Consider the following 144179-nt stretch of genomic DNA (forward strand, 5'->3'; position numbering starts at 1 on the left):
ATGCTGCCACCACCATGCTTCACAGTAGGGATGGTGTTCTTTGGTGATGTGCGGTGTTGGGTTTGCGCCAAACATAACGTGTGGGAATTATGCCGAAAAGTTACATCTTGGCTTTGTCAGACCATAACACTTATTTCCACATTGCTTCAGAATCTCTGCAGTGGTTTGCTGCATTCCTCAAATGGGACTCAAGGTGGACTTTTTTGAGTAATGGCTTCATTCTTGCCACCCTACCATACAGGCCAGATTTGTGGAGTGCTTGGGATATTGTTTTTACATGAAAACAGTGACCAGGCTTTGCCATTAAGGCCTGTAGCTGTTTCAAAGTTGCCATTGGCCTCTTGGTGTTCTCTCTGATCAGTCTCCTCCTTGCTTGGTCATCCAGTTTGGAGGAATGGCCTCATCTAGGCAGTACTTTTTTATACCCATCCCCTATTATGTCTTTCCACAACTTTTTTCCAGGGGCCTTCTAAAAGCTCCATCCTCCTCATGGTTGAGTCTTTGCTGTGAAATGCACTACACAGCAGAGGAAACTTACAGGAAAAGCTGTTTTTATTTTGAAATAATTGGAATCATTACAATTGAACACAGGTGGAGGCCAAATAACTTGTGTGATTTTGAAGGTGATTGGTTGTACCTGAGCTAATTTACAATTGCTATTACAAGGCAGTTGGGGGGGGGGGCACTTTTCCAACCAAGATGTTCTGGTTTTGTATTTCTAATTAATATTCTGAAATTTGTAGAATTTGTTTTTCACTTGGAAGTTGTCTCTCCAACTGATAAAGCAACTCTTTTTGGTTCTCTTGTCTCCTCTAATTCCACATTGGATTACCTAACATTCAATCACCTTCTGATGCTCCCCTCACCAATCTTCTGTCCCTGCCTATAATCTCTTTTCATGGAGTCAAAACAATATTCCTCTCTCTGGACATAAGCAAGGCCTATGGGCGGCATTCCTCTTCGTGTCTTGAAGGAATGTGCTTCAGAATATGCACCCATGCTTGCTCATCTGGTTCGTTTTTGTTTAAAAACCCAAACTTTTCCTCTTTCCTGGTGACGTGCCTTAGTACAGCCTATTTTAAAGAAGGGTGATCATTCAAACCCTTCTAACTGCCATCCTATTGTTCTGACTTCTACTTTTTCCAAAGTCTTTGAATGTCTTCTCAATTCCCATTTTCTCGTGAATCTCATCTTGAATCTCACAGTCTTCTATCTGATCACCAATATGGCTTTCCAAAGGCAAGATCTACAGGTGATATCCTTTCTCACATTATTAATGTCGGGCCTCTTCTTTGAGAGACTTTGGGGAATCCTTTGTTGTCGGCCTAGATATCTGAAAAGCCTTTGACAGAGTTTGGCATCGGTGTCTGATATCCAAGCTTCCCTCTTTCAGCTTTCCTCCTTCACTCTGCTCGCTCATATCGAGCTTTCTCTCTGACCACTCTCTCTCTGTAATTGCTGATGGTTCAACATCTCTCCGCTTCCCTATCAACAGCGGTGCCCCTCAGGGTTCCATCCTGTCTCCAACACTCTTCCTTCTTTTTATCAATGACCTTTTTCTTCCACAAATAACCAAATGCACTTGTATGTTGATGACAACATTATATTCCTCCATGTCTTTCCTATCTGCCACATCTTCCCTCACTCGATCTACATCTCGTTTCATCACAGCCACATCTTTAAATTAAGATTTGGCCAAGATCTCCCAGTGGGGAGAATGTAATCAAGAAAAGTTTAATGCTTCAAAAACTCAATTTCTTCTCATCTCAACTCTCCAATCTCCTTTGAAAGCTCCACAATTACACCATGTGATACAATAAATCTCGGATACGTCCGCTGTGTCGTAGTAGTCTACAAAACACCTCCAACATCAAATTTATCCTGGAATCCACACATTACGCAAATAGCTAAGTCTGTCTCGAATAAATTAGAAATCCTGTTCAGATGTTGAAGATTCCTCTCCTCTGAACAGTTGCATCAACTATATAAAGGATTGATTTGTCCTTGTATGGAGTCCTGCTCTGGGGAGGTTCCATATCCACAAAATTACTGGACCGATTTAAATCCAAAGTTATTCGACTTGTCAACTCTACCAATGTGCCCTCAAAACTCCACCCGCTCAAATTACGCCACAAAGTAGGCTCTCTTTCTCTTTTCTACAGATATTACTTCGGTTTATGCTCAAAAGAACTTGCTGCTTGTGTACCTCCACCATTACCAAGACCAAAGAATACTCGAAAAGCCACGACATCACATGATTATTGTGTGGCCATTGGCAACTCAAGGGTGGGCCATTACAATATTTGTTTCTTCCCCTGCACTGCCAAACTCTCAAACTCTTTACCTTCTCACGTCTTCCCAAACACTTATGACCTTCCCCTTTTCAAACTTTTCAAACCAGGATCCAAAATAACAAACCAAAATTGAATCGGCCTGTTCTTGTCATCGAACCAACTCATCCACTTAATTTTGGCATAACTCGTTTGGTTATAACTCTTCCGCAACTTTTTTGAGATGTCGATATATATATATATCATATATATATATATATATATATATATATATATATATATATATATATATATATATATATCATATATAGTTTTTGGCTCCATCTAAAATGGTGAAGTATCACTTAAAAATTAAAAAATTCTTGTATCCGGACCCAGGTTTGGATCTTCACCAAAAATGTGTGTTGCTGTCCTTGGCTGGTCACCGACATCCACAAAAAAACGATTGCCTGAAAACTGTGGACAAAAATCATGTGAAAGACAGACAGAGAAACACACAGACAGACAGATTAAAAATCACTCAGAGTGACATGGTGAAACGGCACTGCACTTGGAATGGCACACCCCCACCACACTGAACAGATTATATTTTGTATCCCACTGATAGATCGGATCTGAATACGGACCTTCACCAAAATCGAATTGGCTTGATCTTGTCACCAAACCAATTCATCCACCTAGTTTTGTCATAACTCATCCACAACTTTTTGAGATATCATGCCATACATATTTTTGGCCCCATCTCTCAAGAATCACTTCAAAAATTCTCATCTCCAGATCCAGATCCGGATTTGAATCTTCCTCAAATTCGAAACAATTTGACCTTGTGACACATCCAACATATCCACAAAGTTTCATCTGAATCTGTCCCCAACTTTTTGAGAAATGCAATATCGTTTTCAGCCACATCTCTCAAAGGTGAAGAATCAGTGAAAAATTAAATAATTCTCGTTTCCAGATCTGGAAATTAGATCTTCACCAAAATTGAATCAATTATTTATTTTGGCATTCCCAACCTGCCCACCAAGTTTCATCAGAATCCCTCCATAACCTTTTGAGATATTGTGCTATATTTCATTTTTGGCTCGATCTCTCAATGGTGAAGAATCACTTAAACATCATGTAATTCTCATATCGGGATCTAGATTTTCACCAAAATCGAATAAATTCGTCCTTGGCCCACCCTCGACCAGTCCACCAAGTTTCGTTCAGATCCTTCCATAACCTTTTGAGATATTGTGCTATATATATATATATATATATATATATATATATATATATATATATATATATATATATATATATATATATATATATATATATATATATATATATATATATATATATATATATATATATATATATATATATATATATATATATAGTTTTGGCCCAATCTCTCAATGGTGAAGAATCATTTGAAAAAACTCAGATCCAAATGCGGATTTGGATCTTCATGAAAATTAAGCAATGCTCTCCTTGGCCGGTTACCGACATACACAAAAAACTCAGAACGATTGCTTGAAAATTGTGGCCAAAAATCATGTGCAAGAGAGACAAACAAACAGACGGACAGACAGACAGACAGACACAGTCAAATGCTACAGACCAACATACTTGACTCACTGGGTGTTTTGCCCAGGAACAAAAACCAAGCTTCACATACACACACACACACACACACACACACACACACACACACACACACACACACACACACACACACACACACACACACACACACACACACACACACACACACACACACACACATACACACACACACACACACACACACACACACAAAATCCTGTGACAGTTGGAAAAATTTTGGCTCTGTAATTGAGAAAACACATTAATACAGTGAACGGCTCAGAAATTGGGAGTGAGCAAATATATTTTGCTTTGAAACTTACAAAGAGAAAGCACAATGGGTCATATAAAATGAGGACAAAGGAAAACATGGTCTCTTTTACGCTGTTGAGGGTAAAAATTAAAACCTCCCAGATATGAGATGAAACCTTGCCACCACGGCACCCATGTATCCAAGCATGTAGGCATATGCAGACACCAGCGGAGTTGCCCCAAATTACAGATCCAAATATACCCATATATGTACCTTTACCTTGCAGCAACTGCCAACTGTACATCCCGATCGGTACACAAACTGTACCGCCGCCCACCATAGTGTACTCGGCAAACGGCTTCAGCACTCAAGCAAGTCCTCCAATGAAATGGTTGGCAAGCTATCGTGATGTTCGAATGTCAAAACTGTGTCCGAATTCGATAAATGAACACTTTCTTAGCAGTCAGAACTGCTGCTAAGTTAAAGTCTAGAGTTTAGTTTTTGTTATCTGGCTGAATTTAAGACATTCTCGAGGTTATTCATATGCAGAAATGAAATAAATCCACGAACGCTGGCGTCTCCGGGCGTTTATAAGCATTGCAATGTACCTACCGATTTGTTAGCTATGATGAAGAGGCATTTGATAATATGAGTGAGAAAAATAATAAAAAAATTTTAACGTTAAGAAATTGCTGTGACTTGTTCCAAGTCAAGGCATGGTTGAGCAGGCCAAAAAACATGGTGCCTTCAGACCCCAGTGAAGTAACCCAGGATATGCCTTAAGACCCCAGAGAGCAAGGTGTCCGAGGTCGTCTGATAAAGGATATAATTAAATAAGGCCGTTAATTATCTTCAAAAGGGGTGTTTTCATTAACCCAAACACCCAAATTTCACTCTTGCACTTCCTTGGAGTTCCCTTCATATGTCTCCAAAGTTTCAGGCTGCTAGGTTTTATAGTTTTGGAGTTATGGAGGAGACACACACACACACACACACACACACACACACACACACACACACACACACACACACACACACACACACACACACACACACACACACACACACACACACACACACACACACACACACACACTAACATTTATTGGTATCGATTGAAGTCAATGGGGGAAATGGGACTGCCCCAGAACTCTCATTCTCATCGTACTGTTCTGCATCGGCCTATTGTGGAACTGTCCTGCACAACTGGTGTCATCTCCAAAGTGATATAGTTTTCCACTGATTTCTGATATGTCATTGATTTGTGTCAAAAACAGGATTGGTCCAAGAATACTACCTTCAGCGACATTGACCTCGACAGGAACAACATGGGAAAGTATTGCATCCAAAGCATCAGCTTTATTGAGGGCACAATAAAATTAACTTTGTGAAACAAGGGCTTGTGAACAATCACGGCAATAAAACTTTTTAAAAGACTTATTCTTCGGTTTAGTGTTATTCCCTCCCCCCTCCAAAAAAAAAAAAATACAATAATTTGTCACATCAAATATGTGGCCTTCATTTCAAATCATTTTCAAGAAATATCAGTTTCCAGAAGTCATTTTGCACTCAGCCTTCGTAATGAATATATTTATGGGAGAACTGAAACTTTCATATCATTCTCTGAGCAATAAATAATGAAAATGAATTGATACAGCTTGCCGAGATGTCTATGTGATGTTTTTATTCTTAATAAGCAAACTATAGCACTTAGGAAGGAATATACAACCCAGAAGGCAATAAGAAATTGCAATGATTGCAAATATTTCAGTTGCAACTTTGAACTTTCCCTCCGTACTGTTGTATGCAGGTATAAAGGCCAGACCAACGAGGAAGAAAGTCATCATGCTGAAGGAGATAAACTTTGCATCCTTATTGGCTGAAGGGGACTTTTGAGCCTTTGCTGCCAATCCAAGACATCCAGCAGCCATCACTCCCAGGAAGGTGAGATTACAGGCAGACCAGGCAGGAGAATCTCCACCACACTCAGCTATGATGGTACTAGGGCGAGCCTCAGTGTTGAGATTTACCTGAGGTTGGCCCACAAGTGTCCATGCTAAAGTGAGTGCTACTTGTGGGACCAAACATGCGGTAAATACAGCCCATGATTTCAGCCATTTAATGCTTTCAAACATTTTTTTTTGTTGAGGCACATCTGTAAAAAAGGTTTTACAAAATGTTAAAGAGAGTTTGGTCAAATTGACATATTTAAAACTTTCTTGCAGCAACTGCCAGTTTTTCTCTCATTTGCTGAATAATGCTCAAACTACGTGAAGTCCCACCTCTTCCCAAGTTTCCCGTTTTACCTTCCTGAGAGTTTGCTTCTGTATCCATCTTGTCCACCCAGTACATCCTCGCCTACCCCTCATTCTTCCTCACATCTCTTATTTTCCTAAGTGTCCCTCTATTTTGTCCCTCAACCCTGCTGTTAGTATACCCCTTCTCTTTCTACTGTTCCTTTTTGTTCTGTCGTGTCCTGATCCACTCTGTGTTCTAGTTTCTCCATGAGCCTTGACTTTGTGTACAAAAGAACATGCTTACTTTGTGCTGGCTTTACCAAAGTATTAAATAATGTACATAATTATGTATTGGACAACGGATATAAATTTATTTCTTTGTTCTTAAGCAAATGGTCAACATATAAGATCAGATAAGAAAATGTATTGATCATGTAAAAATACAAAATCTATCACCCCAATCATTTTGTGCAATAAATCTAATAAATAAACGTTATTGTGTGTGTGTGTGTGTGTGTGTGTGTGTGTGTGTGTGTGTGTGTGTGTGTGTGTGTGTGTGTGTGTGTGTGTGTGTGTGTGTGTGACACCAATCACGCCAAAACTACCTGGTCAATTGCCACACAATTTGGCACCTGGACCAAGTTCAACCTCATGGTGAATATGGGCTACTTGGTTTCATCTTTTGTCCCAGGGTTTTGGGAGGGAAAGTCGACGAAAATTATTTATGTAAATGTGCATCGTTTAGTGCCAACAGGTGGTGGTGGCAGAGGGTATTACAAGTCATCTGTGGAAATAACTTCCATTTTTGCACTGTACCTGTCCCCAGAGAGTGGGAAGCCTCAAAGCCAACAGCCAACCTCTACTAATCAGGAGAGGCAGGGGAAGAGGGATGGGAGTCCAGGGGGAGGAGAAAGGGTGGGGAGGGCACGTGGAAGGAGGCAGGGATGGGAGGAAGGAGTGGAAGGGGTGGGGTGGGAGTCCAGAAGGAAGGGGGTAGTGTGGGAGGAGGCAGAGGAAGGGATGGAAACATGGAGGGGAAGAGGTGGGAGGAGGGACCCGATGTTGCCCAGCAACGCTGGGCACCCCTGCTGGTGTGCAATAAATAAATTAGATATCTGCGATCACAAAGCGATCGCCAAGGGTAAGCCTTCCCTGGTCCAAGTCGGAGGAGGCTTTCCCCTGGAAATCGCTTTTGACTTTCCCTTGGCCTGCAGTCTCATGATGACCATATTTTTTTGGACCACCATATGACCTTGACCTTCAACATTTCAGGATCGAATGTGAATTAAGAAAATGTGTTCCCATCTGAAACTATCCATAAAACTCAACATCATGAAAATCTGAGTAAATGATTCAATTTATGATCAAAAAGATGTTTTTTATTAATTCGGTAAAAATCGGAAAAAGTAGGTCAAGGACATGAAAGAAATATCAGGTGCACAACTTCAGCACAGGTACACTATTATGATGGAAGAACATCTTGGAAGGCCAAGCAGTCTTTGAGATTCCGATTGACAATATTGAACGATGACAAAAAGTGCATTGTGAATTAAAGTGCATTGTTTTCTTTTCAGAGCGCATTTGACCATCACCTTCAACTCAGAGTATGATGTAAATTAAGCATAAGTGCACTTTACACTAGGTTATCTTGGGAGGGTAATTTCATTCCAATCAGACAAATTTTAGTCGAGTTATGGTGAAAAATGTTAAAATTGACTTTCATTATGCCATGACCTTAAAATTAGGTCGAGAACAAAAAATTGTCAACCCCGCACCTTTTATTCCCATTATTGATGCAAAATTTCATTCGGAAAGTCCCTGCCAGCTCCGGGATACAGTTCGGACATTGGGAGTGTTTAGAGTGCAGGAAGAATATTTTTTCTTCTAAATGGTGGTTCAGTACTCGTATGAAAAATCTATGGTAACAATAAAAATTTGGAGCACAAATTGTAGAAGCTAACCCCACAACAGCAATAAGTTTTCACTCTGTTATAGAGGGAGGCTTAATAAACAGTAAGCAATACATCCACTCCATCTGGCAATTAAGTACCTTCGATTAAAGCACTCACATCCACTTCCATAAACCTCTGAAGGAATCCTTAACAAAACTGTCATCTAAAATAGTATAAACTTTAATATAAAAACAGCATTACATCTAAATTCTTTGGAAATACCAAATGAACAATTCAAATTCAGCAGACCTCTAACACCAAGACCTTCATTAAAATCATCTAGAAAAGGCGTCATTGTACTGCCTCATAGCACAAAGCAACAATGTGATTTCTAAATCTACTGGTTTTTTTCTTCCTGGCCTATGGAAAACTAAACAAAAATGGAGAGAGTGATTTACATTGTCAATAATATGTGAAATTTCCTATTTATAACATCCTTACATAAACTTCTAAATATTTAATGTCCTAGTCAATCACCTTACTTGCTCTCCTCACTATTCTATCTAATTTGCTTCTGATACCTTGAGATCATGAATTATACCATAAAATACTACAAAATGTTACAACAGATCAGATTGCAGCCTGAAAAAACAAAAGCAGAATGCCCATATTCACATTAAAACATTTTATATGCCTTAAAAAGTACATACGTTGATTTCATTTCAAAATTACTTTCCACATGTTACTCTTCCAGGTTCATTTATTATCAATAAAAGTTCCTAAATATTTATATTTTGAAACAATCTCAACATTTGCATTCAAAATAGACAACGTTTGGTAATTCTCCTTCGTCTTCGGAAAATATATAACAATTTCCTTTGTTTTCCTTACATTAGGACAAGGTGATTTCCCTGACACCAACTTACGAAGGAATGAGTGTAGTCTCTATATCCTTTGTCATCATTTTTTTTTTAAATCAGTCCAGCAAAATAAATATTATCTTCATATTTTATCATAAAACATGATGATAAGCCAGTACTTATACATTCAAAATTACTTATTTATAGGGTAAACAAAGTCAGTGATTAAAAAAAACAATCTGCGTTTTTGTGGGTAAGACAGCATGCTGCAGACAACCAGTGATGCACGTGATATAATAAAAATGTATTATCTAAATGACCTTTCTGTTGTCTATCTGTCAAAAAATTAGTTATCCATCAGTTCAATTTTCAATTCACACCCATACCCTGCAACTTCTCCATCAATAAATAAGTCTGAATAACATTAAAAGCCGATGAAAATCTCCAAACAAAACCCACACATAAGATGTTGCTTTCATTAAGTATTTTGTCGACTTTGATTTATGGACAAACAAGGTGATGACTGCAACTTCAACATCTCTTTCTGATAAGCAAATTGAAAAGGATCTCCATACTTTCCTTTGTTTTCTCCTCAAGAATACGAGGTCCATCGAAGAAGTAACGGGACTGACTTCACATAAATTTTATTCTGAAAAATATATTGAAATCACAGCTTGTCCCCTTCAAAATAGTTTCCCTCCAATCTCACACACTTGTCCATCCTCTTTTTTCATGCTTCGATGCACCCCCAGAAGGCTTTTTCTGGAATCTTCCGGAGCTCCGTCGTCACAGCCCTTTTGATGGCCTCTACATCAGGAAATCAGGCCCCCTTGATCACCCCCTTGAGCTTGGGGAATAGGAAAAAAATCACAAGGGGTCAAGTCTGGCAAATACGGGGGTTGCTCCAGAGTTGGCACGTTCCTCTCCACCAGAAACTGTTGAAACATCCAGAAACTGGATGCTCAGGGCACTGTGAGCAGGGGCGTTGTCATGGTGGAGCATCCAGGCGTTGTTCTCCTACAGATTCCTCCTCTTGTCCCGGACTGATCTCCTGAGGCGTCAGAGGATCTCCGTGTACACATATTGATTCACTGTTTCAACCTATGGTAGAAACTCGAAGTGGATGATGTCCTTGATGTCAAAAAACACGATGAGCATCACCTTGACCTTTGATGTTGACATCCCTGCTTTCTTTGGTCTTGGTAATGCGGACTTTTCCACTGACGACTCTGCCGTTTGGTCTCGGGATCGTATTTGAATATCCACGATTCATTGCCAGTAATGACTCTCCCGAGCAGGTCTGGATCATCCTCGAGGCGCTCGATAATGTCTTGACAGACAATGACTCTTTGCTGTTTCGGGTCCTCGGACAACAGCTTGGGGACCATCTTTGTACACATCTTGCGCATTTTGAGATTTTCAGTGATGATGCTCCAGACAGTGTCCTTTTTGATGGAAAATTCCTCAGCTATCATCCGCACTGTGAGTCGACGATCTGCTTGCACCATCTGCTTCACACGCTCGATGTTGTCCACCATTATGCTCGTTGAAGGTCTTCCAGACTGTGGATCATCTTCAACCTCCTCCCGTCTCTCTTTGAACCTCTTTTGCCATTCACATGCATTTGTACGTGACATCGTTTCTTCCCCGTAGACTTGCTGCAGCATTGCAAATGATTCGGTAGGTGTTTTGCCAAGCTTGGCAAGAAACTTCAGATTGGCTCTCTGCTCACGACTCATAGCGCGAAGACTCAGACTAGACAATGTGTGAAGCACGAGCTGTAAAAAAATCACACAGTGAGCGCAGTCAACCATCACCAATCATATATATTTCTGGAATGTTGCAAAAGACTGTGACACAACCCGTTCATTCAAGTTGTGTAAGTGGAGCACACAGCAGGCTCAGTCCCGTTAATTTTTAGATGCACCTCATATTTCTCACAATCCTTTCCAAATATTTAATGGGTAGCTCATTGCAGTTAATGCAACTGGTCTATATAATCAGTGAAGTTAACCTTTTTGGGTATTTTAGGTACAAGTACATTGACAGAAGACTTCCACAACTTCACAACTACTTGAGAGTCCAGTGACCACTGAAACTGTGAATGAACGACTGAAGTCAATTCCCCATAATATTCCTTAACAATATTTCCAGCCAAGCCGTCCATCCCAGCAGCCTTCCCAGACTTAACATTCTATAAAGATATTTCAAATACAGAATGACGAAGCTCAATTCCCCCTCTTTCCAAGCAGAATCTCTCCTGTGTCTTGATATTAAATTATATATCCATAACTTGTATGAAATCATATTTGTCAAATCGAACAAAGAATTTTTTGAAATCATGAGCAAGAGTGAGCACATGAGCAGAACTTGATGCTTGGATTTTTTTTTCTTCTTGTAACCTGTCATTTTCTTAATATGTCCTAAACATTCCCTGATCTAAATTTCTGTTCAATCTTATGTGCATTCCACTTCTTACTGCAAGCAACCAGTCTTTTTTTAATTCCCTTTTGTAATATTTTCATTTCCAACAAATCATCTTTTCGAAAAGCAACTTGTTTTTTGTTTTCCTGCAAAATAATCCGAAGATCCTTTTTTAACGCAGGGTTTATTATTTGGATACATTCACATTTGCCAGTAAGCATGGTTTCACAAAATTTAAAATAAACAGAAACCACCTCTGCAGCCTCATCCAATTATCCTGATTTCAAAAATACCTTCCAATCTTTACATACCTTCAGTTTGTTCATGTTATCTTCCGACATATCCCAGGTCAACCGAACTATTGAATTATATGATCACTAAATTCAGCACAAATTAGTGGTCTGCATGGGTGGCAAAGGAAGGCAAAACAAACAAAAGAAACACCACTAATCTTTTAAAATGAAAAAGGCAGCCAAATGGGAAAATTTTGAATGCAAATGCTCAGATTAAAATTAAAAAGGCAGTCAAATGGTAGTTCATCTACCATGATTATAAGAGGAGTTAATGTTTCTGGCTTAACCCCAGATCAGAACAAAGAAAGAAGGAATGAGTCGGGTATTTGGTGAGGGATAAATACCACAAATGACGTCATCACCGACTCACTGTGGTGGGGAATACCGATTGGACAGATGTGTGTGCGTCACATGTGACACATTGCCCAAAATAAACGTGTCAAGTGATGAGTTGAAAGAGCAGAATAGGAAAAGGAAAAAGAGGAAGAGGAAGAGGAAGAGAAAGAAGTGAGGTGGAATGAGAAGTTCAAGGAAGGGAGGAACGGGAGAAAATGAAAAGAAAAGTGAGGGGAGGGTAGAGAAAAGTGGGTAGGGGTCAGGGGGAGGAGGAAGAGGTGAGGGGAGAGAGAAGGAAAAGGAGGAAAGGGGAAGAAGAAGAGGAAATGGAACACGAGGTGAGAGGAAGGATATGGATTATATTAACATATATATATATATATATATATATATATATATATATATATATATATATATATATATATATATATATATATATATATATACATACACATATCGATAATGATGAGGAGCGGTGAAGAATGAGTTTGTAAAAGCATGATATTGAGAGGAAATAAATTTTTCATTCAAGCCATTTGGTACAGGTGTACCAAGTTTTTGGATGAAATACTGTTCTTTAAGTTTCCAGGAGTCATTGCTACCATGGTGGAGTATCGAACCACAGACAGACATGTGATTAATAGCGTGTCCTGCCTGTTGAAGTGATGATAGACCGGTTTACGAACATCATCATTATTGGTTCTAACATGTTGAGGTGTTCTCTAAAGTGGTCATCGAGCCGTCGTCCAGTTTCCCCAATGTAAATTTTGTCGCAACACGAACATAAAGTGAAATGATCTTTGATATTGGTGGTGTGCTTTGGTCCTGATATTAATGCCGTGGGGTTGATAAAATCACAGGTATTACAATGACGATGCAAACATTTGATTGTTCCAGGTAACCTGATTGGAAGGTAGTGTGCTTTTGACCAGAAAATTTCGCAAAGTTTTGTCTTGTTTAAATGAAAAAAATGGTGGTTGAGAGAAGATGGAAGTGGTTTTTATGTTATTCTTTGGGATTCTAAAGTATTTTTTGGATGATTTGTTTAACTGTAAGGCCATTGATGATACACCAAAGTGAGAGGAATATGTTCATTCTCTGCTTTTCGTTTTGGAGGAAGAAGATTTTGTTTATTGATTGGTCGAACACAGTTAAGAGCATTTTCCATGATTGAGCTAGGATAGTCGCGATGTGTGAAAAACTGACATCTTACTGGCTTTAGATCCAAAATCCTAGTCATCGATGCAGAGGTGACGGAGTCTCAAAAACTAGGAATAAGGAATGGAATTCTTGACTGGTAAAGGATGAGGAGATGAGTGCATTAGATAGCTGTGTGAATCTGTTGGTTTGTAGTGAACAGTAGTCATTAAACCAGTCTCTATTACAGAGAGTTTGATACTAAAAATGGGACACAGGTATCTGAATTCTCCCACATATAATAATGTGCTGGATGGAAGTCATTGATGAAGTTGATGAATTGTTCAAGTTGGAATCTCTTACTGGAGGTTAGTCCAATACAATAATCGATGTAGCATTAAAAGAAATCTGGTGTCGGTCCATCAAATTGAGAAAAATAATCTGTTCTTCAATAAACTGACATGAGATGGAAAGATTCCCTTGACGTATATAATTGAGAGCATTTTTTCACAACAGACAGATTGATATTTAAACCAACCTGAGAAAGATGAATTTCAATCATTAATCAGTCGTCACTCCAACTGGACACCACTTGATGGTCAGTTTGCCTCAGTCGATGTCTTCATTTGAAAAAATGTTGCTGGAACATTCAGCAACTGAATCTGAACAGAAATGCAAAATCTTTCAATCTCTCTCATGATGAATGGGATGCACTGAGAACCCTCTGGAATTTCTCAGATATTGTCTTCAAACCAGTGGACAAAGGTGTCAAGGTGGTTGATTGGCAGATGGACCTTTATCAACAGGAACCTCATTGTCAATTATCATATTGTAGCTTTATCTCAAAGTGGGCAAATATCTTACCATGGACTATCAAAAGTCAGATGCGAATCCGTACACTTCTGAACTTCCTCAGTGAAAATGGACTGCATTTTCGAACTCAGTGGGGTCGATTTACTCAAAGAAATGTTAAGACGGACAACAAATTATTTATAGATGAGAAAATATCGAAATGAGTAGGATTAGTTACTCAACTTCAGTGATGATAAATCTTGTTTTTGGTCACATTTTCGAAATGGTCGTGAATTCAATGTCTGTGCAGTCATTTCTTCGAGTAACTCGACTCAATAGAGTAAGAAAATGCACTCCATTTCCACCTCGGACATCCAGAAGTACCCGTAATCGAACCTGACCATACCTTAATTTAACCAACTCATGAAACTAAAAGTCATCATATGGAGTGACCTCTAAATCCGATCAACTGAAATGTTTTTATGCACGTTATTGAATCATAGTGGAATAATTTAAGGCTTGTGGAGACAACATCTGAATTTTTTTTTGCTGTTTTTGGACCAGCCGACGATATATCTTATGTATATAACTTCTTATTGTATTCATTTTCCTATATTCTTCTTTCTTATTCATCAAACAATTATCATAATTTCTAAAAGTTATTGATTTCTTTATTACATATTTCTTTATTCACTTTAACCTCTTATCAATCTGATCACCATACTGAAAAGCAAATGCCTTTGCTCTCAATCCAATAAACTCACTCAGTACTTTTCCACCCAACTCATCCTTAAACTTACCAATAACCTTTTCATTCTTTTTGGAAAATAACTCGCTCTTCTTACTAAAATTACTTGCATCATAGACTCCAATATTTTTCTTCATATCTTTATAAACATCATCAGTTTTTATATTGAGGATAAAACTATCAGTGTCCAAATACAACAATGAAACATTTTCACCATACTCTTTCTTTAAGCCATTATACAAATAATCATACATCAATATCTTTGAAAAATCAGGAACTGCTGTTCCAATATAAATTGGTTTATCCATTACAATACTTTCCTTTCCCATATGAAAAGCAGAAAAGTTCTCTGAAAAAACCTCTTCTCTCTTAAAACTTGGTTTATTTATCAATCGAGAAGCTTCTTTCCAAGATGTTGCAAATCTAATGTTTTGCCTTTTTCTAACATTTTCCATTGTCTTTCCAAAGACAGCATTATTAATCAATTTATAGAATTCCCCTTCAAATTTTACTTTTGTATTTGTTCTCATATCTGTATTGAATTTAATATACTTTTTCATCCAAGGACTTTGTTTAGATTTTAAAAGTCTTTGAATTTTAGCTACTCTCAATCCTTCTAACAAAAACTGTTTCAAGCTTCTCTGATGCAAAACATATCCCTCTTTATCATAGAATGTTGTTAATAACTTTTTTGTTGATTTGCCTTTAATGTTAAAACTTTTATGATAATCATTAACCATTCTTTCTTTGGGGTTTCTTTCTCACATGCAAAAGGAAGGTATTTATGCTTATTATGAAGATTACTCAGGTACCTCAAATCAACTTCAAAATAATAACCTTCTTCTTCCTCATTCAATTCCTCTTGAGAAGAAATAACAATATTCATCAAAGCCTTTTCATAATCCTTTTCTTCCACCCACTCCAATTTACCATAAGGCAGAGATTGAGTCAATGCCCATCCATACAAATTATTAGCATCAAAATACATCAAATAATTACTATCTTTTTCACAATAATAATTTGGAAGATATTTATTATTTGCTTTAGCATATATTTTTGAACATACTTGTGATATTCCACCTCTCTTAGACTTCTGAATCATCAAAAGCATATCTACATCACTGATTAAATCTATATCTTGTTTTGTCATTTTCAACATTGCACTCCAAGCTAAACCATGAGCTGTGAAAAAGTGGGCAGGATCTAATCCAAAACAATTTTTATGATGACAGAGTGATCTAAAAGCTTCAAACACATCAGCCAACAATAAACCATCTGTTTTAAGATACAAATCATGATATTCTCCAAGGTTCTTCATCTTAAATATTTTCCAAATTTATTGTGCATGTTTATATTCCTTATCACTTATCTCTTCTTCATAAAGGTTATTTTCGAAACTTTCTTTTGAAGGAAGTTGTGTTTCTTTAAATCTCATAATTGAATACAAATAATCATAGGGATAAATTCCCTTATTTGTAAGAATTTTCTCTTGACTTTGAATTTCATTCCTTGTTTGAATTTCCTCTTGAGTTAGAATTCCCTCTTTAATCAGAATTTCATCTTCAATCAGAATTTTCTCTTTAGTTAGAATTTCATTCATTGTTTGAATTTTCTTTATGATGAGAATTTCATCTTCAGTTAGAATTTCTTCATTAATTTCCTCATTAATTAGAATTTCCTCTTTACTTTGAATTCTCTCTTTCATGTGAATTTCCTCTTTAGTGAGAATTTCCTCTTTTGGAAAGAATGAATTAAGATTTGGAAAAGACCCCGTGGAGCTTAGATTTGATGCTTGGTCAGCAAGTGGTGTTCCCATAAACTTTTAAGAATCGAGAAACCTAATACAAGTTTATGGTTTTGTGAATATCATTTTTGTAAATGAAATATACTTTTGACTTGTGTTTGTTATGGCAGAAATATTCCCTGGTGTTTTTGAAAGTTCATTTATAAATAGATGTGTATCATAGTTGGTGCTGTTGTGAAGAAAGACTGGAATAAAAGAAGGAAATTTATAATTAAGATTACAACAGGAATGAGCGGGACTTCTATATTTACCAGTAAGATGACAATGATCCCTAACTTTAGACTCCTCAATTTCCTCCTCACAAATTTGACAGATATTGTTCTTTCTAAATTCTAATTTTTCTTCTTCGGTTAATTTCATCTGTTCATTTGTTTCTTTCATTAATTTAGTTAGTCTTACACAATCCTTTTCTAATCGTTTTAGGAACTCTTATGAAGCTTTTTCTTCCACGATAATGTTCAATGTTATTATACTTTTCTCCAACAGATGATTTGATATAATCAGGTCAGGTCAGGTATGGGAGCATGTGCCAGAACAGCGCGTCGCTGCGTCCACTTTCCGCCGGTACTCCAGGGGCCTCCGTCTGGCCATCCCCCAGGCAGATGCCAGGCCCATCCCCATCTCCTTGAGATGATGGTCAACCTGCTGCAACCATGAGGCACGTGGTCGGCCCACTGGCCTCCTCCACTCATGAGACTCCCTCGCTGAGAGAATCTGGTGAGCAGGATCAGCGTCAGGAAAACGAGCCACATGTCCATACAGCCGCAGCTGACGCTCACGGACTATGCAGGTAACAAATCTCATCCGAGTCTCTCTCAGCAACCGCTCGTTGGACACAAAATCCGACCAGCGATAGCCAAGGATTCTCCGAAGAGACCTGGTACCAAAGGAATTAAGTCTCCGTCTCAGATCCTTGGTCAAAGTCCAAGTCTCGCACCCATAGAGCAAGACTGGAAGTACCAAGGACCTGAAGACTCGGACTTTCGTCCTCCCGCACAGGTACCGGCAGCGCCACACCCCATGATCCAGTGAATCCATGACTCCCCAGGCCCGACCCAGACGTCTATTGACCTCTGGCTCACAACCTGCGGAGACATGAATATCACTGCCAAGGTAAGTGAATCTATCCACGACCTCAACATCCTCACCACAAACAGACACAGACAGGACAGCAGCATCCAAGATGTCACCGAAAGCCTGGATCTTTGTTTTGACCCAAGAAATCCGTAATCCCAACGGCTCCGACTCCTCATTCAGCACCTCGAGGGCCCCCAAGAGGATGTCTAAAGTCTCCGCAAAGATGACTGCATCATCTGCAAAATCAAGGTCCGAGATCTTGACATTGCCAAACGATGCACCGCAACTTGATCTCTCCGACATCCTCCCAAAAATCCAGTCCATACAAGTGCTGAAAAGTGTGGGGGCAAGTACACACCCCTGACGAACTCCAGTAACAACTGGAAATAAGTCAGAGATGGTACCACCACACTTCACAGCACTCTCAGTACCAGAGTAGAGTTCAGACATCAGATCGATCAGTTTTGGTGGCACCCCACGAAGACCAAGAATCCTCCAGAGGACATCCCGATTCACTGAATCGAACGCTTTACAGAGATCAACATAGGCTGCAAGCAGCCCCTGCCGAAACTCTCGTCTGCGTTCGGTGAGGACACGAAGTGCAAGGATACGGTCAATCGTTGACCTCTTTGGTGTAAAGCCTGACTGCTCTGGACGCTGGTGCTCAAGCAGATGGTGGCGAACCCTATCAAGAATTATCCGAGCAAAGACCTTGCCCGGCACTGAGAGCAGCGTCACCCCTCGGTAGTTGTTGCAGTCTTGGCGATCACCCTTCCCTTCCAGAGAGGGACAACAAGGCCCCTCTTCCAGTCAGTTGGGATGATGCCTGTGTTCCAGGCAGAGCACAAAACTGCATGCAACGACGCGAGTGCAGCATTTCCACCAGCCTTGAGAAGTTCGGCATGAATGCCACAGATCCCTGGAGCTTTGCCCCGTTTCAACTGGTTCACCGCAGCCCGTGTTTCCACAAGCGATGGTGGACCACAGTTGATTCGAGGGTCAGCAACAGGGATTGTAACACCCTTGACGTCCAACTCGACAGCTGGGGGATCAGCCTGGTACAACCGCTCGAAGTAACCGGCCCAGCGGGCCTTCACTTCAGACTCCTCTGTCAAGAGCCTACCACTCTCTGCTCGAACTGCAGTGCTCCGAGGGATGGGCTTGGATGAACGTAATGCGCGAATTCCCCTGTAAGGAATCACATTCACATATATATATATATAGTGATATAATCACAGAAACCACAAGGAATATGTTTTTGATATTTATTTGTATGTGATTCTTTTGGATTAGGAGAAGCAGTATTTATCTTTTTTAGGATACATTCAAAATCAGCGTATATCACAAATGGGTGCATGAAAGATTTATTATAATCTTCAAAAGAAACCTTTTCACCAGGTTTAGGCATTGTAATTACAGCTGATTTATGATTACTACAATATTTTGAATGCGGTTCTAATCGTTCTTTTGCATGATATGAATTAAGACATCGCTTACAAGGATATATTCTGTTTGATGTTCTGAATACCTGAGAAGAGATTATTCTTGATAAATTATTCATGGATGTGTAATGTGAATTATTTCCAACACTTAAATATAAAAGATCAATGTGTGTTTCTTCATTTTTATAGTTGTTTGAAATGTTTAATGTTGGATCTTTGTTTGCATCTGTGAATCCATATACATTAATAGAAAGATTATTCTTTTCTCAAATTTAGGAATATCTGTAAGTGGCATTGGGAATTTAAAATCTGTAATGTGCAAGGTATTCTCATATTTCATATGTTGTTTTAATCTTTCTGAATTACAATTTGGTGGATGTAAGTGAGCAAGAACAGACCAGAGAAAACATTTATTATCATTGTTCTTAATATTAACAACTGCCTTCTTTCGTTTTATTTCTTTTGGTAATTCAACATAAGAAGAAGCTTTAAGAGGGTTTGATTTTAGAATGTGTATATCTAAAAAGATGATTTTTTTAAATATTAAATCCACTTCCTACCACTGTATTATCAACATCCTCCTCTTGTCTTGGTAGTTCTTCATAAACCCCACGATTCAAAAAATCTTGAAATGATGTTATAAAATGAAGATCTGTTCTCATATAAGGAGTTTGTTCTTCATCTTGTCTTTTCATATTCATTTTCACTCCCATATAAAACTTTAAAGTTTTCATTTATTTTAATGTCTTTTTAATAACTTTTTCAACATCAGGTTTCACTATTTCAATTTATTCAGCTATTGATGATGGACCGGGTTCTACAAATTGAAAAATCCTTATTTTTATATGCCCTTTAAATGCCCCATCAGTGTATTCAATATAATAGTCTCCCTTTACTTTAAACTCATTTTCTTTTGTTTTTGTGATTGAAGATGTCTATTATAACTTCTCTTCAAAACATCCTTTGAGCAGATATCACAATGTTTTCTTTCCAACTCACGAGGGGATATTTGATGTCATAGATTAAATGTGTGTTTGTTGGTGTGAAGGTGTTTTTTTATAATATTTATATTCGTGATTACACAAATCGCAGTACATTGTATTCACCATATTTATATAATAAAACTTTGCTTAAACTAAAATTTTCTTGATGAAAATTTCGTTTAATTTATAGGTGAATCTGTGCTTAAAACCATTTTATCCTCCAACTTTTTGCACTGAATAAATACAATGTTTCAAGACACAAAAGACAAGTTTCAATCAATCTCTTCATTTGTAAAAGATACTGAGAAATATGTCAAGGACGTAAAATTGAACAAAGGTAAATTTCACAACTGTTGCATAAAAACAATTATGGTAAATAATATGAGTTCTTTAATTTCATTCAGTGGAAGGGCTTTTAGTATACCTGGATGAACATCAATTAAAGTATCTCCAACAAAAGTTTCTCCTCTCCTTCTGGGAATATATTCAAAAGTAGAAAAAGCAATGAAACAAGAAAAAGTATCAAAAAATAAAAAACCTTATGGATGAAGCTTTAAAAAGAAAAGATAAGACCATCTGTAATATGCAAGGAGAAATTTGTATTTTTTTCAACAACCCTAAAGATGTAAATCCTGATGAAATAAAGGATGACAATATATCAGGTCAAATGACATTTCGTTCAGTGGTAGTGAAGGATAATTTTAAAATTACCTTTCATATACAAAATGTTGTAGTTGAATCTGGTAATGAAAAAAGTATACAGATATCAATGGTAATATTATTAAATATGAGTCAATATTCAACTGAAGATTTTGAAAGTATAGATGATTCTGAAGATGAATTTTAGTTTAAGTAAAGTTTTACTGTATAAATATGCGAGACTTCACTGATTCTCCATATGACAAATTTGAGAATTGTCCTGCGTGTGAAAGACGGGGATAAAACACAGAGTAAAAAGCCTATAAACAATGTATATTCTATGATTATCTTATAATTAATCATAATAAAAAATATAAAAAAGGAAAATAATTCTTTTAGATTCACACCAAAAATGAATTACTTTACAAGATTGATTAGAGAAATGAATGTAATGTATGAGGGTGATAACACACCTTTCCGAACAAGGGAAGAAACTGAACATATTATAGAAATGTTCAAAGGATTGTTGTTGTATATTATTCATGGATGTGATTTTCAGGGAAATATCAACACAAGATATTGCATAAATAAAATATTGGATTATCTTGGAATTAAACCTGAACTTAGGATAAAATATAGAGTTTCTAAAAAACCCAATAATAAATTAAATAAACTGTTTTCCAAATATATAAATGGATGATTTTTTACTCGTTTGGGAAAATAAGATAAACTTAAACAACCATAAAAATCTCCCAAATTCATTAAGATGTCTCATAGTTGGTTCAAGCAGATGCAGAAAAACCTGCTTACTTTTGAAGATGCTCCTGACTCCCAACTTTTTAGATTATGATGATTTAATAAGTTTCAAAAAGTCGAGTTTTTAACCAGAGTATCAACTACTCTCACAAGGTTTTAATGCTGGTCTTCAAAAAGAAGATATAATCGGTTTGTTTCAACTTCAAAACAATCTCAATGATTATAACATTGAAGTTATAATACAAGTATTTTGTGATACACAGAGATGTAAAAAGAAATCAAAACCGATAACTTGTATTCTTCATGATAATACGGATGATATACCGTCTCCCCAAGATTTGGATAAATCAAAAAAGAACCTCGTTATCTTTGATGATTTTGTTAATGAGAGAAACCAAACGGTAATGGACAGCTACTACACAAGAGGGAGACATTCTTCTTGTAATTGTATTTAACTTAGTCAATCATACTTTCAACTTCCTCGTCGTTCCATCAGAAACAATGCTAATACTTTAATTTTATACAAGTTAAATTCAATAGATATATACAATTTTTGGAGAGACAATTGTTCTCCATTATCCAGTAAAAAAGAGTTTGAGGATTACATGAAGCACACGACTGAAAAATATAAATATATTGTTGTGAAACAAGATGAGCTATTACATGATATTTTCCAAGAAATAAATGGATGCGAAAGAAAGAGCAAGAAGATTTAAGGTTTATCAAGAGTTGGTTTCAAAAGTTGTAAAACAACAGGAAGACATAAAGAAGAAATGCAGACAGAAACTAACGGGTGAAGAAGCATATGAAAGAAAACAAGAGAAAATTTTCAAACCACTTTTAAAAACTTCCAAAGAAAAAATTGTAGATGGTTCCACAGTTCCCACAGTAGAATTACTCCTAAAAAAATTCAAATGTTAAAAGATTTTGATCAAATGATGGAGGAAGAATTAGAGCATATAGGGGAATTAGAATATGATGATGAAGTATTATTTCAACTACTGGAAGAGATTAATCACCCCCCCCCCTGCTTATATTGTGAATGCTATTCAAAACAATGAATATTCAGCGGAATCAAAAACCAAAGCAGGACTCATTCCAACAGAACAACCAGCAATATTTCATCCTGTTCAAGAAAAGGTATTGATATTTAATGATGAATTAAGGTTCTTGAGGTCTGCTCAACCCCCTGTTAAACTAACACCCAGATTAATGTTTCTTCTCACAAAAGATGGAAGACAAGCTTCAACTGTGACGAATGAATCAAAGTATTTTAATTTGCCATTGGATATGAAAAAATAATGATGATAGAGTATATATTGATCTGCTGAAATCTGTTGATAATAGGGTTCGTCTTTCTGGTAAACGTAGCAAGAATGAGAAGGAGAAACACATTATTCAGGCTTTAAGTATCCTTGGTTCAGGTTTTAGTTTTCTTATAAATAACCGAGCGCAATTAGTTAATAGACTGTGATTGTTGTTTGGTAGTAAGAAGGCTGGAAATAACAATTGTTTTCATGAAACATCAGCCATTTTAGAGCAGTTGATGAACATGAAAATAATTAATAAATCTCAATATAAAGACATTTTATCTTATATTAAATAAGATGAGAAGCACAATCCTGAGTTTTAATTTCACAACAAGCGACCACACATATTCATTCCCAGACCCACTACAACTTGACCCAACAAAAGAATATGAGGCATCTTTATTGTCCATGGAGACTTATAATACCTTATTTAATATAACTGATAAAAATGACAAGTTTATTTATAATCGAGGAAGTGCATACAAAATGATAACAGTCTCACCCGGAGCATATGAGATTTCTCAAATATCTTCTGAAATTGCTCGTCTTATGAAAGAACAGGGTGATGAACCAAAAAATATTGTTATCCAGATTCAAAAACATCCTTCAAAATCAACGATTAAACTTAAAAATAACTACAAGGTTGATTTCGCAATTGATAATTCATTTCGAGAGTTTTTGGGTTTCTCCTCAAAAAAGATTGAAACTAATGGGACGTTTTACTGTGATAATGTCATTCAAATATCCTCAGGAATAAATTCGGTATGAATTCACTGTCATTTGATTGATGGTGCTTATAATGATGGAATAAAAACAAATGCAATATTTTCATTCAGTGCATACTCAATCCCAATTGGTTATAAATTCAATATGGAACCCAAAAATCTGGTTTATCTCCCTGTGTCAGGAAAAACCATACACAGAGTAAATTTTAGGATTACCGACCAAGATAATAGTATGATTTCTTTTAATGGGGAAGTTATATCCATCAGAATTCACCTACGTGAAGTTTTCCAATAAATAAATACGATGGTTATTGTGAGGAAACACGAGTTGTGAAAATATATAATAATCACAGGGGATGGGATGTTCCTTTCCCCATACTACAAGGGAGAAGGTATGTATCTTGGTCAAGGATACTATATACCTAAGAGACAAAGGGGTGAGGGACATCAATTTAGAGGAGATGGGATAATTGATACTTTAATGGGTATTGGTTCAACTATTCTTAAACATAAAGACCGAATTGGTTCAACTGCTTCTGCTGTGGGAAATGTAGCAGGTGCTGTAAAGAGCATAAAAGATGCCCAAAAGGAATCTCATATATTACAAGCAATTAAAGAAATTAAGAAAGGCAAAACTCAGTTTTCCCCCCAAGAACGACAGAAAATAATTGAAATACTTGGGTCTGGGTTTCAAAAGTTTTAACATCTTTTTTCCAAAATAAATACAAGTATGGAAGCAATTGATATTATCTATGATTTGGATGATACTATTATCATCTCAAACTCCACTAAAAAAGAAGATTACTTCAAGGTAAATGCAATTACTGGAACAGCCCGGAACACAAATGGTACAAAAAGTTTTGAAATAAATAATCAACAAACTTATTTGAATCTATCCGAAAGTTTCTTGTTGGCAAATTTACATTCACTGAGGCTGGGAATAACACAAATGCTACACTTGTAAATTATTTCATCTGGAAAATGTTTGATAGTGTTCGTTTGTACATTGGAACACAAGAAGTTGAAGTGGTTGATTATGTCTCTGCTGTATCTGAAATGATGAAATGTACACTATATACATTAAGTGATAGAATGGAAACTGGGCTGTCGAAGGTTTTATTCCTGATATGTCAACGGGAACAACCAGAGACCCTGGATATACTCAAAGGAAAGGAGCGTAAAATGATGATACAATAGCAGTTAATAGTTTTACTGTGGCAGTTCCTCTTCAAGGTATATTTGGATTTTGTGATCATGATGAAGTTCTGTATGGTCTTAAAATTAGATTTCAACTATAAAGGAATGATAATGAAAATAGATTACTTTTTGGAGTTGCTCGTGCTTTTGGTGATCAGAATAAATTTGTAATTGATGAAATGAGTTGGTATATTCGTGAATAAACTCCTAATCTTAAAACAGGAGAGATGTTGAATAAAAGAATTCACTCAAAGAAGCCACTCAGTGTATCATACCTCAAAAGAAGATGTCAATACGTTAAACTAAACCAAACCACTTACACGTGGAGTTTGGGTGTTCTGGAAGGAAAGCCACGATATCTTTGGATCACTTTTAAAAAGCCAGATGGCGATACTGCGACTGATAAGAATGATGCATTGAGTGATAATGCTAAGGTGAAACAACTTCGTGTTTCTCGAGATGGAACATTTTATTCACGAGATACACTGGAAATGAATTGGGGAAAAAAATGATTTTTCTGAAGCATACAAGTCTTACCAAAAGGTGTGTGAAAGTAATGGAAATAAAGAACCTATTTTGGATCTGACAGCATTTAAAAGTTTGTATACAATCTATGCATGTGACCTGAGTGCTCAAAAGGAAACTATAAAGTCTAATCGAGTGGATACTTCCCTATAAATTGAAAGAGGAGAGAGTGAAGAAGTTGATACATATTGTTTGCTTTTGGAAGAAACAGAATTGCAGATTAATACAGATAATGGTGTTATGATTGGTCTCACATAATTTTTTGTTCAATTAATGGGTGGCAAAGTCCCAACTGGGGAAAATGTTAATCAAATCAATCTTCATAAACTGTCATCTTGTGTTCAAAATCAAAAGCCTTGTACGATTAACGTTAATACAATTCAGAGAAAAGGAGCAGTAAGAATTGATGTTTTGCTCACAAGAAAAAAGGTTAAAATCTTGAACGATACTGGCTCACTCAATTTGTATGAGAGATGAATTAACAAACGTGCCTAAACGTACAAAGAATATTATTATGACCTTAGAAGATAATAATGGGAACGGTTCTCATTGGGTTTGTATTTTCAATAGTCAAGCCAAATATTATTTTGATAGTTTTGGTCTTCCACCACCTGTTGAAGTCATAAAATTCTTACAGAATGGTGTTTATCAAACATTTCAAGTCGAAGAATTAAATTCCAAGTGTTGTGGTCAATTATGTCTCAGTGTTATTTCAATTCAACAAAAATAATTTTTTTTATGACATTATTTCTAATTTAATATTAATGACTTATTTTGGGAAAGATGGTTCTATCTTTGGTGTATCCCAAGAACTGGATATTGATTTATCAAATTATTACACAAAGGCACAGGCTGAACGACATAAATATAATACAACCAAAAATATTAATATGAAAAATGCTTATATATTAAAAAATTATCCAAGCCCGACTGACACGAATGACTTGGTGAGATTAAGCGATTTATCACAATAAATATCCTTAAATAAAACGGCCGTGTATTCCAAAGATACAGAAGTGTTGATTTTATCTCCAGGTCATACAGAATTCACAGTTCGAATTAAAATATATTTTTAGAAAGAAGGGCGTATCGTTTGTATGAGAATAGAATAATGGGGGTAAGATATGAATGATTTAGGGTATAATTGGTCATTTAAAATTGACCGAAAAGACCTGGAGCAATTAAATCAGTCTCGTAAGGAAGAATATTATCCACTTGGTATAGAGAATAAGTTTTGTGGAAGCACGATTCGTAAACAACAAATAAAAGAATTTAATAAGGGTAAATATAATTATGGTTTTGCCCTCGTTTATATCATGAAAACAGAAAAAAGGATTTTTTATAATAAGTAGGGAAATACAAAATGATTTAACTATGGGAAGATGGGGAGATGTTTCTTGTCATCATGTTATTCTAACATATATTTCTAATACATAAATGATGGCAAGAAGGCTTCAAGAAAATTATCATTTCTGTGTCCAAGCATACTTTCAAGAAAAGGGTATTCGGTATTTTAATAAATATGTTCAACAACATAAGAATGAGGTATTTTCAATAATAGATTGGCATTATGCTGATGTTGATAAACCGACAACTTTAGATTTAATTATAATGTTAAATAATGAAAAAATTATGCAGTTAAGAAAAGGTAGGGCTCTTTTAGAAATTCAAAAGAAATTTTATTGGTTTCCTGTTGTAAAAAAAATTATTCTGGAGACAGGAATAACAAGAAATCCTGTTGAATATATGTATGATATTCTATGGGGTGTAAGTGATTCAAGGATAGTAAGGGATGAGGAAGGAGTTGAAGAAAGAGAAGAGGAGGAAAAGGAGAAGAGAGAGAAGGGGGAGAGGGAGAAGAAAGAGAAGGAGGAAAGGGAGAAGAAAGAGACGGAGGAGAGGAAGAAGAGAGAGAAGGAGGAGAGAGAGAAAAGAGAGAAGGAGGAGAGGGAGGAGAGGGAGGAAAGAGCGAGAATGAATGAATATGAAAATATGGAAACCAGTGAGCTGAAAAAAAGATTGGAGGTATTACAGAAAATAACTCAACCCACCGAGGAGGAAAACAAAAAATTGACAAGTCTATTTGCAATATTTTCGATGAGACTATTGTCATCGGCAAGATATTGATTTTAATTCAAGGTTTTCATTTTTTTCTTAAATAAATGGAGGAGAGAGTAAAGGCATTTCTAAGGATTCTTTATGTTTTTAAAATTAAGAATCGAATGTGCATGTTGGAAACTAAAAAGGTTTTCGCACTCTGTAGCAATTTTTCTCATAAATAAATGAGTTATTGCCTCAAATGTAAAAAGAAAACTAATACTAAAAATATTTCATATTTTAAAAGTAAAAATAACAGGGTTATACAAAAAGGTATATGTTCGGTGTGTGGTTCAAAAAAAAATCAATTTATCTCCAATACAAACTCGGAGGAGATATACAAAAGTTTTTATCAGGAAGTACATTTACAACTACTGGAATACCAGGGGAATTACATCTACCAGTGTATTCTTTCTGTGGTCCAGGCACAAACTTGGATAAAAGAGAAGATGAGGCAGACAATCCCCAATCATGGAGTGAGCCCATCAATAGGGTTGATGAAGTGTGCATGAGGCACGATATTGATTATGGGAATACCACAACTTTGGAAGAAAAGCATGAAGCCTATGGAGAAATGTTGTATAATTTGTCTCTGATACAAAATCCAACTTTGAGAGAAAAAGTTGATAGTTTTATCATGAAGAAGATGATCAGTGCTAAATTGAAACTTGGACTTGGAACACAGGCATCATCCCAACTGATTGGAAGAGGGGCCTTGTTGTTCCTCTCTGGAAAGGGAAGGGTGATCGCCAAGACTGCAACAACTACCGAGGGATTAGGCTGCTCTCAGTGCCGGGCAAGGTGTTTGCTCGGATAATTTTTGATAGGGTTCTCCACCATCTGCTTGAGCACCAGTGTCCAGAGCAATCAGGCTTTACACCAAAGAGGTCAACGATTTACCGTATCCTTGCTCTTCGTGTCCTCACCGAACGCAGACGAGAGTTTCGGCAGGGGCTGCTTGCAGCCTATGTTGATCTCTGTAAAGCGTTCGATTCAGTTAATCGGGATGTCCTCTGGAGGATTCTTGGTCTTCGTGGGGTGCCACCAAAACTGATCGATCTGATGTCTGAACTCTACTCTGGTACTGAGAGTGCTGTGAAGTGTGGTGGTACCATCTCGGTCTTATTTCCAGTTGTTACTGGAGTTCGTCAGGGGTGTGTACTGGCCCCCACACTTTTCAGCACTTGTATGGACTTGATTTTAGGGAGGATGTCAGAGAGATCAAGCTGCGGTACATCGTTTGGGAATGTCAAGATCTCGGACCTTGATTTTGCAGATGATGCAGTCATCTTTGCGGAGACTTTAGATATCCTTTTGGGGGCCCTCGAGGTGCTGAATGAGGAGTCGGAGCCACTGGGATTACGGGTTTCTTGGGTCAAAACTAAGATCCAGGCTTTCAGTGACATCTTGGATGCTGCTGTCCTGTTTGTGTCTGTTTGTGGTGAGGATGTTCAGGTCATGGAGAGATTCACTTATCTTGGCAGTGATATTCATGTCTCTGCTGGCTGTGAGTCAGAGGTCAATAGACGTCTGGGTCGGGCCTGGGGAGTCATGGATTCACTGGATCATGGGGTGTGGCACTGCCCGTACCTGTGTGGGAGGATGAAAATCCGAGTCTTCAGGTCCTTGGTACTTCCAGTCTTGCTCTATGGATGCGAGGCTTGGACTCTGACCAAGGATCTGAGACGGAGACTTAATTCCTTTGGTACCAGGTCTCTTCGGAGAATCCTTGGCTAGCGCTGGTCGGATTTTGTGTCCAACGAGCGGCTGCTGAGAGAGACTCAGATGAGATTTGTTACCTGCATAGTCCGTGAGCGTCAGTTGCGGCTGTATGGACATGTGGCTCATTCTCCTGACACTGATCCTGCTCACCAGATTCTCTCAGCGAGGGAGTCTCATGAGTGGAGGAGGCCAGTGGGCCGACCACGTGCCTCGTGGTTGCAGCAGGTTGACCATCATCTCAAGGAGATGGGGATGGGCCTGGCATCTGCCTGGGGGATGGCCAGACGGAGGCCCCTGGAGTACCGGCGGAAAGTGGTCCCATACCTGACCTGACCTGACTTGGAAATTCAAAAAACTTATAGGCTCTAATGATGTCATTAAGATTGAAGAGCAATTAGCTGATGAATTACATAAACCAATATTCACAAAGTTTCAGAGAAGGAAGGTTAATTCCAAGGAAGTAGATTATATCTGGTTCACTGATTTGATTGAACTCAATCATGATAAGGGGTACAAGTATGCTTTTCCCGTGATTGATTTGAGGAGTAGATATGCATGGGTTGTCCCTTTAAAAAACAAAACAGCTAATATTCTTATGTTAGCCTTTCAACAGATATTCAATCAAAGTAAGAGCAAACCTAAAAAATTGTGGATTGATGAGGGTGGAGACTTTTATGACAAGACTTTTATGAATTTTCTAAAAAATAACAGTATTGCATTATACAGTACATTTAATGAAGGAAAGGCCGTTGTTGTTAAACGTTTGAATCGTACCTTAAAAGAGAGACTATATAAAAAATTCACACAAATCGGTTCACAACAATGGGCATCTTTTATTCAGGATATTGTGGATAAGTATAATGACACGATTGACACGTCAACAAATATGAAACCATCAGAAACATTTTCAAAATTAAAATATGAAAAAGAGATTGATGTCAGAAAACCTAAGTTCAAAGTTGGTGATATCGTAAGAATACATTGGTGGAAATCTCATTTTGAAAAAGGTTATCTTAAACGATGGACGAACGAACTTTTTAAAATTGTTTATGAATAGATATGGTTCCTTGGACTTATAAGATATATGATTTAGAAGGGGAAGAGATTTTAGGTTCATTTTATTCACAGGAATTACAAAAGACAAAGATAAATTGAATTTTTTTTGACTCCGCCCCTTTTTGACTCCACCCACACAAGCTCCACCCACACAAACCCCACCCACATAAACCCTACCCACACAAACCCCACCCCACACAAACCCCACCCCACCCAAGCTCAACACACAAACCTCACTCCACACAAGCTCCACCCACATTCATCATATTCACATAATTAGTGATTAATCAATTAGTTAATTAGTTCGCCACACACAACATGTTTATTTAATTTAAAAAAATTGGCCACCCATCCATACAAGCTCCACCCGCACATTCACCCATCCACCCATCCACCCATCTATTCACCCATCCACATCAAACCTCATCCACATAAACCTCATCCACATAAACCCTGCCCATATAAACCCCACCCATAGAAGTCCCCACCCACACAAGCCCCTCCCATATAAGCCCCTCCCACACAAGCCCCTCCCACACAAGCTCCACCCACACAAGCCCCACCCACATAAACCCCTCCCACACAAGCCCCACCCACATAAACCCCACCCACACAAGCCCTACCCCCCCTCATTCCCTCTGTGCGCCCCAACTTTGACCCACCACCTCCCTCATCCCACTCCCCACCCTTCCTCACACACACACGGAGAGGGGAGGGGGTGGGATGAGGGGGTGATGGGTCGTTGGGGCGTGCACTCCCCCCCCACCCCCCCTAAATGTCCTTGATTCGCTTTTTGTAGTTAAGAATCAGATAATTGTGAGGAAAGCATTTATAGTTGATCAACATTGATAATATTAAATATTCAGTTGTAAAAACAGATGAAATATCCAAGTAGTCTGCTTCAGATGTCTTGAGTGCCAGGTCAGATTCCTGCAGACAATTAACTTGTGCACTTGTTTCATCCAGACAGGTGTTTAAACTGAAAAATAAAAAAAAATAATGTGTTAAAACTCAGGAGAGATATTGACAGACAGAGACAGATATAGAAATGAACAGAGACAAGCAGATATACATACACTCACAAATGCACGTGCACGTGTGTGTTTCTCACCTTGAAGTCGGATCTTTCAAGATTATCGGAGATAACAACAATGTCTTCCAGTCGCTAATTATTTCTCTCATTTCTTCCCTGAAAATCCGAATCTCTTGTACAAAATAAGACATCTCTGCCCAGACATCATGCAATTCGGATAACTAATTCATTTTCAACATCGGCGATCAACGATGTTGTTATTGGGGAGAATCTGTTGAAAAAAAAGTCCAATATTTATTAGTCATACAGTGATTTAATTAATAATCAGTTGCTTCACTGTGATTCTCAGAGGAAGAACACAAACAAACTTACCGATATTGTAATGGATTCTCTTCTTCTTCAGACGAAAGATAGATCATGTTTCAATCGTTTCTCAATATGACAAGATGAGAAAAATTACAAAGCTTTCAGACAAAGTTTACGACTGACGGCTCGTTTATAAAACAACTTGAAGTAAAATTGCGTAATGTTGGAATTTTTCAGGGCATGTGTCCACACGGGGAAATGACATTTCGGGCAAGACAGCTCAGCATGGGAAATGCTTGGGCGATTCATTCCCAAGCATTTATCCATTTTTAACACAAAATGAAAATGCTTTGAATGATTTTGATAAAATTTACGTTTATTAGCCTGTTAGTGTTCTGATTTAAAATATAACCACGAGGCCTTGTCTCTCACAGAATACTTCCTCATATTCACGGCACGAACTGAAAACACTTAAAAACCTTCCCCCATTCGTTGGTTCACCTTTGAGTGGAGTTAGAGTCAGAGAGTTCTCCCTGTACATTTGTATGAGGTTTTTTTTGTCCTAATGGGTATTGAGTCAGAGAGCTCTCCCTATACATTTGTATGGCAGAAAAAGGGGTATCTTAAAAAAATATAAAGATTCAAATGTTTTATTTTTAAATATTTTAGATGGGGATTATTGTGCAAAGAAAATTGAACTATTGAAGGAATTTGAGAATGAACAAATCTTTATAGGTTCAATGAGTGAGCGAAACAATATGCATTGGTTATTTGAAAAGAGTGTCCGGAGGCTTAGATGTTTCAGATATTTCTTGAGAATCACCTTTAACAAATCACATTACTACTTTACTATTTGAACAAATCTTTATCTTATTGCATTGGTTATTTAAAAAAGTGTCACTCGGTTAAAAGGGGAGACAAATAAATATACCTTGTGATAAAAAGGGGGTTTACTTTTTAGGGAAAAAAAATATGAATCGCTGAAAATCCCCCATTCACTTACATGGGGAAAAGTGAGCCAGAATCAGTATATTCACACTACTTGTATTCATGAATAATTGATAGGTCACATAGTCTGTTGGCCATATTGGATTTTGTGAAAATCTTTTTAAAAATTATCTTTCTTGAACAACTTCATCGATCGTCATGAAGCTTCAAAATTAATTTCAACCTGATCAGAGGCATTGTGTGGCAGCCAGAATTATTGAATTTTTGATCTGGGTTCTTTTTTATAATTTTTATTTTTTTGAATAAGGCTCAATTGGCTGCATCTGCATGGCTTTGAGAGTAGAGTAGTAGCAGCTGAAACCCGAATCCTATCTTGGTTACTCCTGATGCTTTAACTTTGCTTTTTTCTTGTTCAGGTTCCTTCAGATGACTCCTGTGTAGGTCTGTACCGATTTCATCTTCCATTTTATGACAATTTAATTAATTTTAATCCCATTCTGAATTCAATTGAATAATATATTTTTTTTAAACATCATGGGGAAAGTGTCAAGTGTCCGGTCAATGCGGGGTTGTATCAAAACAGGATATCTTGATGACCAGTGATTACTGCCAGCAGTTATAAAGTGGCAGTTCTGGTTATGTCTATTATTCATTTCATAACACACCAGCACACAAACACCACACAAAATACACCACACAAAACAACACAAACAGCACACAAACCAAGTCCTGGTGAGGATCTGCAATCTCTGATTGCCATTTTTTTGTTTAATATTTAATATTTCTGTTAATATCGAGCCAGTGCTTATGTTGTTTATCCAAAGGTCAAGTCGGTTATGGGAGCATGCAGCACAGCAGAGCGTAGCTGCGTCCACTTTCCTATGGTACTCCAGGAGCCTCCATCTGGCCATCCCCCAGGCAGATGCCTGGCCTATCTCCATCTCCTTGAAATGCTGATCAACCTGCTGCAACCATGAGGCATGTGGTCGGCTCACTGGCCTCTTCCACTCACGAGGGTCACTTGCTGAGAGAATCTGGTGAGCAGGATCAGCATCAGGAAAACGAGACACATGTCCAAATAGCCACAGCTGACGCTCCCAGATTATGCAGGTAACAAATCTCATTTGATTCTCTCTCAGCAACTGCTCATTGGATACAAAGTCCGACCAGCGATAGCCAAGCATTCTGCGAAGAGACCTGGTACCAAAGGAATTAAGTCTCTATCTCACATTCCTGGTCAGAGTCTAACTCACACATCCATAGAGCAAGAATGGCAGCACCAAGGACCTGAAGACTCAGACTTTTGTCCTCCTGGACAGGTACGGGAAGTGCCACACCCCATGATGCAGTGAATCCATGACTCCCCAGGCCTGACCCAGATGTCTATTGACCTCTGGCTCACAGCCAGGAGAGAAATGAATATCACTGCCAAGGTATGTGATTCTCTCCGTGACCTCAACATCCTCGCCACAAACAGGTACAGACAGGATAGCAGCATCCAAGATGTTATTGAAAGCCTGGATCTGAGTGTTGACCCAGGAAATCCGTAATCCCAGTGGCTCTGACTCCTCATTCAGCACCTCGAGGGCCCCCAAAAGGATATCTAGAGTCTCTGTAAAGATGCCTGCATCATCTGCGAAATCAAGGTCAGATATGTTGACATCCCCAATGATGCAGCACAGCTTGATCTTTCCAACATCCTCTTCAGTATCAAGTCTGTACAAGTACTGAAAAGTGTGGGGGCCAGGACAAACTCTGATGAACTCCAGTAACAATTGGAAATGTCAGAAATGGCATCACCACATCTCACAGCACTCTCAGTACCAGAATATACTGCAGACTTCAGATTGATCAGTTTTGGTGTTACCCCACGAAGACCAAGAATCCTCCAGAGGGCATCCAGATTCACTGAATCAAACACTTTACAGAGATCAACATCGGCTGCAAGCAGCCACTGCCTAAACTCTCATCTGTGTTCAGTGAGGACCCAAAGAGCAAGGATATGGTCAATCTTTGACCTCTTTTGTGTAAATCCTGACTGTTCTGGAAGCTGGTGCTCAAGCAGATGGTGGCAAACCCTCTCAATAATTATCCCATCAAAGACCTTGCCCAGCACTGAGCAGTGTAACCCCTCAGTAGTTGTTGCAGTCTTGGCGATCACCCTTCCCTTTTCAGAGAGGGACAACAAGGTCCCTCTTCCAGTCAGTTGGGATGATGCCTGTATTCTGGGCAGAGCACAGAACTGTATGCAACAAAACAAGAACAGCATTTCCATCAGCCTTGAGAATTTCAGCATGGATTGCACAGATCCCAGGAGCCTTACCCAATTTCAACCAATTTACTGCAGCCTGTGCTTGCAAAATCGATGGTGGACCCTAGTTGATTGGAGGGTCAGAAATCGGGATTGTCACACCCCTGACACCAACTCGACAGCTGGTGGATCAGCCTAGTGGGTATTCACTTCGGACTCCTCTGTCAAGCGCCCACGACCCTCTGCTCTAACTGCGGTACACCGAGGGACAGACTTGAGGAATGCAATGTGCGAATTCTCCTGTAAGCAAGACGAGAATCACTTGACCACAGGTGATGCTCCACCCTCACAGATTCCTCACACATAGGCCTCCTTGTTTATCCACCCTTTGTGCACATACAGTTTTACACCTCAGCTTCTTGAACAGCACAGCTCTGTCATTCAGCCTGGCCCTGTGACTGTGCTCAATGTTATCCAGTGTCCCTTGAGAGACAAAATTCTTCTTCGCCCTTCGATGAGTTCCAAGACATTCACCAGCAACATCAAGGATGGTGGTCTTGATGGCACTCCACATCTCTTCAGGATCTCCAAAAGCATCAAGACCCCCAAATCAACACTCAGCCTGTTTGCAAATTCCTCAGCTACCCTCTCATCCTTGAGCTTGCCAACATCCAGCCTATGCTTGGATGGTAACATTCTCCTGTATTTAAGATGCAACTTCAGAGTTGCTACAGCAAGCTTGTGATCACTATTGAGTAACTGAGCACTCCGGTACACCCTGCAATTCTGGGTCATCCTCCAGTGGCCATCAACAAGCACCTCGTCCATCTCCTTTGCCACCACCAGCATTTGAATACCAAGTCCAGTAATGAGCCTGTGGGTGCTGAAACCTTGACCCAGCCACTCTAAGTCCATGACTTCTTCAAAGTCAAGGAAATTAGTGCTATTCTGGGTCACAGTTCCAGACCCTTGGGGACCAATACATGTCTCATAAGCCTCCCTATCAGTTCGAGTCGATGCATTGAAATCCCCCAAGACAAGAAGAGTATCTCACCTGGGGAAATGATCAACCACAGACTCAAGCGTGGCATAGAATGAATCCTTCACTGTGAGATCACTTGCCTCATTCGTAGCATATTCAAATACCAGGGAAACAACACCCAAGGCATGACGAGGCCTTCATCTAAAAATGCGCTCTTTGAACAGTGTTACCTCAATTATCATTGGAGTCAGCTGGTTGGACACAGCTGCAGAAACTCCTTTGGCATGGTGTACATCAGAGTGATGAGACCAATAGAAGGTGTAACCACCCACCATGATCTCGCCACTGTTCGGTCTCAGAACCTCAGAGAGTGCTGCAATTCGGATGTCCAAACGCTTGAGCTCAGATGATTGCTGAGACAGGTGATCATCCTCTCTCAGGAATAGGACATTCCAGGCACCCAACCAAAGGGACCACCTCAGGTGAACGCAAGGAGACCACGGTCTGGTGGACAACACCTCAGCAACACTCCGACACAAATTACCGCAATCTCACCCGGAAAGGTAACCCCTGGTTCCCCTTCTATCATCAAAGATTTGGGGTCCCCAAGGCTTTTCCCTAACCCTGTCATCTGGTGAGCTGCGCTTCGAAGTGCAGCTGGAAAGGTGGTACTCCCACGGAGTGGGTTTTCAGACCTTTTATGCTTTTCAAATGTTTTGCGGAATGAAGGATATCACGGTGGCCAGAGCATTCAAATCCGGCCAACAACCTCTTAAGCAAAAGCAACCCAGCTGCAGGACAATGTCCACATATACATTTGTGCACTAGATATGGTGGCAGTTTGCTCACAAGGAGCTCCTCCACCCTTTGACAGGTTTTGTTCTTCATCTTGCTGGGTGTCCATATCATACACCTTCCTCACCAAGAAACTTGGTGGGGGAGACTGTTTAGTCACAGACAACCTGACCATGGAACAGGTTAGTACAGGTTTACATGGTTCCTGAAGCAAGTCACAGATCTAATCTGACCTGACCTGAAACAGCTCAGGTCAGATCCAAAGACTCAGTCTATTCAAAAAGCCTCAGGAATTTTTTTTTCACCCATCATAAATCAAAACATAATCACCTATTCTTCCAATAACAGCTGAAACAATAGGAATTTAAAAGATGAAAAGTATTTGTTTATTTTGTGTGATAAACATGTTTCTTTAATTTAATGTCACTACATGTTGATGATGTTACCTTTTGAGGAGATGATTAGGGATGCAGACATGGCAAGTACAGATGTAAGTGAAACTGAAAGAAAAAAACACGTCATTGGCTCACGAATATGACATGAAACATTTGTGGGTTGTCCCGGGAAAGACGCACTGCTGGCAAACGAGGATATTACACCAATAATCAGAGCTCCCGCCAGAAAACCGTTTGTCGTCTTCACCACATGCGACTCATGTTTTAGAAATGCAAGCAAAACAACCACCATGGCTGCCATGATCCCCAACAATGCAGTCATCAACAAAGCCACAGCTAGTGGGTCAGAGAAATCCAAGAATTCCTCCGGCATTGGCACACAACCATCACGGAGCTCAGTGGACCAAAAATATTTCTGGCAGCGGTGACATTCTTGAGAATCTTGAGAGTGATTGCATTTACACACTGTTATTGTCAACTCTGTCACTGGACTGTTATGGAAACATTGCATCATTGATAATTAAACAAATTAAAATAAAATGTCGTCATAATCATAATAAGAATTTTCACTACCTTGATTGTTAATATTATGATAATTATTAACAACATGAAGTCACTTATAATTTTGCATTTCAGTTGAAAAGTAGTAATTTTCACCTGTATTGTTAGAGTATTCTCCTTCCATGCACCCAATGCAGTCATAACAGCAGAATGGTTGTCCTTGATAAGATACTTTCCGAGAACCAGGTTGACAGGGCTCATTACACACAGAACGTGGGACCTGAAGTTGCATGCACACAAAACTTTAATTAAACACAAGTTCATTTGGTCAGTCATTGCCGATAAAGTGCATTAGGTTGAATATGCAGGAATTTGTTCAGAAGTTGATGTTATGAATGAGAAGTTTGACACATTAGCTCTTAAAAGTTTACACAAGGAAACAAGATAAGTTTATTTGGCAGATCACGTTGGCATTGCTACATCCACACTCGATTAACGTAATCTCTCAAATTAATTTTCTTCAACTCACAAACCTCATTCTTACATTCAACATGATCTAGGGACATCCACATCCATTTTATAAACAACTTACTTCGCATATTCATCTTTAGGCATAGAATTTAGTAAGTGGACTTGCACACAATTGGTTTCTCTTTGAGGAAAGATACCGTTACAGTTCTGGAAAGCTGACGCTCCCCCGGGGCTATGGCATACAACATATAGCAGTCCTGAGGCAGTTATTTCATGAGCATTTGTTTTAGATAGCCCTTCCCTTATGTCTAGTGGTTTATGGGACAAAATGCATTGCGAGGACTTTTCGGTCGGTCTTATTCCCATTCTTTATTATTTTATCTCTTTTATTTACTTTTCTGCACACATGATCTTCTCTTCATGCATGCCATACCTCCATAGTAACAAAAGACAGCTCCTTAGCATATGCCACCAAAACTTCATTCTTTCTTTGTGCCAATCCCCTACCGATTATCACCCCAGAACATTGCCGTAATGTAACTACAATGCGACACCATTCCTATAACCATTGAAACGCCCTTATAAAAAACCCCTACATCAATTCAAGCTCACTTACCTCACCATAACTGCTACAACACTCAAACCACCTCATACAATCACTACAAACGCCACAACCACAGCCACCACCATGGACACCCACCACTGTCCTTTGAAGATATTGAGGAACAATGGACGCCACATACCCTTACAGCTGCTTGTGTTTGGAATGTTCCCGCATGTAACTCGAGGAGCAAGTATGTGCGACAATCTGTTGCACGTTTTGTGGAGAGCCCTAGCGCTCTTCTCAATTATGACCCTCATTTGGTGTCAGCACACATTCTTGGCCGGAAAGTGCCCCAGGATACCCATGCGCATGTTACAGTTGAAGAAGAGTAAGGTGGAAATACGAAGAAGCAAATGGGACCATTTCTGGTGACAAGTCCTTGCAGGAGTGGGGCTAATACTTGGGAAAGCATCCATGCATCAATGGGGTGCTGGAAATGCCTACCGACCGTCCTGATCCAACTTTGGGCTCCTCCCTCACCAGTTGTATATGAAATACCCTGTAAACGAGTTCAGTTCTTGGTTCTGAGATTTTAAAGAGACACTTCTGCTTTTGATGAGGTCTGCACGGGACGGAGGGCAGAGCTGAGCATGCTGATACATTCGTTGGGCGAGCAAGCAATCCAGGCATCATGCTGAGCACATCTATTATGGCAATCTAAAACACAGTCACATTTGCAGACTTTCTTACACGTCATTCGTAAGTTATCTTCCAACACCTTCTGTCTCTTGTCTTCTGTCTCATCTGCTGTGGATGCAAAAGAGCAATTGGTGAGGGGAAGGCCCAAAAACCATTCTTTTCAGAGCAACACCACAGACATGCACCTCTTTCCAATTTTCCTTCTCTACACCTCATCTGCATTTCATCACACCTCATCACACCTCCTCTGACAACACACCTTAGACATCCTCAATTTTACTCCCTTCCTCCCCCTCATAAACAACTGGGAAACGTGGGCCCATCGGCCATGACAGGTACCAAGAGAGGTCACCAACACCTCGTACTTTATCTCTCTCTCTCTCTCTCTCTCTCTCTCTCTCTCTCTCTCTCTCTCTCTCTCTCTCTCTCTCTCTCTCTCTCTCTCTCTCTCTCTCTCTCTCTCTCTCTCTCTCTCTCTCACTCACTCACTCACTCACTCACTCACTCACTCACTCACTCACTCACTCACTCACTCACTCACTCACTCACTCACTCACTCACTCACTCACTCTCTCTCACACTCTCACTCTCTCTCTCACTCACTCTCTCACTCTCTCTCACTTTCCTCGGGATATGTTTCTGATGGTGCCTGTCCTTATATAAGTTAGAGTGTGCAAGTTCATGATACCGGAATATGTCTGCAGTGTGTTCTTTTTTGGATCCATGTAAATATTTGCATTCCCTTGTTAATAATAAACCTGCTTGTTATAAATGTGCCCAGCTCGCAGTGTGTTTTCCCTGTTAGTCCAGCACAGTGCACACGCAGTACAGCCGGGAAGTTCTGCCCCCACGTAATTTGCTCTGGTTAGCCGATGCGTACTTCTGCTCCTCTCAGCTGAACTTGATACCAAAACGAGTGAAGTAATTAGAGTATGCATCAAGGGCACAAGACCTCCCTTTGTGTGACTATCCACACCTAAGGTATCACCTGAGGTAGTGTAACCCTACAGGATTGGCATTAACAATCGGTGCCCATGGTTGCTTAGCAATCCGCCAGTGTGAATGGCACTTTTATAATCCCCTGGTGGGGACGGAGTTTGGAATTGGATCAGATGGAGCAATGGAGGACTCGCTAACAGTGGATCCCACAATCTGTGAAACTTACAAACAGGCTTGCCAGCTCAGAGGACTCCTGGAGGATGATACACACTGGAACAGCACATTGGAGGCGGCAGATGCAACTCGATCACCATAGATGCTGCAAAACCTATTTGCCATCATGTTGAAGACATGTGCCATGTCAAATCCTTAACAACTGTGGGACAACCACAAGGAGAACCTTGCAGAGGACATTTTGCATCACGCACAAGTGCAAAATCCTAATCTGGAGCTGGACTACAGTGATGCCATCTTCAATTAAGTACTCATTAATTATCATTGCGGACAAGATCAAGGCTTTGTGTGGCTGTAATCTCAACACTCTTGGCCTTCCTGACTCTCAATGACACAACGACAATGAGCTCACAAATGAAAATTTGAGAGAGACCAATGGGACTGGTGTTGGCTGGAGATTTTTGACAGACACTGCCAATCATTCCATGTGGAACCAGAGCTGATGAACTGCAGGCCTACCTCAGAGCCTCTCCATTTGCAACAACATTCAGCGACTCAGACTAATGACCAACATGCGAATACTTCTATCAGGTGATGTATCTGCTTTGGAGTTTGCTGAAAGCCTGCTCAAACTGGGAAATGCAGCCATGGTATCTGAGGATCAAGATGTAACTATCTCATTGAACAACATTGGGAAAACAGTTGAACCACTTCAACAACAACAAGATGCAGTATTTACAAATATTGCACATAACTTCCATGACCACAAGTGGCTCAGCCAAAGACCAATCTTGGCACCGAAAAATGATGCGGAAAATCCCACAAACAGAGGACTTCTTTCACAGTTACGTAGGCAGTGCAAATGTACATGTCGGATCACACTGCACCAGACACAAATGAGGCAGTCCACTTCTCCACATAATTTCTTTACTCTCTGGAACCACCAGGTATGCCGACTCACAATCTGGAACTCACGATTGGTGCACCCATTATGCTTCTCAGGCATCTGAGCCCACCAACACTCTGCAATGGAACACGATTAACTGGCAAGAAGCTTGTGCCTCATGCCATTGAAGCCACAATCATGACTGGCCATGCAACAGTGCAAGGTGTCTTCATTCCAGGAATTGCAATCATCCCCTCTGACTTGCATTTCAATTTAGAAGGCTGTCTGTCCTCTCTCCCTCCACCTCTGCTAGTGATGTTCCCTGTCTGCCTCAGTTTTTGCCATGAACATCAACAAGGCACATGGACAATCACTCAAAGTTCTTGGCCTCAACCTGCAAAGCCCATTCTTTTCTCATGGCCAACTCTATGTTGGTTGTTCCAGAGTTGGCAATGGCAAAAAACCTTTTCATCTTTGCCAAACATGGAAAAATATGCAACGTTTTCCATCCTGAAGCTCTACAAGGATAAAACAAAATTTGTAACACTGTGATAGAAAAATGTGATGTGAAATCTTGAGTGCTGAAGAAGAAGAAGAAGAAGAAGAATAAGAAAGAGTACTGAAAAATGCAGATAGTGGAAAGAGAAGAAAAGCAGAAAGAGGATAGATAATAAAGACAGGAAAGAGATACAAAGATAAAAAAAGGGAGAAGAGAAAAAAGTATTTTAAAAAACAATGAAAAAAGATAACAGAAGAAAAGAAGGAGAGGCAGATAGAAGAAGAATGGTAGAAGGAAAAGAATATAGAAGTAGGCAAAGAAAACCAAAAAAACGAGGACTAACAAAATCCAGAGCAGCAGAAACTCCGCAACATCAAGAAGCAAGAGAGAAGCAAACACTGCAGCAATGACTGCTTCCATAGCAACTGAAACTGCTCAACAAAAATGAAGCAAGACAATAGGCAAGCACAGCAACAATGACTGCATTCTGCCCTCTCATACTTGCAATCCAACAGTTATTGTGTTGCACTTCAGTCGGTTGTCCGTATTATCTGATTCAGGACACTATAGAAGCCCATGAAAACTTTGTCACCCCTGTGTGAAGTGGAGCCATCGCTGTAAAATACAAAACACTCAGGAATCAGCACTATGTGTTGTGGCTCGGTGGTGATGGTCATGTTTAACCCTCAAACAGTCAAATATCTCCATGGGGTTAAATATAATGACAAGGTCAGCTTTGGTCTTATTTACTCTCTCCCACCTTTCTCTTTCTTTTTCTTCACACCCCCATCCACCCCCCCCCACTAATACTCCCATCTCTCTCTCTCTCTCTCTCTCTCTCTCTCTCTCTCTCTCTCTCTCTCTCTCTCTCTCTCTCTCTCTCTCTCTCTCACCTCTCTCCCTCTCTCGACCACCCCTATTGCTCTGACTCCGCCTCCTATCCCTCTCTCTCTCTCACCTCTCTCCCTCTCTCGACCACCCCTATTGCTCTGACTCCGCCTCCTATCCCTCTCACTCCCACCCCACTCCCTCTCACTCCCACCCCTATCCCTCTCTCTCCCACTCCGATCCCAACTAACTGCTTTCCACCCCTCCACACTGTTGAGGAGACTGTTAAGGATGACGGTTTAGTTTTGAATTTGAAACTGCTTCCCCATCGGGTAGCATGAAGGAATCTGATTCGGAGTGAGCAGACGGGAGGAGTGCAAAGGTCGCTGCATGTGTGAGCATGCATGCATGCAGGCAGGCCTTTGCAGGTAGATCACATAGGTGTTAAATGCACTTGCTCGTATTTATATAGAACCTGGGGGTTAAAAAGAAAATTTTACTTTTTAGGCGCATTTTATTGCCCTTCCCATCCCTTTCCATCAAGCTGCTTTCCTTTCTCTGCCCCTCATGCCACATTCCCTTTTCTGTTCCTCATGCTGCCTTCCCATCCCCTTGTGCTGCCTTCCCTTCATCTCACACTGCATTCTCTTCCCCAAATTATGCCTTCCCTCCCTTGCCCTCAAGCTGCCTTCGCTTCCCTTCCTATCACGCTGCCTTCTCTCCACATGCTGTCACACCTATCCCCTTCACTCTCCACTCCCCCCCTCCCCACAATTGGCATCTTGACATATCCTGGTGGTAACCACATGCTGTATTAATGTGCTTTTTCAACATACCCCATTTCATTCAACACTGTACTATCCCCCTCCCACCACTTCTCCAAAGTCCCACTACCAAACACAAGTTGAGAACCCCCTCCCTCATGCTTACCTCCACACCTCCCCACTTCCCCTGCTACCCTCTCCCCCATCATCCTCGCTCCCACCCCCCCTTCCCGGAGTGTATAGCGATGTTCGGTGAGACCTCCCTCTCCCCACTACCCCATACTTCCTCACTCTTCCCCCATTCCGAGCTATTACCCCCTTCCAAACTCAAACCTTCCTCACCCCTCCGGCCCTCCTAGCTATCCCACCCTCCTCCTGCTTCACTACCCCATGCTCCACCGTGCCTACCTCCTCTCCCCTCTCTCCATCCCCCTCCCTCCCCTCCCCTCTCCTTCCCCCTCTCTCAACCCACCCCTCTCCTCCTCTCTCCCTCCACCTCTGCTGGTGATGTTCGGTGAGGCATCCCTTTCCCCACCACCCACCCCCCTCCTTCCTCGCTCTTGCCCTCTTCCTTGCTCACCCCTTCCTCACCCCTCCTCGCTATCCCACCCCTCCTCCTGCTTCACTCCCCCTTGCTCCCCCTCCCTCTCCTCCTCTCCCCTCCCTCCCCACTCCCTCTCTCTCCCTCCCCTCCATCCTCTCCCTCCATCCTCTCCCGATCCCCTTCCCTCCATCCTCTCTCCCTCCTCTCACTCTTTCTCCCCCCCCCCCGTTAATACCCCATCAGTGAAGCAACGGGTTGTATTTGATTATTGCAAATGTATTTGCACAAAAGAAATGTTGTTCACTGCTCCTTCCCAATTCCATATCCAGGCGATGCATTTCACCATCGCCAGACGCCGAAGGAAAGGGGTATTCAGTTTTCACACCGTTTTCTTATTACTTATGAAATCTAAAGATTTCGTAACTATTTTGATGACTTCCGTTTCTGTTTGTTTGTTACTTACGAAATCTAAATCTAAAGATTTCGTAAGTATATTGATGCCTTCCGTTTCTGTTTGTTTGTTTGTTTGTTTGTTTGCTTGTTTGTTTGTAGGCACGATAACTCGAGAACAGAAGAATCTGCCAATGTCAAATTACACCAGGTGATTCAGGAGGGTGATGGCTTGTGCTATTTAGATTTTGGTCAAAATCGGTCAAAGCTCAAGGTCACAGTGAGGTCAAACATAATTCCATAAATTCTTGTGGAGAAATGGAGTATTTTTGCTTCGCTCGAAGTTACGAGTTCGTTTTAACTTCGATTTTAATTTTGTCTTCGGTTTTTGCGATTGCTTGGGACGCTTAAAACTCGGTTGTCGAAATTCTGGAACAGCCATGAATAACTGATATATATAATAAATAATAAGTCTTTTGTGAGATTCTTCTGAAAAGTAATACACCTATTATCTGGCATATCCTGCTGGTACTGAATCACTTTTTTAAAAAATAAAAACAAAAAAATGGAATTTTTATTAGAAATCTAGTTTTTGTCTGGGACTCATTATCTGCAAACCACAGTGTAAAATCGTAGACCACAATGAATTCAGAATTCAAGCTCCCCTTGGGCTTCTCACTAGTTCATGCTTTTATTAGACAAGGTCAGAGGTCAAGTTGACGATTTCGTAAGTACCAGTCTATGACTGCTTGTTTGTTTGTTTGTTTGTAGGCACGATAATTCGAGAACGGAAGAAGGTACCAATGTCACATTACACCAGGTGATTCAGGAGGGTGATGGCTAGCGCTGATTAGATTTTGGTCAAAATCGGTCAAAGGTTAAGGTCACAGTGAGGTCAAACATCCAAAAAATGATAACTCGAGAACGGAAGAAGCTACCAATGTCAAATTACACCACGTGATTCAGGAGGGTGGTGGCTAGCGCTGATTAAATTTTGGTCAAAATCGGTCAAAGGTTAAGGTCACAGTGAGGGCAAACATCCAAAACATTCGATTTTTGATGGTTTGGTACAGAATCATCGTAGAAACTTCTGGTTTGCGTCGCTACCTTCTCTAGACACGGCCTTTATTTGACAAGGTCAGAGGTCAAGTTGACGATTTCGTAAGTACCAGTCTATGACTGCTTGTTTGTTTGTTTGTAGGCATGATAACTCGAGAACGGAAGAAGCTTCCAATGTCAAATTACACCACGTGATTCAGGAGGGTGGTGGCTAGCGCTGATTAGATTTTGGTCAAAATCGGTCAAAGGTCAAGGTCACAGTGAAGTCAAACATCCAAAACATTCGATTTTTGATGCTTTGGTACAGAATCATCGTAGAAACTTCTGGTTTGCTTCGCTACCTTCTCGAGACAGGCCTTTTATTTGACAAGGTCAGAGGTCAAGTTGACGATTTCGTAAGTACCAGTCTATGACTGCTTGTTTGTTTGTTGTAGGCACGATAACTCGAGAACAGAAGAAGCTAACAATGTCAAATTACACCACGTGATTCAGGAGGGTGATGGCTAGCGCAGATTTGATTTTGGTCAAAATCGGTCAAAGGTCAAGGTCACAGTGAGGTCAAACATAATTCCGTAAATTCACATGGAGAAATGGAGTATTTTTGCTTCGCTCGACGTTACGAGTTCGTTTTAACTACGATTTTAATTTTGTCTTCGGTTTTTGTGATCGCTTAGGACACTGAAAGCTCGGTTGTCGAAATTCTGGTAAAAATCGGATGTTTTGGAGACGTTTTAAGATAGTATAAAAAATATTTCACTCGACGCGTCACGGGTCGTCACGTGATGCAGTGCGCTCGAGCAGACGCATTGTTGAATCATGTTAAGGTTTTTCCGTGTGCGCGCTGACGGTGTTTTCGATAAAGATGGTGTTTAAAAGTCATTTTTTATCCCAATAACGGTTATCGTCGCATGCCTGACTCACTAAGCCGTCGGATTATGTAAAGATTGTTGGTGGATGACCGAATATTACGGTTTTGTGACTGTGATAAAATAATATTAAATAAATGCGTGGAGAAATGGAGTATTTTTGCTTCGCTCGACGTTACGAGTTCGTTTTAACTTCGATTTTAATTTTGTCTTCGGTTTTTGCGATCGCAAAGGACGCTTAAAACTCGGTTGTCCAAATTCTGGTAAAAATCGGATGTTTTGGAGACGTTTTAAGATTGTATAAAAAATATTTCACTCGACACGTCACGGGTCGTCCCATGATGCAGTGCGCTTGAGCAGACTCGTCGTTGAGTTGCGTGGAGAAATGGAGATTTTTGCTTTGGTCGACGTTACGATTTTTGATGGTTTGGTACAGAATCATCGTCGAAACTTCTGCTTTGCGTCGCTACCTTCTCTCGAGACAGCTTTTATTAGACAAGGTCAGAGGTCAAGTTGACGATTTCGAAAGTACCAGTCTATGACTGCTTGTTACTTACGAAATCTAAAGATTTCGTAAGTATATTGATGCCTTCCGTTTCTGTTTGTGTGTTTGTTTGTTTGTAGGCACGATAACTCGAGAACGGAAGAAGCTTCCAATGTCAAATTACACCACGTGATTCAGGACGGTGATGGCTCGTGCTGATTAGATTTTGGTCAAAATTGGTCATAGGTCAAGTTCACAGTGAGGTCAAATATTCGATTTTATGATGGTTTGGTACAGATAACTCGAGAACGGAAGAAGCTACCAATGTCAAATTACACCACGTGATTCAGGAGGGTGGTGGCTAGCGCAGCTTAGATTTTCGTTAAAATCGGTCAAAGGTCAAGGTCACAGTGACGTTAAACATCCAAAACATTCGATTTTTCATGGTTTGGTACAGAATCATCGTAGAAACTTCTGGTTTGCGTCGCTACCTTCTCTCGAGACAGCTTTTATTAGACAAGGTCAGAGATCAAGTTGACGATTTCGTAAGTACCAGTCTATGACTGCTTGTTTGTTTGTTTATGCAGCTAATATCTCAGCCATCCTTTGAGCTTGGAAGATGAAAGTTGGGGACAATGGTGAAGATGTGCTCTTGAAAAAAAGGCATTTTTTTGATTAATTGCTTTATTATTATCGATTTATTAATTACTAATTTATTTTATTTCTCATCCTGGCAATATCTCAGGCATATTTTGAGCTGGGAAGCCAATATTTGGACATGACGATTGCAAAGTGATTTGCTATGAAGGGTATTTTTAATTTATTTATCAATCAATTAATCGATTAATTCTTCAATTATTAGATTAATTACTGAATTTTTAAAAAGTTACAGATTCGGATGAAACAGTTTTGGTTTTCTCTTTGGCAAATAATTGAGAAATTAATTATTTTATGACGATGATTTCCTCATTTTAATTTTGCAATTAATCAATCAATTATTGTACACCGCTCTCTCCCAATTCCGACTCCATGTGCTGCAAGGCGGCATCGCAAGGTGCTTAAGCGCCTTGGCGATGACGCACACTGGAGTATTTGTTATTTATTTATTTGGCATGGGGGCGGTGGACTTTGAATGCACTGCTGCTTGTTTGTATTATGATTGGTGTAAATCATGACAGCACAACAAATCTGTGATGTAAACCTCTGTAACGACGTGTGGAGAGGCGAGGGGAGTGAGCCGAGACACACTAGTTTCGTAAATAAATAAAACAAGCAGTCAGAGACTGATATTTACGAAATCGTCAACTTGACCTCTGACCTTGTCTAATAAAAGCTGTCTATAGAGAAGGTAGCGAAGCAAACCAGAAGTTTCTGCGATGATTCTGTACCAAACCATCAAAAATCGAATGTTTGACCTCACTGTGACCTTGACCTTTGACCGATTTTGACCAAAATCTAATCAGCGCTAGCCAGCACCGTCCTGAATCACGTGGTGTAATTTGAAATTGGTAGCTTCTTCCGTTCTCGAGTTATCATGCCTACAAACAAACATGCTGCCTATCGTGCTGTGACTCATTGGGACTGACTCAATCGGTCAACTTCCCGACCCGGATCTCAACCAATGGTACTCCATCTCTTCTGGATCTGATTTTGACAAATTTCCCTGACAATATCTGCTGCTCTTCTTTCGCTCCAATTGGTTCTTCTGACCACGTCCTTGTCAAAGTGGACATCTCTCTGGCTGTTATCAGAGAACCACCTCACCGCCCTCGAGTCTGGCATTTCACTCAAGCTGACTGGCAGGGTCTCCGAGCAGCCATCAAACTGACAGACTGGTCTCCTATCACTACTTTCTCAAACATCAACTCATCCTGGGAATTCTTTCAAAGAAACTTGCTCTCCCTCATGCACAGATTTATCCCCTCTCGTGTTCAGTTGTCTTACCCTTCCTCCCACCCTTGGTTTACTGAAGCTTGTGGCGAGGCAGTTGTCCTGAAACAACTTGCCTTTGCCTCATGGAAAGCAAACCCAACTGAGGGCAATCTCAGTTCTTTCCACAAAGCTCGGAACAAGTGTGTATCTACCCTCAGGAGAGCCAGAAAACAACATCTTTCTCATCTCAAGTCTGAACTCTCAAACCTCTCTCCCTCTCCTCAAAATCCTGGTGGCGTTTAATCAAATCTGTTTCTGGTGTATGTTCCCCCTCCATCCCCTCCCTTACCTCAAATGGCCGCACTGCTGATTCCACACGTGATAAAGCTGAATGTCTAAACTCGGTGTTTGCAGCTAAATCTTGTGTCCTAAACCCATCACTATCTCTACCCACTTTACCCAGTCGCACCCAACTGTCCCTGGACTCTGTATCCTTTTCTCCTGACAAGGTGGAGAGCTTGCTTTCAAACCTCGAGTCAGATTCTGCAACCAGTCCAGACGGCATCAGCCCACGTGTCCTCAAAGCCTGCTCTTCTGCTCTTGCTCACCCACTCTCTGTTCTATTCACCCTCTCATTTGCCCACGGTCATCTGCCATCTGCTTGGAAATCTGCTAACATCACTGCCCTGCATAAAAAAGGTGCAAAAACAGATCCCTGTAACTACAGACCAATCAGCCTTCTCCCAATCATCAGCAAGGTGATGGAATCCATCATCGCCTCAGATATGAAATCCTTCCTCTTCTCCAATGGCTTGATTTCCAATCATCAATTTGGTTTCAGACCAGGTCACTCTACCCTGGATATGCTGCTTCTGCTCTCCCATCAATGGATGGAGGTCCTCAATGCCAGACAGGAAATCCGAGCCGTATCCCTGGACATATCACGTGCTTTTGACACAGTCTGGCACCCCGCCCTACTCACCAAACTCTCTTCCCATGGTATTCAAGGCCATCTCCACTCATGGCTCGCAGACTTCCTCTCCTGTCGCAGTCAACGTGTGGCACTAAATGGAGTTCTTTCATCCCCTCTTCCTGTGCAGGCTGGAGTTCCTCAAGGTAGCGTTCTGGGCCCTGTTCTTTTTCTGGTTTTCATCAATGATCTCTCGGACTCTCTGGAAAATCCTCTATTTCTCTTTGCCGACGACTCCACCCTCTGCCGTACCATCTGTCATCCCTCAGACCGGCAAGCAGCAGCTTCTTCACTCACTGCAGATCTGGATAAAATCACAAACTGGTCCAACACGTGGAACATGTCTTTCAATCCAGACAAATCTCACACTCTCACTATGTCTCTTCGAAAGGACCGTTTACAAAACCCCCCCATCCACTTTCTCAACAATCCTCTGGAAGAAGTCTTTTCTTTCAAGCTTCTAGGTCTTACTATCTGCCATGACCTTTCCTGGGAAAGTCACATTTCCAACCTCGCCTCAAAAGCCAGTCGCCGACTGGGAATCCTCCGTCGTGCTAAGTCCTTCCTCGGCCCTATTGAGCTCCTGACCACTTACAAAGCTTTTGTCCGTAGCCTGATGGAGTACTGCTCTCCCCTCTGGGCTGGTGCTCCTGCCTCCCACCTTTCTCGGCTTCACGCTGTCGAAACCAGGGCATTTAAGATCATCGGCATCTCCCGCAATGAAGCTGAGTCTTTGGGCCTCTCACTCAATCACCGCAGGTTGGTCGGTGGTCTTTCTGTCTTCTACCGACTCCTCTCCAGCCTTGCCCCCCCCTGCTTTCTCTGCGATTTGTCCCCACCACATTTCCACAGGGCGCTCAAGGTCCGCCAACAACCCCCTTCTGGTAAAACTACCAAAATCACGAATCACTGCTCATCTTCACTCTTTCATTCCTCTTTTTTCCCGCCTTTGGAATAAACTTCCTCACTCTATTCTTTCCCATTCTTCACTCCAGGCTTTCAAAACAGCTGTTCACCACCACCTCTTATCTTCCCCCATCCAAATCCTCGATCTTTTCTACCCCCGATAATCCACCCAAGCCCACTTCCTTCATTTCTCCTGCTTTCCTTCCTGAAAGTCCCTGAAATGTCCATCTTCTCTTCGCCATGTTCCCCGTCCCATCCCCATCCCTCTCCCTTCCACAGTTCACCTAATGTGTCTGTTCCCCACTGTTTTGTCCCTTCCACTCCCGCCCCTCTTGTCTCATGCCTCCTTGCTGTGAGTTGTGTGTTAGCTCTCATACGAGCCTCGACCAAGGTATACAAAAAAAAACAAAAAAAACACACACACACACACACACACACACAAACAAACACACAAACAGAGGACGGAAGTCATCAACATACTTCCAAAATCCTTAGATTTCGTAAGTAACAAATAAATAAACAGGCAGTCATAGACTGGTACTTACGTAATCGTCAACTTTACCTCTGACCTTGTCTAATAAAAGCTGTCTCTTGAGAAGGTCACGACGCAAACCAGAAGTTTCTACGATGATTCTGTACCAAACCATCAAAAATTGAATGTTTGACCTCACTGTGACCTTGACATTTGACCGATTTTGACCAAAATCGAATCAGCGCTAGCCATCACCCTCCTGAATCAGGTGGTGTAATTTGACATTGGTAGCTTCTTCCGTTCTCGAGTTATAACTTTTTTTGGATGTTTGACCTCACTGTGACCTTGACCTTTGACCGATTTTGACCAAAGTCTAATCAGCGCTTGCCATCACCCTCCTGAATCACGTGGTGTAATTTGACATTGGTAGCTTCTTCCGTTCTCGAGTTATCGTGCCTACAAACAAACAATCACACAAACAGAGGATGGAAGTCATCAATATACTTACGAAATCTTTAGATTTCTTAAGTCATAAAGTTAAGAAAGTTCTTTGTTTCAAATATGTTGACTTTCCCCTGATGAATGCATCTATTGTTCAATCCTATCTTGTATGGTTATTCTGCAATTTAATTTCAATATCAGTTACATTTGTTTGGACAACCCTGTATCATGGTATCTAATCTAATTAAACTAGGAATTGTGCACTAATCTTTGACCTTCGAGCATGGGTTTGGTCCAATTCTTGATTAGACAGGTATAACCTTCAATTTGAGCCATAAATAACCTCTGCCAAGGTGGAGATCAAAACAATCACTTTCTGTAAGCATTTTGGTGCCATGCCATATTGTCTATATTAGTTTAGTCATGATCATATCTCTCTTTTCCCCAAAAAATTTATATTTACACTTTATTTCAGCTTTTGCAATGCAAGGACTGTCATCCGTGATATAGCATTTCAAGATTTCGTGGACTCGTGCAAGAAACCACTGTATAAGTACGCATCCAGTGTGCCCTATTAACAATTATTGATCATACAAACGTGGAAGAATTTGCTGTCATACACTGTAGGTGATGAACTCTCTGGCTCTCTGTAGGATGACAAGTCTTGTGATCTGGTATCACAACTGATGACTCCGATTGATTGATTGGGTAGTGAGCTCCATAAACAAGTTCACATTACTCATAATCCCGATCCTGATGGAGGTGTTTCTAGCTTAAGGGGCTGTCACACCTTGACGATTTAGCCAGCTTATGCCGACGTATGAAAAATTTGTCTAAAATGCTGGCACATGTCGAATACGTTATGGGTAAGTTTTGTATATGTTAAGAGCACGCTGGCATACGTCATAGTACGCTGGCATACTTCGGAGTACGCCGATCCCGTCGACAAATTTTAACGTTCTTGAAATTTTTCGACGTATGCCAGCATATGAATCACACATTCCACATACGCTGGCATAAGTTGAAGGTACGCTACGCGATCATTGACACACGTCGACACACGTTACTTGTAAGTTTCTCATAAGTCAAAACATGTCGAGGTAATGTTTAGCATACCCGAAAGTTATTTCTAACCTATGAGTAATGTGTTGTAGGCACGTTACGCGATCGTTGACACACGTCGACACACGTTACTTGTAAGTTACTCATAAGTTGAAACATGTCGAGGTAATGTTTCGCATTCCCGAAACTTATTTCTAACCTATGAGTACTGTGTTGTAGTCAAATTACGCGTTCGTTGACACACGTCGACGCACATTACTTGTAAGATACTCATAAGTCGAAACACGTCGAGGTAATGTTTAGCATACCCGAAACTTATTTCTAACCGATGAGTAACGTGCTTTGAACCAATGTGTAAGGTATCTCCAACGCACATTGATGTATGTAGACGTATTTGACGTCTTCCGGACGACCACAGAACTGAACGTGTTTCTAACTTGCAGCTACTGTATAATGGCATATTGGCAGCATTTAGGGGGATTGGTATATAAAAATGGACTTCACACAGGTGGAACCCGTCAGTGTTTCAGACTCTGTGGTGAGTACATGTCCATGTCATCTGAGAGATGGAGGATCCGGCAAGGCTGAGACGACAATACCTACCTGTCCTCCAACATCAACATGACCTCATCGATTTGACAATGTACCAGTTGCACGCCAATAGAGCCAGGAGAAGAAGAGCTGAGTGGAGGAGAAGGAACTGGGTGAGACCATGGATCGGGAGGCGACGGCAGTTTGGCATGTATGACCAGCTCATGGTGGAACTCCGTAACGAGGACCAAGCATCCTGCACCAACTTCCTGCGTATGCCCCAAGCGATTTTCGATGAGCTGCTAGCCAGAGTGGGTCCAAGGATAACCAAGCAGTACACCTTCTACAGGGATCCGCTTGAGCCTGGCATGAGGCTGGCACTGACTTTGCGTCACCTTGCCTCTGGAAACAAGTATGCTTCGATGAAGTTCGGATGGAGGGTCCCTCATAACACCCAGTCCGTAGTGGTCAGACAAGTCTGTCAAGCCATTATTGACGAATACGTGGATGACGTGCTGGTTTGCCCAAGTACTCCTGATGGTTGGTACGCCATAGCTGACAAGTTCTTCCAAAGATGGAACTTTCCCAATACATGTGGGGCACTTGACAGGAAGCACGTGGCCTGCAGCTGTACTCCAAAGAGTAGGTCCCAATACTACAACTATAAAGGATTCTACTCTATTGTTCTCATGGCGCTTGTGGATGCTGACTACAAAATCATTTGGGCAGATGTCGGCGGTACTGGATCAGCATCGGATGCGCAGATATACAATGACTGTGAGCTGAAGGAATGCGCTGAAGACGGTACCCTTGGTTTCCCTGACCCTGAGCCTTCCAAACGACAACCAGGACGTACCTTACTTCTTCATCAGTGATGATGCCTTTGCCTTAAGACCAACCATGATGAAGCCATACAGCCTCCAGGGAATGACGAATGACCAACGCATCTTCAATAACAGGCTTAGCCGAGCAAGGAGGGAAGTAGAAAATGCATTCAGCATCCTGGCTAACAGATTCCAGGATCTGCAAAGTACCATGCAGCATCACCCCTCCACTGTCAAACTCATTGTCAAAGCATGCTTGATCCTGCACAACCTCATGAGGACCAGGTAATTCATGTTTCCATAGCATATATTATACAGTTTACAATGCAATTTAACTTTTAGCCTATGCTTATAAAAATTTTCTGATTTACCTTAAATGTTATATGTATCATTATATTACTTTTTATTGTACAGCGCATTACAATATATGTTTGTATTATAGGTGCACTTTAGAAGTAAATAAAATAAAATTCAAATTTGAAGCACCCCGGACTACAGAACCAGCAGCTTGACCGGGCAGAGAATGAGATACGCGACCTTGTTCCAGCAGCATGGCGAGAGGGACATCACTTGGAGGATACACAGACAGCAACTGGCCACAACACTGCCTCCAAGGACGGAAAGAAACAGAGGAATCTCCTCAAGCACTGGGTTCACGCCCCAGCTGGCGCAGTTCCGTGGCAAGATAGGATGATTTAGATATTTGTGTTACTGCATTGTTCAGTCAATAAAGGACCTCAGAGACAGTAACATTCCTCTTGAAATGAACATCGTTTCATTGATTTAGAAATGTTAAAGACATAAAGGATAAGGCCATAATTTATTGGCTGCTCTTCGAGCACCCTTATTCTGGACATTTCCATCTGTCTGTCTGTCCGCGAAACTTTGGTCAAGCCTAGGGGCTCAACCACTCAACCAATTCCAATGAAATTTCGTAGGTAGGACCAATACTTCTGGGAATCGTGTGCTTTCGAATATGGGACCCCGGGCCCTAACAACGGCATAGCAACGGCCCTTTAAAGTGGTCAAAAAATAGAAAAAGTCAAAAAATAAATCGAAAAATCGAAGCTTACAGTTCTGTGCACAATCTATCTAGCTCCCTTCATGGCAATTTGCAGCCCTAACAAAAAAATATTTGTAGGAGGAGATAGGTTTTGGGCAATTACATGTCGAACATTTCAGAAACGGTTTATTGCGAATATCTCTAAGAGAAAGAGTCTGATTTTGATGAAACTTGGGTGAAATGTGTACAATGTGGCGAGCATGTACACAAAAATAAATGGTTGCTATGCACAACTCCGCTGCTCAGCAACAGCTAAAATTCTTTATCGTACATCGTACACTTATTGTGGACTGTACCAAAAAATCAATACCTCCGAAACTGGACCTCCGAGGGACCAGTTTTTTTATGTGCCCAAGGAGAATGTCTTGCAGCATCATATAAAACAAGGACAAATGTGTCCAAGAGCAGCGTCCTAAAGGTTTTGTCGTCTCAAAAAAAACAAAAAAAACAACAACAACTTCCAATATTTTGTCACGTGCCTTGATTAAGCCAATAGCGAGACCCGTCATAGTGTATTTATGTATTTACGAACTATAGTGTATTTACGAAATAAATAATGTTTTACGAAATTACAATACATTACATGGAATAATCTTGAAATAGTAACGTGAACTTTTCCAAACTTTAAAGCAAATGTCCGAATATATTTAAAAGTTCATGATAGACGCTCTGAAAAGGCACCCTAAATGTGAGGATGTGTACAAGCGTTTAATATTTAAGGAGATCTGGATGGTGTATATAAAAGAGGCGAGTCCTAATATAAAGGTTTTGTTTTTCACAAGAACATGAAGAAGAGGAGGAAGAAGAAGAAGAAGAAGAATGACGAGCTCTCTTTTTAGAGCAGAATTCGCGACGCGAGACGCTGCTAAAAATAAAATCTTTAGCGAATAGATAAATGGGATTACCAGGGCTGCCATTTGTTAGTCTCCTTGGAAACATGCCTGAAATTTCGCAAGGCAGGTTTCTGGGCGCAAACTAAGAGGGCGGTGATAATCATATTTATTGTGCTAAATTGATTGATAGCATGTACATGAATATCGGCGAGTCGCGTCAGCCAGCTTTCCATCTAGAGAGAGCAGCCATGTTGCCTACTGGCTTGTTATTGTTAATTATTGTTTATGAATTAAATATTTAAAAAATAACATCAACAAACATCAATAATTTGCACAGCTTTTATTCAGTGCTCTGAAAAATATTGGAACATGATAACACTGGTCAAATGTATATAAAAAAAATGCCACAAACATGGCGAAAACAATGTCTCTGCAAATGTAGAGAAGTACACAACTGTCACTGTCACTGTATGAAGTTGTTCTTCTCTGGGGTGGAGGTGTCTTCAGCTCCACACACGGGGTGCTTGCAGCAATAGGATCGCTGGACAGGCTGAGCATTCCTGAGAGTCCAGAGATGTTGAACATACTCTGACTGCTCGTGTCAAAGGCGCTTGGGCACTGGTTCAGTACCTGGTCAGCCGAGCCTACAGCAGCAGATGCAGAAGCGGAGGTTGGCTGGAACCCATATTGAGGGGGAGGAGGCATCTTGATGTCCCAGATGCTGGCGTTCTCGCGAAGGAAATCGCACATGAGCTGCTCCTCTTGGAAATCAAGACAAAACTGTGTCTTCTTGGCCCTCTTCTTCACAAGGGTTGGCTGAGAGGAGGCGGAGGCCACGCACGCAGCTATCGATGCCACCGACGATGCCCGAGAGGCGTTGGAGCCAGCATCCTCTCTGTCAGAGGGTGAGCGTGGTGGGGAGGGTTTTGGTGATGATGGATCCTCCTTGCCTCCGCGTCCACGGCCATGGCCAGGAGACTTCTTGGCAGCATTCTTTGAAGTTTTCTTCGGCATGACGATGATGTTGACACTTCGATGTCGAGCATGGTTATGATTAAAATCATCGAGCGCCAGCGTCCATTTCAAATAGTCGAGCGGCAGCGATTTAAATCATTGAGCGGTAGCGATTTAAATCGTTCAGCGGCAGCCTATGAATAGCCTACGCCACGTGATCGTCGACGATACGCTGCCGCACGCTATGCATACGTTAGGCTATAGTTGGGCATACGTTGTGAACGCCGACAACACGCTAAGCATTCCTTGGTATAAGTTATCTATAAGTTATCGAAACGTTATGTGTACGTTACTAATACGTTATACATTTGTCCAACTCGTTATGAATACACCAAAAACTGGAAAAAAAACATCAATAGTTCAGCGTAGAAAAACATTTAAAAAAATAAAAATAACATGGAGTCTGGAGCACTGACGGGTTACTCCTGTGAAGCCCATTTTTATATACCAATTCCCCTAAACGCTGCCAATATGCCATTATACAGTAGCTGTAAGTTAGAAACACGTTCAGTAAGTTCTGTGGTCGTCCAGAAGACGTCAATCAAATACGTATACATACGTCAATGTGCGTTGGAGATACGTTACACATAGGTTCAAAGCACGTCACTCATAGGTTAGAAATATGTTTCAGGTACGCTAAACATTACCTCAATGCATTTCGACTAATGAGTAACTTACAAGTAACGAGTGTCGACGTGTGTCAACGATCGCGTAACGTGCCTACAACTTATGGCCAGCGTATGTGGAACGTGTGCGTCATACGCTAGCATACGTCGAAAATTTTTCAACATGCTGAAAATTTGGCGATGTACTCGGCGTACTACGACGTATGCCAGCGTACTTCAGCGTGCTCTTAACTTATACAAAACTTACCCATAACGTATTCGGCAAATTTTTCAAACGTCGGCATATGCTAGCTAAAACATCAAGGTGTGACAACGGCTTGACACTTTGATGTCTATTGCGGTGATGATTTGAATCGTCGAGCCGCAGCCTTTTCATAGGCTACGCCACGTGATGGTTGGCGATACGCTGCCACGCGCTATGCGTAAGTTAGACTGTCATTGGGAAAAGGTTGTGAACGCCGACAACATGCTCAGTATTCGTTGATATAAGGTATCTATATGTTATCGAAACGTTCTGTGTATGTTACTAATACGTTATGCATACGTCCAACTCGTTATGGATACATCCAAAACTGGAAAAAAACATCAATAGTTCAGCGTACGCCAGCGTTTTACATACATTTTGATACCTTGCCATACGCTGGCTGAAACGTCAAGGTGTGACAGCGGCTTTAATGGCTGCATTAGGAGGAAAACATGCTTGGGAAAAGATTTCTCAAAAAAAAAAAACATGACTTAAAGCCAAATGACACGATAGAATTTGCAAGGCTGCTGAAAAAAAAATGGGTGCAAGGATAAAAGAAAAAGATGTAGAAATAAGTGCTATAAATATAAAATTATGTTGACAAACAAATAAAAATAACTAAAGGGAAAAAAAACAAAAATAAGAGAGAACAAAGCAAAGCAAAAAGCAAATTGTGTTTTGGAGCCTTTTGCATATCATTAGCACAATGAAAGGATAAACCAGTCAAAAAGCAAGTTTGAATTTAGAATGAAGGGATTTAGAATGAAGGAATTTAGAATACACAATCCATCACTTAAATCTTGCAGGAACTCAACCAATATGAACCATCAATCCAGGAATATCCTTTTCTTGGCCGTGGGTCACCACTCAAAAGAGCCCATGTGCAGTGGTCCCAATGTTCACAATCTTCGACAGTGCTGTTTCTGCCTTAATGGCTTCCACAACAGGAGAAAATCCTTAATTTTAAACTTCTTTAGTTTAGTGGCAGAGCAGTTATTATGGTTACCCAAGCAGACTTTGTGCAGGTGGAATCTATTCTTTCTGATGCCATGACCATACTGTCATCATACTATGAAGCTAATCACTTGTGTGCCAATCCAAACAAAGCTCAAATCTGTGCCTTCCACCTGAAGAATAAAAACGCAGAACCAAACTTGGAGATACCATAGAATCAGGCTGCATCACGGGAAAAATTCTGTGTACCTTTGGGGGAATCTTGATCGTTCCCTGATTTGCAAAATCCAAATAAGTAAATTGAAAGTAAACGACAGTACCCATAATGCACACCTCAGCAAGTTGGTGAATTCAAAGTGGGGAGCCAACCGAGCAACAATTCATTCAAGAGCATTAGGAATAATCAGTCCATGTCAAGAAGCTAGACCCGGTACTGAACTTGAACTGTCGCATTACTGGCTGTCTGAAACCCACCAATACTGGCCATCTACTGTATGTATATCTGCTTGTTTGTATTGCACCACCTGATATTAGGAGGCGATTGCAAGCCAGATTGAAAACATTAGACAATTAAAGGATTTCAGACACCCTCTTCATGGCCATCCAGTGATCACTCCTTATATATTCCGAGCTCCTTGGCTTATACCTTGCAGGACCTTTTTATCATTATTCCATTCACTAACTGGAACTCCAACCTCATTGAGGCTAAATCTTTGGATGAAAGATTGCAGCTGGCCTCAGAGAATGAGCTAATGAACCTGAAGCCAAAATAAATACGAACGCCAGGCACCGTCTACCATGGATAACCTGGCGCATCCTGAATGGAATGCATGCAAAGGGCAAATTGAAAGGTAAAGGGCAAATATGCTGAGATGGGGATACAATAAGGATGACACCAATTGTGAGTGTGGACTTGGACCCCAAGCTATGAAACATTGAGGTGTGGTGTGTTAGATGAGCCATGTTCGTTAAAGGGTCTTCAGATGCTCATAACAGAGTCCTTCAATGTATCCATCAATGGCAGGCAGTTGTGTGATGACACGAGATGAGCTGCAATTGTGGCAAAGAAAAATTTTCTTGGGGAACAGTGATTCATGTTGTGTAAGAGTGGAGATTGATTTAAGCTGATAGGTCCTTAAAGAGACCAGCATGATGTCAAATCATTTTTTTCATGTGTTGTGATGTGTTGTATCGTACCATCATTGTATGAAGGCTAAGTGTGCATGAAAGGCATTGCACTGTTTCTGTGCTTAAATAATGAAGCTGTAAACTGAACTTGCAGGGGTTATTAAGATCAACATATTGTTCTTCAACCGCTCCTGTCATATTATATTTTATGTCAAGTTGATTTACATTGATAATCAATTTCTAAACTGCAAACTCAGAGCATAAGTTGAGGGATGTTATCATTGAAGAACAATTTGTTGTTGGACGACTTGGTATTCACAAAAGTTGCAAGAATCACAGTGCAGAAAAGGCACAATCGCAAGAAACTCAAGGTTTTGTCATTCAAGACAAATGCTCATAAAGTCAATTACTTTTCAGTCAGAGTGATATTCAAGAAGGACATGCATGTTGTGGTTGCTCAGATGTTAAATATCTTCCATTGCAGAGGAGGGACACAAGTGATTCCTGTGAAGCCTGAATACACCAGATATGACAATCTAGTGTGCTAAGCTTATAATCTTAGCCAAAAGTATTTATTTGGGCTCAAAGCTGATGGATGATATAACCAATTCCCCAAAGTCAAAATTATAACTTGTAATTACCATGTGATTTATTACTTTTCAACATTTCACAATGCTTTAAACAACTTGCCTCCATTTGTCCACTCCCCCACAGAATCCTGCTCAAGTTGATGTGGAACTGTTGATCTGGTGGAGCGGTTGAGTCATATCCACCCACAACTTTAAACTCTATTCCTCCGTCATTGTCAATCTGCCAGTTTATTAGCTCATAAATAGCTAGAGGGTCTCCATTTTCATCAAAGTATATCATCTCATTCATGTTGTTTATAAAGTGTACATTTCGTAAGTAGAAAAGAAGCTGAAAATGTTGTCAGTAAGGTTGGTAGATGAAATTTAATTTTATCTTTCATAATGTTGAAGAAATGATTAATCTCGTTTGCAAAGTGTAAATGCACATGTTTTACGTCATTGCCTGAGACTTTTAGTGGACTTTGCAAATGCATTACACGTGATTCATTAATGGATATCAATCTCATTTACAACAAGTATCACGGCACTCGGTAAAGCACATACCTCTGCCAGGCCATACAGTTTACGTTTTGTATCCCACTGGGATCTGAATCTGGACCTGAACCAAAATCGAATTGGCTTGTTCTTGTCATCGAACCAACTCCTCCACCAACTTTTGTCATAATCTGTCTGAAACTTTTTGAAATATCACACGATATATTTTTGAATTATTATGCCTTATATGGTGTTTTGGAATTATCATGCTATTTGTTGGGGTCTCCATTTGCGGGTTTCAGGAGATGGGAGGGAGTTCTCCCAGAACTCAAAATCTCCACCTCCTATTTTTTGGTGAAGGTCATGATTCATGAACCAAACTTTGAAGTTTTATTCTCATATTCTCAATACAAGGGCTCTTTCCAGGATCTTCACTGAACCTCTGACAGCCTCCACCTGAAGTTTGTTTGTAGTGATATTCATGGGAATGCTTTATAAGTATTTAGTAAGGGGTTTCTTCATCATTCCTGAAGCTCCAACTATCACTGGTACAATTTCAGCTTTCCTCAATTTCCACATCCTCTTGAACTCATTTTTCAGATCCTAGTATTTGGTCATTTTCCTAATTTCGGCGATATTTGTCCAAAGCCATTGGGAACTGAACCCTCAATCAACAGTTCCGTTTTTTTCCTTTTTGTGTTTGAACACCATGTCCGGATGCAATGCTTTGTTTGTAATGTTCACACTTGACGAGACAATCTTGTCACATGTGAGCATTACGTGTTCATTTTGGAGGATCGGATCTGGTTTGTGTTTCCATGAGTGACCTGGGACCTGGATGTTGAAAAGTTTACAGATGTGCCAGTGGATTACTCTGTCGATGTTGTCATGTCTTTTGGTGTACAGCTGCTCCGACATGAGTTTTTTACATCCTGAGAAGAGGTGACTAGTAAGCCTGGTGTTGGCGCAGTGGTTAGGGGCAGCGGCTTGGGATCCAAAAGGTCCTGAGTTCAAGCCCCGTTGGGCCACTGAATTAATACACCAGTGGGTTGACTCAGCCTGTCATCCTTCCGAGGTCGGCGAAATGAGCACTAGTATACTGAGCCGGTGTATACCCTTGTTAAAATAGGTGTACCATATCCCTGTGTCGTAAGAGGCGACCAGGGTTGCGTCAGGAAGGGCATCCGGCGTAAAACATGTGCCAAATCACTATGCAGATCATAATCATGATCCGCTGTGGCGACCCCTAACGGGAGCAGCCAAAAAAGAAGAAGAAGAAGAAGAAGAGGTGACTGGTACTTTCTGTTTCTTTTCTGACAAAACCTGCATTTGTCCGATTTGCTCAATGCCACCATTTTCTTCAAAAACATTGGTGTAATTTCCTTGGTCTTGGGCATTGATGATGACTCGTTCTCCATCCCAACTAATTTTACCTCTTCTTCGCTGTTCCAATGAACCTTCCTTGTCAATCCCTGTTGTGTCAAGCTCTTTTTATGTTTCCTGCTCTTTTGTCATTCTCCCAATTGTTGGAGTATATCTGCTGATATTTATTTTTGCAATTTTCCTTTTTTTCTTTGCAATCATTGGAGCTGTGTTTGTTTCTGTTTTGTTTTCCTGTGTAGCATCCATCATTACCTCCATTGCTGAAGGTGAAGGAGGTTATGTTTTCACCCCTCTCTGTCTGTTTGTTTGTTTGTCTGTCTGTTTGTTTACAAGATATCTCAAAAAGTTTTGGACAGATCCAGATAAAATTTGGTGGGCAGGTTCGGTGTGTCACAAGGAGGAACTGATTATATTTTGGTGAAGATCCAGATCCGGATCCAATGACTAGAATTTATATATATATATATATATATATATATATATATATATATATATATATATATATATATATATATATATATATATATATATATATATATATATATATATATATATATCACAATGTCTTGAAAAGTTGTGGACAGATTCGAATGAAACTTGTATTGGTAGACAGGTTGGGTGTGTGACCACGATTAATTTTTTTCAATTTTGGTGAAGATCTGAATACGGATCTGGATACGATAATTATATAATTTTTAAAGTGATTCTTCACCATTGAGAGATTTGGTAAAAAAACGATATGTAGCATGATATTTATATTACCCTCACCCAAGGAGAGGGTATTGTGTTTGGGTCCGTTTGTTTGTCTGCACAGAACTTTCGAGTTTTTCTCTGCAACCGCTTGTCGGATTGAGACGAAATTTTCACTATTGATGCAACTACTGATTTATAATGTTTTAATGATAATTATGAGGTCATAGGTCACGTGGTATGGTCGCCATGTTGGAAAAACGAAAAAAAATTGGACCTCTGTATCTTTGAAACCGCACCAAGGAAAAAATTGAAACTTGGCGCATAGCAAGTAATCCTCATGTGGAATGAGAGTGATTTTATTATGACGTCATAAATGCATATGTAGAATGCCACATCCGATCAGTACGAAAATATTTGAGGGTCATCTTGGGATAAAATGATCCATGAAAAAAAATTCAATACTCATCAGTCACGTGATTCGGCAGCCATATTGTTAAAAAAAACCTTTAAAAATCTTCCTCTCTGAAGTGGCTGAACAAGTTGAGGTGAAACTTTACATGTATGTCCATGAGGACTGCCTGTCCATGAGGAACAAAAGGTTCACACATATGAGATCATAGGTCACATGGTTGGCACCCATATTGGATTTACCCAAAAACCTGTGAAAATACACCATTCAAGAGAAGTCCTGGTGGGGGTCTGCAATCTCTGATGGCTCATTAAAAAAAAAAAAACCTGCCATTTTACTGCCATTTTTCCTTGCTGGACAGGGGTTAGCTTTTTTGGGGTTCCATGCAAGCATGGTTCCCTTGTTGAGGCAATGTTTTATGGCAGGATGCCCTTCCAGACACCAACTCTGGTCGCCTGTTATGACACACAGGGATATGGTACACCTATTCTAACCAGAGCATACACCGTGAGCAGTACACTGGTACTCATTTTGTCGACCTCAGAAGGATGAAAAGCTGATTCAACCCCCTGCTGTTAATCCAGTGGCCAACGGGGTTCGAAACTCAGAACCCTAGGATGCCAAGCTAACCACTTGAACCACTAAGCCAACACCAATCTCTGATTGCTCTTTTTCTTGTTCAAAAATGTATTGGGCCCGATATGTTCTCGTGGATCAGGTATTACGTGGCGGAGGTATGTGCTCTACCAAGTGCCCTTCTAGTTTGCACCTGTTTTTGGAAGTTTGTTGCACATTGGATCAACAACCCCTTTTCTGGTGTGTTATTTTCTTGCTCATGTACAGATCTCATCCGATAGTCTGTTTATCTTTTCACATACTCTGCGAGTCCCACACACATTGTTCTGTGTACTTAGTTAAGCTCCATCAAACCACCTCCTCCCTCTCGCCTCGGTAAGTACAACCTCGGTTTGCATTTGTTTTTATAGAATAGCTTGTGAATAGTTAGAAGTTTCCTTGTTTTGGTGCTGAGAGTGTTGATCTCCAATCGTGACTAGTTTATAATTGCACAGCTATATTGGAATATGGGAACTGCATGTTGGTTTACCTCTTTGGTGTTCTTTCTTGGAGAGAGGGAATGACTTCAGAGCTAGTATTATTCTGTGCCGGTACTCTTTTCTGATTATTTTACTGTCACCTTCTAAGATACCACATTGTATCTTTACTCCTGGGATTTCAATCTTTCCTTCCACGTAAGGTAGTATCAGACTTGTGTTCCAAAGCGTCATTGCTTTCTCAATCAGTGTGACTATCTGTGGGTCAATTTTCTATACTTGCATGCATTTTATAACCCCTGAATGTGGGACACTATCAAAGGCTATTTTGTAATCTATCCAGGCTGTGGATTAGTAGATTTGTCAGAGCTTGCAGTTTTCGAGTATGGTTTTGTTTTACAATAAATGGTCTACTGTTCCATAACATCCCCTTTTATATCCTTTCTGCTCTGCCTCTAAAACCTCTTGTTGAGTGAAGTGGTTGAAAAGTGCATCGGTGATTACACCTCTTAAAAGTTTGCAAGTTGTTGGTAGGCATGTTATTGGTCTATGTTTGTTGGGTAGATGGGTTTCTTCAGATTTGGGAAATCAGAAAAGTGTTGCCTTCTGTGAACCACTCATCCATTGACCGTTTCCCTTGGATGAGTTTGTTAAATGCTTGAGTGTAGTGAGGGTGTGGGGCATGTAGTTGCTTTCGTCAGAAGTTCGAAATCTGATCCAGGCTTGGGCATTTGAGGTTTGGTTCCTTGTTCCATTCTTTTTCGTCGTCAAATATACCTACCTTTCCAAAAATTTTCTGTGTCCTCTTCTTTTTTTCGGTGGATTTGCCACATTTTGTTTCTGTGTCCCGAGAACTCAGTGGAACTTTTCCGGGTTGTTTTCAAACTGTTGATTTTGATTTTCTCTGTTGTTGGCCTCATCATATTTTTTATATTCCTTGCTATCTGTTTTATTTGGAGTTTACTATGGGGAGCTAATGGGTCTGGTACATTGTTTTACATGTTGTATTTCTTTTTTCAAATTTGTCTGATTCTTTTCATGAGCTTTAGACTTCTGTTTCCCTGTTGAATTGTTCTATTTGTCCCGTTTCCACTCTCAGTCAGTCTCTCTGCTTCTCTCGTCTCTGTTTCCATGGTGGTGTTTTGTGTTGGGTCAGATTATAAGATCTTTTCTTTTTTTTTCTGTGTCGTTATTTTCCTATTATTTTCTCTTGGACATACAGTGCTGCTGCAAAACTCACATCGTTGATTTCTCTTAAATTATATGAGTTTGGGAGCATTTTAATGACTGCTTGATTTACACTCCTGACTTGTATCTTCAATTGTTTTTTGTTGTTTGTGATGCTACATATTTTTGAATTATCATGCCACGTATCAGTTTTTGAATTATTATGCCATATATCATTTTTGAATTATCGTTCTGTATATTTTTGAATTATAAGCCTGGTGTGTTGGCGCAGTGGTTGGGGCAGTAGCTTGGGATCCAAAAGGTCCTGAGTTCAAGCCCCGTTGGGCCACTGAATTAATACACCAGGAGGTTGACTCAGCCTGTCATCCTTCCGAGGTCGGCGAAATGAATACCAGTGTACTGGGTCGGTGTATACCGCGGTTAAAATAGGTGTACCATATCCCTGTGTCGTAAGAGGCGACCAGGGTTGCGTCAGGAAGGGCATCCGGCGTAAAACATGTGCCAAATCACGATGCGGATCATACGGATGATCCGCTGTGGCGACCCCTAATGGGAGCAGCCAAAAGAAGAAGAAGAAGATATTTTTGAATTATAATGCTGAATATCATTTTTGAATTGCCATTCTATATATTTTTGAATTTTGATGCTCCATATCATTCTTTGAATTATCATGCCATATATCATTTTTGATTTATCAAACTGCATATTTTTAAATTATCATGCTATATATCTTTTTTTGAATTAACATTCTGTATATTTTTGAATTATCTTCTTCTTCTTCTTCTTCTTCTTCTTCTTCTTCTTCTTCTTCTTCTTCTTCTTCTTCTTCTTCTTCTTCTTCATCTTCTTCTTCTTCTTCTTCTTCTTCTTCTTCTTCTTCTTCTTCTTCTTCTTCTTCTTCTTCTTCTTCTTCTTCTTCTTCTTCTTCTTCTTCATCTTCTTCTTCTTCTTCTTCTTCTTCTTCATCTTCTTCTTCTTCATCTTCTTCTTCTTCATCTTCTTCTTCTTCATCTTCTTCTTCTTCATCTTCTTCTTCTTCATCTTCTTCTTCTTCATCTTCTTCTTCTTCATCTTCTTCTTCTTCATCTTCTTCTTCTTCATCTTCTTCTTCTTCATCTTCTTCTTCTTCATCATCTTCTTCTTCTTCATCATCTTCTTCTTCTTCTTCTTCTTCTTCATCATCTTCTTCTTCTTCATCTTCTTCTTCTTCATCTTCTTCTTCTTCTTCATCTTCTTCTTCTTCATCTTCTTCTTCTTCTTCTTCATCTTCTTCTTCTTCTTCTTCTTCTTCTTCTTCTTCTTCTTCTTCTTCTTCTTCTTCTTCTTCTTCTTCTTCTTCTTCATCTTCTTCTTCTTCATCATCTTCTTCTTCTTCTTCTTCTTCTTCTTCTTCTTCCTCTTCTTCTTCTTCTTCTTCTTCTTCTTCTTCTTCTTCATCTTCTTCTTCTTCATCATCTTCTTCTTCTTCTTCTTCTTCTTCTTCATCATCTTCTTCTTCTTCTTCTTCTTCTTCTTCATCATCTTCTTCTTCTTCTTCTTCTTCTTCTTCTTCTTCTTCTTCATCTTCTTCTTCTTCATCATCTTCTTCTTCTTCTTCTTCATCATCATCTTCTTCTTCTTCATCTTCTTCTTCTTCATCATCTTCTTCTTCATCTTCTTCTTCTTCATCTTCTTCTTCTTCATCTTCTTCTTCTTCATCTTCTTCTTCTTCTTCTTCTTCTTCTTCTTCTTCTTCTTCTTCTTCTTCATCTTCTTCTTCTTCATCTTCTTCTTCTTCATCTTCTTCTTCTTCATCTTCTTCTTCTTCATCTTCTTCTTCTTCATCTTCTTCTTCTTCATCTTCTTCTTCTTCATCTTCTTCTTCTTCATCATCTTCTTCTTCTTCATCTTCTTCTTCTTCATCTTCATCTTCTTCTTCTTCTTCTTCATCATCATCATCATCTTCTTCATCTTCTTCTCAGCGGATCATCCGTGATGATCCGCATCGTGATTTGGCACATGTTTTACGCCAGATGCCCTTCATGACGTAACCCTGGTCGCCTCTTACGACACAGGGATATATCGTTTTTGAATTATCATGCTATATATAGTTTTTGAATTATCATGCAATATATATTTTTAATTAACATCATATGTATCATTGTTTGAATTATCATGCCATATATCGTTTTTTGAATTATCATGCCATATATCAATTTTTGAATTAACATGCTATATCATTTTTGAATTATCATGCTATACATCATTTTTTTGAATTAACATGCTGTATATTTTTGAATTATCATGCCATTTCTTGTTTTTGAATTGTCGTGCTGCATATTTTTGAATTATCATGCTATATCATTTTTGAATTTTCATGTGATATATTGTTTTTGAATTATCATTGAGTCCCCCGGTCTCTGTATAGAATTGATTGATGAATTTTGTGTGGACAGTGGCGTGAAAACGGGAAAGCAGGGGGGGGGGGGCGAAAAACACCTCAATGGATAGGTTATGAGCTGTAGATGTGCACCTTGACACTGGTTTTTTGACAGACATGAAAATGCGAGGAAAAAACGGTATTTTTAATCACACTAATATATTATATTGCGAGATGCCAACGATGATGACGCTGCTAAACATACCCTTATTTCTGTGTTCCCATAACGGCCTTTAACAACAAGAACGACAGCTTCATGGTCCTAGGGGACTCGTATGTTCAAAAGAACATACCCTTATATTTCTATATATTTTTTAATTATCATGCCATTTATAGTTTTTTGAATTATCATGCAGTATACTTTTGAATTATAATGCTGTGTATCGTTTTTGAATTATCATGCTGTAAATTTTTGAATTATCATGCTCTATATAGTTTTTGAATTATCATGCAATATACCTTTTAATTAACATGCTATATATCATTGTTTGAATTATCATGCCATATTTCGTTTGGTGAATTATCATGCCATATATCATTTTTGAATCAACATGCGATATATTTTTGAATTATAATGCTGTATCGTTTTTGAATTATCATTCAATATATATTTTTAATTAACAAAATATATATAATTGTTTGAATTCTCATGCCATTTCTCGTTTTTTGAATTATCATGCCATATATCATTTTTGAATCAACATGCTATATATTTTTGAACTATAATGCTATATCATTTTTGAATTATGATGCTATACATAATTTTTGAATTAACATGCTGTATATTTTTGAATTATCATGCCATATATCATTTTTTGAATTAACATGCAATATATTTTTGAATTATAATGCTATATCATTTTTGAATTATCATGCTCTACATCATTTTTTTGAATTAACATGCTGTATATTTTTGAATTATCATGCCATTTCTTGTTTTTGAATTGTCGTGCTGCATATTTTTGAATGATCATGCAATATCATTTTTGAATTTTCATGTGATATATTGTTTTTGAATTATTATTGAGTTCCCTGGTCTCTGTATATAATTGATTGATGAATTTTGTGTGGACAGTGGCGTGAAAACGGGAAAGCAGGGGGGTGGGGGCGAAAAACACCTCAATGGATAGGTTATGAGCTGTAGATGTGCACCGTGACACTGTTTTTTTGACAGACATGAAGATGCGAGGAAAAAAACGGTATTTTTAATCGCGTTAATATATTATATTGCGAGATGCCAACCATGATGACGCTGCTAAACATACCCTTATTTCTGTGTTCCCATCACGGCCTTTAACAACAAGAATGATAGCTTCATGGTCCATGGGGACTCATATGTTCAAAAGAACATACCCTTATATTTCTATATATTTTTGAATTATCATGGCATTTATTGTTTTTTGAATTATCATGCTGTATATTTTTGAATTATAATGCTGTGTATCGTTTTTGAATTATCATGCTGTAAATTTTTGAATTATCATGCCATATATAGTTTTTGAATTATCATGCAATATTCTTTTTAATTAACAAGATATATATATATATATATATATATATATATATATATATATATATATATATATATATATATATATATATAATTGTTTGAATTATCATGCCATATATCGTTTTTTGAATTATCATGGCATTTATTGTTTTTTGAATTATCATGCTGTATATTTTTGAATTATAATGCTGTGTATCGTTTTTGAATTATCATGCTGTAAATTTTTGAATTATCATGCCATATTCTTTTTTGAATTATCAAGATATATATATATATATATATATATATATATATATATATATATATATATATATATATATATATATATATATATATATATATATATAATTTGCCATTTATCGTTTTTTGAATTATCATGCCATATATTATTTTTTGAATGAACATGCTATATATTTTTGAATTATAATGCTATATCATTTTTGAATTATCATGCTATACATCATTTTTGAATTAACATGCTGTATATTTTTGAATTATCATGCCATATATCGTTTTTGAATTGTCATGCTGCATATTTTTGAATAATCATGCTATACCATTTTTGAATTTTCTTGTGATGTATCATTTTGAATTATCATTCTCTATATTTTTGAATTATCATGCCACATATCGTTTTTTGAATTATCATGCTGTATATTTTTGAATTATTATGCTGTATATCGTTTTTGAATTATCATGCTGTAAATTTTTGAATTATCATGCAATATACTTTTTAATTAACATGCTATATTTCATTGCTTGAATTATCATGCCATATATCGTTTTGTGAATTATCATGCCATATATCATTTTTGAATCAACATGCTCTATATTTTTGAATTATAAGGCTCTATCGTTTTTGAATTATCATGCAATATATATTTTTAATTAATATGATACATATCATTGTTTGAATTATCATGCCATATATCGTTTTTTGAATTACCATGCTGTATATTTTTGAATTATTATGCTATATCTTCTTCCTCTTTCGGCTTGCTCCCGTTAGGGGTCGCCACAGCGGACCAACTGTCTCCATTTCGCTCGTTTTGTTGTCCGCATAATGATTTGGCATAGGTTTTTACGCCGGATGCCCTTCCTTACGCAACCCTGGTCGCCTCTTACGACACACAGGGATATGGTACACCTATTCTAACCGGGGCATACACCGGGCCCAGTACAACTGGTGCTCATTTCGCCGACCTCGGAAGGATGGCAGGCTGAATCAACCCCCTGGTGTTTTCGACTTGGTTTATATATATATATTTATATTTATATATATATATATATATATATATATATATATATATATATATATATATATATATATACACATATATATATATATACACATATACATTTTATATATATATATATATATATATATACACATTATATATATACATATACATACATATATTAATTCAGTGTCCCAACGGGGCTTGAACTCAGGACCTCTTGGGTCCCAAGCCACTGCCCTTACCACTGCGCCAACACCAGGCTTAAATTATTATGTTTTATTATGCTATATATAGTTTTTGAATTATCATGCAATATATATTTTTAATTAGCATCATATGTATCATTGTTTGAATTATCATGCCATATATCGTTTTTTGAATTATCATGCCATATATCATTATTTGAATGAACATGCTATATATTTTTGAATTATAATGCTATATCATTTTTTAATTATCATGCTCTACATCATTTTTTTGAATTAACATGCTGTATATTTTGGAATTATCATGCCATATATTGTTTTTGAATTTTCGTGCTGCATATTTTTGAATTATCATGCTATATCATTTTTGAATTTTCATGTGATATATCATTTTTGAATTATCATTGAGTCCCCCGGTCTCTGTATAGAATTGATTGATGAATTTTGTGTGGACAGTGGCGTGAAAACGGGAAAGCGGGGGAGGGGGGCGAAAAATACCTCAATGGATTGGTTATGAGCTGTAGATGTGCACCTTGACACTGGTTTTTTGACAGACATGAAGATGCGAGGAAAAAAACGGTATTTTTAATCAAGCTAATATATTATATTGTGAGATGCCAACCATGATGACGCTGCTAAACATACACTTATTTCTGTGTTCCCATAATGGCCTTTAACAACAAGAACGATAGCTTCATGATCCAAGGGGACTCATATGTTCAAAAGAACATACCCTTATATTTCTATATATTTTTTAATTATCATGCCAAATATAGTTTTTTGAATTATCATGCTGTATATTTTTGAATTATCATGCTGTATATCGTTTTTGAATTATCATGCTGTATATCGTTTTTGAATTATCATGCTGTATATCGTTTTTGAATTATCATGCTATATATATATATATATATATATATATATATATATATATATATATATATATATATATATATATATATATATATATATATATATATTTATATATATATATAGTTTTTGAATTATCATGCAATATACTTTTTAATTAACATGCTATATATCATTGTTTGAATTATCATGCCATATTTCATTTTGTGAATTATCATGCCATATTTCATTTTGTGAATTATCATGCCATATATCATTTTTGAATCAACATGCGATATATTTTTGAATTATAATGCTATATCATTTTTGAATTATCATGCAATACATCATTTTTGAATTAACATGCTGTATATTCTTGAATTATCATGCCATATATCGTTTTTGAATTGTCGTGCTGCATATTTTTGAATTATCATGCTATACCATTTTTGAATTTTCATGTGATATATCGTTTTTGAATTATCATTCTATATATTTTTGAATTATCATGCCACATATCGTTTTTTGAATTATCATGCTGTATATTTTTGAATTATCATGCTGAATATCGTTTTTGAATTATCATGCTGTAAATTTTGAATTATCATGCTATATATAGTTTTTGAATTATCATGCAATATACTTTTTAATTAACATGCTATATATCATTGCTTGAATTATCATGCCAGATATCATTTTTGAATCAACATGCTATATATTTTTGAATAGCCTGGTGTTGGCGCAGTGGTTAGGGCAGCGGCTTGGGATCCAAAAGTTCCTTAGTTCAAGCCCCGTTGGGCCACTGAATTAATACACCAGGGGGTTGACTCAGCCTGTCATCCTTCCGAGGTCGGCAAAATGAGTATGAGTGTACTGGGCCGGTGTATACCCCGGTTAAAATAGGTGTGCCATATCCCTGTGTTGTAAGAGGTGACCAGGGTTGCGTCAGGAAGGGCATCCGGCATAAAACATGTGCCAAATCACGATGCGGATCATACAGATGATCCGCTGTGGCGACCCCTAACAGGAGCAGCCGAAAGAAGAAGAGAAGATGCTATATATTTTTGAATTATAGGGCTATATCGTTTTTGAATTATCATGCAATATATATTTTTAATTAATATGATAAATCTCATTGTTTGAATTATCATGCCATATATCGTTTTTTGAATTATCATGCCATATATCATTTTTGAATCAACATGCTCTATATTTTTGAATCATAATGCCATATCATTTTGGAATTATCATTCTATGCATCATTTTTGAATTAACATGCTGTATATTTTGGAATTATCATGCCATATCTCATTTTTGAATTGGCGTGCTGCATATTTTTGAATTATCATGCAAAATCATTTTTGAATTTTCATGTGATATATCATTTTTGAATTATCATTCTATATATTTTTGAATTATCATGCCACATATCGTTTTTTGAATTATCATGCTGTATATTTTTGAATTATCATGCTATATAATTTTTGAATTATCATGCAATATACTTTTTAATTAACATGCTCTATATCATTGCTTGAATTATCATGCCATATATCATTTTGTGAATTATCATGCCATATATCATTTTTGAATCAACATGCTATATATTTTTGAATTATAATGCTATATCGTTTTTGAATTATCATGCTATACATCATTTTTGAATTAACATGCTGTATATTTTTGAATTATCATGCTATATATCGTTTTTGAATTGTCGTGCTGCATATTTTTGAATTATCATTCGATATATATTTTGAATTATCATGCCATATATCGTTTTTTGAATTATCATGCCATATATAGTTTTTTGAATTATCATGCCATATATCATTTTTGAAGCAACATACAATATATTTTTGAATCATAATGCTATATAAATTTTGAATTATCATGCTATACATAATTTTTGAATTAACATGCTGTATATTTTTGAATTTTCATGCTGTATATCGTTTTTGAATTATCATGCTATATTATTTTTGAATTTTCATGGGATATATCGTTTTTGAATTATCATTCTATATATTTTTGAATAATCATGCCATATATCATTTTTGAATTATTATGCCATTTATCATTTTTGAATTCTCATTGTCAACATTTTTTAATTATCATGCCATATATCATTTTTGAAGCAACATGCAATATATTTTTGAATTATCATGCTATACATAATTTTTGAATTAACATGCTGTATATTTTTGAATTATCCTGCTACGTATCGTTTTTGAATTGTCATGCAAAATAATTTTTGAATTTTCATGTGATATATCGTTTTGGAATTATCATTCTATACATTGTTGAATTATCATGCCATATATCGTTTTTTGACTTATCATACCATATATCATTTTTGAATTCTCATTCTATACATTTTTGAATTTGAGTGCTGTATGTCGTTGTTTGAATTATCATGCTATATATTTTTGAATTATGCTGTATATCATTGTTTAATTATCATGCCCTTTTTCGTTTTTTTGAATTAACATGCTACATATCGTTTCTTTCAATTATCATGCTACATATTTTTGAATTATCATTCTGTTTTCTGCGATATATCTTTTTGAAATATCATGCTATATATCGTTTTTGCAAGTCCTTCCTGGTACACCTTAACACCTATCCACCTACAAGGCTTTCATCTGCAGTTTGATGGTGTCTTCATGTTTAGGGTGGTGGGCTTGGGATCTGAGGGTCCTGAGTTCAAATCCTGCTCCACTTTTGAATTAATACCTGGTGGGGATGACATACCTGGTAGGGTTTACTCAGCCTGTCATCCTTCTGAAGTTGGCAAAATGAGTACCACCTTGCTGGGATGATTTAGCCATTCAAGTATCCTGTGTTGGAGTGGTGACCTATCCAGGATTGTGCCCAATAGCCCAGGAGACTGCTTTGGTTGCACCAAAGCTCTGCACAGAGTATGGTCCTAAAGGATTTGGATTTAGGGCTGATGGTGTACTGCTTTCCCCTCTTGACTGGAAACCCTGACTCATTTCCTGATGCTGTGAAAACCAAAGCCTTCAAGAGTGTTGGAATATTCAATGATGAAGCTGAGTTTATGGGGCCATCACTTCACCATTGTAGGCAGGTGGTCTCTGTCTTTTACCACCTCCTTTCTGGTCTTGCACCTTCTGCTCTTTCCATCCTTTGTTCCCCCAGGTTTCTGCAGTGTGCACATGGTGCACCATCAACCCCCTTCTGGTGAGAATACCTCAATCCAGGACCACTGCTCCCCTCTACTCATTCATTCCTCTTTTCTCTCACCTGTGGAACCAACTTCCTCAGTCTGTTCAATGTCAGTCTTCCCTCCAGTGCTTCACGAATGCTGTTCATGACCATCTCAGGTCACCCCACTCTTACCCCCCTCCCCATCCATAGCAATGATATTTTCTACCCTCATTAACCAACTCAAAGCCAAACTTTTCCAGGTGCCAAGGTTATTAGGTTTTTATCTGCTCCCTCATTTTCTTCGATTTTGTTTTTTTTGTTCTATTTCTGCTTCTTCCCCATTTTATTCTTCCGCTTCTGTGAATGAGTCTGCACATGTATCAAACTTGTTTACCCCCTGTGTTCTTCTCCCCTCCCCTCCCCCCACTTTCTCTGTTCTCCCCCAACCCCATGTCCTTTCAGTCACAGAGTGCATTCAAGAGGGATATTTCCACTGTACTTTTCATTCTGTTACATCCTGGTCTGTTCTGTGTTGTCGCTCCTCCCCGAGCCTCAAATATGCATTTAAAAATGAATAAATAACCAATTTTAAAATCCCTATGTTATATATTTTTGTACTTCTGGACTAAGTCTGGTGTTTGGCTTAGTGGTTAGGGTGGCTGGTTTTGGATCTTAGGGTCCTGAGTTTGAGCCCCGTTGTCTGCTGAATGAACGCCAGTTCGGGTTGACGCAGCTATTCATCTTTCCGAGGTCGACAAAAAGAGTACCAGTGTACTGGTAGAAAGGCACAGCATCAGCGGCACAGTCATGCTTCCAATAAATGATCACTACCCCGGTAGCCAAGCTGCCATAGGCAAGAACAGAACAGAATTTATGTACTTGAAAATAAATGGTTAAGGTCTTACCTGCCATGGTTTAAAATTTGTTATTGTGGAACAAGATCCATTAACAAAGGGAGACTTGCCAGGCACGCACATGTGCAAGTTGTGAAGTGCATGTGCCACTGCATACACAGCCGTGTAGGTGTTATAAGAGTACCGGAGTTGCGAGACATCTATGAATGGGGAATTGCTTTCTTCAAGGCGCTCACGACCTGTACAAAGTATTTGGTTCTTCTGTTGGTGGCTCCATGAGCAGTTAAAAATAACTTCCCAGAGTTCCAAAAGAAAATCATTCAATGACTGCCTTGGTGTGAACATTATCTCTTCTGATTGACTTTTCATCAAATCTGGCCCTAAGGATTTGATATTTTTGTCATTCTTATTCGGTTCAGCTCTTTGACATATATTCATTGTTTTCCACGTTGCATCACATAATGCTCTTTGCAGTCTGTCAATGTTGCATATTTTTGTTCTCCAACACCAATTCATTGTATTGTAGTTTGATACATATAAGTGAATTGAGCTGTTACATTTTAATTCATCATTTGGCATTTGTAATTGACAGAGAATTTCATTCCTATTGTTAGAGACATTTGACAAAGTTCCATGAATAACTTTAGAATTTAAAATTATCCTCCCAAGCCTGTTCTTATATTGTGATTCTATGCATCCAAAATGGTCATTTTTTTCTTTAAGTATGAATGCTTGAGTATGTGAGGCACTTTGATGCATGATTGAAGATGGATTCTGAAGGGACAATATTTTGGAGATATGATTATTTTCATGAAGACTTGAACCTTCAGGCATTGTATTATGTCCTGGCAGATGCTTCTCTGCTTTGGGTGATAAACTGAACAAAAAATCCTGCAAACCAGTGATGCTTCCACGGCGAATTTCAAAGCCAAGAGTCCCTTCAAATAAACCAGCATAGCGTGGTATTCCAATATTTGTCGATGTAGCCCAGCCATTGCTTGCTATCCATATCTTATTGGTTACGTTGCGTTTAAGAAGTTCTTCAGCAAAATTATAAATGTGAACATGCACCATATAAAGCAAAACCACTTGTGCTTTTGTGTGTGCCACAATGTTTCCTGAAAAATGTGATAAGGTAAAGATTTATCACTTTTTTCCGGGACAAAATTTTATAGAAGTGTTTTCCCTCATGTCTCATGGGTTAACGGGATGAAGTGCGTTGCATTGGTCTTATCGCTAGGTCTAATTATATCCCTATCTTCCAGTCAATCCTGATTTTCATTTCAACACTTTCCTTTTATCCATGGTACAAATCAAATCAAGCAAGCAAGCAAACACACACGACATGAATAACTAGCACCCGCGCAGCCTCCTGTGAGCGAATCACAGCAAGAACGAAGACGCTGCCCGGCGCGTACATGGCACGCCCTTTCATTCAGATCTGTGTGCCAATTTATAATGGCATTTCCCCTTGCTGACCCCTCACTCACCAAAAACTCACCAACCACCTCGACCACCAATGTGAAAAATATTCCTGCACCTCCTCCTACTTCTGAATCGATGAAATTCACCACCAAACAGAGGCGTGCTGCACAATTCAGGTTACTCAGATGGCGTGATGTGTGGACAAGCCAAGAACGTTAGCGGCACCAACCGCGTCTCAGCGGGGCTGCCCCGAATGGTAATGTAGGATTGATATGACCCTCACCCCCAAAATTAAGAGCAGGTTCGGATATAAATTTTATTTAATTATTTGTACGGACCATGGCAGACCAAGACGAGCACCAAGCACCAAGTTTTGAAACTTCAATGTTAGAGGAATCCATGGCTCAGGACGACAGCTTTGAGGGAGATCGTTCCCTGCAACCATACCCAGAGGTAACGTTGGGGGCAACCATGACAACAACAATGCTTGCGGACCCCCCACCATAAAATTTCCCTCATGGAGGACTTAACGATTCCCATGGGATCCACACCCGATCATAGCAGATCGGCTTCGCCAAAGCCATTTGACATGATCTAATGTTGGAAATGATGAAACAAATGATGGACCAACAGAGTGGTATGCGGAATGATATGTAAGCAGGACAAAACCAACAGAAGAGTGATATGCAAAAACTGGCAGAGGGATATGCGAGTAATGGGCGATGGAATTCGGGAAGAAATGAAGGCGGGTCAGGAGGAGCTGAAGGCGTAGCTGGAAAAGGTAAAGGGGGAGATGCAAAACATGGAGCGGAAAATTGTGGAGGAGATCAGGACAGTACGTGAGGAAATGAACGGGGTGAAGGAGAATGTGGAAGGTGTTTGAACTGCGATGAAGACAGGTTAGGAAGAAGTGACAATTAAAATAACGGCAGTTAAGAAAGAGGTAGATAAACTCAGACAGGGGATGACAGAAATAAATAAAGGACAAGGACAATTAAAAGTCGAGATTTGGAAAAACATGAACGTGATACAGAATTTACAACAAGGCCAGCAGGAAACAAAGGGGGAATTGTGGGCTCTAACGGAGGAGTGTAAGGTGAGACACAAATAAATTATGAAAATGGTTAAGGAGATGGGATGGAAGAAAGAGACGACAAACCAGGAAATGGGAAAGCGATTAAAGAAACATGAGGATGAGACCAAAGAGTGTTTTAACATAGCAAAGGAGGAATTAACAGAGACATAAAGAGAGATGGAACGGGTGAAGGGTGAATTACATCAAGTATAAGAGGAGCAAACTCAAATTGAAGGGAAGGTGAAGGACATTACGATTGAGCTTGTTGAATGTCTTGAGACCCGATGTAAGGGTCAGGATAACCTCCTTCAGGAACAAAGTAAGAGGATACACTCCCTTAAAGCATACCGTGACCAAGTGATTCCAGTGAAGGTAAGACTGTGCGAGGTAGCTTCCCACCCCCCTCCCCTCATGATATTCTTACCCCTGACCTCAGGTCCACAACAATACATTTTGCTCTGACGAAATATATACTGTAAATCAGAAGTCAACCCAACACGTATAAATAAATAGGAACTGAGCACAAATGCACATTTATTTTGAATTATAAGTTCGTGCTGGATGGCAAAACAACACACGATCAAAAACTGGATGGAAAAGTTGAACTGCCAGCCTGAAAGAGCAGACCTGCCCCCAATACATCACTATCCTTGCTCTTCCGGTGGGTGTTTACTTAATATATTTCCTTAAGATATTTCCTGAGAAGAAAGAAGACGAGAGGAAAACACTGCAACAAAAGCTGCATCCAGAGCAGCTGAAACTCCTCGAGAGCAAGAAAGAAGACAAGAGGCAAACACAATAGGAATGGCTACATCCATAGCAGCTGAAACTCCTGAAGGGCAGAAAATACGACGAGATGCAAATGCAACAAGAATGGCTGCATCCAGGAACCAGCCCTGGAGAGAAAGAGAGAAGACTGCACTCTCCTCCAATCCAGCCTTGGAGTATGCTTCTGATCTAATAGATGCGAGTGGCTCAATGTCAATTACTTGCAGGCACTGTAATGCGATGAAATGGGTTGGAGAAGCTCCAGGGATATGCTGCAACCGTGGCAATGTTCGGCTGCTCCAAATTAATGCTCCTCCTGAACCTCTTCGAACATTGTTGACAGTCAACACTCCAAATGCAAGTCATTTCCAAAGCAACATCAGAAGAAACAACTAATGCTTCAACATGACATCTTTCGGCACCACAAAAGAGATCAGAGAATTTGGCTGCATGCCCACATTTAAAGTGCAGGGACTGGTTTATCATCAGATTGGCATACTACAGCCACAACCAAATGAAGAGCCAAAATTCCTGCAGATCTACTTCATTAGTGACAATACGAAGCAGGCTGAACAATGCTTCAACACTATCAATAAAACAAAGCTGGAAGGGGTGTGGCTGTTTCAAGATATACTCCACAAGAAAAACAACTATGTTCAGAGTCTCAAGTATGCAATGGAGAAGGTGACACCAGAGTTCAAAATTGTCATTCATTCAGAACAAACTCTGGCTGGGGAGCATGAGGTTCAATGGACCCTTCACATTAGAAGTGGCTGTCATCCAAGCTGGTGAACAACATGGCAATGAAAACATTGTGCTGCAGCTCAAAAACGACTCCCGAGAGAAATGCTGAGACACACTGATCATATGAGACACTTCAACATCCACTAATATTCTGGCAGGGTGATGATGGATGCCAGATGAAACTGCAACAAACAAACCCAGCATCTGGACTGCCAAGTGAAAAGAAGATTTCTTCCATTGAATTTTATGCCTCCAGGATGATGCTGAGAGCTGGAAATTTCAACCACATATTGTGTTGCATAGATCTTTTCCAGCAATATGTTGTGGACATGTATGCCAAAATTGAGGCAGAAAGGCTGAGATTCATTTGAACAAAAAAAACAAAAACTCTGAGTCGAAAACTATGTTCATGCCAGGGATGCCATGAACAATGATGGAAACGCTGCCAATGTTGTCCAATTGGTCATCTTGCCTTCTAGTTTCACAGGTGGTCCACACTACATGCATGAGCACACTCATGATGCCATGACATATGTGTGAAAATGTGGCCGTCCTGATCTCTTCATCACCTTCATCTGCAATCTCGCTTGTGAGGAAGTGGCTCATGAGCTGATGCCAGGCCAAAAACCACAGCGTTGCTATGATTTGCTGGCAAGAGTATTCCGACATAATATGAAGGCATTGATGAATGTCATCACCAAGGGAAAGATTTTGGAGCCATCAATTGCTACATGTACACAATTGAGTGGGAAAAGCATGGCCTGCCATATGGCCACATTCTGATTGGCTTCAAGATGAACTTCATGTGCACAGAGTGGATGATGTCATCAGTGCTAAACTTCCAAACCCAGACATTTATCCAATTCTGTTCAGCACTGTCAATACCCAGATAGTGCATGGTTCCTGTGGAAGCATCAATCCAAACTCAGCATGCATGAAATATACCAGATACACAAAAAGGTTTCCATGATATCTTCTGAAAGAGACACAGACTGGACAAGATGTTTACCCACTGTATCGTCGGAGAAAACCAAAACATGTTGGATTCACAACAACCATCAAAGTTCGTGGTTGTGAGGTTGAAGTTGACAACAGGTTCCATAATGTTCACACCTCACGTGGCTATTCAATGCACACATCAATGTGGAGTACTGCCACTCTGTGAAATCCATCAAATATGTGTGCAAGTTTGTCAACACAGGATCTGACACGGCTGTATTTGGCGTGATGATGGATGGGACTGTGCATGATGAGGTTTGGCAATATGAAATGGGAAGATACATCAGCAGCAAAGAAGGCAGATCCTGAACTTCCCAATTCATGAGCGACATCACACTGTGGTTCATCTCATTTTGCACCTTCAGAATAGCCAGAGAGTGTACTTCACTGAGGAGAATGTATGTGAGCATACCCAAGTCCACAAGACACAACTCTCACTGCATTCTTTAATCTCTGCCGGGATGATGAATTTGCTATCACACTGTTGTATCATCAGATACCCAAGTACGACACATGGATTGTTGGCAGCAAGAAGTGGGCTCGCCAGAAAGCATAACAAACTGGACCAGACAGGCATCAAAGCCAGTGACGTACTTAGCCATGTGTACACTGTCCATCCTAATCATTTTGAATGCTTTGACCTGAGACTGCTTCTGAATGAGGTCAAAGATCCAACATCTTTTGAGGACTTGTGAACAGTGAATGCAACAATCTGTGAAACTTACATACCTGCTTGCCAGCTCAGAGGACTCCTGGAGGATGATACACACTGGAATAGCACATTGGAGGAGGCAGCGACAACTCGATCACCATGGATGCTGCGAAACCTGTTTGCCATCATGTTGAAGACATGTGCAATGTTAAATCCTCAACACCTTGGGACAACCACAAGGAGAATCTGGTGGAGGACATTTTGCATCATGCAGAAGTGCAAAATCCTATCCAGCAACTGAACGACAGTGATGCCATCTTCAATCAAGCCGTCATTATCATTGAAGACAAGAACAAGGCTTTGAGTGGCTCTGACCTCAAAAATTTTCACCTTCCTCATCCTCAATAACACAATGACAATGAGCTCACATATGAAATTTTGAGAGAGACCAACTAAAACATGGAACAGTTTTCTTAATACATGAAGGAGAATGAGTCATGTCTGGTTCCAGACCAAAGAGAAGCCTTCAATAAGATTACACAAGCAGTTATCAATGGGAGTGGTGGCACTTTCTTTCTGGATGCTGCTGGTGGAACTGTCAAAACTTTTCTCATCAATCTTCTTTTGGCAAAAGTCCGGCAGAGAAACATGATTGCCCTTGCAGTGGCATCATCAGCCATTGCAGCCACACTGTGAACAGTAGGAAGAGCAGTTCTCTCACTCTTCAAGTTACCCTCAAATCTGGATAGTATGGAGGCACCAACCTGCAACTTTGGCAGATGCACTGACAAAGCAAAACTCGTGCAGAAGTGCTGGCTCATTGTTCCTGATGAGTGTACAATGTCTCACAAAGCCACCTTTGAGGCTCTTTATCGTGCCATGCAAGATCTTCGACATAATCATCGAAGTTTGGGTGGAGTGACTGGAGTTGGCTGGGGATTTTCGACAGATTTCCAGTCATTCCACATGGAACCAAACCTGATGAACTGCAGGCCTGCCACAAAGCCTCGTACATTTGGAACAACATTCAGCGACTCAAATGACCAACATGCAAGTCCTTTGAACAGGTGATACATCTGCTGTGGATTTTGCTGCAAGCCTGCTCAAACTAAGAAATGGAGCCATGGTATCTGAAAATCAAGATGTGACTATCTCGATGAACAACATAGGGAAAACAGTTGCAGCTCTTCAACAACGACAAGATGAAATATTTCCAAATGTTGCACATTACTTCCATGACCACAAGTGGTGATGCCAAAGAGCCATCTATTTTATTTGTATACCTTGTCGAGGCTCATACGAGAGCAAACACACAACGCACAGCATGGGGGGTGGGGAGAGTGAGAGAAGAGGGGCGGGAGTGGGAAGGACAATACAGTGGGGAACAGAGACATAAGGAGATCTGAGGAAGGGAGAGGAATGGGGCGGGGACCATGGGGTATATAAGATAGATATTACAAGGACTTTCAGGAAGGAAAGCAGGGAATTTGAAAGAGGTGGGTTTGGCGTGGATTAACGGGTGAAGAAAAGATCGAGGTTTTGGATGGGGGAAGATGAGAGGTGGTGGGGAACAGCTGTATAGATGGCCTGGAGAGAAGAATGGGATTGAGCAGAGTGATGGAGTTTATTCCAAAGGTGGGAAAAAAGAGGAATGAAAGAGTGAAGGTGAGCAGTGATTCGTGATTTTGGTTGTTTTACCAGAAGGGGATTGTTGGCGGACCTTGGGAACGCTGCGGAAATATGGTGGGGGCATTTCACAGACAGAGCAGGGGTGGGGGGGGGCGAGATCAAATAGGAGACGGAAGAAGACAGAAAGACCACCAACCTGCTGGTGGTGAGAGAGTGAGAGGGCCAAAGGCACACCTTCATCACGGGAGATAACAACGATCCGAAATGACTTGGTTTCCACAGCGCGAAGCCGAGAAAGGTGAGAGGCAGGAGCACCAGCCCAAAGGGGAAAGCAGAACTCCATCAGGCTGCAGACGAAAGCTTTGTATGTGGTCAGGAGCTCAGGTGGGCCGAGGAAGGACTTTGCACAATGAAGGATTCCCAGTCATCAACTGGCTTTGGAGGCCAGGTTGAAAATGTGGCTTTCCCAGGAAATATCATGGCAGATAGTGAGTCCCAGAAGCTTGAAAGAAAAGACTTCTCCCAGTGGGCTGCAGAGAAAGTAGATGGGGGGGGAGGGGGGGTTCCAAACAGTCCTTGCAGAGAGACATTTTGAGAGTGTGAGATTTTTCAGGATTGAAAGGCATGTTCCATGTGTTGGACCAGTTCGTGATTTTATCCAGATCTGCAAAGAGCGAAGAAGCTGCGGCTTGCCGGTCGGGGGCGGGGGGGGGGGGACAGATGGTTTAACAGAGGGTGGAGTTATCACCAAAGATATAAAGAGGATTTTCCAGAGAGTTGGAGAGATTATTGATTAAAACCAGAAAACGAACAAAGCCCAGAATGCTGCCTTGAGGAACTCCAGCTTGGACAGGAAGAAGGGATGAGAGAACTCCATTTTGAGCCACACGTTGGCTGTGACAGGAGAGGAAGGCTGCGAGCCATTAGTGGAGATGGCCTTGATTGCCATCAGAAGAGACTTTGTGAAGCAGGACAGGGTGCCAGACCGTGTCAAAAGCATGTGATATGTTGAGGGATATTGCTCTGATTTCATGTCTGGCATTGTGTACCTCCATCCACTTTTGGAAGAGCAGAGGCAGCATATCCAGGGTGGAGAGACCTTGTGTGAAATCAAATTGCTGATCGGAAATCAAGCCATTGGAGAGGAGGAGATTGGGACCATACTCTGTGCAGAGCGTTGGTGCTGCTTAAGCAGTCTCCTTGGTTATTTGCCGCAATCTTGGACAGGTCGCCACTCCGACTCAGGATACCAGCATGCTGGCACTCATTTTGCCGACCTTGGAAAGACGACAGGCCGAGTTCACCCCATTTGGTATTAATTCAACAGCTGAGTGGGATTTGAACTGAGGACCCTCAGATCCAAAGTCTACCACCCCAACCATTAAGCCAACAGCAGGCATATTGGAGAAAAGAAAGGCCTTAATGTCTGAAGTGATGATGGATTCCATAACCTTGCTCATGTTTGAGAGAAGGCTGATTGGTCTGAAGTTGCAGGGATCTGTTTTTGCACCTTTTCTATGCAGGGCGATAATATTTACTGATTTCCAAGCAGATGGCAGATGACCTTGAGCAAATGAGAGGGTGAATAGAACAGAGAGAGAGAGGGTGAGCAAGAGCAGAGGAGCAGGTTTTTTGGACTCTTGGGCTGATGCTGTCTGGACTGGTTGCAGGATCTGAGTCGAGGTTTAATAGGAAACTTTCCCCTTTGCCAGAAGAAAAGGACAGAGTCCAGGGACAGTTGGGTGCGAGTGGGTAAGGTGGGTACATAAAGCAAGAGAGGTACCCACACCCAGCCAACTGACATGATGACAATTGCAGTCACCACATATGAGGAAGAGAGAGTTGGGATGAGTGGACAGCAGTTAGGCCATGTTTTCGGATCATGAGGTGTAAATGGAGTCATCAATGTTCGGTGGATGGTACAGTCCACATATAAACATGACTTGGGAGTAGAGGGGAAGCCGCAGCCAGAGGTATTCCTGGGGGTGTGGGGAGTGAGTGCAGTGCATGGAGAGTGGGGAATAGAATCTTTGATGAAGAGGGCAACTCCACCAGGAAGAGGCTCAGTTCTTTCATACGGGAGGAGGGAGTAACCACAGAGAGATACGAGGGAGTCATTGACGTCATGAGGGAGGAAAGTTTCTGTAAGGCAGATAATGTCTGGTTTGTCAGTGGCAACTTGTATGGAATGATCTATAAGGTTTCAGCGAAGGCCCCAGATATTTGAGGTCCACATTGTTAATGAAGAGGGGGGGGAGGTAGCTTTGGGTGCAGGGGAGAGGAGGGGGAGGGTAGAATGAGGGAGTAGGAGGGATGTAAGGAGAGTTTTTCAAAGAGTGGGGGAATGCACAAGAGATAGGGTCAGGGCCGGATGAGGAGGAGAAAAGGCTCTGTGATGCTGGGTTGAGGTACAGTGGGGATTAATAAGAGAGTGGGAAGAAGGCAGTGGAAGAATTTGCGGAGGTGGAGTGATGAGGTGGAGGAAAGAGGGCAGGGAAAGGAGGCATCTTTGTAGATGAGAGAGGGGGGCAACTTTGAGTAGTTTGAGTGAGGGTGGTGAATTTGTGGAGAAGGGTGAGTGGAGAGGGTTGAGGGAGAAAGGTGAGGGGGAGTTTTTGATAAAGGTGAGAGAGAAGCTTGGAGGGAGAAGAGTTTGATGGTTACTTTGAGAGGGAGGGGTGACTTGGCACTGAAGTTGGAAAAAAATGATGATTGCTGGAAAGCGAACATGCAAAGCAAACTGGGGTTTTTAATTTTTGTCCGTTCAGAAATTCGATGAAAGACATTTATTGAGGAATGAAAGAATGAGGGATGCAATGAAGGCGAATTAAGAGAATGGAGAGAAGAAACTTTGTAAGAGATGGATTTTTTAGACAAGGTATGAAGGAAAGGTCGAATTGAGAGCTGTCTGAAATTCAGATGTAAATGTAAACAAGCCAACCATATTTCTCATTGTACCACCATGCATGCATGCTCAGAGTGTTTTCTCTTCCCCATTCTGAGGAAGACACCTTCTCCACCATCCAGGTATTACCAAGCATTCAGTACCCCAGCTCTTCAACCCATGATGCTCGTGAATGCATTGCTGACATTGGTATTCAGATATGTAATCAGAGTTGCAATAAATGTGGACAAATGCGAACATACTTCTCTCCCAATTTTTCTTCTGGATTGCTTTTTCCTCTTCAGGTCTACCCCCTACCCATATGTCCACCACCTCATCTCACCTTCTTCCCAGCCCCTTCACACCTGCTCCTCAACCCATTCCCACTTACTCCATAACCCTTACCATCTGCATCCTCATTCCTCACCCATTTTCGAAACACAACACCACTCCTCCTAACTCCATCATCCCACCTCCACCACAATCCCTCACTGAGTCACCAAGGTATCAACCTATTCACATTTTCAGGTGTCAAACATGCTCGGAATTGATACATATCAGTAAAACAAAAGAGTCATTCAAAATATTTGCTTACCAAGGTACTGCATTTCATTTGCATCTTCCACACTTGGAAGAAACTCTTGGAAAGCAATACACGTGCCACCTTGTTCTGCCTCTTCCACAAACTGGACTTGTCCACTTCGTCCAAAATCATCATCCACTGCTATGGATCCGACAAAGAGCCACCCAAAGTGCTGAACCATCCCAACAATGGCTCGAACACTGTGATATGCAGTTGGAGTTGTGCGCAAGAAAGATGGGAAACGTGACTTGTCGCTGAAGCAGTTACAGGTTGAAGCATAGCTTATCTGCAAGAGGAAGAATAAATTACTTGTATGATATAATATTGCATTCATGGTAATTCACTGGAAATAAGAAGAATGTAAAGAAGAAAAAAGAAGAACCCATTTACTTCTGTAATAATTCCTTATCGATCAATGTTATCCCATTTTGTGTCTATTAATTGAGTTGTTAATGCAAAACTAGTTGATTCATTGTCGGGAAACGTTCAGGAACTGATCAGTGGATGTTGGTATACTCGATGTGAACAGATTTGTTGGGGTTTTGAATCCCAGCGAGGCCAACTGATGATCTTGAATTCACGGCAATCTCAAGAGAAACCCGAATCATTGTCGACAAGTCAGTCATTTCGATGTCAGGACCTTAAATTGTGAAGGGTTTTTTTGTGAGTAATGGACTCCATTCGGTTGTATTATGTGAAGTTAAGATCAGAATAACAACTTCACTTCAATATCTTAAAGTTCAGAATAACACTGGTTGATGCTGCAAATTGAAATCAAAATTGAGCGAAGTTGAGAAGTCAAAAAAGAAACTTTGAAATGGTCAGTAATTGCACTTTAATTAAGCATCAGTTTAGATTTTCAATCTTCTTGATACGTCTGTATTATATCGATATTTTACTCCTCTCCACATGAACAATTGAACCAATAATTAACATCATTAATTACCCCCACCACCAAAGGTGTACCAAGGTTGTTTTCACCACTATCTATCTCTTTGTTCACACGATGAGATAACTCGTACCTGGCAAACACAATTGAAAATCTTGTCCCAGCTACGAGTTTTCTTATGACGTTGGGTTTCCCCACCATTTAATAATAAATGAACTTAGATTTGTTCATAGAAAGGTAAAATTTGAAAATAAAGTATATCCACATGCAGACTTGACTTGGAAAATGGGAGTGGCACATACCATGATGCTTCAGTCAATGTGTTAAAGTGCAATAAATAAAACTTTTCAAAATTTTGAATTATTAGCTCACCTCGACTTTAATCCGGAGAGCTTATGTGAAAGAGCAGTGTCCTTAGGTGAAGGCCCTGTAACACCTTGACGATTTAGCCAGCATATGGCAACGTATCAAAATTGATCTAAAACGTTGGCGAACGCTGAACTATTGTTGTTTTTTTCAGTTTTGGGCGTATAATAACGTGTTGGACATGTAATACGCAGAACGTATTAGTAACATACACAGAACGTTTCGATAACTTTTAGATATCTTATACCAACGAATGCTTAGTGTGTTGTCGGCGTTCGCAACTTATGCCCAACGATAGTCTAACTCATGCATAGTGCGCGGCAGCGTATCGCCCACGATCACGTGGCGTAGTCTAGTATAAGGCTGCTGCTCGACGATTCAAATCATACCCGCACAAGACAGCGAAATGTCAACATCACCGTCATGCCGAAGAAAACTTCGAAGAATGCTGCAAAGAAGTCTCCTGGCCGTGGCCGTGGCCGTGGACGCGGACCAAAGGAGGGTCCATCATCACCCACACCCAACCTATCACGCTCACCGACTATGACTGACATGGACCTACTACCACTACCACAACTGACACACTCACCTACTACAACTACTGATACTACTCACATTGGCATCCACTCAACATGGAGTCTGGAACACTGACGGGTTCCTCCTGTGAACCCCATTTTTATATACCAATTCCCCTAAACACTGCCAATACGCCATTATACGGTAGCTGTAAGTTAGAAACAAGTTCACTAAGTGCTGTGGTCATCCGGAAGATGTCAAATACGTCGACATACGTCAATATATGTTGGAGATATGTTACACATTGGTTCCAAGCACGTTACTCATAGGTTAGAAATAAGTTTCGGGTACGCCAGATATTACCTCGACGTATTTCGACTTATGAGTAACTTACAAGTAACGTGTGTCGACGTGTGTCAACAAACGCATAACGTGCCTACAACGTATTGCCAGCGTATGCAGAACGTGTGAGTCATACGCCGAGCACGTTGAGAAATTTTGAGCATGCCCAAAATTTGTCGACGAGTTTGGTGTACCACGACGTATGCCAGCATGCTTCAGCGTGCTCTTAACGTATACAAAACTTACCCATAACGTATTCGACGTGTGCCAGGGAATTCGCCAAATTTTTCATACGTCGGCATACGCTGGCTAAAATGTCAAGGTGTGACAGGGCCTTGAGTGAGTGAGTCAGGCAGTCAGTCATTCCGTCAACACTTCAGTAATTATTCCTTGAACCAAACACATGATTTTGATGAAACTTGGCTTCATATCTGAAGCCCAACGAAGGTATATTGAACGCATAAAAATACGCGCTCATTAAGGGGGTCGATGGAGGCGTTTTTGACCGCCCCCCCCCCCAAAATAGATATTTCGTCTCTTCTCTGAAACTACACACACAATTTCAATAAAATGACCACAGCCTTCATCAACTGTGATGTACTAAAGTTTGTTCATGGCATTAAAAAAAAAATCAGGGTCAAAGGGAGTCCAAGGATAAAGGTGAGCTTCAGGACAAGCGGTCATATTTTTACCTCCACAATCGAAGGTGGATGGAGGTTGTCTTTTCACCACTGTCTGTCTATCTGTCTGTGAGCAGGATATCTCAAAATGTTACAGATGGATTCAGCTGAAATTTGTTGGACAGGTTATATGTTCGACACGAATAAATTGTTTCCATGTTGGTGAAGATCCACATCTGGATACTGGAGTTTAAGTTTTCAACTGATTCTTCACCATTGACTGATGGGGTTAAAATAATATATAACATGACATCAAAAAAGGTTGTTGATGGATCTGGACGAAACTTGGTGGACAGGTTGGGTGTGTAACAAGAACGAATTGATTAATTTTTTGTGAAGATCCAGATATGAGAATTTAAAAAAACTTTTAAAAAGTGATTCTTCACTATTGACGGGTCCAGTCAGGTATGGGAGCATGTGCCAGAGCAGCGCATCACTGCGTCCACTTTCTGCCGGTGTTCCAGGGGCCTCGATCTGGCCATACCCAGGAGAGATGCCTGGCCCATCCCCATCTCTTTGAGAAGCTGATGAACCTGCTGCAACCACGAGGTACGTCGTCAGCCCATTGGCCTTTCACTCATTGGGCTCCTCGCTGAGAGAATTTGGTGAACAGGATCAGCATCAGGAAAATTAGCCACCTGTCTATATAGCTACAGCTGACGCTCACGGACTATGCAGGTAACAAATCTCATTTGAGTCTCTCAGCAACAGCTCATTGGACACAAAATCTGACCAGCGATAGCCAAGGATTCTCCGAAGAGACCGGGTACCAAAGGAATTTCGTCTCTGTCTCAGATCCCTGGTCAGAGTCCAAGCCTCACATCCATAGAGCGAGACTGCAAGCACCAAGGACCTGAAGACTCGGACTTTCATCCTCCCGCACAGGAATGAGCAGTGCCGCAGCCCATGATCCAGTGAATGCATGACTCCCAGGCCCGACCCAGACATCTGTTGACCTCTGGCTCATAGCCAGCAGAGACATGAATATTACTGCCAAACTAAGTGAATCTCTCTGTGACTTCAACATCCTCACCAGAAACAGGTACAGGAGAACAGAAGCATCCAATATGTTATTGAAAGCCTGGATCATAGTTTTTACCCAGAAAACCCGTAATCCCAATGGCTATGACTTCTCATTCAGCACCTCAAGGGATACCTCCAGGATATCGAGATTCTTCGCAAAGATGACTGCATCATCTGCAATGTCAAGGTCAGAGATCTTGACATTCCCAAACGATGCACCACAGCTTGATCTATCTGATATCCTCCTCAGAATCCAGTCCCTACATGTGCTGAAAAGAGTGGGGGCCAATACACACCCCTGTTGAACTCCAGTAACAACTGGAAATAAGTCAGAGATGGTATCACCACATCTCACACCACTCTCAGGACCAGAATTCTGCATAGTTCAGACATCAGATCGATCAGTTTTGGTGCCACCCCACGAAGACCAAGAATCCTCCAGAGGGCATCCCGATTCACTGAATCAAACCCTTTACAGAGATTCACATAGGCTACAAGCAGCAACCTGTCAAAACTCTCATCTGCATTCGGTGAGGACCCGAAAAGCAAGGATACAGTCAATCGTTGACCTCTTTGGTGTAAAGCCTGACTCCTCTGGATGCTGGTTCTCAAGCAGATGTTGGCGAACCCCCTCAATAATTATCCGAGCACAGACCTTGCCCGGCACTGAGAGCAGCATCACCCCTCGGAAGTTGTTGCAGTCTTGGCGATAACCTTTTCCTTTCCAGAGAGGGGTAACAAGGCCCCTCTTTCAGTCAGTTGGATGATTCCTATGTTCCAGCCAGAGCACAGAAGTACATGCAATGAGAGGAGTGCAGCATTTCCACCAGCCTAGAAAAGTTCAGCATGGATGCCACAAATCCCTGGAGCTTCACCTCTTAAAACTAGTTCACCGCAGCCTGTGTTTTTTCAATCGAAGATGGGCCATAGTTGATTAGAGGGTCAGCAATTGAGATTGTAACACTCATGACTTCAAACTCAACAGCTGGTGGATCAGCCTGGTACAGCCGCTCAAATTAACCGGCCCAGCGGGCATTCACTGAGGAATCCTCTGTCAAGAGCCTTCCACCCTCTCCTCTAACTGCAGTGCACCGATGGATGGGTTTTGTGGAATGCAATACGTGAATTCCCCTCTAAGCAGGACGAGAATTACATGACCACAGGTGATGCTCTACCCCTCACAGATTCCTCGCACATCGGCCTCCTTGTCCACCCTTTGTGCACGTACAGTTTTATGCCTCAGCTACCTGAACAGCTCAGCTCTGCCAATCAGCCTGGCCCTGTGACTGTGGTCAATGGTATCCAGTGTCCCTTGAGAGACAAAATTCTTCTTCACCCTTCAGTGAGTTCCAAGACATCCACCAGCAACATCAAGGATGGTGGTCTTGATGGCACTCCACAACTCTTCAGGATCCCCCAAAGCATCCAGACACCCTAAATCTCCACTCAGCCTGATTGGCAAACTCCTCAGTTGCCCTCTCATCCTTGAGCTTGCCAACATCCAGCCGAGGCTGGGATGGTACCATTCTCCTGGATTTAAGCTGAAACTTCAGCATTGCAACAACAACACTTTGGTCAGTGTTGAGGAACTGAGGAATCTGGCAGACCCTGAAGTTCTGGATCATCCTTCAGCAACCATCAACGAGCACATGGTCAATCTTCTTTGCCACACCGCCAGTATTGGAATATCAAGTCCAGTGATGAGCCTGTGGGCTCTGAAACCATGAACCAGCCACCCTCAGTCCATGACTTCTTGCAAAGTCACGGAACTTTGTGCTATTCTGGTTCACAGTTCCATACCCATGGGGACAAATACATGTCTCATAAACCTCCCTATCAGTTCCAGTCGATGCATTGAAATCCCCCAAGACAAGAAGAGTATCTCGCTTGGGGAAATGATCAACCACAGACTCAAGCGTGGCAGAGAATGAATCCTTCACTGTGAGATCACTTGCCTCATTCAGAGCATATTCAAATACCAGGGAAACGACACCCAAGGCATGACGAGTCCTTCATCTAAAAATGCGCTCTTTGAACAGTGTTACCTCAATTATCATTGGAGTCAGCTGGTTGGACACAGCTACAGCAACTCCTTGGACATGGTATACATCAGAGTGACTAGACTAATAGAAGGTGTAACCACCCACCATGATCTTGCCACTGTTCGGTCTCAGAACCTCAGAGAGTGCTGCAATACCGATGTTCAAATGCTTGAGCTCAGATGATAACAGAGACAGGTAATCATCCTCTCTTTGGGAGAGGACATTCCAGGCACCCTCTTGAAGGGACCATCTCATGTTAGCCCAAGGTAACCACTATGTGGTAATGACAATTCAGCACCATGAGGCAAGTTATGGCACAAATGGTGTTGAATACAAAGGAAATGGGTGATACAATGAAGGAAATGGGCGATGAAATGAGGAAGGATATGAATGTTCTGTGCAGCAAAATGGATGTTGGGCTGGCCAAGTTAAAGGTGGGACAACAGAGGCTGAAGGCAAGGCTGCTATAGGTTAAGGCTGTTATGGGGGTGATGGTTCAAGAAGTGACGACAAGGATTGAGGCAGTGCAAGGAGAGATGAACGAAGTAAAGGCGACAGTGGACAGTGTTTGGACTGTGATGGAGCCGGGTAAGGATGTAGTGCCAACCAAAATCACGGAGGGAACAAATCGAATTAAGGAGGTTGAAAAAGAGGTAGACAGACTCAGATGAGGAGTGACGGAATGAACAAAAGGACAGGAACAATTAAATATTCAAATTGGTCAGAACACGAATGTGGTAAAATCATTGAAACAGGCCCTGAAGGAAACGAATTGGCAATTATTCACAGTAAAAAAAGAATGTAAGACAACGAGTGTAAGACAATGTAAGACAAAAGAATGACGAGATAACACAGAAGGTAAAGGGAATGGGACAGAAAATAGGAACGGGGAATCGAGAAATAATCAAATGACTAACCGCTAATAGAACATGATGAAAACACCAAAAAGGGTCTTAAGAAAGCAAAAAGGAAGTACCAGGTGCAGAAAGGGAGATAAAACAGATAGAGGATCAAACAAATCAAGTAAAAGAGGAACAAATTGAAATCTAGGGGAGGGTAGAATAAATTAAGCTCGACGAAGCTCGTAGAATATATTGAGACCCGATGTAAGGGTCAGGAAAACATCCTCCAGGCACAGCTGGAGAGGATGCGGTCCCTTGAAGTGGACTGCAATCATGTGAGTTTAGTGAAGGCAAGGTTGTGCAAGGCAAAGCACGTGCATGGTGCAAAAGGTTTAGCTGGGAAGTTCTGCCCCACTAATTTGCTCTTTTTAGCCAATGTACACACTGTATCGCTCGACAGTAAACCGGCTGTGTGTTGAGGGGACGAGACCCCCTTTGTTCAGCCATCCACAGTTAAGGTATCACACAAGGTAGTGTAACTGCCAGGATTCGCTGTGCCAATCAACCACCGCTGGTGCGTACAGTTATCTGTGCCCTGTGGCCACAGGACCGGGTGTCCAGGAGGGACCCGAGTGCCTCCCCTTTTGGCGAGCCTCAAACCCTGAGTCCGTAACAACACGTAAGATGATATTGATGCATGATTCCCTGAGATCTACCTCAATAAGGCACATATACATCTCGAAGACAACATAAGACTTGTTTCATCAAAGAATACAGTGAGTCGATAAATCGAGTTTCTGAGATATCAGACAAAACTATTAACTTAATGTATGAATGATTGTATGGACAGAAACTGCCATGACAACACTACTTTGCTGCAATGCGCTGACGGGTATGAGGCCATCACTAATTAGAACGGCACTCATTCAAGCACATACCTCCACAAAGCTGAACAGTATGTACCACTGCCAGCCTGGATCTGCATCCGGACCATTTAGCCACATCAATAACCAAAATATAACTGGCTTGTTATTTTCACCAACACAACTCATCCACCAAGTTTTGTCATAAACTGTCCACAACTTTTTAAAATACCATAGAAAATATTGTCTTTAGCCCATCTAGAAATGGGGAAAAATCACTTCAAAAATCATTTGAATCCAGAACAGAATCTTGATCGTCACCAAAATGAATCAATTCGTCCTTGCCATACACCCAACATGTCTGCCAGGTTTTGGCCAAATCATTCTCTAACTTTTTGAGATATCTTGCCATATAATCAGTTTTGACACAATCACTCAATGGTGAAGAATGACATAAAATTTATTTAATCCAGATCCAGATCCAGATCCGGATCTTCACCAAAATCTAATCATGGTTTGCATTGGCAGGAACAATCATGTGAGTGGCAGAAGGGTTGTTGTTCTGTGTGGATTATGTGGTTTTACCGTATGAGACATAATTTGCGGCAATATTCACCATCGTAGTCAGGGAATGCATCTGATGTATAAATGATGAATGTGGTCGTTATTTGTTGGATATCTCTTGGTGTACCATCTTGGTGAGAGCAAATATGCCTAAAATCCAGATTGATGGCTCCGTTTGATGTTTAACTGATGTCAACCATTTACTCTTTGTCTGTTTGATAGTCACTGGGTCGAGGCCTCTACATTGGATGCATCACTTTGGTGTTGGATTGTGTCAAATGGGGTTGTTGGCGTGCTTGTCACACTCCACATGTTTAGATTTTCCTGCTGATTACATTAAGTTCCTTGAGATTGAATGGTTTGTATTAGCAGGAACATTCGTCTGGGTGGCAGACCATGGTTGTTCTCTGCATATTATGCAGTTTTACTGTGAGACATAATCTGTGGTGTTGCTCACCATGAGTCAAGATGTGCGTCTGATGTGTAAACAACAAATGTGGTCATCATTGATTAGATATTTATTCGTGTGCCATCCTGATGAGGGCAAATAAGCTCGAAATCCAGATCGGTGGAATTCTCATTCTATATGTTTTGGTATATCTATCTATAATTACAGCAATCTGTGTTTGTGTGTGTGTGTGTGTGTGTGTGTGTGTGTGTGTGTCTGTGTGTCTGTGACCGCTGTTTCTCGACAACCACTGGTCTGATCTAATTGAAATTTGCCAGGTATATTGCTGGGGACCTGAGAATGTGACTTTTCAAGGTTTGAGATTAATCGGACAAGTACTTCCCAAGTTATGGCCATTTATTTACCAACCAATGACAGGACATGTTGCTGCGTGGGCGTGGCCGATGGGGGAGGAGAACATCAACCGCGGTACCCATTACGGGTTTCAACGTACGGACTTCCGGATCATGATGACTTTGTGTATTCCAATAATTTCTCGATTACTTATAAGCATTTATAGAAAATGCTACAAGTTATGATTGTTTTCATATTAGATGGTGTATAATTTCGGTAACATCAGAGTTAGCTGGGATGCTGCGAAGCAGGAAGTAAAAAAAAAATTTGCACATAAGTTTTTTTTTGTCCCCCCTCTTCTCTTTGTGTTTTTCCTTGCGATGACATTCTGAAAAGGCAAAATACGTTGGTGCTAATTGAATCATTAGCCATTAAAACTCAATTGCTAATTATAGCAAAGGCAGTGAGCTTCATACTTAACGCGTGCACGTGAGAGAATAGGAAACAACAACAACACAATACCCCTGGCAATTTGGAATCCGTGTCGTTGGCTATGACCCTTTTGCTTCCGGTTTCTTTTAAACGTTGTGCGGTGTATAAACACGATTGCGTTTTATTTCTATCTCATGAATATTACTTCACATGTGCACATGAGAGAATAGGAAACAACAACGACAACAACAACAACAACAACACAATACCCTGGCAATTTGGAATCCGTGTGGTTGGCTATGACCCTTTTGCTTCCGGTTTTTTTTTGTTTCTGGTTTTTTTTTTTGTTTCCGGTTTTTGTCATGGGGAATGATGCATGCCGGGAGATAAAGGCATCGTCGGAGACATGTAAGACCCAAATAATATCAGACATGGTGTATATTTCCTCCACTGATTTTAATAAAGATATCTCCTGCATCATCCAAAAATATTTTTTATCGTGATTTACGTTATTTGATCGCTCATCCCAAATCCAGGCCGAAGTAACCGGAAATTGCGTATACAGTTTTGAACAAGTTATAGGTAAAGTCAGAAGCGAATGTAAGAAGAATACTATGTTCGCTTTTTTTATATGAGATCCTGTTCTTGGCGGTGTCGTTGTCGTTGTGAAGGTAATGTTGAGGAAATTTTTTTTTTCAGATGAGATCCTGTTCTTGGTGGTGTAGTTGTCGTTGTGAAGGTAATGTAGAGGAAATTTTTTTTTTCAGATGAGATCCTGTTCTTGGCTGTGCAGTTGTAGTTGTGAAGGTAATGTTGAGGAAATTTTTTTTTCAGATGAGATCCTGTTCTTGGTGGTGCAGTTGCCGTTGTGAAGGTTATGTTGAGGAAATTTTTTTTTCGGATGAGAGCCTGTTCTTGGCGGTGCAGTTGTCGTTGTGAAGGTAATGTTGAGGAAATTTTTTTTTTCAGATGAGATCCTGTTCTAGGTGGTGTAGTTGTCGTTGTGAAGGTAATGTTGAGGTAATATATATGTTTTTTCAGATGAGATCCTGTTCTTGGCGGTGCAGTTGTTGTGAAGGGAATGTTGAGGTATAATGTTGAGGTAATATTATTTTTTTTTCAGATGAGATCCTGTTCTTGGCGATGTAGTTGTTGTGAAGGTAATGTTGAGGTATAATGTTGAGGTAATAATTTTTTTTTTAGATGAGATCCTGTTCTAGGCGGTGTAGTTGTCGTTGTGAAGGTAATGTTGAGGATTTTTTTATATTTTTTTAGATGAGATCCTGTTCTTGGCGGTGCAGTTGTTGTGAAGGGAATGTTGAGGTATAATGATGAGGTAATAATTTTTTTTTTAGATGAGATCCTGTTCTAGGCGGTGTAGTTGTCGTTGTGAAGGTAATGTTGAGGATTTTTTTTTATTTTTTTAAGATGAGATCCTGTTCTAGGCGGTGTAGTTGTTGTTGTGAAGGTAATGTTGAGGTAATATTTATTTTTTCAGATGAGATCCTGTTCTAGGTGGTGTAGTTGTTGCTGTGAAGGTTATGTTGAGGTAATATCTATTTTTTTCATAGCAGAAAGACTTTAATTTGATATATTTAAGAAGCGAATGGAAGAATAATTCTACGTTCACTTCTAGGCTTTGCCTATTCCATATTCGTAACTGCGATATGCGAACTTCCGGACAGTGAGGACTTAACTTCTGGACTTCCGGATCGTGACGAGTACTGTATTCTTTCTTGATTTTTTCTCGATTTATCAACTTACTGACTTTCTGTATTCTTTCCTTCTCGATTTCTTTCTCGATTTTCTTGAACATAAGGCCCCAATGCAGTCAGTGACGATTACTGTATTCTTTCTCGATTTTTTTTAATCGATTAATCGACTTACTGTATTCTTTCTTTCTCGATTCTGTACTTTCTCGATTTCTTTCTCTATTTTCTTAAGCACAATGCCCCAATCCAGTCGTCGTTTACGACAGCGAAGGAAGGAAGCTGCACATCATGCACGCGCAATGGAATCTAACGAAGCACGAGCTGCTCACTTGACACACAACGCAACGCGCATGACAAGGCGTCATCCTGCTGAAACGGATGAAAAACGAGCTGCTCGCTTGGCAGACAACACTGAACGCGAGGCAAGGCGTCGTGCAGAAGAAACGGATGAAGAACGAGCTGCTTGCTTGACACGCGATGCTATGCGTGTGACAAGGCGTCGTGCAGCTGAAACGGATGAAGAACGAGCTGCTCGCTTGGCACGTACGGCCACACACATATGTGCACGCATGTATGGGCATGCACTAGTATATACACATACTTTATTATCCTGCCAAACTGATTTAAGTGGAAATAAGTTTTTAATCTGTACATGTGAAGCTGAAATCATTCCAAGATTATTTTTTCATTTCTTTTTTTTTTCAGTGTGGTAATTGTATTGGAGATATATTTTAATGGTAATGTGACTTTTAAGCTTTATGTCGCAATTGTTATGTGCAGCTTGTAACTTGTAAAAGTAAGAAATAACAAAAAAAAAAAAACATGAAGTTTGTCAGTTTTATCCCTCTCACTGGAAATTTTACAAATCTCACCCTGCTTATCATATAACCAACCTGTTCACCAAATTTTGGCCAAATCCAACCAAAACCTTTTGCAAACAGGCAGACAGGGGTGAAAACATATCATCCATCCACCTTTGATGGTGGTGGTAACTGGTAATAGGCCAATGACATTCCTATAGTTAGTGCTGTCTTTTTATCCTCAAGTAAAAATATGGTATGATTTGGAAAGGTGAAATTAAATTTACTTGTTTCAAAAAACATGAAACAAGATCGGGCATTTGGTTGAGGACATACCTCTGCCAGGCTGATTAGTTTACCGTTTGTATCCCACTGATAGGCCAGATCTGGATTCGGACCTGAACTAAAATTTAATCGGCTTGGTCTTGTCACCTAACCAACTAATTTACCAAGTTTTGTCAGTCCATAACTTTTTCAGATATTGTGCAATATCGTTTTCGCTTGATAAGATTTCAGATATTGTGCTATATCATTTTAGCCTGATCACTCAATGGCGAAGAATCACTTAAAAAATTCTCGTATCTGGATCCGGATTCAGATCTTCACCAAAATCGAACTTATTCTTCCACGTTCCATACCCAACCTGCCCACCAATTTTTGGCTAAATCCATCCCCAAATTTTTCAGAAATCTTCCTATATGTCGTTTTCGGCCACATTTCTCAATAGTGAAAAATCACAAAAAAAATTCTCAGATCCACATCCAGATTTGTATCGTCACCAAAATCTAATAATTTCATCTACGTCACATTCCCCAGCTCTCTACCAAATTTCGTCCGAATTGGTCCCCAACTTTTTGAGATATCCTGTTCACAAACAAACAGACAAACAGAGACAAGAGTGAAAACATCACCTCCATCCACCTTCGGTGGTAGAGGTAATGAGACCATTAGTTAAGGGATTTATTAATAAGCAAAAAGCATCATCTGTATACCAGTAGATATTTTGGATGATGTGACAATCATAACGATTTGTTTAATTTGACTATTTTGTCCCCAATTCTTGTATTCCATGAATTTTTTTTTTATGAATGAAGAAACAAATACTTCATTCCATTCTTACCTGAGGAACAAAAGAAAGTGCCAGTAAATGAGCTGATATCACAGAAAGTATAGATGATGAGGGACCAATTACAACTTGGTAAAGACAGGATGTATTTGCATCCGATTCCTGTTGCATGAATTGTAATGTTGCTTCAACTGTTTTCGGTAATCCAAGGCAGGAATCATATATGACATGACCAATTGTGATGTTCGGCAGGAGAGATGTCTTCATATTTATTTCATTTATAGCAAAAACCATGATCATTGCTTGCATGAGACCTGTATATGAAATGCTGTAAAAAATAAATCAACGATCATGCAGCATCAGATAAAGCAAACGGCATCAGATGAGACAAAAATTCACAGAACGCATCCTTTGTGTGAAAAAACAAAGCAAACAAACAACAAATTGATGTGCACTTGACACAAATCAGAGTGTGCACTATATAAACAGATATGGTTCAATCAGAAGTGTCTTACTGAAGACAGCCATGATATTGAGGAGGCATGTTCAAAATTTCTTTCTTGTTTTCTTCTCCAAAATGTATGGGGAATATGCCCCCAGCCATGATATCTCCGAGTGCTGTTATTCCACTGCGTTGTTGCCCAGAAGGAAACTTACAGCGATTGCTTCTAACAGGATGAAGTAAAAATGTCCATAACAAAAGTTTTGTGATAAAAATATGCTCCATATTCCTGGTAGTAATGAATGAAACTGAATTAAATTACTGATGATCACCTTGAAGCAGTTTACTGCCAAGCACCACCTCCTGTCTCTTTTAAGCAGGTAAAAGTGTAAAAGCGATAATTATCAAGTTTTTATTTGTAGGTTTCCATGGTTTATTCTTTGCTTGAGTGAATTCACTGAATATATGGATATGTTTTGTACATTTGGGAGTTGTAAATATCAAAATTAATTATTTGCACTTTGTGGAGATTTATCTCTTGAGCTCATTACAATGGTTATGTTCTAATGTAAGGCAATCTTTCATTATTTGACAAGATGAATAATCTCCCCCTTTCGTATATTAAAGGTTGGTTACATAATATGAAAAAGTGCAACATGTTTGCATTTTTAATTTATCCTTCATTCTCGTTTATTGATTGTATTTTTCTGTTCTGACTTTTATTGTTGTAACTTCAATTTAACGTTTCAACTTACTTAACTTCACTCTTCAGTGTTCAAAATGACAGGTTTTTTTCCCCTCCGCAATTCTGGCCCGATGTATCAATGGTGAAAAATCACTTTAAAAAATATGACTTAGGAAAACATTACCTCTCTAATACCATAAACTATAGCAACTGAGAGATGTGGTTTGCTGACCAGAAATATTGTTGGGAATAGATGGGATGTTTCACCAAAGTTGATAACACCAACAAAATCAAGCATATCGCTCAAACACGGTTGTTGCTGTTGAACGACAATGAAAATTTTCTGAACATATATTTATTTGTTTGCAATAAGACATACATGAAGATGATTAACCAAATTCTTCAGACTCCACTTTTAAATGGCAATGCCTTACCATGAACAAAATTATGAGTTTCAGCAGAGCAGCTGTATTCGTAATATGTAACAATCATACAAGCTACTAAACTCAGTCAAAAGCACTCAAATCACAGTTTTTAACTTCGTCGTCTTATTCTGTGTCATGTTGAAACTCCTGTTTCTCAATTGTTGCAACCATTTCTCAAGTTATTTCGTTGATAATTCGAGCAGAGAATGAGTGGTCTGCACGAGGAGTACGAGATAATTAAAAGAAGAAGAAAATGTTTCTTTTAATTGATGTGAAAGATGAAAAGGTGATGAGGTTTCGGGCTTTACCCTCTGTTTGAAGAAAAAGGGGTTTAAGAGGTATTCTCAAAAGTTAGTGTTAATTCTTTCTCAAAAGTTAATGTTTAAAAAGATGATTTCTCAAAGTTAATTAGGGTCAGTTACTTGCTCATTATTCGAGAGCCTGGTGTTGGCGCAGTGGTTAGGGCAGTGGCTTGGGATCCAAAAGGTCCTGAGTTCAAGCCCCGTTGGGCCACTGAATTAATACACCAGGGGGTTGACTCAGCCTGTCATCCTTCAGAGGTCGGCGAAATGAGCACCAATATACTGGGCCAGTGTATAACCCGGTTAAAATAGGTGTACCATATCCCTGTGTCATAAGACGCGACCAGGGTTGCATCAGGAAGGGCATCCGGCGTAAAACGTGCCAAATCACGATGCGGATCATACGGATGATCCGCTGTGGCGACCCCTAATGGGAGCAGCCAAAAGAAGAAGAAGACTTGCTCATTTACGAGTATATACAGTAGCCGGCAAAAATATTCACCCCTGCCCCTTTTTTTCCAATAATGCCACATTTAGATGAATCACAAATTATGCAGAAACAATTTTTCCAAATGAACATTTTTATTCATAACTGAAGAGGCCAAACTAAACACTGTAAAAGGTGAAAGAGGTTACATGTCAGAAATACCTGCAAAAAACATTTTCAAATCAAAATTCACTGGTTGCAAAATTATTCAGCTCCTTCGGACAGCATTTGGTGGAAGCACTTTTTGCAATCAACTTCGGATTTTGCAATCAATCAAGATTGGATCTTCGGAGCTGATCCAATCAACAGAAATTAAATACAATTTACTATAAGGACAAATAAAATAAAAAATAAATACCAGATGATAGTCCCCCCACCGCTTCCTTTTTTGAAGCTGCCTCCATTGAAAAAAAAAAAATTGTTATTTTGTCAAATATCAAGAGAAAAAAAAACAAAAAAAATTGCACCTGTGACCGAAGGAAGCTACGCAGTGGAACTGCTGCACCACTTAAAAAGTAGCCCCATGGGGGACTGATGGTTACTTCCCCAACAGGCTAAACAATAAACCCCAAACTAAATAATATCACAAAAAACGAAACAACACAAGAAAACGTAAATATCAACAAACGAGAAGCAAACAAAACACGGTGGGTTATAAAGGTTCTTCTTCATTTTCAAAGAGAGATGGATGGAAGGAAGGACATAGGTATATTGAAACGGTTTGTACCACTTAAAATTTCATATCTTCGTGTATGACTATTTTGCCATTCTTTGAATTGATCATTTTCCCAATGTGGATGCTGAATTTTTATAACTTCTAATGAGCATCTACCAAGTTGGACCAGGGATCGCTGGTGAGTCCACATCCCACATATGCAAATCTGTGTATTAAATGTTTACTTGTGATAACCATGCACATGCACGGGATAGCAGTACAACATAGCTGGTAGCAGACGACAGACCGTACATGGGGAATGACAAAAATACGCATTGTGCAAAATGTAAGTGGTACTATGGAACGCCAAGACTTCCCAAACATTGTCAGCATGTCCGCTAAGTGCCACAGCAATTTCGTAGGGATCGTGTGACGGCGAGCCGAGTTTTTAGTGTGCAAGCTTGGTATTATAATGGAGATTGTAGATCTACAAAGAAAGATGACCGAGGCAAAATTTTTCATATGCTCGAAGTGTGTAGTTTTTTGTATTTTGCCATAGATTTATTATATATTTGTTTAGAACTGTGGATTGTATTTTTAATTGGCCGAGTGAGCGTGTACGTGAGGTATGAAGTATGTGACCCACATCATATTTGTTTGGGGATGGAAAACTGACATATTTGTTACATGACTCATGTCACTTTTTTTTTTTGGTTGGGGGGGTGGGGGGGGGGGGGTTGGTCAGTAAAATAAAAAAATCTGTCATGTCGGGTCCATGATTTGCCGGTTACTAAAATCCGGCAGCTATTTTGAAAAAGTAATAATAATAATAATGATAAAAAGGGCCTCCTCCTTCCTTTTTAAAAAGAATCCAGATGATCAACTGGTATTTTTTTATTATTTGGCTTAATCATAAGGATGTTTTACCAAAGTTGATAACACCAACATAATCAACTAAATAATCTTTTTCTTCATCATGACTTTCTCATCTAACTCTCCTCCCTGGTATTATTTTTGAAGAGAGTATTGATGTAAGTTATTATTTCTTCATTTACATCCTCATTAGATTTATCTCAACAGTCCTCACAACCCTTATTTCACCACTTTCATCCCACACCACAGAATATCAAACATATCGTCACGTCTGAGACTCCGTTAACACACTTTGCCTCAGTGAGGAGACCTTTCGTCTGCACTGCATTCAGTTATTATTCTTTACCGTCGCCCAAATGAGCTGAAATTGACAGCACACTGATGGGAAGCAGATGGCTCAAACAAGTTTTCTTACCCTTCAAAGGTTTTATTTTGTATTGAATATGGGAGGAAAAGGTGCTCGAGAAAAGCAGTTCGGAACAAACCAAGCAAATCAAAAGACAAAAAGAGGAGAATGGAGACACAAAAACTTATGAGCAGAAATAAATTGCAAAACCTTACCCTCTCTCGGCACAACAGATCACACTCATACAAACATTAAGTTTTGCAGCCAGGGACTTTCCTTTGTCTATGATGTGTCGATGCAGGACTCAATGCAGTCAACTTTTGAAAGAGATGATGAGAGCCATTGATGAAATGAGTCCAGAGACAAGGTAAGCCAGAGATGAGACCTGCCAGCCACTAGGAGCGCCAGCAACGATCAGCTGCTTTGGCGGAAAGTTTTAGGATCCCAGCCGGTGTCCTAAGGTGGGTGGGAGGTTTCATCAAAACCTCAATACAATTATGATTTTGAGTTTTGATCTGTACAAAGCTGCTCCCGATCCCGATGTAATGTCAGATCGTCATTTCTCTTTATTTACCTCACGAGTATTTGTAACATTGTGTGTTGTCAAATAATTGGTATAGTATTAATTTTTGATTGGAATGATGCTGTTTGGAATGAAAATATAGAACAATAGTTTAAAGGAGAATCAGGAAATAATGTGAGTGTTTCCATCCGTGACATTCATGAATTCGGCATTTGCAGATTCACCAAACATCTTTGAAATACTTTATTGAACCTCACCAGTGTTTGTCATGTTGTATTTTGTTATATTAATGGTATAGTATTAATTTGTGATTGGAATGATGCTGTTTGAATGAAAATATAGAGATTGAATTTAAAGCAAAATGAAGGAATCGTGTGAGGGTTCCACCTGTGACATTTGCAGATTCAGCATTTGTGGTTTTGCCAAATTTCGCCAATTTGTAGCCAAAGTCCTTCAAGAACCGGCTGACTCGCCCCTCCCGTGCATAGAATGGGTTATACATTATTGTTATAATGTTATACATTATTGTTATACATTATTCCACTCGTGTTATACATTATTCATGGTGGTAAACCTGATCGTATGCATCGTCTGGTAGCCATAATCTATACTAATAAAAGGCAGTGTGTGTGTGTGTGTGTGTGTGTGTGTGTGTGTGTGTGTGTGTGTGTGTGTGTGTGTGTGTGTGTGTGTGTGTGTGTGTGTGTGTGTGTGTGTGTGTGTGTGTGTGTGTGTGTGTGTGTGTGTGTGTGTGTGTGTGTCCTCCGCAACTCCAAAACTATAAAACATAGCAGCAAAAAACTTTGCATGAACACAAAGAAAACTCCAAGGAAATGCAGGAGTGAAAATTGTGTGTTTGGGTTAATTTTTATACACCCCTTTTGAAAATAATTAACGGCCTTATTTAATTATATCCTTCATCAGGCGATCCTCGGCCACCTCGCCGTCTGGGGTCTTAAGGCATTTCCTGGGAAACCTCGCTGGGGTCTGAAGCCACCATCTTTTTCAGCCTGCTCAACCATGCCTTGACTTGGAACAGGTCGCAATGATTTCTTCATCTAAAGTTTTTTTTTTCACTTTCCTCTCATATTATGCCTGTTCATCATAGCTATGAATAGCTGGGTATATTGCAATGCTTATGAACGCCAAGAGATGCCAGCATTCGTTGCTTTATTTCATTTGCTCATATGAATAACAGAGATAATCTCTTAAACTTACCAGAATTGCAAAATGTAAGCTCCACATTTGAAAGTATCAGCAGTTCCGACTCCCCAAAAAGTGTTGATTTGTCCAATTCGGACATTGCATGGGCGTTTCCGGGTGCATTGTTGTATCGATGGCAATTGGTAATTGCTTGCCAAACCAGGCATTCCGTTAGAGTGCTTGAGTGCTGAAGCCATTTCCTGAGCTGGACAGTGCAGTTTGTATCCCGATCGTGATGTAGAGGTGACAGTTACTAAAAGGTAGAAGAAGGTATGCAGCACACATGGACATGGTACATATGGGAACATTTGGATCTGTATGGACTCTGTGGGTGTGCAGACATGCCATGCTTGTTACTGGTGCCATGGTGACAAAGTTTCGTCCCGTACCTTACGAAGGTTCCATCAGGTTTTCCTTTGTCCTCGCACCTGTTTCTAAAGCATTTGGTTGTCGGATTTGCTTTGAAAAGGTTATATGGTTCACTTTATGAGTTTCAAAGCAAAATATATTTGATCATGCCTGATCTCTGAGCCATTTGCCGAACGTATTTTAACATGTTTTCGAAATTACCGAGCCAATTCATTTTTCTACCCATCACACGCAGCTGTTTATCAAGAATAATGTTTGTGATCATATCCTTGAAACGTCCATATAAATGCAACATTGTTTTTGGGTTGGACAAAGTACATACTGGAGTGAGTAAACACACTGACTCCAACCTGCTGATTCACAAAAATTGCTGATATTGTGTGTGTGTGTGTGTGTGTGTGTGTGTGTGTGTGTGTGTGTGTGTGTGTGTGTGTGTGTGTGTGTGTTTGTGTGTGTGTCGTTGATTAGGATCTACATATGCGGGTTTCAGAATGTGGAATGGAGTCCTCCCATGGTGGGCTCAACATATCCACCTTCATTTCAGTAATGTGTCACGATTCATGGACCAAGCTGTGAAGTTTTATGTTCTCAAAGTTTTGTGCCATGGGTTCTCTTCAGGATCATCCCTGAGCCCCGGACTGCTTCCAAATGTGGTTGCTTTGTTATAATGTTCCCAGGGTTGGTTTTTAGCTCACCTCTAATGTCGTTCTGGGGAGCTTATGGGATGGCACTTTGTCTGTCATCCATCCACAATTACTTGCAACTTCTTCTCAGAAACTACACATGATTTCAATGAAATTTTACCACAACCTTCATCACCCATGATGGCATAAAAAAACGGGATCTGAAGGGGTCTACACAGGGATTTCCTGATTTCCAAGCAGATGGCAGATGACCTTGAGCAAATGAGAGGGTGAATAGAACAGAGAGAGAGAGTGAGCAAGAGCAGAGGTGCAGGTTTTTAGGACACGTGGGCTGATGCCGTCTGGACCGGTTGCAGAATCTGAAGTAAGGTTTGACAGCAAGCTATTCACTAATGAATGGGGTTGGGGATCATTTAATATTACCTTTCATGTTGCTTCAAAGGCTGAGGCACTGAAGAGTGATTTTATTTATTTATTTATTTATTTATTTTCAATTTTTTTTCACATTTTGTTTTATTTCCTTTTTTTGTAATCAAAAAAAAACAAACTTACGTGCACTTTTTTGTCTAAAACACTCCTTTGTACTCACTGATGTACCTCTGAAAGTTTGACAAAGATTCATCATCCATGTCTGAGAAAAATGGCAACACACATTCAAACGGCCCTCATCATAAAGACTTGGGCAAATGGATATGCAAAAATATCCATGTTGTACAAATTTTTTTTCTTTATTTAACATTGAAAGCAATGGGGTACATGGGACTGCTACTACTGTTCTGCGTTGGCCTGTTGTGGAACTATCCAGCACAAGTGGTGCCATATGCAAAGTGATATAGTTTCCACTGATTTCTGATATGTCATTGATTTCCATCAAGACCTTCAGGGACATTAGTCTCTCGAGGTACATGGGAAAGTTTTCCATCCAAAGCACCAGCTCTTTTGAGCACATGAGAAAATTATCCTTGCAAAACAAGGGCTTGTGAACATTTCAGGAAATAAAAATTGGAAAGAAAAAAAAACAACTTGTTTTGCTATTTAGTGGTGTCAAGAGTGTTTATGCTCCTAATCCATCACCCCCCCCCCTTTCTGAAAAAGCAATAATTTGTCACATCAATGATGTGGCTTTGTATTCAAGTAATTTTCAAGAAATATCAGTTTCCAGAAGTAAGTATTTTGCATTCGGCCTTCGTAACAAGTCTATATTTACGGCAGAACTGAAACTTTCATGTCATTCTCTGAGCATTAAGTAATGAAAATGAATTGATACAGCTTTCCGAGATGTCTATGTGATGTTTTTATTCTTAATAAGCAAACTATAGCACTTTGGAAGGAATATACAACCCAGAAGGCAATAAGAAATTGCAATGATTGCAAATATTTCAGTTGCAACTTTGAACTTTCCTTCTGTGCTGTTGTATGCAGGTATAAAGGCCAGACCAACGAGGAAGAAAGTCATCATGCTGAAGGAGATAAACTTTGCTTCCTTATTGGCTGAAGGGGACTTTTGAGCCTTTGCTGCTAATCCAAGACATCCAGCAGCCATCACTCCCAGGAAGGTGAGATTACAGGCAGACCAGGCAGGAGAATCTCCACCACACTCAACTATGATGGTACTAGGGCGAGCCTCAGTGTTGAGATTTACCTGAGGTTGGCCCACAAGTGTCCATGCTGAAGTGAGTGCAACTTGTGGGACCAAACATGCGGTAAATACAGCCCATGATTTCAGCCATTTAATGCCTTCAAACATTTTTTTGGGTTGAGGCACATCTATTTAAAAAGAAACAAAAACATAAATGTAAAGGAGAGTTGATTCACATCGTCAAAATAATCCGAGATTTTCTTTCAATAGCATCTCCACATAAAACTTCTAAATATTTTAAATCCTGACCAATCACCTTACGAGCTGTCCTCAGTATATTATCTTAAGGCCCGGTCACACCTTGACGTTTTAGCCAATGTATGCCGATTTTTGAATTTTTTTTCTAAAACGCTGGCACACGTTGAATACGTTATGGGTAAGTTTTGATAACATTGAGAGCACGCTGAAAAACACTGCCATACGTCGTTGTACGTTGGCTTTAAACGTTGTACTTTTTGGTTGTCCTCAAATTTTTTCATGCTTGAAATTTCACGACGTATGCCGGCGTATGACTCGCACGTTCTGCTACGCTGGCCACAAGTTGTATGCACGGTCTGCGATCGCTGACAGACGTCAACACATGCTACTTGTAAGTTAATCATAAGTTGAGACACGCCGAGGTAATGTTTAGCGTACCCGAAACTTATTTCTAACCTATGATTAACTTATTATTAACTAACTTATGATTAACTTACTTATTTCTAACCTATGATAAATTATGATTGGCACGTTACGCGATCGTTGCCACACATCGACAGACGTTACTTTTAAGTTACTCATAGGCTGAAAGACGTCGATATAATGGATCGTCCTTGCGTCAGCATCCACGGCCACGGCAAGGACACTTATTTGCAGCATTCTTCAAACTTTTCTTCGGCATGACGAGGATGTTCACACTTCGATGTCGAGCTTGGCTATGATTCCAATTGTCCATCGGCAGCGTCTATTTAAAATAGTCGAGTTTGAGCGTTTTAACACGTTCAGAAGAAACGCTTCAAATTTCCAAACCCGAGCGTCAAAAAACAAAGGCGAGTGACAGCAATTTAAATCGTTCACTGTAAACAATGAAAATAGCTGAGTGGTACCGTTTAAAAGTCGATGAGTGTAAAAAAAATCCAATTGTTGAGCGCAAGCGTCTACTTTCAATAGTGGAGATGCAGCCATTTAAATCGTTGAGTTTATCATTTAAATCGTTAAACGCAAGGACGATCCATCATAACCCACACCCTCCCCCTCACACTCACCTACTACTGCCAACATGAACAAACTACTACTAATACTAATACTAATACTAATACTAATACTGATACTGATACTGATACTGTTAGGCTACTGCTGACATGGACATCGACTCAAAAAGGACTCGAAAACACTGTTGGGTTCCCCTTTTATGAGCAGCATTTTTATTTTCCAATTCCCAAAACCGCTGGGAACACGTCTTTATATGGCAGTTGTAAGCTAGAAACACGTTAATTTATTTTTTTGTCGACCGGAAGACGTCATTGGAATACGTCTACATACGTCGATGTGTGTTGGGACTATGTAAAGAATTGGTTCAAAGCACGTCAAACATAAGTTAGAAATAAGTTTCGCGAAAAAAAGACATTACCGCGATGTGTTTCGACTTATGAGTAGCTTATAAGTAGCCTTTGTGGACGTGTGTAAGCATCCACATATCGTGTGTAAAACTTATCCCCATCGCATGCGGAATGTGTGTCATACGCTGAGTACGTCGTAAAATTTTGAACATGTTTAAAATTTCTTGACGTACTCTACTTACTACGACGTATGATAGCGTACTTTAGCGTTCTACTCACGTATACCAAACTTACTCATACCGTATTTGACGTGCCCCAACGTTTTAGACACATTTTTCTTAGGTCGGCATATGTTGGCAAGATCGCCAAGGTGTGCCCGCGATGTTGACACTTCCATTTCTACGGCAGTTATGATTCGAATCGTTGTGCATCAGCCTTTTAATAGGCTACGTCACGACATCGTCGGCGATGCGTGCAACGTGCTATGCCTAAGTTAGACTATCGTTGGGCATCGGTTGTGTAGGCCGACAACAGGTTCAGCATTCGTTGGTATAAGTTATCTATAACACAATGAAACGTTCTGTGTCCGTTACCAATGCGTTATACATAAGACCAAGTCGCTATGAATACGTCCGAATCTTTAAAAAAAAAACATCAAAAGTTCAACGTAAGCCAGCGTTTTAGATACATTTTAATATGTTGCCATCGCTGGCTAAAACGTCAAGGTGTGACCGGGCCTTAAGTTCCTCCCGTTGTCTTGAGATAGTGCATTATACCATAAAATATGACCACTGAAACTGTGAATGAAGAACTAAAGCCAATTCCCAATAACATTCCTCAACAATACATCCATTCAGGCCATCCAGCCTTGCAGCCGAACCAGATTTAACATTCATTCACGATCTTTCAACTACAGAATGACGAAGCTCAATTCCCCCTTTTTCCTCACAGTTTCTCCTGTGGCTTGATGAGAAGATATCCATAAGTTATATAACATCATATTGGTCAAATCGAACAAAGAATTTTTTGAAATAATTAGCAAGAGTAAAGGGGCTGTCACACCTTGACGTTTTAGCCAGCGTCTGGCAAGGTATCAAAATGTATGTAAAACGCTGGCGTACGTTGAACTATTGATGTTTGTGAAGTTTTGGGCGTATAATATCGTGTTGGATGTATGCATAACGAATTAGTAACGTACACAGAACGTTTCGATCACATATAGATAACTTATACCAACGAATGCTGAGCGTGTTGTCGGCGTTCACAACCTATGCCCAACAATAGTGTAACTTATCCATAACGCGGCAGCATATCGCCGACGATTATGTGGCATAGGCTATTAATAGGCTGCCGCTCGACTGTTCAAATCATAACCGCACTAGACATTGAAGTGTGAAGCTGCTGTCACACCTTGACGTTTTAGCCAGCATATGCCGACGTATGAAAAATTTGCCGACCCAAGTTGGCACACGTCGAATACGTTATGGGTAAGTTTTGTATACGTTCAGAGCACGCTGGCATAGGTTGTAGTACGCTGGCATACGTCGTAGTACGCTGGCTTACGTCGTCATACGCCGAGTACTTCGAGAAATTTTCAGCATGTTGAAAATTTATCGACGTACTTGGCGTATGACACACGTTCCGCATACGCTGGCCATAAGTTGGAGGTACGTTACGGGATCGTTGACACACGTCGAGACACGTTACTTGAAAGGTACACATTAGTCGAAACACTTTAAGGTGATGGTTAAGCATCAGTGTTCCAGACTCCCTGTTTTTTTTTTGTTTGTTTTTTTTTTTTGTTCTTCGATATGACGGTGATGTTGACACTTCGATTTCTAGTGCAGTTATGATTTAAATCGTTGAGCGGCAGCATTTTTAATTATATTATATTATAACCGCACTAGAAATCGAAGTGTCAACATCACCGTCCTAAAGGCCCGGTCACACCTTGACGTTTTAGCCAACGTATGCCGATTTTTGATTTTTTTTTCTAAAACGCTGGCACACGTTGAATACGTTATGGGTAAGTTTTGATAACATTGAGAGCACGCTGAAAAACACTGCCATACGTCGTTGTACGTTGGCTTTAAACGTTGTACTTTTTGGTTGTCCTCAAATTTTTTCATGCTTGAAATTTCACGACATATGCCGGCGTATGACTCACACGTTCCACTACGCTGGCCACAAGTTGTATGCACGGTCTGCGATCGTTGACAGACGTCAACACATGCTACTTGTAAGTTAATCATAAGTTGAGACATGCCGAGGTAAGGTTTAGCATATCCGAAACTTATTTCTAACCTATGATTAACGTGTTGTTGGCAGGTTACGCGATCGTTGCCACACATCGACAGAAGTTACTTTTAAGTTACTCATAGGCTGAAAGACGTCGGTATAATGGATCGTCCTTGCATCAGCGTCCACGGCCACGGCCAGGACACTTATTTGCAGCATTCTTCAAACTTTTCTTCAGCATGACGAGGATGTTCACACTTCGATGTCTAGCTTGGCTATGATTCCAATTGTCCATCGGCAGCGTCTATTTAAAATAGTCGAGTTTGAGCGTTTTAACACGTTCAGAAGAAACGCTTCAAATTTCAAAACCCCAGCGTCAAAAAACAAAGGCGAGTGACAGCTATTTAAATCGTTCATTGTAAACAATGAAAATAGCTGAGTGGTACCGTTTAAAAGTCGTTGAGTGTAAAAAAAATCCAATTGTTGAGCGCAAGCGTCTACTTTTAATAGTGGAGATGCAGCCATTTAAATCGTTGAGTTTATTATTTAAATCGTTAAATCGTTAAACGCAAGGACAATCCATCATTATCCACACCCTCCACCTCACACTCACCTACTACTGCCAACATAAACAAACTACTACTAATACTAATACTAATACTAATACTGATACTGATACTGATACTGTTACTGCTGACATGAACATCGACTCAAAAAGGACTCAAAAACACTGTTGGGTTCCCCTTTTATGAGCAGCATTTTTATATACCAATTCCCAAAACCGCTGGAAACACGTCTTTATATGGCAGTTGTAAGCTAGAAACACGTTAATTTTTTTTTTTTGTCGACCGGAAGACGTCATTGGAATACGTCTACATACGTCGATGTGTGTTGGGACTACGTAAAGAATTGGTTCAAAGCACGTCAAACATAAGTTAGAAATAAGTTTCGCATAAAAAAGACATTACCGCGACGTGTTTCGACTTATGAATAGCTTATAAGTAGCCTTTGTGGACGTGTGTAAGCGTCCACATATCGTGTGTAAAACTTATCCCCATCGCATGCAGAATGTTTATCATACGCCGAGTACGTTGTAAAATTTTGAACATGTTTCAAATTTCTTGACGTACTCTACTTACTACGACGTATGATAGCGTACTTTAGCATTGTACTCACGTATACCAAACTTACTCATACCGTATTTGACGTGCCCCAACGTTTTAGACACATTTTTCTTAGGTCGGCATACGCTGGCAAGATCGCCAAGGTGTGACCGCGATGTTGACACTTCCATTTCTACGGCAGTTATGATTCGAATCGTTGTGCGTCAGCCTTTTAATAGGCTACGTCACGACATCGTTGGCGATGCGTGCAACGCGCTATGCCTAAGTTAGACTATCGTTGGGCATCGGTTGTGTAGGCCGACAACAGGTTCAGCATTCGCTGGTATAAGTTATCTATAACACAACGAAACGTTCTGTGTCCGTTACCAATGCGTTATACATAAGACCAAGTCACTATGAATATGTCCGAATCTTTAAAAAAAAACATCAAAAGTTCAATGTAAGCCAGCGTTTTAGATACATTTTAATACGTTGCCATCGCTGGCTAAAACATCAAGGTGTGACCGGGCCTTACCGAAGAAAAAAAAAAAAACAACCAGGGAGTCTGGAACACTGACGCAAACCATTACCTTGATGTGTTTCGACTTATGAGTACCTTACAAGTAACGTGTGTCGAAGTGTGTCAACGATCGCATAACGTGCCAACAACACGTTACTAATAGCTTAGAAATAAGTTTCGGGTATGCTAAACATTACCTTGACGTGTTTCGACTTATGAGTAACTTTCAAGTAACATGTTTTGACGTGTGTCAATGATCGTGTAACATGCCTACAACTTATGGTCAGCGTTATGTGGAACGTGTGAGTCATACGCTGGCATACGTCGAAAAATTTCAAGCATGGAAAATTTGTCTAACAGCTCGGTGTACTACTACGTCTGCCAGCGTACTACGGCATATGCCAGCATGCTCTTAATGTATACAAACTTACCCATAACGCATTCGACGTGTGCCAGCGTTTTAGCCAAATTTTTCATACGTCAGGCCTATGCTGGCTAAATCGTCAAGGTGTGACAGGGTCTTTAGCACATGATCCGAACTTGATGCTCGGATTTTTTCTTCTTCTTTAAACCTGTCATATTATTCATATTTCCTAAACATTTCCTGATCTAAATTTCTGTTCAATCTTATCTGCATATTCCTTCTTACTGCAAGCATCCAATCTTTTTTTAACTCCCTTTTTGTAAAATTTTCATTTCCAACAAATCATCTTTTCGAAAAGCAAATTGTTTTTGTTTTTTTCCTGCAAAATAATCCAAAGATCCTTTTTTTAATGCAGGGTTTATTATTTGGATACATTCACATTTGCCAGTGAGCATGGTTTCACAAAATTTAAAATAAACAGAAACCACCTCTGCAGCTTTGTCCAATGATTCTGACATCAAAAATACCTTCCAATCTATAAATTCAAAACAAGCCATCAGTCTCTTCATGTTTTCTTCAAACAAACCCCAGGTCAACCGAACTATTGAATTATATGATCGCTAAATTAAGCACAAAATTTCAAACTGCTCTTCCTCACTCTCTTCGCTGCAATCCTTCCTTCATTTTCTTTCCTCAATTTTTTTTTTTGTTCCTCTGCACATAAATGTGCATAATTATGATATGGCCACATTGATCACCACTGCAATTATATTACCTAGTTAACTTAACATTCCTACCTAGTTGATTTAAATAGAGACAAAGTTTAATTGTGCTTGAACAGGAGCAGAATGGGTTTTTTTGTTTAATATTTAATATTTTTTGTCTGTTAATGTCGAACCACTGCTTATGTTGTTTATCCAAAGCCTCAGCAACTACTGGGTATTCAAAAAATTACCACATCATAAATCAAAACATCATCACATATTCTTCCAATAACAGCTGAAACAATAGGAATTTAAAAGACGAAAAGTATTTGTTTCTTTTGTATGATAAACATGTTTCTTTAACTTAATGTCACTGCTTGTTGATGATGTTACCTTTTGAGGAGATGATTAGGGATGCAGACATGGCAAGAACAGATGTAAGTGAAACTGAAAGAAAAAAACACGTCATTGGCTCACGAATATGACATGAAACATTTGTGGGCTGTCCCGGGAAAGACGCACTGCTGGCAAACGAGGATATTACACCAATAATCAGAGCTCCCGCCAGAAAACCGTTTGTCGTCTTCACCACATATGCCTCATGGTTTAGAAATGCAAGCAAAACAACCACCATGGCTGCCATGATCCCCAACAATGCAGTCATCAACAAAGCCACAGCTAGTGGGTCAGAGAAATCCAAGAATTCCTCCGGCATTGGCACACAACCATCACGAAGCTCAGTGGACCAAAAATATTTCTGGCAGCGGTGACATTCTCGAGAATCTTAAGAGTGATTGCATTTACACACTGTTATTGTCAACTCTGTCACTGGACTATGATGAAAACATTGCATCATTAATAATTTAAAAAATTAATATAAAATGTAATAACAATAAGAATTTTCACTACCTTGATTATAAATATTATTATAATTATTAACAACATGAATTCACTTCTGATTTTGCATTTCAGTTGAAAAGTAATAATTTTCACCTGTATTGTTAGAGTATTCTCCTTCCATGCACCGAATGCAGTCATAACAGCAGAATGGTTGTCCTTGATAAGATACTTTACGAGAACCAGGTTGACAGGGCTCATTACACACAGAACGTGGGACCTGAAGTTGCACGCACACAACACCTTGATTAAATATAAGTTCATTTGTTCAGTAATTGCCGACAAAGTGCATTAGGTTGAATATGCAAGAATTTGTTCATAAGATGATGTTATGAATGACAAGTTTGACACATTAGCTCTAAAAAGTTTACACAAGGAAACAAGATAAGGTTATTTGGAAGATCACGTTGGCATTGTTGGATCCACACTCGATTAACATAATCTCTCAAATTAATTTTCTTCAACTCACAAACCCCATTCTTAAGGCCCGGTCACACCTTGACGTTTTAGCCAGCGATGGCAACGTATTAAAATGTATCTAAAACGCTGGCTTACGTTGAACTTTTGATGTTTTTTTTAAAGATTCGGACGTATTCATAGCGACTTGGTCTTATGTATAACGCATTGGTAATGGACACAGAACGTTTCGTTGTGTTATAGATAACTTATACCAACGAATGCTGAACCTGTTGTCGGCCAACACAACCGATGCCCAACGATAGTCTAACTTAGGCATAGCGCGTTGCACGCATCGCCGACGATGTCATGACGTAGCCTATTAAAAGGCTGACGCACAACGATTCGAATCATAACTGCCGTAGAAATGGAAGTGTCAACATCGCGGTCACACCTTGGCGATCTTGCCAGCGTATGCTGACCTAAGAAAAATGTGTCTAAAACGTTGGGGCACGTCAAATACGGCATGAGTAAGTTTGGTATACGTGAGTACAACGCTAAAGTACGCTATCATACATCATAGTAAGTAGAGTACGTCAAGAAATTTTAAACATGTTCAAAATTTTACGACGTACTCGGCGTATGACACAGGTTCCGCATGCGATGGGGATAAGTTTTACTCACGATATGTGGACGCTTACACACGTCTACAAAGGCTACTTGTAAGCTACTCATAAGTCGAAACACGTCGCGGTAATGTCTTTTTTACGCGAAACTTATTTCTAACTTTATGTTTGACGTGCTTTGAACCAATTCTTTACGTAGTCCCAACACACATCGACGTATGTAGACGTATTCCAATGACATCTTCCGGTCGACAAAAAAAAAAAATTAACGTGTTTCTAACTTACAACTGCCATATAAAGACGTGTTCCCAGCGGTTTTGGGAATTGGTATATAAAAATGCTGCTCATAAAAGGGGAACCCAACTGTGTTTTCGAGTCCTTTTTGAGTCGATGTCCATGTCAGCAGTAACAGTATCAGTATCAGTATCAGTATTAGTATTAGTATTAGTATTAGTATAGTTTGTTCATGTTGGCAGTAGTAGGTGAGTGTGAGGTGGAGGGTGTGGATAATGATGGATTGTCCTTGCGTTTAACGATTTAACGATTTAAATGATAAACTCAACGATTTAAATGGCTGCATCTCCACTGTTGAAAGTAGACGCTTGCGCTCAACAATTGGATTTTTTTTTACACTCAACGACTTTTAAACGGTACCACTCAGCTATTTTCATTGTTTACAATGAACGATTTAAATTGCTGTCACTCCCCTTTGTTTTTTGACACTGGGGTTTGGAAATTTGAAGCGTTTCTTCTGAACGTGTTAACACGCTCAAACTCGACTATTTTAAATAGACGCTGCCGATGGACAATTGGAATCATAGCCAAGCTAGACATCGAAGTGTGAACATCCTCGTCATGCCCAAGAAAAGTTTGAAGAATGCTGCAAATAAGTGTCCTGGCCGTGGCCGTGGACGCTGACTCAAGGACGATCCATTATACCGACGTCTTTCAGCCTACGAGTAACTTAAAAGTAACGTCTGTCGATGTGTGGCAACGATCGCGTAACGTGCCAACAACATGTTAATCATAGGTTAGAAATAAGTTTCGGGTACGCTAAACATTACCTCGGCGTGTCTCAACTTATGATTAACTTACAAGTAGCATGTGTTGACGTCTGTCAACGATCGCAGACCGTGCATACAACTTGTGGCCAGCGTAGCGGAACGTGTGAGTCATACGCCGGCATACGTCGTGAAATTTCAAGCATGAAAAAATTTGAGGACAACCAAAAAGTACAACGTTTAAAGCCAACGAACAACGACGTATGGCAGTGTTTTTAAGCGTGCTCTCAATGTTATCAAAACTTACCCATAACGTATTCAATGTGTGCCAGCGTTTTAGATAAGAAAAAAAATTCAAAAATCGGCATACGTTGGCTAAAACGTCAAGGTGTGACCGGGCCTTTACATTCAACATGATTTCGGGACATCCACATCCATTTTATTAACAACTTGCATTGCATATTCATCTTTCGGCATCAAATTTAGTCAAGTGGACTTGCACACAATTGCTTCATCTTTGAGAGATACCATGGGATTTTTTTATAACATCCAAAACTTAATTATATGTGGGTGAGACAGCATACTGCAGACCTCGATCAGGACGGTGTGCTGCAGGATTCATTATCCTCTGGGGGTAATGCACTGAAATGGCCTTTTTTCAGATTAGGTGATACTGTTGCGGGGGCTGGGTATCGGCGACGAGCACGCCCGCGAGATGGAGCAGTAGAGTCAGTTCCACCGATCACCCAGAATTTATAGGTCATCACCCCGGATAACTCCGGAACCGACAGGGCCCTTATCGGACCAAAGTTTGCCAATAGGTCGACCACGTGGGGTAGGGTCGATTGCCAATTTCAATTTACCGAAATACCTACGTTGTTTTGGCGTGCAGAACTGCTCGTCGCCCTGTCATTGGCCAAAACGAGCAGCAAGTCCATTGATTGGCCCGGTGCGTGGTGACGTCTCGGGATGTGATTGGCTGAGTGGTGGTCACCCCACCCGAAGCACGCTGATTGGCCGAGGGCTGCCACGAGGCTCCTCCTTGAACTTCGCCCACCAAACAGGCAGAGGAATATTATTCTACGTGGCCTCCGCCCACCAAACAGGCAGAGGAATATTATTTTGTGTGGGCTCCGCCCACCAAACAGCCAGAGGAACTGTATTCTGCATGGGCTCCGCCCACATTACAGTCAGAGGAACTGTATTCTGCGTGAGCTCAGCCCACATACGTGCTGACACACACCTTGGCCATGGCGTCGGCCAGAATGAGGTGAAGGTGATGCTGGTGTTGTCGTAGTTATGAGCGGTGTAAAAGTGAAAGAAAACCCTGACTATCAAAGTAACTCACAGCATAAGTACATTTATTCACCCATTAAACGAGGGACGGGGACCCTAACTAAAGACACAGGTCAGGTCAGGTATGGGAGCATGTGCCAGAACAGCGCGTCGCTGCGTCCACTTTCCTCCGGTACTCCAGGGGCCTCTGTCTGGCCATCCCCCAGGCAGATGCCAGGCCCATCCCCATCTCCTTGAGATGATGGTCAACCTGTTGCAACCATGAGGCACGTGGTCGGCCCACTGGCCTCCTCCACTCATGAGACTCCCTCGCTGAGAGAATCTGGTGAGCAGGATCAGCGTCAGGAAAACGAGCCACATGTCCATACAGCCGCAACTGACGCTCACGGACTATGCAGGTAACAAATCTCATCCGAGTCTCTCTCAGCAACCGCTCGTTGGACACAAAATCCGACCAGCGATAGCCAAGGATTCTCCGAAGAGACCTGGTACCAAAGGAATTACGTCTCTGTCTCAGATCCTTGGTCAAAGTCCAAGTTTCGCACCCATAGAGCAAGACTGGAAGTACCAAGGACCTGAAGACTCGGACTTTCATCCTCCCGCACAGGTACCGGCAGCACCACACCCCATGATCCAGTGAATCCATGACTCCCCAGGCCAGACCCAGACGTCTGTTGACCTCTGACTCGCAGCCAGCAGAGACATGAATATCACTGCCAAGGTAAGTGAATCTCTCCACGACCTCAACATCCTCACCACAAACAGACACAGACAGGACAGCAGCATCCAAGATGTCACCCAAAGCCTGGATCTTAGTTTTGTCCCAAGAAACCCGTAATCCCAACGGCTCCGACTCCTCATTCAGCACCTCGAGGGCCCCCAAGAGGATGTCTAAAGTCTCCGCAAAGATGACTGCATCATCTGCAAAATCAAGGTCCGAGATCTTGACATTCCCAAATGATGCACCGCAACTTGATCTCTCCGACATCCTCCCTAAAATCCAGTCCATACAAGTGCTGAAAAGTGTGGGGGCAAGTACACATCCCTGACGAACTCCAGTAACAACTGGAAATAAGTCACAGATGGTACCACCACACTTCACAGCACTCTCAGTACCAGAGTAGAGTTCAGACATCAGATCGATCAGTTTTGGTGGCACCCCACGAAGACCAAGAATCCTCCAGAGGACATCCCGATTCACTGAATCGAACGCTTTACAGAGATCAACATAGGCTGCAAGCACCCCCTGCCGAAACTCTCGTCTGCGTTCGGTGAGGACACAAAGTGCAAGGATACGGTTAATCGTTGACCTCTTTGGTGTAAAGCCTGACTGCTCTGGACGCTGGTGCTCAAGCAGATGGTGGCGAACCCTATCAAGAATTATCCGGGCAAAGACCTTGCCCGGCACTGAGAGCAGCGTCACCCCTCGGTAGTTGTTGCAGTCTTGGCGATCACCCTTCCCTTTCCAGAGAGGGACAACAAGGCCCCTCTTCCAGTCAGTTGGGATGATGCCTGTGTTCCAGGCAGAGCACAAAACTGCATGCAATGACACGAGTGCAGCATTTCCACCAGCCTTGTGAAGTTCGGCATGGATGCCACAGATCCCTGGAGCTTTGCCCCGTTTCAACTGGTTCACCGCAGCCCATGTTTCCACAAGCGAAGGTGGACCACAGTTGATTCGAGGGTCAGCAACAGGGATTGTAACACCCTTGACGTCGAACTCGACAGCTGGGGGATCAGCCTGGTACAACCGCTCAAAGTAACCGGCCCAGCGAGCCTTCACTTCAGACTCCTCTGTCAAGAGCCTACCACTCTCTGCTCGAACTGCAGTGCTCCGAGGGATGGGCTTGGATGAACGTAATGTGCGAATTCCCCTGTAAGCGGGACGAGAATCACCTGTCCACAGGTGATGCTCTACCCCCTCACAGATTCCTCGCACATAGGCCTCCTTGTCCACCCTCAGTGCACATACAGTTTTACGCCTCAGCTCCCTGAACAGCTCAGCTCTGCCATTCAGCCTGGCCCTGCGACTTTGGTCAATGGTATCCAGTGTCCCTTGAGAGACAAAATTCTTCTTTGCCCTGCGGTGAGCTCCAAGGCATCCACCGGCAACATCAAGGACGGTGGTGTTGAAGGCGCTCCACACCTCTTCAGGAACCCCAAAGCACCCAGACCCCCCAAGTGTCCACTCAGCCTGTTCGCAAACTCCTCAGCTACTCTCTCATCCCTGAGCTTGGCAACATCCAGCCTAGGCTGGGATTGTACCATTCTCCAGGATTTAAGGTGCAGCTTTAGAGTTGCTACAACAAGCCTGTGGTCAGTATTGAGGAAGTGAGTACTCCGGTAGACCCTGCAGTTCTGGATCATCCTCCAACGACCGTCAATGAGGACATGGCCAATCTCCTTTGCCACACCGCCAGCGGTAGAATACCAAGTCCAGCGATGAGCTTGTGGGTGCTGAAACCATGAACCAGCCACCCTAAGTCCATGACTTCTTGCAAAGTCAAGGAACTTAGTGCTATTCTGGTTCATAGTTCCTGACCCATGGGGACCAACACACACCTCATAACCATCCCTATCAGTTCCAGTCGATGCATTGAAATCCCCCAAGACTAGAAGTGTATCTCGTCTGGGGCACTGATCAACCACAGACTCGAGTGTGGCGTAGAATGCATCCTTCACGGTGAGATCACTCGCCTCAGTCGGAGCATAAACAGAGACCAGGGAAATGACACCTAAGGCGTGACGAATCCTTAATCTCATAATACGCTCGTTGACCGGTGTTACCTCAATTATCATTGGGGTCAGCTTATTGGACACAGCTACAGCAACTCCTTGGGTATGGTAACCATCAGAGCGACCAGACCAATAGTAGGTGTAACCACCCACCATTATCTCGCCGCAATCCGGTCTCTGAACCTCAGAGAGAGCTGCAATCCCGATGTCCAAACGCTTGAGCTCAGATGATAACAGAGACAGGTGATCATCCTCTCTTAGGGATAGGACATTCCAGGCACCCACCTGAAGGGACCGCCTCAGGTTAACCCAAGGAGACCGCCGTCTGGTGGACGACACCTCAGCACCACTCCGACACACTCTCCCGCAATCTGACCCAGGGATGTTACCCTGTGGTTTCCCTCCTATCATCAAAGATTGGGGGTCCCGAAGGCTTTGCCCCAATCCCGTCATCCGGTGAGCTGCCCTGCGAAGGGAAGCTGCGCAGGAGGTACTCCCACGGAGTGGGTTTTCAGATTTTTTTGCGTTTTTGCATTTTGCGGAATGAAGGGTTTTACGGTGGCCGGAGTGCAAATCCTGCCACCAACCTCCTCATAAAAAGTAACCCAACTGCAGGAGGACGTCCGCAGACACAGTTGGGCACTAGGAATGGATGGCCGTTGGCTCATAAGGAGCTTTGACAGGTTTTGTTTTTAATCCTGCTGGGTGTCCATATCCAAACACCCTCCTCACCAGAAAACCTGGTGGGGGAGACGGTTTAGTCGCCGACAACCCGACCATGGAACAGGTTAGTACAGGTTTACATGGTACCTGTAGCAGGTCACAGATCGAACCTGACCTGACATGCAATACAAACTTACTGTAATAACTTATATATTACACACTTACTTACTGTAATATACTTACTGGATACATATATGTATAAAAGACACATACTTACTGTAATAACTATTCTATGGGACCTGTATGTTGTGTGCTCATGGCTTCCAGATTCACAACAATACAAGGGAATACATATCTGACCAGATACTTAGAGGTAGATGCACTACTACCTGTGCTGTCCTGCGATCTCTCAACCAATGGGGTTGTTGATTTGGCCTGCTGAGCCTGGGAATGTGATTCACAGTGGGTGGCAAGTTGGGAGACAGGTCTCACTGGGGAGACTTGTTGGGTTCATCAGCAGATTTGATACAGAGGAATGAGAAGGAGTCATTGCTGTTTGAGATGCACTCTGAATTCGATGCTTTTTGGTGTCAATCATGGTGTGCTGATGTCATGTGTGTCTGTGGCACTGTCATGTGATATTTTTTCACAAGGATTCAGTGGAAAAACATTTCCATGTTTTAGGTGCTTGAAAATCAGGGGCTGCAATTACTGATTCGGCAAGTGACGGAATTGAATGTGTGTGCGTGTGAGTCATGCATGTTTGTTTTCTGGTTTTTCGTGAAATTTGATATATGTATTTGCTCAACTCGCACTGTTTCTGGAATATCTGGTTGTTTACTCAGATTGGGATGATATTCCTTGTTTTTGACTTTTCTGGAGTTATCCCTGAATCGGATCAAGACCAAACCTTTTGTTTCAGAACTCTATCTCTGACAAATGACATCTATGGCATCTCTGGCATCAGAACTCTATCTCTGACAAAGGGCTATCAGCAAAGTGTCAGCTTTACTTTGCTTCCTACAGTTCTGATCATACTGCGACAATTGTAGGGGGATAGATATTACCTTAGAACAGATAGAAATGTATAGATTAGAATTGTTTGTGTTCAGGAAGTCAGCCAATGTCAATATATTGCATAGGGAAACATAGCTTAAGGATTGTCATGTCTAAATATGCATCATGCGGAGCAGAGTGCATTGTAATAATTATTTTGGTTTCAGGTTAAGATATCGTTTGTGAATCCTCCTGCAATCCTTGGGTGAGGCGCCGAGGTGCGACTTTGAAAGGGGGCGTCGTGAAAGGAAGGGGAGAGGGGGAGGAGTTGTGATCGCCTCCTGATGGGCAGAGTTTGGTCACCTTCAATTGCGCAGTGTTTCATGGCCCCCGGAGGGGAGGAGCCTTTTGGATCACCTCAAGAGGAGGAGGCGTGTTGAGTACACTCTCGGGAGAGATGGTTGGAAATTTGCCTGAGTGGGAGATAAACAAAACAGAGTGCAGAGCAACGGTCCTGCCTGCCTTCGCCCTGTTCCTGCCTTTGTCCTGGTCTATATTCGTCGTCCTGCCTGCCTGCTCATGTGCCTGTTCATCATCCTACCCATGTGCTTGTCGCCAGCTCCCCATTTTGTCGCCTGCTCCGCATGTTTCGTCATCTGCCTCATCGCCTGTTCATTACTCCTGCCCCTTGGACCTGCTTTGACGTATCCACCAGCAGAGTTAAGGCCACCTGGTTCTCATTCCCATCCTCGTCTGTGTTTGAGTCCAGCATGTGGCACCTTTTGACTTTGTTACTCTTGTGTATAATTGTTTGTTTATCGACTTTGTATCCCCTCCCCACCCCCCCCCCCCCAAATCGCACTGTTTTACCCTCCATCTTGATCACCAATGCCTGGTTCTATTTGGTTATTTTTTCAGGAATCAATCCCATTAAAATAGTTAAGAGCCTCGTGTGCTTCTTGCGATTCTTGCATGCGTGAATCCACCATAATTCAAACACAATCCAAGGGAGTAAAGCCAGTCTTGGTCCATCCGTTCAGTGGTCCGTGCTAACAGACTGCTGGACATGTCAATACCTTTATTAATTTCCAGCTTGTTAAAAGACTATTTTCAAACATGTCTATCAGCACAGACCAAAAATAGTCTTGGAAAAAAAAATCATCACTTGATAGGGAATGGTGGGCTTGGCACTGCACAACACCATAGGGTCCAACACAGGCTGTTGGGGCCTGAACTTTATACGTTGATCAATGTATTTTTGAATGTAGTGAAGAGTAACAGTTCAGAGTAACAGTGCAGGTACTTTTGATATGTATCGCCATGGCTTGCAAATGATCATCCAATCAGCTTGTAGAGCATTTGCCAAGTGGCTTAAGCACTCAAGCAAGACACTCCAACAAAACGGTTGATGAGGAATAACTGGCTTGGCAAGTGATAACAAGCTGATTGGTAATGGGACAAACCCGCAAAATCAATAACATCGCCAATTTCTTAACATTTTCAGACTTCAATCCAGATTTTGAGAGTTACTTAATCCACGTGATCCGATCCTCAAAACCTAAATGATATTTTGATCAATGAGAGTAGATCGTGGACAATCGCATCATACAGTTTCATGCATAAAATTGCTCCAAGCTCCTAATATGAAAACTATAGTACTTACAAAAGTGATGTATGCAGCGATTTGTAGGTGTGAAGATCAGGCATTCGATGATATGAGTGGATAATGAAAAAAAAATTTTGAGCGCTTTATCATCAAGAAACCATTGCAGCCTGTTCCAAGTCAAGGCATTGTTGAGCGGGACAAAACAAAATGGTGAATTAAGACCCCAGCGAGGGAGAGAGGGCTGACTAAGGGGTTGACCAAGGAAGAAGCCTTGATAAAGGATAATTAAACAAGGCTGTCAATTATCTTCAAAAGAGGTGTTTAAATAAACATAAATACACAGTTTCCATTCATGCACTCCCATGGAGATCCTTTCAGTAGTCTAGTAGTCGGATCCGGATCCGGATCTTCATCAAAATCTAATAAGTTTGTCCTTGACACACATCAAACCTGTCCACAAAATTTCATCTGTATCAGTCTACAATTTTTTGAGACATCCTGTACACATACAAACATACAAACAGACATAAAGGGGTGAAAATACAACCTCCTTCATCTTCGGTGGTGGAGGTAACCAGACGCCACAAGGATTTGGAGTATGGAGACAGGTTTGAGAGTTCCATCTTGAGATTGAAAAACATGTTGTTTCCTGGCTCTCCTGAGGGTAGACACACGATTGTTCCAAGCTTTCTGGAAGGAAATAACATAGCCTTCAGTAGGATTTGTCTTCCATGAGGCGAAGGCAAGTTGTTTTAGGAAAACTGCTCGCCACAAACTTCAGTGTACTCTGGGTGGGCAGAAGGGGAGTACAAATGAAGATGAGATGGGATAAATCTGTGCATGAGTGAGAGCAAATTTCTTTGAAAGAATTCCCAGGAAGAGTTGATGTCAGAGAGTGGAAATGCCAAACCATTCCAGAAGTTTGGCTGCTTTGAAGTCCCTGGCAGTCGGCCTGAGAGAAATGCCAGTCTCAAAGGAGCTGAGGTGGTTCTCGAATGACGGCCAGAGAGATGACCACTGTAAATAGCATCTGGTCAGATAAAATGATTGGAACAGTGGAACAACAGCAGACATTTTCTGGGAAATTGGTCAAAATCAGATCCAGAAGAGATGCAGTACCTTTGGCTGAGAACCGGGTCAGGGAAGTTGACATTGTGTCAGTCTCAATGAGTCGCAGAAATCCCTTGCTGAAGTGCCATGGTTTATGATAAAGATAGCAACTTTGCTGCTAGGATGAGGCTCAAGTCTATCATCCTGAATAAGGGACTAACCAGGGAGAAAAACGAAGGAGTCAGACATGTCTTAAAGCAGGAAAGTTTATGTTAAGCAGGTTATGTCTGGTTTGTCAGTGGCAACCTGTATGGAGAGATCAGTCATGTTTGAGTGAAGGCCTCGGATGTTCGAGGTCCACTCTTAATAAAGTGGAATGGAAGGAGGATTTGGGTGCAGGGAATGGGAGTGGGAGGTGGAGGGTAGGACGAGGGAGGAGAGGTGGAGGGAAGGAGAGTTGTTGACATGTGTAGGAGATTACAGAAGAGCGAGGGGAGAGGGTTGTATGGGGAAGAGGACAAAGGGTTAGGGAGTGAATGGATGAGTCACAGTGGGGAGTACTAAGAGAGGGGACAAGGGGAAGTAGGGGATGTGATGAGAGGAAAGAGAGAGCATGTTTGAGAAATTGAGGAGTATACTGAATGAGAAAGTGAGATACTTGTTTGTTTGGAACGGAGCCCACGGATGTTTGAAAACCACACTGTTTGGGATACCAGAGGGGGAACTCTTATTAAAGCAAAGGGCAAAGGAGAGGAGCAAAGAGAGAAGGTAGGATGGGGGGGAGCAATATGGGAGGAGTAAGGAGGAGGTATAACAGGGGAGGTGTTAGGAAAAGGTAGATTTGAGGATGTGGGATGAATTTGCACTGAAATTGGAGGAAAAAAAAAACGAATGGAAGACGAACATGTTTTGCAAAATGGGATTTTTAATATGTGTAGGTCAGAGATTCATTTAAATACATTGGAAGATGGATGGAGTTCAGAAGAATTGAGAAAATGAAGGAAGGAGTCATTGCAGGAGATGGAATTCTTTGACACCGGATGAAAGAAAGGTTGAAAATAACTCAGGTTTTTGAAGAAGAGCACGGCAGAGAGAGGAAGTCAAAACATTTCAAGAAACGTTTTTTTATTTTTTTTGAAAGATTAGGGAAGAGGGGGGGAGAGTAAAGGAAGAGTTTGAAGAAAATAATTGTAAAGGTGAATGGAGAATACCTTCAAGATCAAAGTGGGATTGGAAATGTGGAAGGCAAAGAAGAAGGAAGAGGAAGAGTCTGTGTCGATGAAGTGAAGTGGTTATAGGAGAGAAAAGTGAGAAGGGAAAAGATCATTTTACTTATTTATTTATTTTATATTTTAAGACATGAAACAGAGGTTATAGTTGGGAGGAATTAATTTATGGAGTAATGGAGGGATACGAGGGAGGAAAAAACTGAAGGTGATCAGGGGAAAATGCAACAAAAAGATTGTGCACATAGATGGGATCAAGGGAAGGCCTCAAGGAAACCCGATGTGAAAAGATGACGAATACTCACTAAATTAGCACAAGTTTTCACACCACACCAAATTAGAATCATACAACAAACACAGAGATAACAAAATAACAGTAAAAATGTGACAATACCTTCAACATCATGGGAAACTATGGGAAAATGGGAAAAACTATGGGAAAACTTATCATTGATAAATTCGGCAAATACCCTGAAGAGAACTGCAACCATCGCTCAAGAACCCGAACTGGTATGTTTGTTATAACTGATCAATATAATCGCTTGCCAAGCCAGTGTGGTCGTATTAAACACCATCCTGAGATGACCACAGATGCCCGTAGTGTCAAACAGAATTGGCTAATCAGCTGTTCGTGTGACAAAAGTTCCCATCTATCGATTATGTACACATTACGTCGGATCAATGAAAGAAAGGACACTGACGAAGCAGATTTGAAAGATAATTATTTATTTACTCCCAAGTAAGGTCATAATTATGAAGCACATATTCACAAAGCAATTAATTGTGCAGGTATTTACAAGTAGGCACAGATATGGAAGAGCAAACTTACCCCTAACACATTGTGGAAGAAAACTCAATCAAGGTTCTTTCAACAATTAATAACAGAGTTGAATCACTTAAACATACATGTGGAGGGAAAGGCACTCAAGTAATGGTGAAGCCTTCTCTGACTACGTGCCCCAGCTTGAGCTCATTTATACCCCAGCAAGAACAAGTAGGGGACAGAAGGAGAGATGGCTGAACAAACATGATAAGGTAAGAAACAACTGTGGTCAGTCTCTTGGTTAAGGAGGAGTAGCTTCTTTAAGACATCAAGTCAGATAAGAACTAGGGAGAATCAGAGCTTGGCCAATGGGAAGAGAGCATAAACAATTACTCAAAGTCCAAGGAAAATAGAACAGTTTCAACAGTACTAATTTCCAAACAGTTGTGTTGATAAAAGGATGTGAACAATCTATCCTCCCTACATGTTCTCATCACAGATAAGTATTCCTACATTCCAAGCAGCTCCACTCATGAGAACCAGCTTCTCCAAAGAGCCATATACTGATACTTTTGAAATTGTGAGTTGAATCAGATAGAGGGTAAACATTCCAATGTCAAATAATGTGGTGGAGTGTTTGACATTGCAAAGCTCTGTACAACATTTTGTGATCAGAGTGATGTTTTAGGGAGTAGATGAACAAGCAAGATTACACAAGGAAGAACATGTGGCAAGCCATACATTTTACAAGATAAGAAAGCAACCATAAAAGGAACACAAGTAGAAAACCAAGCATTTAGTAATGCAGGCAATATAATTTACACATACCAAATCATTATTTATACGTGTGTGTGTGTGTTTGTGTATGTGTGTTTTTTTTAGTGCAAATGTAATCTAGGATGAATATTTATATTTCCAATGAAATTCTTTCAATCACAGCATGTTACATAGGCTTAGTCAACTTAATTAATACACTGTGTCATGTGGGCTGAATGCCTATATTGATTAAACTGGTTACAATTTGCTTCAAGAGAAAAAACACTTCTACATTTCCCCCTTTTGTCCTTTAAAGTCCAATTTTCGATCATTTTACAATAAAGGGAAAATTCCTCAAAGGCCCCGAATGAGAATCTCTGTTTCCAATACAGCAATCTCCAAGCACAATTCACTAAGCCCAGCCTTCATGAACTCATCACTTTCCAAATGAGCATGGAGGCTTCAGGTGGTTACGCGACTGAGCCTGCTTTAGGCCATCCTTAGTGGGAGATTTCGGCCCAACATGGGCGATCCAGCCATTTTCAACACGCCTCGGTGTAGGGTTTATGGAACAAGGCTGGTAAGTGCATCAAGGATGACATTTGTCCATCGTCACAGAACATAATCATCACAATGACTTCAGGATTTTCAATCACAATTTTTCACAACTCATGAAATTCCTCATTAAGATCCTGATGAGGAGATGTTTGTGGAGAAGCCTCAACAGATGGAGTAGTTTTCCTCTTAAACAGGAGGAAATTATTGAGGGTAATGCCATCGTAGCACATTTGAAAAGTACTATGATAACAACAAGCAATATTAGTCTAATAAAAATCCACTGCAATAATTTTGCCCACCATCATCCAAAGTTCCTTCTTCGCCAGGAAAATATTCCATCATCTGTATAATAATTATGAAATTTAGCTCTATCTTCTTGAATTTTTTCTCTCAAACTTGCGATGTGTTCTGATTTGTCTGGAATATAAGTGCAACATTCAGACCCAATAAAAGCACAGGTTCCACCTTGTGCAGAAAGTACCAAATCCAGAGCGATCCAATTTTGCATAGCTATTGTTCGCATAGCAATAATTTCTGCATTAATTGCCGCTAAACTATCCACGGTTTCATTAGCAAGCAATTACAAATCAGCCGCCATATATATAAAAGTTCATCAGTCACCTTCCAACTTCCATACTGAGGAAAGATGGTCATAAATGTCCATTCATTCTTACAAATGCCACACTTAATTAGTTTTTTTATTTTGAAATGGAGAATGGGTAAGTAAAGATATAGGAGGTACCACATAACCAGAATAACAAGAACCCACCCAATTAATTCAAAGCCATTAGTAAGATTGGTTTCCACAAATAAAATGTGTTTTTCAGTACTGCTTGTGGTCTCATTGGACGGTTTTCATCAATATAATTTTTGCACTCTGACTGACCTCACATTCTTTACTCCACTGACTGCTGTACTGGACATAGTTCTGGTTTTTGTTTTATTTGTCTTACCACAAAATATGGAGGCATTTTACTTCAATTAAAGTTAGGCCAGTACCAGTTACTAAAGTTTTGTCATTAGATACAGTTCCTTTTACCGTTGGTTGTTTACATAACTGCTGTTTGGTCGAGCCATTTTTCTTATCATTCTTTATTATGGTTAGTATTATTATTGTGGAAATTGGTTTATTAATTGAATTTATAATCATGTAAAATGCAAAATTAACTTAGTTTAGTTCTTTTTCAAAATAATTTAATAAAGATACATGCTGATAAAGCAAAGTATACATGTTGAGAAAGCTAATTATACATGCTGATAAAGCTAAGTATACATGCTGAAGAAACCAGTAAGAAAATACACAGATGATCTTTACTTTAGTCATAAACAACCTTTGTTAAATCTTATCTGTTTAGTAAACCATAGACCGGTGAGCATGTAGTCAGCAGGGCAAAACAAGGACTCTCTCTTACCCCCCCCCCCCACCCCACACCCCTCTCCCTAAAGCTGAAAAACAAATCAAAACCTTTCTATGTGGCATATTTGAACTCAACAAAGTTGCATCTGATATCTTGGTAAAAACTGTATATAAACACTCAACATGCTACGTAACCTTAAGTCTTTGGCTGGCAATGCCATTGAGAGTCGAATTTTTCCTTCTGTGCACAGGAGTCTTTTGTTTTTCTGAATAAATGGCTTGTATATGAACTTGCCTTTCTCTATCTTGAGGAAGCAGGAAATTGCTTCCACAGTTTGGTGACGAAGATGGGATTTGACAGCCTCTATCCGAGGGCGAGGAGTTCTGCCTGGTCATGAGTGAATGCTGCTGAAGCCAAAGGTGACGAATCCCTGCTGGAACATGTGTTTCTCCCAAGCAGACGAGCTCTCCACGGAGGGTTGCGCAGTCTTGAACCGAAATTATGAAGGTAAGGATATATACAGAGCTGTTTGTAGAGTAAAATAGAAGGCATGTATTTATTTTATTTTGGGTTTTTATACGCCCGATTATATACGGAAACGCAAAAGAAACTTACCACTTGTTTGAAATGCAATAAAATTGTAACAGTTCAAAATAAAACAAACCATCAATTGCTTATTGAAACATTGGCATTTTATTGATGACTTGTCAAGCTTTTGACCAAGATACACCATCTCATAAGTTTGTTCTACAGTACAGAACAGCATAGGGTGCAATGTCAGTCCCCTTTCAATAGCGTGTGTGGCCACCATTGTTTTAGATACAGGCAGTGCATCATCGTCGCATACTGCCTCCCAGTCTTTGGATGGATTGCTGCTGGATTCTGTCCCACTCAGTCCTCAATGTCTGAAGCCATCTGACTTTGGACCATCTGCCTGTCCTGCCTTGCAGTGATGACTCTTGGCCTCCCTGATCGAGGTCTGTCATCTGCAGAGTTGTGGAGGGTGTCTCTGTCCACCAGGGCCGATATCGTCTGGTGTGAACAGCCAAGGCGACGTGCCACCTCACGGTAGCTCAATCCACCTTGCAATATGCCCAAGACACACAGCCGTTGATCCCATGACGATCGTGGCATGTTGATTGAAATGCCCATTTTTGCGCTGGCATTTTTAAAGCCAATATCAAGACATCACGTGCAGCTCATTAAAATCATCCCGTACCCCTTGGCTAATCACTGACAGTCAAAACGGCTGTTCAACAGCTGTGCTATGAAGTGACCATTTAAGGTTCAAGTGACCATCCCTGACTGTTTTGTCTGACAGTGAGGAGACTATTGTGCACAAATAAATTCACACATTTACTACACGCAGTTATTGTTGATTTTTGAAGGTTTAAAAGGTGGTAAGTTTCTTTTGCGTTTCAGTATATATATATATATATATATATATATATATATATATATATATATATATATATATATATATATATATATTCTATCGGGGAGTATTATTTATTATTATTATTATTATTATTGTTATTTATTTCTTTCTTTTATTTTTAAGGAAATAAGTAGTTTGTTCCCTTAAAGAGAGGGTAACATCTTGGTATGTTTTGATAAAAGTGTCGATGTTTTGATCACGTTGCGAAGACGGGATTGCTAAGTTATGTAAAATAGCGAGAGGCACAACGTACAGAGGGAATATCACCAAGTCTGGTTGGGCAGAAGGCTCAGGATTAGTGTCGCCAAGTCAATAAGAGGGTGGATAGGTGCAGGAAGGGCCAATAAAGGCCAAGAAGGGCTAGTAGAAAGCCAGCGAGCCAAACGGTTTAATCACTGGAAAAGAAAGGCACTGATGAATGTTTATAATGATTTCGAAAGAAGAGCACTGGCAAGTGTTGAGAACAATTTAGAGGAAGGAGCACGAGCAAGTGCTCAGAGCAATTAAAAAAAGAGGGGGAAAGCTGACGGGTGGTTATGGGGAACGGACAACTAAAGGGAGTGGACTAGGATGCACCCACTTTGGCATCAAAAGCTGACAAAACATAGGGGTCGAGTTTGTCAAAGGATTTAAACATATGGGCGGAGTGGACTAAGAAACACAAGTTGAATTTTCCAGAAGAAGGGACATTTCATCGAGATAGAATTGAGAATTTGAGAAGGGAATTAATCGAGAAAGAAAGAGATAAAAGCACTCAAAAACTAGTCCACTGGAAAGTATTTGGTCGATGGGCTGAGGAGAGCCTTAAAAGAGAGGAGCAAGCGAATAACGCAAGTATAAGAGGAAGTTTGAAGAACGCACAAGCTCCTCTTAAAGAAGTGCAAAAAATATTACCGGCGATAGCTCCACGCTCGCCGCAAGGTGCATGTGGAGGAAATATTCGAATGACAACACCGATAGTTGATGAAAGTGAGACGAGAGGTACAAGTGCGAATGCGACCTTTCAGGCTGCCGCGAACCCATACAAGTCAGTAATCATGGGAATGTAGAAAATAATTGAAGAAAGCAAGCCAGCCGAGATGGAACTCAAAAAAGCATGCCCGATGATTGAACAAAGAATGATAGACCCAAGAACGAATCAACATCAGAATTATTTAATTCATCGCACATGGAACCAGAGCGATTACAAGCCATGAAAATGCAAATGAATGATTATGATGCTAATCCAGAAGGATTCATGGAACAAATATTGCATTATATAAATTCAAATAAAGCTAACCATGAGGATGTAATCAGATTAATGACAGCAGTACTCTGGTCAAAATAGGGCGGAAAACTAAGGAAATGGCAGCAGCAAGAGAAACCGAAAGAGCTTATAATGCTCAAGTGCAACAATTACTTATTCATTTAAGAACAACAATAAGCCCATTGATATCAATTGGGGGAAGATACAAGGATGCACACAATAAAAAGATGAAGAACTGGAAGAGTCTATGATTCGACAACGACAAGTTATTATTCAACATTCGCGGTTGGGCGTGGCCACGATACCGGATGAGCTGTTAACTAAGTTGTTCATGGAAGGACTGGTGCCATCGCTGTCGAAGGAAATAAAACTTGTTAAAATTGGATGGAAAGGTAAACGGCCAGCTCAGATGCTCGCAGCGGTGAAACATTGCTTCAAAAACACAGCGAAAAAATAAACTATTAAACTGGAGAATTTGGAAATGTTGATGATTGAAGATTATAAGAGAAAATTGTGAAAGGAGAAATGAGAAGAAGAAGAAGAAGATAGGTGGGATTCATATCAATTATTGCGATACCAAAGAAATGCATAAGTACCAACAGCCCCACGTGCGAGTCTGGTAGAAGACTGATGATGACGTAAGACTTTTTCCCACCGAGCCAAATTGGAACACAAAGCCGAAATGGAGATGTGTGAAAAACAGTACGAGAGCGCTTCCTCGTGGGCCGTCTTTGAACACAAATGCTTGTTACAATTGTGGGAAAGCTGGGCATTGGGGAAAAAACTGTCCGCGCAACCGAAGGCCAAATAGGGATTCTGAAGTTCGGTATAGAGAGCGGGTGGGCAAACAACAAGAGAAGCGATATTGACAGTATGAGAGTGGGTTACCTTCCACACTCCCGTTGTTAACAACGACCCCTTCAGATGAACCCACTTTAAATTTGAAGATAAATGGGAAAAATGTTTCATTTTTAGTAGATACGAGAGCTACACATTCGACAATTAGAAAGGATGTTGTGTCCACTGTACCTTTGTCACATGAGCGGGCAAATGTCATTGGAATAACTGGTATAGTTGAAAAGATTCCGATCACACAAAGCCTGATGGTCAAATATGGACCTCAAGAAGCACATCATGCCTTTTTATGAGTGGCAAATTCACCTGTAAATTAATTGGGATTCGATTTGCTTTGTCGCTTGGGATGTACAGTAAAATGCTCGGAAAATGGAGTGTATTTGAATATTCCAGAGAACAAAGAAACCAAAACCTTGGAAATCCTATCACGATCGATCAGACCTGCCGTGTACCGGTGGCGAATAAATGAAGGAAATGTCCGAAAGATAACTGAGCAGAATTTGGCAAAGCTAAAAATGATTCCCGACATACAACATTGGGTAGAGCATCATGATGGAAATATGGTAGAATGGAATGAACTACAATGCACAGCATACAATGACGCTTCAGGAGAGGATGTGAATTATGCAAATGAAATACAGAATGTGATCGGTATGGAATTTAATATCGCAACCACTGATCTTTGGATTGGTGAGGAGGGGATTGGATTTGGGGTGGAATTCACACAACAACAATGCGATTTGCCCAACTGATCCATGAATACAATGCTACATGTTACATGCCGCAATACAGAAATTACACAGTGTGGTACAGAAGTGTGGTTGCAGAAGGACACAAATTTATGGTTGCAGAAGGATACAAATCAAAGAAGATTTGAACAATGATTACGTGATTAAAGGGTTTATCGAGACAGTATGAATGTCAGGTACAGAGCAGGAATCTGTATCGCATGGAAGGAAACAAAGGGTACATTTGGAAACAGCCTCGTATGGACTCGATGGCCGTTTTTGAGCGGATAAACAAGTTACCATGTAGAGAAATATTATCAATGGAGGAAAAAGAGGACTTTTTGGCATAAGTACCCAAGGAATTATGGACTACACATCCAAATGAGGGAGGAAGAATAAAAAATGCAGAACCAGTGCATATTATGGTGGATAAAACCAAGCCTCGATCCAGTGTCAAACAGTACCCTATACATGAAGAGGCCAAAAGAGGAATTGCTCCAGTGATTGCAGCACTACTCGAGCAGGGGGGTAATTAGAGAGACTGTCAGCGAGCATAATACACCCATCTTGGCTATAAAGAAGCCGGGTAAGCAGACTTGGTGATTTGTACAAGACCTGAGGGCAAATAACAAATGCACGGTGTCAATTCATTCTGTGATACTGAACCCAGTGGCAATATTATCATCAATTTCATCCAATACAGTGTTACACCACAATTAATCAAAGTAGTACATACTTTTTGATACCCATCCATGAGGATTCACAGAATCTGTTTGCTTTTCCCTATGAAGGGGTACAGTACACCTGTACGGTGCCGCCACAGGGCTTTGCGGATAGCCTCGCATTGTTCTCGCGAGCACTCCACAAGGATTTGAATGACATAGTACTTACTGAAGGATCCACTTTGGTATAGTATGAAGATGATTTTTTTGATTTGCTCGACATCAGAGGATAATTGCAAAAAGGACACCTTAACCCTTTTAAGAGCACGAACTGCAAAAGGCCATAAGGTGCCAAAGGCCAAATTACAACTGTGCAAGACCCAGGTAACATACCTCGGACTTGTGTTGAGTTGAACCTCGGGAAGATTGTCAAATGACAGGGTGCAGGCTATTCTTAACATTCCAAAACCCAAAACAAAGAAAGAAATGAAACATTTCTTGGGAATGGCTGGACACTGTGGACAATGGGTACCTCATTATGCAGTACTCATTAGACCACTGTTAGACATGATTCTGGACAAAGCACCAGATCAAGGGAGCAAAGGAGCAAAGGGAGTAACCAATGTAACCTTAAACAGGTGCCAATGGAGTGGACACAGCAAGCAGAAGAAAACTTTGGCAAGGTCAAGAAAGCTCTGACAACTCTACCAGCCTTAGGTTTACCTGATTATGACAAGTGGTTTTATTTATATACCCATGAGAGAGATGGATTTGCAGAGGCAGTACTGACACAGCAGCACGGTGACAAAATGCATCCATTAGCATATTACAGCATGAAACTAGATCCTGTGGCGCAAGCATTTTCACCATGTGTGTGAGCAGTAGCTGCTGCCTCATCCGATGCACAGATTACAAGTCAGATTGTGATGACATCACCTTCAGTACTGCGAGAAGTTCTTTATTGCTAAAATCAAAAACCCAACACCGATCAGCAGTAATAGCAATGACATATGACCAAGTATTAATTCAAACAAAATAATGTGGTCATCAATAGATGTCCATCACTGAACATAGCGTCCGTAATGCCAATCGCTGATGATGGGGAGGAACATAACTGTGAGGAAGTAATGACAAAACCGCTACTTCCCAGACAGATTTAAGGACATCCCACTGCAAAACCCCGAAATGACGGTCTTTTTATAGATGGCTCATCAACAAAAGCAGCAGACAGGTCATTACTGTCAGGGTATGCAGTGTGCTCTGAAAGGGACATCTTGGAAAGTGGGAAGCTACCTCAACATTATTCGGCACAACAGGCAGAACGATGTGTGCTAATTGCAGCATGCAATCTAGCCAAGAATAAATGCATAACAATATATACAGATTGCCAATATGCGTACGGGGTCGCACATGATATCGAGGCACTGTGGAAAATAAGGGGGTATATAACATCGCAAGGCACACCAGTGAAAAATGGTAAATTGATAGCAGAACTGTTAGAAGCTATTCACTTACCAAAACAAATTGCTCTAGTTAAATGCCGATCACATAGAAAGCAAAGAGATATGGTCTCAAAAGGAAATGCTTTCGCTGATTCAGCAGTAAAACAAGCAGCAAAATCACAACAAATAGCAAATATGCTCGTCAAAGAGAAAAATGAAGAAAAGGCACTGACAATTGACAACATTGTAGCATTACAGGAGGCAGCTGGGACAAGTGAAAAAGCCAAGTGGGAGAAATAGGCTGCTGTTATAACTAAGAAACAAAACTTTGTGTCTCAAAGGAGGGTAACGTGGTTGCACCAAAGGAGCTTTGAACATGGATTGCTCGTTTGGCTCACGGAAGTGGCCACACGAGCAAGCGGGGAATGCCGAAGGAGGTGCTACGAACATGGCACGTTTGAGGATTTGCAGCTGTGGCAGAAATTTTTTGTAGAAGCTGTGCGATTTGTCAACATCATAATATTGGTAAAGTGTTTAAAAAAACTGGAAAGAGCTCATCCTCTACCCTGGGGGCCTTCATCCATATTCAAATGGACTTCGTAACCATGCCAAAATGCAGTAATTAGGGCAACATTTTGGTCATGGTTGATATGTTCACCAAATGGATTGAAGCATATCCATGCAGAACATGTGATGCAAGGACAGTGGCAAAGATTTTTCTCAAAGAGTACATTTGCAAGTATGGGATACTTTACAAAATATCCAGTGATAAAGGATTACATTTTACATCAAATATTACCATGGAACTCTGCAGAGATTTGCAAATCAAACAACACTTCCACTCTCCATATCATCCTGAATCAGCAGGGAAAGTAAAATGCCAGAATGGCACACTGAAAAAAAACTTGCCAAAATATGTGATGAAACAGGTTTGAAATGGCCAGAGGCTATTCCTCTGGCACTGATGTCAATGAGGTCAACGGAAAACAGGCGCAGAGGATTGTCCCCACATGAAATACTGATGGGGAGACCAATGTGAGCACTGGTAACCACCCCATTAACCATAAAACAGAAGGACATTCACATGATGGACGAAACAATGATTAACTTTTGTGTTGCCTTTTCAAAGGTTGTCAAAGAATTCCATTTGCAGGTCAAACAAGGGCTACCAGAACCAGATGCGGAGGGAACATCACGGCATCCAGCCAGGTGACTGGGTGTACATCAAGGTGTTCAAGTGGAAAAACGCACTGAAGGCACATTGGACCGGACCCCACCAGGTATTATTTGTCACCAACACAGCTGTCAAGTGCAAAGGTAAACAATCATGGACTCACACATCTCACTGCAAAAGAGCATACGCAAGCCATAAAGAGAAGAAAGGAAATCCGCAAGTGGGAAGAATGTTATCAGGGGTTCATGACACATATAACAGTGATTTTGATTAGCACGTGCATAATTGTGACAATATGGATGATAACAGGTAGTGAGGGCATTATGGGAATGCCATGGAGAGAAGAATGTTTGGTTGAGAGTTGGGGAAAAAAGGAGATGGTCGTGACTGGAAACACAGGGCAGAAAAAGGTAAACATCGGGATCAATTGTATGAGAAAGGTAAGTATGGAACAGACACTTATTTGACCCTTCCATATAATTATTCACCCCGTGTCGCATGGGATGAAGGGGATGTAGACACTCCGCCTGAAACGAGGCATAGTGTCACATGAAGGAATAACTGGACATCCATTTAACACCTTTTCAGCAATATCTTAACAATATGCTCAAAGTATGAACAAGATCAAGTGTTGAGTTTGCTCACAGCTCCCTCATTCATCCAAGCATGGACTGCCCTCGTGGCAGTCCCATTTTCAGGGGAAGATATATGTGGGTACCTGGTTCGTAGACAGGCTAACCAAGTCCCATCTAGAATGGAAGGGAAAGTAGGGAAAAAAAGGGCAAGGAATACAAGAGACAAGTAACTGGAAAAAGGGGGGATACAACTAAAATGACTATTGGCACTGGTACTATCCTAAGTATCAGATGAAACGTGACTTCCTAAATATAGGGGAAAAGGATAACGCCCCTCTGGTATAGGACAGATTTTGCCTCACTATCAAAGGGGGAAGGATTGGAGAAATACCCACCGCATTTTGAGGTGAAAAGTAGAGAGGAATAGTTTGCCGATTAAGTAGACCAGAGAGTTGGTGTCAAAGCCACCCAATGCTCGCCTGTTTATACATTTATCGTTTTTAAAGACTAGTCTAATAATTAATATTTTTTATAAAGCATTGCATTGAAGTCTGATCCAAATAATTTTAAAGCAATATATGTATTTGTATATTGTAATCAGTAACAACAGCGCGAGTGAGCACAATATACGCCTGAACAAGAAGGTATATACAGTATTTTTCTACTACATGGAAAACATCATCCTGGTTGCCATGGCAACCACTTTAGATGATGAACGTATGTCGCAACACACCGTCTCCACAGTCTATGTACCAAATATAAAACGTGAAAGTTGGAAACTTTGGGAGGGAGAGTGCGGACAGGAACGGATGGAAAACAGCATCCTGGTTGCCATGGCAACAACTTTAGATGACGAAAGTATGTCACAACACACCGACTCCACAGTCTGTACCTCTGTACCAAATATGAAACGTGAAAGTTGAAAACTTTGGGAGTTAGAGTGCGGACAGGAACGGATGGAAAACAGCATCCTGTTTGCCATGGCAACCACTTTAGATGACAAACATATGTCATGACACACCGTCTCCACAGTCTGTACCTATGTCCCAAATATGAAATGTGAAAGTTGAAAACTTTGGGAGTTAGAGTGCGGACAGGAACGGATGGAAAACAGCATCCTGGTTGCCATGGCAACCACTTTAGATGACGAACATATGTCTCGACACACCGTCTCCACAGTCTGTAGCGATGTTCCAAATATGAAACGTGAAAGTTGAAAACTTTGGGAGTTAGAGTGCGGACAGGAACTGACGGACGGACGGACGGATAGAAAGACAGACAGACTGGTGGACGGACGACTGGTATCACATAATACGCCCCGATTTTATATATATATATATATATATATATATATATATATATATATATATATATATATATATTTATATATATATATATATATATATATATATATATATATATTTATATATTTATATATTTATATATATTTATATATTTATATATATATATTTTTTTTATATATATATATATATATATTTATATATATATATATATATTTTATATATATATATATATATATATATATATATATATATATATATATATATATATATATATATGAGCCTGGTGTTGGCGCAGTGGTTAGGGCAGCGCCTTGGGATCCAAAAGGTCCTGAGTTCAAGTCCCGTTGGGCCACTGATTTAATACACCAGGGGTTGACTCAGCCTGTCATCCTTCCGGGGTCAGCGAAATGAGTACCAGTATAGTTGGCCGGTGTATACTCCGGTTAAAATAGGTGTACCATATCCCTATGTTGTAAGAGGCGACCAGGGTTGCATCAGGAAGGGCATCCGGCGTAAAACATGTGCCAAATCACTATGCGGATCATACGGATGATCCGCTGTGGCGACCCCTAACGGGAGCAGCCGAAAGAAGAAGAAGATATATATATATATATATATATATATATATATATATATATATATATATATATATATATATATATATATATATATATATATCGGGCGTATAAAAAATAGTGTGGTTGATAAAAACATTAGAAAGGAAAAAATAACTTGCACCAAAAGCTTTAACATTTTCACGCTCACGCTCACACTGACGCTCAGGCTCACGCTGACGCTCACGCCGGGGGTATCGCTATAGCTCTCTGTTCTTCGAACAGGCGAGCTAAAAAGGAAATGGACCTTACTTGGGTAGCTTGACATGCCAATACTATGCCGAAGATGGGGAAGAAAAGGTAACCATTGGGGGACAAATTCCTGGAACAAGGATAAATATAAGGATATGAATAAATAATTTCGTGAAACCCCAGGCACCATTAAATGGCACATATTTCGTATGTGGGCAAAGGCCATATTCGTGTTTACCAATCAGGTAGCGGGGTCTTGTTATTTAGGATAAGTAATACCCCAACTTCGTATTCTTGACCAATCACCTTTCATATCACAGAAAAAAACAAAAGAGATCTATTTCAGAAACTGAACGATTTTTCATGATAGCCTTTCCATTTTATGGTGGTGGGAAAGCCGCTAGAGATATCATTAATTTGGCAGCCTCTTCAGAGAAACTTGCGAATGAAACTGCTGAGGGTTTTACCAAAGAAAATGCTGAAATGGTTGCCATACGAAATGGAAATGGTTGCTATGCAAAATTGTATCGCCCTTGATGTCCTATTGGCTGCACAGGGAGGCACATGTGCAGTAATAGGGTCAGATTGTTGTACCTATATCCCCGATAATTCAGAGGAAATTGATGATCTGGCTGGAAAGATGAAAGCAGAAGGTGCCAAATATCATGATTATAATAAGGGATGGACCTTGGGGTCATGGTTGGAAAATATGTTTGGTGGATGGGGAGCATGGATACTCCACATATTGTTCGTTGGACTTATGACGTTCATTGCGATTGTTGTGATCATAGCGTGCATAAAAGTAATGGTGTGTGTGTGTGTGTGTGTGTGTGTGTGTGTGTGTGTGTGGGTGTGTGTGTGTGTGTGTGTGTGTGTGTGTGTGTGTGTGTGTGTGTGTGTGAGAAAATTTGCTGCAGTAACAACAATGGTGGCGCATGAAGTTTCCCTGGACCAACAATCTCCGAGTAACTATGGCGACCCTGAAGATCCAGAAGATCCAGAAAACCAAGAAAATGAAGAATCTAGTATAAAATTGAGATGACACACTGTGACGGTGGAATCTTATGGAAAATAAGAAAGTGCAGACACTCTACTGCCTTTGGGAATGACAAAAACCCTTTTGAAATAATTCAACAATTGTTGCTAAATAATCAAAAGCAGATGGATGATTGTGATGTAGAGATATGGAATGATGGAGATACCTTTGAAACTTCACGGGAAAAATAATTTGAACGGCTTGCCCAAATTAAATCTGATTAGTATAATTGGAAAAGGCAATTGCCAATTGGATGTATATGTTCGGTGTGCACACGGTTATTCCTTCCAAAATCACCTGGCACCCCAACTCTGTGGGATAGGAGGTTGGTGGCCCCCCATCAGGGTTGCATCCACCAGCAAGTGTGTTAACACACCACAGAGCGCAAGTTTGGGTGACGTGGTGGTAAGGAGCCTACCGCGAGCCGACAATAAATTTTGATTTTCAGCAGGTCTGTCCTCACAGAACAAACCCAAACGTTGTTCTGTACGAACAAAACGGGGAAACTGTGGAAACTAGATTATTAATTGAATATATAATCATGTAAAATGCAAAAGTAACTTATCAACATACATGCTGATAAAGCTAAGTATACATGCTGAAGAAACCAATAAGAAAATACACACATGACTTTTACTTTAGTCGTAAACAACCTTTGTTAAATATTATCCGTTAAAGGAAACCATAGACCTGTGATCATGTTGTCAGCAGAGCAAAACATTTACTCTCTCTTACTCCCCCCCCCCACCACACCCCTCTTCCTAAAGCTGAAAAACAAACCAAAACCTTTCTCTGTGGCATATTTGAAGTCAACAAAGTTGCATCTGATATCTTGGTAAAAACTGTATATTAACACTCACCATGCTACGTAACCTTAAGTCTTTGGCTCGCAACACCATTGAGAGTCCAATTCATCCTTCTGTGCACAGGAGTGTCTTTTGTTTGACTGCATAAACGGCTTGTATATGAACTTACCTTTCTCCGTCTTGAGGTAGCAGGAAACTGTTTCCACATCACCAGGCTGATTTTCGTGTTGCTTCCATCTTATAAAATATCCACACCACTCATTCTATTTAAAAGATTCTGCTAATAATGGTATTCCACTCTTCATTGAATGAGTTATGTCAGTACAACCCCAACAACTACTTTTATTCTTGTTTCTGGCATGCCGTAGGTAGTTGTTGAGGTATTGGAGAAATTCACTTACCTTGCCATTGATATTCATGTCTCTGCTAGCTGTAAGCCAGAGGTCAATGGACGTCTGGATCGGGCCTGGGGAGTCATGGATTCACTGAATCATGGGGTGTGCCACTGCCCGTACCTGTGCTGGAGGATGCAAGTCTGAGTCTTCATGTCCTTGGTGCTTCCAGTCTTGATCTGCAGATGTGAGACTTGGACTTTGACCAGTGGTCTGAGATGGCAACTTAATTCCTTTGGTACCAGGTCTCTTCGGAGAATCCTTGGCTATCGCTGGTCAGACTTTGTGTGCAACGAGTGGTTGCTGAGAGTGACTCAAATGAGATTTGATAACTGCATAGTCCATGAGCATTAGCTGCGGTTGTCTGGACATGTGGCTTGTTTTCCTGACTCTGATCATGCTAAGTAGATTCTCTCAGCGAGGCAACCTCGTGAGTGAAGGAGGCCAATGGGCTGACCATGTTCCTAGTGGTCGCAGCAGGCTGATCAGCATCTCAAGGAGATGGGGATGGCCCTGGCATCTGCCTGCGGGATAGCCAGACAGAGGCCCCTTGAGTACCGGCAGAAAGTGGATGCAGCAACGTGCTGATCCTGCGCATGCTCCCTTACCTGACCTGACCTGTAGTTAGATGGATAACTAAGTGCTAATGTCAAGCAAGCACTTCTGGATGCAAATGTTCTGTCTTCTTAGCAGCTAATTGTCTTTTATGTTTCTTCTTTTACATTTCCCAAAACCACTTATATGGCAGGTGAGTGCGATTGACAATAGCATACACATGTGGGTGTTGATGTGTGTGTGTGTGTGTGTGTGTGTGTGTGTGTGTGTGTGTGTGTGTGTGTGTGTGTGTGTGTGTCTTGCAATGTACAGATGCATGGATGTGTGTTGGAGTCAGGTGAGTGTGAATAATAGCAGCATTTGAGCATGGGTGTTGGAATGGATGTGTTCTTGGTTTGTTTTAGTCTGCGTGGTGTTTATATATTTTATCATCGATAGTGGAATTTTCCCCCGGTGCTGTTGGTATAAAATTAACATGGAATTGCACTGCAAAGACCATGGCACCACAGGGAAAAAGAAGTGAAGTCACAGCAACTGCAAAACATAATTTCATATCTTTTATTTGCAGTTTCCTTTGCTCCCGTTAACTTTCTTGCACTGGGAGGAGTGGATCTATGTGGTTTTGCCTTGGCATTTTACTGCTGTGTCGGTGGTCAGCAAAACTTGGTAAGGACCCATCCACCTTGGCTGAAGAGCATTCACTCTTTTTTGAGTCTTTATGAGAAAGCAATGATAAAAGGAACACAAGTAGAAAAGCAACCATTTAGTAATGTCAGCAATATAATTAATGCATCATAAATCATTATTACTAAAAGTAGATATATGTATTTTTTTAAAGAGTGCAAATGTAATATAGGATGAATATTTATATTTCCAATGGAATGTTTTCAATTACAGCATGTTACACAGGCTTAGTCAATTTAATGAACATTCCATGTCACGTGTGGTGAATGCCATTATTGATTAAACTGGTTTCAACTTGCTTCAAGAGGAAAAAAAACTTCTAAA

General features: G+C 40.5%; 1 protein-coding gene across 1 annotated transcript; it reads right to left on the bottom strand.

Moving 5' to 3' along the window:
• Nucleotides 1-5585: 5585 nt before the first annotated feature.
• Nucleotides 5586-99476, bottom strand: LOC147034933 (vomeronasal type-2 receptor 1-like). The gene is made up of 9 exons (XM_085859447.1): nt 99219-99476; nt 86298-86571; nt 75578-76644; nt 60119-60405; nt 55972-56416; nt 53717-53896; nt 37557-37680; nt 36951-37340; nt 5586-6292 (listed from the first exon to the last, which is right to left on the bottom strand). The coding sequence occupies exons 1-9, from the start codon at nt 99471-99473 to the stop codon at nt 5808-5810; spliced, it is 3507 nt and encodes a 1168-aa protein (XP_085715573.1). The 5' UTR covers nt 99474-99476; the 3' UTR covers nt 5586-5807.
• Between the last annotated feature and the right edge of the window lie 44703 nt (nt 99477-144179).

The sequence above is a fragment of the Eptatretus burgeri genome, chromosome 1 (genome assembly GCF_056783735.1).
Source record: "Eptatretus burgeri isolate ZD-2024b chromosome 1, Ebu_testis_v1, whole genome shotgun sequence".
In the NCBI taxonomy this organism is placed as follows: domain Eukaryota; kingdom Metazoa; phylum Chordata; class Myxini; order Myxiniformes; family Myxinidae; genus Eptatretus; species Eptatretus burgeri.

Coding starts and splice junctions, on each gene's coding strand:
- LOC147034933 (XM_085859447.1), bottom strand. CDS start 99,473: ATGCAAGCAATGATCATGGTTTTTGCTATAAATGAAATAAATATGAAG. Junction 86,572..99,218: donor CACTTTCTTTTGTTCCTCAG/GTAAGAATGGAA, acceptor TTCCTCTTGCAG/ATAAGCTATGCTTCAACCTG. Junction 60,406..75,577: donor CAAATTTTAAACCATGGCAG/GTAAGACCTTAA, acceptor CAACATTTTCAG/CTTCTTTTCTACTTACGAAA.